Source organism: Molothrus aeneus, chromosome 15, assembly GCF_037042795.1.
Source record: "Molothrus aeneus isolate 106 chromosome 15, BPBGC_Maene_1.0, whole genome shotgun sequence".
Classification (NCBI taxonomy): domain Eukaryota; kingdom Metazoa; phylum Chordata; class Aves; order Passeriformes; family Icteridae; genus Molothrus; species Molothrus aeneus.
In genome coordinates, this window is record NC_089660.1 from 6,894,726 (window position 1) to 7,016,621 (window position 121,896).

Below are 121,896 nucleotides of genomic sequence, written 5' to 3' on the forward strand. Positions count from 1 at the left end.
AGATCCATCACAGCCTGTTCTTTGTTATTCCTTCTTTATCCCTCATCCTGGATGGAGGCTGGGCTTTGCCTCAGGGCTGGCAGAGCCATCATGGGGTGAGCTGGGCACCAGGCTCAATATCGGTATCAATATCATCACTTTCTGCTCAATATCAGGTAGAAAAAACTCAAAACAAGAGGCTGACGACCAAGCCAGAGATGGAAAGTTATTCACCTCCACTAATTGCTGTTTTCGGATGTTTGCTGAATTCAGGGATGTACTGTGGGTGATTCACAAGGAAAAGAAAAGGATTTGCAAGAAATACTATTGACAATGAATAATTCAACTACCTTGAATATGAATGCTGGGTTACACTTAACTCTCTCCTGGAGACTTTTTATGGCTCTGTGAAAAGAAAGAGGAAATTCGGGACAAGCCAATCCGGTTCCTCATGGGGAGCCCGCGTGCCTATGGCCAAACAGAGGGATGGAACCAAACAGAGGGATGGAACTGCTCCTGCATTTCCAGCCAAGCCTGGCAAAGCTGAAACAGGCTGTCCCATGGCTGGGATAACCTGGAGCTGGGGCTGCTGCCCCAGGAGGGAGCGTGGCTGGGCTGCAGAGGGGGTGCCAATGATGTCTCTTAGCACAGTTGTTAGCCCCTTCCGACCCTGCTATGCATTTACAGCCTCTTGTCCCTGAAAGACCAGGCAAAGGAACTGCTGGGACAGGCAAATGGAGCCATCCGTGGGGCCAGTGGGAATGGTTTGGGCTTTGGGATCAAGGCAGGGCCAATGACAGCGTGGAGAGAGGGTATCGTTAGCACTGTTAATGAGTAACCCTAATAGCACTCACCTGAGCCATGATTAGATAAGGGAATAGCTTTAATGTGCTCTGCAAAGCCCAAGGGACACACTCCCCAGTGTGCACACACACCCACGGGGGATGGAGCCCTGACCCCAGCCTGCAGTCACTGCCCACAGCAGCCCTGCCCCAAGACAGGCATAGCAGGGCTCAGCATCAGGAGCCTGGCAGGGGAAGGGAAAAGCAAAGTGGATCCTGTGCCCACCATCCCAAGCTCTCTCCCCTCATAGCCACAGTGGAGGCTGCCAGGAAGGGGACATTTCACCATCCCCAGTCCCGGCCTGCCCAAAGGATGGCTTCGAGTAAAAAACTGTGCCCCAAAAACCCTGACAGACTGAGAATATGGGCACTGAGACTGGTGATGAGCAGCTCTAAGAACAGCTGGGAAGGGGCTGCTTCAAACCAGGGAGCAAAGAGACTGTGGAGTGGCAGTGGCACCCTGTGTGAAGGTGGAGCAAAAGCTGGCATGTTGTGAGGGGATCAGCCCAGCTCCAAAGGGAGGATCCGCATCCGTGGGACACATTTCTCCCAGGCACAGCAGGAGTAGCACAGCTGCCAGTAGCCAGGAGCATAAACTGCAGCACTTTTCTAAAAGTCTCTATTTCACAGGTCAAAGCAGCTCAAAATTACCACAACCACAAACTCTGGCTCTGTCCAGCTGTGCAGCCCTCAGGGCTCTGGTCAGGGAAGCTGGGGTATGGCAGCCCCAACTCACTGGCTGGAGCCACTGAGGTGAGAACCCACGGTAGTGACAGCTGGCACCCCACAGCAGAGGTCCCCAAAGGCCTGGGGACACACTGGATGTTGCTCTGCAGAGGAGGTGCTGGCAGGGGGATGGAGGCATTGCTGCCAGGCTGCCTCAGCAGCTCTCATGCCTTGCTCTGTGCTGTGTCCTTGTGCTCCCAGAGCCATCCTGCCTGATCCCAGAGCCTGCCTGATCCCATCTTCCTGGCTGTGCTCTGGCCCCAACTGGCTCCATCTGTCCAGCCTTGTCTGCCCATCTGTCTGCACTGAGGGCCTGCTCCCACACTATCTGATAGCATTGCAATATTATAACGCTGAAAAGCATCAGGTGTAAAAGTCCTGTCACCACGGAGGACCTGGGAAAGAACTGGTCCCTACTGGAGGTAAAGTGTAGCAAACAGGGCACAAGGCTGTCCCCTCCACGTGGGTGCTTCCTCTCCATGATAAAACTGCTCCATTCTGAATGAGCAGCATCTACTTGCAAAGAGGATTAAATCCTCCTATCCCAGAGGAATTAGTGCTCTGTCAGGATCTGGCATTTCTACCCAGGGAAAGGATCAAGGAAAACTTCCCTCCTCCCTGACAGAGCTTAGGCAATGCAACAGCTGGAGAAACTGAGGCACACAGTCCCACGATTAGAGCCATGAGATTCCCTGGACAGCTGAACCCCCCAGTCCTTCTGCAGCTCCATGGGGGGAAATCCCCCTCACAACCCCACAAAACTGAGGACAGCCAGCAGAGAAATACCCCATGACAGAGACCCCAGGCCCAGGAAAGGGCTGAGGTCAGCTCCTAAAGCTCAGGAGCCTCCAGGCTGGCTGGAGCCACCCTCATCTGGCAGCCAGATGTGCTCCAGCTGCCTGTGTGCAGAGGGGTCGATGCTCCCTCTGCCGAGCAGCACTGATGGGAGCTGTGCTGCACAAAACTCAGCTGAGGCTGGGCACAGACAGCCCAGCTCATTCCACCATCCCTGAACCCCCCAGAAACGGGAACCCCAACGCCTGCACTGGTGGTGGCAAGGGCTGAGCCTCTGATGCCCTCCCTGTTCACCCCCTCCCCACACTCATTTTCCCCCTTCCTTCCCCTCTGGCTCCAGCAGCCTCTCCAAAACACCCACGCTCCTCTGTGGCCTGGGAGGGGGGGATAAACCCGAGCCCCTCACACTCCCTGAGTGCTGGGAACCAGCAGCTCACGGTTTTCACAAGCCTTCCCCTTGCCTTGCATACTTCAACAGCCTCAGCTATTTTTCCCGTGCCGCAGGAAGCAGAGCAGTGATGGATGGGCCGGCCAGCCCGGGGGAAGGAGCGGAGCCATGTGGCTTGTTTCATCCCAGCCAGGGAGAAACGCCCCCCTCGGCAGGGCAATCCTCGAGATCCTGCCTGACATCACTCCTCTGCCAGAATGCACTGCATTTAGACAACTGCTGGGTGTCAAAAACTGGGTGAGAGGAACCACACATCCTCTCTGTACATATTTAATGTCTCAGTGATGAGGAGGGAGGGAATGCTGCGTGAATCCTCACTCTGCCAAAGCTCCCCCATCTCTACTCTGGGTTGGAAAAATGGGCACTTGAGACATCAGGGTTGAGGCAGGACTCATCTTGGAGTCTGAGGGCCCCTCCAAGCAACCCAGCAATGCTCCTGCATCCACAGTAGCTCTCCCCATGGTGGTTCACCTCACACAACCTGAATAATTCTTCCTGGTGCCAAAGGCCTCAGAGTAAACTGCAATTCTCCCATGTGCACCTGGTAGCAATAAAACCTGGTTCAGCTTGGTATGTGAGCACTGGAAACATTTCACTTGCCAAACTGCACTGCTTGACCCAATGGCTTTCTGCTCTCCTGCTCACTGAGGATCAAGCTCTGTGCTCCCTAAAAAGCTTTGCTCTGAGTGTGAGTGTGTGCTGGGGAATGCATGCCTGGGGGTTGTAGCAGAGCCTGGTGCATGGCACAGTCAGGCAGGGCAGCCCTGCTGCCAGGAAAAGGCAGAAACACCTGGTCAAAGAGCTGGATTTGGAGAGTGCAAACTGGTGCACAGGAGCACAAGCTGGCCCTGGCTGGGTCTTGCACAGCCAGAACAGTGGGACAGGGACAGAGCTGAACCCACATCCACACCCACTGGTGAGGACACCCCCCCTGCAAGCCCCATTCTCCTCCCAGGAGGTGCAAGCCCCAAGGGGATGAAGAGCAATGCCCGGTGTTTGCAGCAAGCTGGTGATTCCCCATCACACCCCCACGTTCCTGGACATGGACATCACAAGCAGAAACCCTTCATCCCCAGGGGCAGCAGCACGAAGCTGGGTGTTGGGGCAAGTCTTTCCCAGCCCTGCAGTGACTGGATCCTTTATTTTGGCAACTGGCAAATTCCTTCAGTTGTTGCCATGTTTTATGAGGCTGAGCTGAGTGCCAGGCTGGCTCATGAGCTGGGTCAAAGAGCAGAGCAGTGCTGGGTGGCACACGGGCTGCTGGCACACGTGGGCTGGACACAGCCCCATCCAGAACATCACCTCACCTCACTCCAGCCTGATCCAGCTCATCCCAGCCTGCCTCCTGCCTGGATATGGCTCATCTGCAGTAGGAAGAGCAGGACAGCAAGGCAGTGGGGGGCCCATATGGACACCAGGGTTCTTCTCCCCCTTTGCAGCCCCATAGGGTTTGGCCTATCCTTGCCATGGGGCAGGGTGGGAAGGATGCAGCCCCTTATCCAAGGGATCACAAAGCTAACAGGACTGTAGTGGGTGTCCTTGAAAGGTCCCCTATAGGAAACATCTGTCATTGGCCAGAGGTTTAAAGTGTCCCTCTGCTAATCCCGGGGTATTAGCCAGCCAAGCCCATCACGTAGGCACTGCCAGTGCTCCAGGGAAGCCCTTTTTGTTCAAGGAAAGTCAATTCTAGGAAAGTTTGAGAGGCCTGTACCTTGGCCAGTAGGTTAAGCAGTCAACAAACCTCAGCTGGGGCCAGGAGCAGGTTGTGGGTTAATAATTCAAAGGGAGAAGACTGATGGGGCCTGACACACACCCTGAGTGTCCCAGTGAAGGAAAGGGTCTCACAGGGAATGAGCATGGCCTAAAGAGAGGCTCCCCATGCCGGGACTGACCAGGGAAATGCACTGTCCTCCAGCCAGCACCATCATCCCAAAACATACCAAGCACAGCAGGAATCCCAGCAGCCCAGGGGGAACGTTTCTGTCTCATTATTGGGATTTGAACTCTTTCCCCCAGTGTTCATGGGCCCCACTAGGAAAATAAACAGAGCTGGAAAACTGACCTAAAAATAATAAAACTGAGATGGGAAACTGCACACCCAGCAAATCACCACATGCTCAGAGCATCACTGCTTGCTCTCCATCACCCCAAAGCCTGCATGGGCACCACAGGCATTGGTACCACACAAAGCTCTGAGCACATTTGCCTCTGCAAGGGATTCTCCAACTGCACTTTCACTTGCAATATTTAGCACTGCAGCCCCTGCTCAATTAGTGACCTAAAAGCCAGACCCGAGGCAGTATCTGAGGATTTGCATGACTAACAAGCAGAGGGTGAATTTCAAAGTTCAGCCAGCTCCACTTCCAGCCACCTTCCTGAGCTTTTTATAAACCCTGGGTGCAATTCACAGGGAAGTTTGCAAATAATTGTGAATAAGGAGGAAGCATGCTGCTCTGACATGCTGCTAGTGAAGATTTTATGAGCAGAAAAGGAGGTGACATTGGAGAGAGAAACGAGGCCTGGAGACATCTTCCAGCACAGTTCCCTGTAACTCTCAATTCCTGGTGACTGCGGTTTAATCCCTTCTGCTGCTGGGTTAGCTCGGCTCAGCTGCAGCAGGAATGTAGCAACAGGTACAGAAAATCACCCCCCTGTAAAGCCTGACTCTGCAGTGAGTCACTGGGAGATTTCTCATTGATTTTTCTCAAGCTCTGGATCATATTTGCAGAAGTGCCTGACACACTCATATTCCCTGCACAACATTTTATTTTGCTACCACGCAACTCTTCCCTAAAAGCTTTCAAACTATGGCCAGAAGCTGTTCATAGGAGCCAAGACACAAAGGGAACATTAACTTACAACCCTCTGAAGTATTATGATTTATAGCATTCACAATGAAACTGTTGATATTTATAGCAAAAAACTCCATGTATTCATTTCCTATTCCCACTGCGGTGAGATGAGGAGTTTATCAATCCAGACTGATCAAAGTCCAGTTCATTGATTTCAATAAAATGATTCATCTAAGAACTTCAGCCTTATCTATGTCAAACCCATCTCTGCCCTACTCTCTTTCAAGCTTAATGAAGACTTTTATTTAAAGGGCAGCACTGGAAAGCACCAACTGCATCCCACCATCTCCCAGCTCATGATCCCACCACCACCAAACCCTGCAGCAGCATTGGGCTTGGACCCAGCAGAGGTGCAAGGACAGGTCCTTAATCTGTGGGTGACTTATAAAAGGAGCTTTCAGGTCATCCTTGCAGAGGAAAGCACCCCAAGAAAGAGCCTTTCACCCCTGCATCGCTGTGCTGGGGCAGCTCCTCTGTGTGTGAGAGGAACAAGGCTGGTTTATTTGTTCCTTTGTATGTATTTGATCTAAGAGATACAAACTAAGCAACTAATGATATTTTTTCAGAATTCAATCAGCTCAATTGTTGTCTAACTCAATCAGAGGCACTTTCAAGCTCCTGCTTTATCTTGGCCCCACTGCTGGGTGTAAACCCATGGCCTTGATCCAGAGGAGAAGCGTGCTGATGGCTTTCCTTCCCCATTCATTTTCCCTCCCACCTCTCTTCTCAGAAGAAACCAAGATGTTCAGACTTACAAAACCCACAGAAGTGGCAGGGTCCCTGCTGCAGGGGAGGGCTGCACATCACATTTCCCTTTCCACCCTGGGCAGAGGGAAGCGCTCAGCCCTGGCACGCCTGTGGGTCTCCATCCCTGCATCTGGGGGGAAGCATTTTTCCTAAATAGTTACATTCAGCGCTTAAAATGGGACAGGAAATACCAGCCTGCCTCTCCCTCCTCTTTCCAGACTAGGGTTGGGTTTTTTTCCATTTATCTGGATGTTCTGCCTGCTCTACTGCACATTGGTCCCCATCCCTGCCACACAGATTCTGGGAATGTGAGTAGGTATTTTCCATGCTGTAAGACCCCAGGCACCTCTGCAGAAGGCCCTTAGATGGTCCTTGGCCACTGGGAACAGTGCAGAGCCAAAAACTGGAGGCACTTTGCAAACAGGGAGCCCAGGCCCTGATTCCAGGGATCTGGGGCAGCAGTAACCCCAAGCACACTCACCCCTGAGAGATGCCCACAGCCACTCCTGCAATGAGCTGGCCCCAGCAGTGCTCTGAGGAGCTCATGGCCAGCACAGCAGAGGGAGAGGGGTGGCAGGTTCAGGCAAGCCCCATGGGTCCTGCTGGGAAGGGTCCAGGCTGGGAAGATGAAAGGGTGAGGGTAGGTCAGGACAAAGGGCCCGCACCTCACCTCACTGCCAAAGGAGCCGGCCACCATCTCCATGACAAAGAGAAGTCCTTGTCAATTTGGGCTGGCCCCAAGGGGGACCTGCCCACTGCCTTTGAAGTGGGCAGCAGGGCAGGGAGGGGGCTGGGGTCACCCAGACGCTTCCCCCAGGTCAGGAGTTCAGCGGGGACAGGACCCTGGGGACAGCATGACCACTCCGAGCCCAGGGCCAGAGGTAATCACAGGAACCAGGGCCCCCTTTCCTGCAGAGCTGGGCACCCACTGGCCCCTGCACCTGCAGCAGCCACAGCCACCCTCCATGTGGCACTGTCCCCACACGGTGCCACTCACACACACACCATGCACCACTCCATCCTCACAGCACTCTGTACACACACACAGAGCACACTGTCACCTCCCCCAGACACACCTGGCGGCACTACCTGTACACGCACACTGGTCATGGTGCCCTGCACACACACACAGAGCCTGCAGCACCTCACTGAATCCACCTCATGCACACACAGAGCATGGACATACACACAGATCCTTCCCTGCACACGCACACAGCTTCGGGCACTTTGCACACCCACCACACACAGCCTCACATGCCAGCTCACACTCCCTTGCACACCCACAGCCTCTCACATGCCAGCTCACACTCCCTTGCACACCCACCACACACAGCCTCTCACATGCCAGCTCACACTCCCTTGCACACCCACCACACACAGCCTCTCACATGCCAGCTCACACTCATGTACAGCCACAGCCTGACGCTCTCACCCTTTCACTTTTGAGACCCTCCCCAATCCAACATCCCCCAGGGTTCTCGGGGTCTCTGGCTCTGCCCATCCTACCCAGTGGCCACAGGCAATGGCACCAACTGCGAAAATGACTTTCCAGCCATGAAAACCCAGCAGCCAGTGTGGAAGGACAGCACCCATCCTCAGCCCCTGCCACCTCAGAGCTCCCCTGCTCCTTGAGGACTGGCTGTCGTGCCAAGGGCAGGCCAAGCTCGCTGTCCCTCTGGCAGTCCCCACGCAGGGTGAGCCACAGAGCAGGATCCAGCCCTGCAGGAGCACAGAGGGATCCTCTGCCCGCGGCACGGTGCAGGGCCGCGCTTTCCTTACCGTTGTTGCTGGTGCTGGGAATGCTGCGCCTCATCCACTCGTACGGGGTGCGTCTCTGGCCATTGGGGGACAGCTGGGGCACCGAGCTGCTGATGGCTGGGGGCAGAAGTCCAGAGCCCGGAGGCTGAATGGGATTAAAATCTGGGGGGCTGAATCCGAACTGGCCGGGGCTGGCGGTGGAAGGGGTCGCGGCGGTGCCGTAGGAATGCCAGTCCTCCTTGGCAGGGGTGTAGGGCGAGGCCCAGGCCGCCGCGGGCTGCCCGTGGTGCAGCTCGCTGTTAATGCCCGGCACATGGTGGTAGCCGGCGAAGTCCGAGTACTGCGGCGGGCCCGGCACGTAGTTCTGGGGGTTGAGGTTGAGGCTGGGGTGCCGGACGGGGCTGGGATACATGTTGGTGTCCTTATCCACAAGATATCCCACGTACATCTTCGCGGGCCGGCCCCGCGCTCATGCTGCGCCGCCGAGCCGCTCTGCGGCCGCCCGGGTTCGGCGGGAGGCGGCCGCCCCTCCTTCGGCAGCGCTCACCTGGGCGCCTTGGGGAGCTGTCCTGGGGCCAGGCACCTCCCTGCCCACGGGCTTTTATTGGGCCCAACCTCTCGCAGCATTTGCATTGAAAGGCAGGTTTGCATTTCAAAGTGCAGAAACCCCAGCGGGTGAGGGGGACGAGTTCAAGCTTCCCACTCTGGCTGCAAGGAGGATGAGGTAGGGGGTGACCCCAGGGAGGACTCCCCAGTCCCTCTGTCACTACCTCACAACCGTTCCCATGCCACAGGATGTGGTCCCTCTAGTAGCTGGCTTTGGGGACATTAGGGTGCAGCAGGAGTCCCATGAGGATGCCCCAAGGGACCCCACCACCATTCATACCGCAGGAACAGGATACCTTGGGATTAAAAGCTGGCTGCACGAGGGGACAAGCTGGCCCGTGTCACCTGCCCTGTCCCTACGTTGGAGGACACCAAGTTCTTGCTCTGAATGGCATTTTCCTGTGCCCAGCAGCAGCATCTGCCTCTTTGGAAAAGAGGGGCTGGTGGAGGCTCTGGGTCTGCATTTCCTTCATCCCAGGGCAAGCCCACCCCTCCAATCCTGAGAGCAAAGCTCAGCCCAGCCTCAGGGCGCAGGACAGATGGGCAGACTCCATGTATAGGGGGAATGGACACCATGGACATTGCTGGGAGTACCTGGGCTGACACATCTCCAAGGGGCTCACACCCTTGCAAAGCTCCTCTTTGCAGCAAGAGGAGCTGCCCACCTGCTTTCTCTCCTAAGACAGCAAAACCATCCCCATATGCTGGTGATAGGGAAAATCAAGCAGAAAGGGGACACCTGTGAAGCTCTGTCTGCCTGCAAGGTGGGAGGTGCCAGCCGCAAACACCCCAGCAGAGATCACCCACTCGTCACCTGTCAGGCCAGACACACCTGCACTCCAGAGGGGCTGGGTGACACTCTGCCCAGAGACCCCTGGGTGACACACTGCCCAGAGACCCAGTGGGTGACACACTGTCCAGAGACCCCCTAAGTGACACACTGCCCAGAGACCCCTGGGTGACACACTGCCCAGAGACCCAATGGCTGACACACTGCCCAGAGACCCAATGGGTGACACACTGCCCAGAGACCCCCTGGGTGACACACTGCCCAGAAACCCCTGAGTGACACACTGCCCAGAGACCCAATGGGTGACACACTGCCCAGAGACCCCCTGGGTGACACACTGCCCAGAGACCCAATGGCTGACACACTGCCCAGAGACCCCCTGAGTGACACACTACCCAGAGACCTGTGGGTGACACACTGCCCAGAGACCCCTGGGTGACACACTGCCCAGAGACCCAATGGCTGACACACTGCCCAGAGACCCCTGGGTGACACACTGCCCAGAAACCCCTGAGTGACACACTGCCCAGAGACCCAATGGGTGACACACTGCCCAGAGACCCCCTGGGTGACACACTGCCCAGAGACCCAATGGCTGACACACTGCCCAGAGACCCCCTGAGTGACACACTACCCAGAGACCTGTGGGTGACACACTGCCCAGAGACCCCTGGGTGACACACTGCCCAGAGACCCAATGGCTGACACACTGCCCAGAGACCCCTGGGTGACACACTGCCCAGAGACCCAATGGCTGACACACTGCCCAGAGACCCCTGGGTGACACACTGCCCAGAGACCCCCTGGGTGACACACTGCCCAGAGACCCCTGAGTGACACACTGCCCAGAGACCCCCTGGGTGACACACTGCCCAGAAACCCCTGAGTGACACACTGCCCAGAGACCTGTGGGTGACACACTACCCAGAGACCCCTGGGTGACACACTGCCCAGAGACCCCCTGAGTGACACACTGCCCAGAGACCTGTGGGTGACACACTGCCCAGAGACCCCCTGGGTGACACACTGCCCAGAGACCCATGGGTGACACACTGCCCAGAGACCCCCTGAGTGACACACTGCCCAGAGACCTGTGGGTGACACACTGCCCAGAGACCCCCTGGGTGACACACTGCCCAGAGACCCAATGGCTGACACACTGCCCAGAGACCCCTGGGTGACACACTGCCCAGAGACCCAATGGCTGACACACTACCCAGAGACCTGTGGGTGACACACTGCCCAGAAACCCCTGGGTGACACACTGCCCAGAGACCCCCTGAGTGACACACTGCCCAGAGACCTGTGGGTGACACACTGCCCAGAGACCCCTGGGTGACACACTGCCCAGAGACCCCTGGGTGACACACTGCCCAGAGACCCAATGGCTGACACACTGCCCAGAGACCTGTGGGTGACACACTGCCCAGAGACCCAGTGGGTGACACACTGCCCAGAGACCCCCTGGGTGACACACTACCCAGAGACCCCCTGGGTGACACACTGCCCAGAGACCCCCTGGGTGACACACTGCCCAGAGACCCCCACCACTGGCAGCCAGGACCCTTGGCCCCACTGCTGTCCCCCTCCCTGCCAGTGTCACACTCCAGCTTCACTGGCCACCACTGCAGCTACAGCTGTCATTTACAGGCTGTTTTTTTTTGATCCTCAGTCAGAAGCAGTCTATAGAGGTTTCAGGATGGTGTTTTGCCTCTTCCTCAAGGCACCTCTGTCCTTTTCTCTGCACCAGCCCCCTCCCCTGCTACAAATGTGAGCAGGGCAAGGATGATCCTCACCTTCTTGGGACCAAAACTGCCTGGAATTTGACAATAGGAAACAGGAAAAAAAATAATGATGACATTGAGAGGAGAGGATAAAATATCTGTCGTGGAGCTCTGGACCCTCAGTGGTCTGTGTCAGTCCCAAGAACCTCATCCCATTGGTCTAGCCCCAGTTCTACCTGAAACTGGGTGCACATATTCCCCTGTGCTACATCCCCTTCCTGCAAGGGTGGGTGCCAGGATGAGATGGAGGGGACAGGGATAGGAGGTGAGGGGTCTGGTTATGAGGACAGAGAAGGGTAAACCCCCAGCAATGGGAAGTCACTCCCAGAGCTGGCATCACTTGGGTTCTGCCCCCCCAAACCCGGCATGGCTGGAGGCACCAGGAGAGGTGAGCACTTTGCAGCATCCCAGGGTCCCCAACCCCTTGCTCAGCCTTGTCCCTGGTCCCTCCCTTGTGACAATGGTGGCTGTCATGACTGTCCCACCCAGTGATGATCTCAGCTCAGCACTCAGCTCACATTGCTTGATGTGCCATATAACCCCATCTATCCTGGATTTTCCCCAAGATCTCAGGACAGCCATGGCTCTGTGCAAACTAGAGAGTCAAGGCCACCCTACTCCTCCTCTTCCTCCCATCAGCAAAGATGCTGAGGAAGTGGGGGAAAAAAAGAAGAAAATCCCCCCTGTGCAGATGGTGGGAGGTACAGAGGAGCACAGGTGGCTCTTGGGTCCCACCCCAGGGGTGGCTGTGTTTTTTAGGGACTGGGTTCTTCCTGCCACTGGCTGTTTCCTAAAGGCAGTGACAGGGAGCCCAGGCCCCCCTTGCCTTTTCCCAGTCTATGGGGCCAATGCCAAGGGCTCAGGCAGCTGCTGGGGACTGGGGGGCTCAGAGGTCTGGGGCAGCAACCCACACCTGCATCCTCCCCAGGCTGGGCAGGGCACAGCATGGCCAGGTGCCCACTGACAGCTGGGCATGATCTCCCTCAGTGTGGGCAAAGGGGAGGACAATTAGGCCATAAAGATCCACCAACAATAACTTCCCTCTTCTTCCTTTCTTTGACCCATTTACTACTGGTGGTGAAGTTTATGCTGGGGAGGAGCCGGATGAGGAGGCCTTCATGGGCTCCCCAAGGAGCATCTCAGCTGCTCAGCAGGGGCTGAAGGGTGCTGAGGGGGACCCTCAGTGCCTCAGAATGCCACCTGCACTGGGGTCCCATGGGTGAGCAGATGACAGAGCCCCTGGGGGTCCCCAGCTGGGTGAGAGCAGGTGGCAGTACCCCCTCCATCCATCCTAGAGACCCCCAGAAATGCACCCAAGCTGGGGACCACCCCTAGTCCTTCAGACCAGGTACTCCTGGTAGAAACCAGGCAGATGGAGGAGAGGGAGAGCAGTCAGGGCTCCCTGGCTGCTCCCTTGGGCTCGGTGCTGCTATCTGTGATCGAGTGATGCCATCTCCTGGAAGGAGGAGGGCTGGGAGGTCCCTGGGGCCAGGCTGCACGCAGCTATCCCAGATGGAGCAGGGACACCATCCCATCAGCTCCTGCTCCCGTGGAGGAGGCACTCAGTCTGGGAAACCAAGTCCTGCCTTGTCCCCCAACTTGCTCTGGACCCCACCATGGTTTCTGCAGGAGCAGGAGATGCCCACAGAGAGTCAAGTAGATGTCTCTCCTTGCTCCCCTTTTCCCCCACAGCCTGTTCCTCCACCACCTCCCCTCCTATTGCTATTCAATACTCCACCTCCTATTGCTCCCAAAGGCAAATCTGTGGCTTCAGACCAGCATATCCCAGAGTGCATGGCCACACTCCCATCCCAGTCCAGCCAGGACCTTGCAGTCATTCCGTAGCTCCTGAATGCCCCAAGAGTGACCCCTCCTCTCTGGCAATGGAGACATCAGTGCAACCCTCTTGCAGAGGACAACCCCTGCCTCATCTCCCTCAGCCCCCCTGCAGACTCGAGTGTGGCCTTTGGTTCTCCCCACATGCCTGAACCACCCCTGTGCTGTCACTTGTGTCCCCATGCCGAGGAGGGTCTGCAGAGCTGGTCCCCAGAGAGAGGGACCAGGACAGCCCGAGTGGATGTGCCACCAGTGCTGCCACACAGCTCCCCTCTCCCCATCCAGGGCTCACTGATCCTCTTTGGGATCTGGATCAGCTTTCTTGGCCAATGTAAATGCCACAAACTGAGTATTCTCAAGAGGGCACCGGGGACAGGGACACTGCTGGCAGCCCTCATCACTCCCCAGCCCGTGTGGGCCCTGCTCTCAGTGGGTAGGGGGTGTGATTCCCCCTGCTCTGGTGGGGAGCATCCTGGTTTCCCTCCTTGGCTGTGTTTCAGGCACGGGGCAAGCAGAGGGTTAACGATTCCCACGTTAAGTGGCTGCAGATGTGTGGGAAAGGCTGGGGCGAGCGGAGGCACCGCTATTAGTATTCACCCAGGAGCTGCCGCTGCCTCCCGGGGCTCTGCCGAGCACATTTCATACCAAGGTTCGTGCTGGGGGTGAGGAGGAGTGCGTGGGACGGGGTCGGAATGGCCCCGAGGTGGGGAAAGGAGCAGGATAACATCGTCCTCTGGCTGCTGCCTCCTCCAAGTGCCCCAGCCCAGGGGTGTAGGCAAGGGGCCAGCACCATGAGGACGCAGCACCATCCATGTGTACAGCCCAGAGTTACCTCCTGGCACCACTGGCACCCTGTGGTGTCCATGGCCAGGGTTTCCAATGCTGCAGGAGTGTTCCCAGTGCTGGGGAATGCTGCAGGATACTCCCCAGGGTGCTCCCCATCATGTTATGCTTGGGCATACACTCACTTTGGAAGAAGTCCAGCACTTTCTGCCTCCCCTTCCTCTCTGGGCACTGGTGTCACCCACCCAGTCCCAGCAGGACCACACACACACGGGGTACAGGCTCCTCTGGACACCAGGGTACAGCTTTAGAGACGCTGGATGAAGCCTCAGTGCAGCTCCCTGCAGGAGCTGGATGCAGCCAGGAGCATGTGCTGGCAGCTGCCACGCCAGATGTGCTGCCCAGATGTGGGGCTGTGCTCCCTGGCACCCACCACTCCTCTCATGTGGTCTGTGGCTTGACACCACTTCAGAGCAATGCTGAAATTCCTGGGCTGACTTGGAATTGATAGAGGCTCTGAAAACTGAAGCTGTAGCAAATCTGGCCCTCATCAAACCTTCAGAGAAGTGGGGTAGGACAACATCTGCTGCTTCTTTCATACCTGCCTGTCACCAGCTGGTGCATGGTACCTGTTGCTGGCTCCAGCATGGCTGTTTCCACCATAGTCTTGGCTACCTGGCTCAGGTCTCTCTCCTTTATGCCAGGCTTGGGATATGGGCTTTTCTCTGGGTCCCAGCTCTGCCTGGGATGGGGCAGGAGCACAGAGAGCTGCTTTGATCCATGTGATGCTAGAGCAGCACAAATACCTTGGAATGTCTGTCTCAGCGGCTGGTTTCCCTACCAGCCACTGCACTACCAGAGATGCTGCACAACATGACCCCAAGCCCCCATTATCACTTAACAATGCTCATTGAGGCTGGAAATCTTAACTGAGAGGGGTCTGGCATCCCACACCGCAGCTGTCCCAGCCCCAGGGGGACCACTGGGTCCTGCAGCACCACGAAGCACCAAAAATAGAGGTGAGCAGTGAAGGGCTGATGAGGCCAAAGCAGCAGAGCTGCTGCCCTCCACCCACACACTTGCACAGGCGAGTTCCTCTGGCTTTGGTGCTTCCTCTGAGCTGGCCTTTCCCAGGAGCTGCCGTAACCCCAGCGTGCTGTTCCTAAACAAAGTGTGCGGCTGTGGATGCTCCCTGGGGATGCTCAGAGTGGGCTGACGTGTGCTTGCCGGGATGCTTTGGGCTCCCCAGGGCTCTCTCAGCATCCCCAAACAATGAATCCTGGCCTTTGCAGACTGGGAGGTTTTGTTTGCCAGATTCTTCCTGGTCCCAGCCTGGAGTGGGTATTGGGGCCATCTGTTTGCAAAGGACAGAGGGGGAAATATGTCCCACTTCAGGCTCAGGATGCTCTGCCCTCAAGCATGGTCTGTGGCAGCTTTTCCACCCCCTGCTCATCCCAGGTAGCCCATCCCCAGTGCACTGGGCCCAGCAGGATTGCACCAGTGAGTTTCTCCCTCTCCCACTCTGCCTGGAGCAGTCACGTCCTCAGAGCAGGGACACTGCCAGGAAATAACTCTGCTGAGCAATTCCCAGCAGCCCTTAGGTCTCCACACATGGATCCACCAGACACATCTTTTTGTCCCTTGGGAGAAGCCCTGGGAAGAGCCATGTGCACAGCACGTCCCCTCTGCCTCCTGCTCCCCTCACAAACTGCTCTCAGGCTCACTGGCTCCATTTCTGCACAGGGGGGTGACAGGGCTCTGACACAAGGCCACCACCAGGTCTGGAGCTGGGGGAATCCATCCAAGCCAGGGCTGCATCCCTCCTGCAGCTGTCCTGCTGCCAGGCACGGAGCTGGCACTGCAGCCCCATGCCATGAGTGGCACACAGGAATAACCTGGGTGCTGCAGCCTGGCTCTCCTCAGCCTCCACAGCTGCACAGAATAAACACCTCCCCTTTGGTTTTCCATAGATACAAAGAAAACATGGAGATAATGTCAGATAAGCAGCAAATCTCTTGGGCTGGTCCAGCCAGGGAATCAGGAGGGGATGAGTCTGCCTTGCAAAAAAGGCAGAAATACAGATTTCAGCAGTGTTGTCATTAGGGGGGGGGGGGGGGGGGCTTTTTAATTCTTAGAAAGGAAAATTAAAGAAAGATGGACAGGTATCTTTTCAGGATAGCCAATGCAGTTTTGCACTATTTCTTGTTTGGATCAGAGAGAAACACAGAATAGTTAAGATAATAGATTCCAACCCACCACTGCCATCTTCACCACTAAACCATGTCCCCAAGTGCCACATCTAGACATTTTTGAACAGTTCCAGGGATGGTGATTCCACCACTTCTCTCTGCAGCCTGTTCCAATGCCTGACCACCCTTTAGCATCCAAAAGATGAAAACAGTGGCAAGAACTGATAGATCAAAAGGCAGTTTTTATCCTGTCCCTTGTTACAGTGCTAAAACAAATTGAAAAAAAACCCAAAACCTCTCTGGACACATGATCATGTTCTGCCTACTGAAAGTTTCTCAGAAACTTGATTTAAACTCATTAAGATGCTGGGAGGATTTATAGCTGGTTCATCACCTGGATTCCATCCCCCCAGGGCAGTAGGGGTGTAGGACATCTGAGATGATGCCACCTCTCCAGCTCTGTGCCCAACAGCCCCAAATCCCCAGGCAAACCCACCCTCTGCTGCAGCATCCCAGTAGCAGAAGACCTTTTATCCCCCTTTCCAAAGAAGAAGAAGAGTTGCAAGGGTGCGTTGGTGGTCCCCAAGGGGCAGTGGCCAGTCGGGGTCAGGGGCCAGGAGCTGCAGGGCCAGCAGAGCCCAGCACAGGGAGGCATCTGGGGGAGCACACGGAGTCAGTTCACTGCAGGCCTTCTTTAATAAAAACATGAGTCAGCTGCTGGCGTGGGCAGTGGATTTTCTAAACATCCCCTCATATCCTGAGAAAGGGGAAAAAAAAAAAAGAAAACGGGAGGGGGGGCTTGAGGGGAAAAAAAGAGAAAGAAAATAAAAGAAAAAGAAAACAGGGAAAAAGGCCAGAATTGAAAGCAGACACAGGGAGAGAGCAGCTCCTTCCCTGCGGTTTAAGGAGGCGATAGTCGGGCTGGTCCGGGCTCCTTTTGTTCCCTGGTCTGGGCCCTCAGCGCTCGCCCCATCGCAGCCCGCAGCACAGCTCCCCTCTCCTTGCAGCCACTTTGGCTTCTCCACCTTTTAAATTTTTTTTTTTTTCACCCATCACCCTCGTCTGCCGGGCGTTAATCGCAAGTTGTGCTCCGCAAAGGGTCCCCACAGAGGGTGGAGGGAGGAAGTCGGAGGAGCTCCGCTCCTCATTGGTGAAGCAGCCTCCCCCCTTCTCCTCCTCCCGAGGTCTCTTTTATTTATACACGCACGCACACACGCGTGCACATCCCTCGGCCCCGGGTCCGAGCAGGCAGAGCCCCCTCCCAGCTGGGCTGGGGGCTGCTCAGGGCACTGTGAGATGCACTAGAGGAGCAGAGCAGGGGCTTGGCTGCAGCCCAGCCTTGGCACAGCCTTGCCTCTCCTTTTGATTTTATTTTTTTTCTCCCCCCCTCCTCCCTTCCACTTCATTTCGTTCTTTCCCTCTCTTTCGCCTTTAAGTGGAAAAGCCTTGCCAGCTGGGGCAGACTGAGAGGGCACGGAGAGCCTCAGCCGGCAGCAGAGAGGGAGAGCTCGGAGGAGAGAGAGGAAGGAATTTCGGAGCCTTCCCTTGGGACGTGCGGCTGGAGGGACCCTGCTCAAGGTAAGCTCTCGTGTCGCCCAGCCGGGGGCTGACTCGCCCTCCGGCGCAGCTCTGCCTCTCCAGCTGGGAAACGCCGTGTTGGAGCTGGTACAGCCCCGAAGGAGCCTGTCCGCCTGTCCCTGAGCCAGCCCGGCTGCTGGGAAGGGGCTTTGCTCCCCTCCAAGGGGTTGGCAGCCCAAAACACCCACCCAGCTCTGGGGAGATGGTGTTTGGTGGGAAGCAGCTGAATTCTGTGGCATCCCGTGGGAAAGAACATGGCATTAACTCTCACAGAGTCCTGGATGGGGACAGCTGAGAGGAGCAGGGGGATGCTGTGGCTGTAGGACAGGGAGCAGCGACCCCACTGCAGCAGGAGGAGGGCCTGGGTGATCTCTGCTTCTCCCTGGCTCTGCAGGCTGGTGGGAGGGCTGGGGTGTGCACGGGGAAGAGGCTCCTCACCATGCCCAGTGAGATATCCTCCAGAGGTGTGAATGCAGAGCAGTGTCACCCCACTGCCAGCCTGTCCAGACACACCCATGGCCATCCCTAACTGCAGGCTGCTCCAAGGACCGTGTCACCTCTGTCTGTGCCATGGCAGGGCTCCTGTGCCTGTGGGCCATGCAGAGGGACATCTGCCAGCCCTGCCCAGGGTCTGTGCCTGGGAGTGCTGTGCACTGGAGAGGGCAGAGCTTGGTAAAACCCTACCAGGCAGGGATGTGGGCAACTACTCTGCTGTCCTGAAAGCACAAGAGCTGAGGGCCTCCACCAGGGCAGAGCTGGTCTGCAGTGAGGCTCTGACAGCCCAGGGACAGGGGTGAGCGTGACCTGCAGGGCTTTGGTGCTCACAGTGGGCTCAGAGTATCCAGCTCCTGCACTCACCTGCCCACTGGGAGTCATTCAAAACAGGATTTGTGGTGGACAGGGATATTGTGCTTCTCCATCCTGGTTCCAGAGCAAGTGGGGTTTATTCTAAAGCATGGGCAAATAGCTTAAAGTAATTGGTCTGGTGTGCAAACCCTGTGCTGGCAGAGGCTTGGCATTCCCAAATCTTTTCAGAAGGCCTCCCACTGATGACAAGGATTAGCAATGTTGAGACCCAGTGCTTCCCAGAGACCACTGAGGGGTGGCTGGGAGGGTCATTTTTCCCTCAGCACCCTGCAGGACAAGATGCTTGTTCTCCCATGCCCTTGGGGAAGGAGTGAGATTCATGTGGTCACCGTGATCCAGTGTCAAGGACGTGGCCAGGCTGGCTTGGAGGGGGAGCTGCCAGGCAGCTGCCCTGGTTGGCAGCCCTGACATGAGGCTTGGAGTCACTCCTTGACAGGGATGTCACCCAAGCTTGGGTGTGCTCTGGCTGCTGTGGCAGCCACCAGCCCTGGGCAGTGTCCCTGAGCCCAGGAAACACCCCTGAACCAGCCAGTGCATCAGGAGGGATCAGTGTTTTGGGCAAGCACCAAGTCACAGCAACCCAACCGCAGCATGCACAGGGCTCTTCTCTCTTCCTAAAGCTGCTGTCCCTTCCTCTAGCTCAGGAGCACGGAGGGAGAGCAGGCCAGGAGACAAGAGCCACCCAACTCCCTGTCCCTGGATCACCCCCTGCATCCCTGCCCAGCACGGGCAGTATGGGGTGCTGTGGTCAGTGTGCAGCAAGCAGGGCCAGCTGCAGTTCTGCAGGCTGGGAGAACTTAGCCATGGCTCATTGTCCAGTCCTGGGCACATCTGGGGGTGTGGTGCAGGGCTCTGGCCTGGGCTTGGTCCTGTGCAATCCCTGCATGAACCACCTGGCAGGTGGCTGAGCACACATCCTCACCCTGGGGAGGCACCAAGCTGGGTGTGCATGGCAGTGTGGGGGGATCCCAAGAGCTCCAGCAGAGCCCAGAACCATCCAGAGTGGCTGTAGGGGACACAAACCAGACTGCAGCAGGGTGCCAGGAAACCCAGCTGTTCCTGAGGGATGTGCTGGAAGATGCATGGCTGGAGGCAGCTCAGAGAGGCAGGGTGGAGGGAGCAGCTCCTCCCCAGCTCCAGGTGCTTCAGCAGGGAGAGACATGGAGTGGATGGGCTCGGGGACAGCTGTGAGGATGATGAGAAGTCCAGAAGAAGCTGCAAAGGACTGGGAGAGTGGTTGATGTGGCTCCTTGGGTGTTGTGGGAAGGTGACACACAGTCTTCATGCACAGCAAAAGTCATCACAGAGTGAAAAGAGCTTTTAGGGGAAATATCTGTAGGCTTAAAGACAGAAGGCTGAGTTCCTTCAGCCTCACAAGTCTCAAAGCACATGCCAGCGAAAGCTCTGGCTGGGAAGACATGGGCACAGCAACAGGACAATGACCCCATGATCTCTTTCAGCCTCAGTTTTGATGGGTGTGTGACAGGATTTCCAAGGCATTCAGAACAACACCCTCAGGCAGAGGAGAGCACTGAGCCTGTCTGCAGGAGCAGAGCAAGACAGGATTGTCTCAGTGAGCACCAGAGGAAAGCTGAGATTAAGAAATTCTCTCCAGCTGTGGGAGAGTGATGCCATGCAAAAAGAACACGGTGGCTGGACGTGGCTTTGGCCAAATGTCCAGCTGCTGCCAGAGGCTCCAGGCAGGGACTTCTCTGCCTGGTCCTCAAGGTTCCTTTGGCCTCAGTGTGTGATGGGAAGTGGGATGGGATTGCAGTGCTGTCCACAGTGTCAGGCTGCAGCAAAGGCCCCTCCTGGGATGGAGTGGCAGAGGTCAGGGAGCAGAGGGGCCGTGCTGAGCCCTGGCAGCTGGGGCTGCCTTTGACCCAGAGCTGGAAGGAGCTGGGACCATGTGGGCTTGGCTGGATCTGTCCTATCCCTGCAAGGCAGGGTTGGAGCTGAACCCTTCGTGGAGTTTGTTTGTTTGTACTTTAACCAAGGGAAAGAAATCCCCTGGAGAGGAGCTGCAGGGGGAGGGTACAGGCTGGGCATTGTTTCCTGAGGGGCTGGAGCAGCTCCAGGAGGCTCCTTCCGCTCCGCCAGGCAAATTGGACATAACGAGGCTGGGTTTAGGGGTCGTGTTCCCCCTCCTCCTCCTCCTCCTCTCCCCCATTGCCTAATGAGGGTTCCCAAGCTAAGCTCACCTCTGTCCTGTTCTGCTGCCACTCAGACACCTCCTCCTGGAAGGGCAGCACGTTCCAGCACCACGGGGAGCACAGAGCAGCCCCAGCTGTGACAGGAACACAGAGGGGTGCTGGCATGGCTCATGTGCTGAGCACGGGGGTCCCTTGGGCCAATTGTCCCCCAGTGTGGTCACAGGAGCTGTGCAGTGATGGACTGCCCCTCACACCCTGCTGTGCCAGCATCCCTGGGTGCACACCAGGCTGTGGCATACCCTGGTCCGTGTGTGCAACCTTCCCTGGCAACCACAACCTGCAGAACAAGAGGACCATGGTGTGTGGAGCCTGTGCAGGGAGCTGGGAGCTCACAAAACTCCCACAGAAAGGTTGGTGCCAGCAGAGGCAGGGCAGGGCAGTGTGTGGTGTTTGTCCTGCACCCATGGATGGACTCATCCTCCCCAGGCCATGCCTGCAGGGGCACCTGCTTATCCATCCAGGAACTGACTGACACCCATCCTGCACTCTTCCTGGGGCTCAGCAAGAGCCAGTGTGTGATGGAGCTGGTGGGAAGCTGTGGGGTGCAGGAGCTGGGGCAGGAAGGGGTTGGAGAATGCAGGGATGTATCAGGGCACTGCACTGATTGCTCAACCCTGGAAATGCACCAGGAAACAGATGGAGCACCTTCTCCTGCTCTGGAAGGGGCCTGGTTGGGCAGCACAGGGGTGATGCTCCTGAAGCAGCAGCAGATGGGCAGTGCTGCTCCTCAGCCCCATCCTGCCAGGCCCTCTGCCTTCCCCCTTCCGGCCCAGCTCCCATGTGAAGGAGGCTGTGACTGAAATCTTAATGCTACCAAGAGCCAGCAATTGGCACCAATTAAATTGCTACATTCATGTTTGAATTGCTTTAACTGGCGAGACACACTGTCTTATTTATACAAAAAAATATGTTTGCTTGTGGGTTTGTCTGAACCAGTGCCAGCAGAAAATGCACCATTTCAAGGCCTGTGCTCTGCAAGCTCATTCTCCTCTTCCAAACTGGAAGTCACCTTGGTTTCAGCCTTTGCCAAGCAATGGTGGCAGAACAGAAACACTGCTTTGCTCGGGGCTGCAGGCACCACGAGAGGGTCCCCTCCTCTCTGCCCACAGGCAGTGCCAAGTTTCCTTCTCCAGCCTGGGAGCTGTTTGGGAGAATATGGTCTGATTCAGGAACAGGACTCAGTGCCCATTTAAAAGCTGCACTTAGGGGGAGGGCAGGGGGTGCTGGCAGCTGCTGGTGCCAAGTCCTGCCTCAGCTTCTCCTCTGGAGGTTCTGTCAGGTTTTGGGGGTAGGGGCTGTTTGCAGAGCATGGGTGCAGAGGGGAGCTGATTTCTGATTTGTGACTGAGAGGGGAAGTTATAAAGAACCCTGCCTGCAGGTTGACAAGAATGGCTTATACTGCCTGGGCAGAGCATGCAGAAGGGGAATATCCATCTCTGCAGTCCTGGTGCCAAGTGCCACCATCCTGATCTTCCTGCCCCACACATGAGCCTATGCAGGAGGGGGCAGAATCAGCTCACAGCACCAAGAGCTGCACCAGAAGTTGCATTTTGCTCCCTTTCAGAAATCCAGAACAGGGCCAGACAAAAAAACCCTCTGAAAGCAGCCTCTGCCCTTCACACCCAGCACTGGCTGGCTCCATCCTTTCCCACCCTGGCCACAGTGCCAAGCTCCTCTCCAGCTCCTACAGACAGGCACAGGGTGCCCTGACCACAGAGATGGTGAGTGCCTAATCCCAGCCACGAGAGCCTAAAACCCCCAGAACAAAGCAATTTAGCTGGGGTCCCTGGGAGGCAGCTGGGAGGAGCTGATGCAGCCACGGAGATTATCTCCTCCTCCTCTGCAGATCTCAGGGAAATGCTCACAAGAGGATCAGGTTGCTCAGCCTTTCCTGGGGTGTTGGACTGGTAAGACCTCAACACTCCGCTTGCTCCTGGGGCTTTGCAAAGCCCCTACATCCAGCTGGGACTTGGGCTGGTTCTTTCTCTCATCCTGCCTCCATTGCTTTCCCTTCACAGCTTATTAGTGGTTAATTAGAGCCAGCTGGGACCTTTGTCTCCAGCCCTGGCCCCACCAGAGCAGCCCCCCTGGGTCAGTGGCTGTGAGCAGGTGATGGAGGTGCTGACTGGCTGGGCACTGCTCTCCTCCCTGTGCAGACACCAGCAGAGAGCTTTCCTTGAATCACCATGGGAAGGCAGACAGGGCTTTCTGGCAGCCATGGAACACGAGTGAGGAAAGCCCTGGGGATGCCAGGACAAGGGATGAGAAGCCAAGATAATCCCTGCTTCCCTCATTCTGTGCTCTGGTGGGGAGAAGCAGCAAACAGCCCCCATCCAGTCTGACATGGCCAGGAGCTGGGACCCCTAAATGTGCCAGTTTGGGGGTGGAGGGGTAGGAGAGCTGAGTCACTCGGCCAGCCCCAAGGCTTTGCTGTCCAGTTGGAGGGGCCAGGGGGGAGGCAGGGAGATGTGTAGGTTTGGTTTAGGTCCCTGCAGCAATGTTCATAATTGACATTGCTCACATGCTTGTGAAGCAGTGTGGTATGTTCTCCCAAAAATGTCTTTGCTGTCATGGGTAATAGAGAAATTATGGGACTGTCATGGATGGCCCTGGCTGGGCTGTGTTGGATATTTTAAAGCATCCTATTGGAAAAGAGCACTGGGATGGGCTGAAATGCTCCCAAGGGGCACATTTGTGCCTCCCTGGGGGGGTCATTGCAGTACAAGGGGTGAGCCCTGAGTCTGCACAGGGCTGCTCCCCACACCCAAGAGCATCCCCAGACATGCACAATGCCAGACTTAGGGCGGTGCTCCAAAACACTGCCCAGCCTCCAGCACCACCCCAGAGCAGTGCCAGCACCACCATGAGCCAGCCCCAGCACCCCCATGGCCCTGGCACACATTGTCTGCCCCAGGGAGACCAAGGTGGGCAGGATTTGACCTGGGTGAGAAGCAGGGGATGCACCAAGGGACAGCTGGGCATTGCCTGGCACGTGCCAGGGGCACCCCCTCCCTCCTTCCCCAGGCCCAGGTGAAGCCTGGTCCTCACCCAGGGCTTTCCCACAGTCCAGGCCAGGCTTGCAGGCTCTGGGGAGCAACCCACGGGGTCTGGCCTTTCCTCTGACAGCGGAAGCAGGGGAGCATGCGCAGCCAAAAGGGCCATGGATACCATCACTGGGGCTGGGGGATTATTTATAACACTGGCACCTCTCCAAACAGATGTTTCTTTTTATTCTGAACTTGCACTAAATGGGTCACTCGTTTCCTCTGTCTCCCATGGGTTTAAACTAGAGGGAGAGAGAGGAGGGGATATGGGTGAGAGTGCAGGGCTCGCCCTGGTCCCACGTCCCTCTGTGCTCGTTCCTCACAGTGCTGTGGAGAGCCCGTGGCTGGAGACTTGCTGGGTTCTGCGGGTGGAAATTGTGGTCCCCCCTCACTCAGAGGGGGAGGATGGCCGTGGTCAGGGCTGTGTGGGGCTCCCCACCCCATTCCTCACGTGACTGACCCCAGGGCAGCTGAATCACTCAGCTGGGGCTCCATGTGGACTTGTCATCCCCCCTGGCAGTCTCCCTCCCCTGCTTCAGGGTCACAGTCCTCGTTTCCAGCCTTCTGTCAAAGCCTGTGTCAGGGTGCCCTGGAGGAGGCTGGATGTGCCACCTCGTGTGCTGGCATCTGCTGCATGCAGGACCCTCATGACCACACAGCCATGTTCTCCAGATGCCACTGGGGCTGGGGACCAGAATATGGGGTCCTGGGCAGGGGCTTTGGTCATGTCAGAGCTGCTCCCTGATGCAGAGGTCAGCAGGAGAGCTCTGACCCCTCCTGTGGGCACAATGTCCCTGGGCTTGTCCCTCAGCTCATCCCCAGAGGTGGCATCTGCCCGTGCCTCTCCTGTCTCCTAGAGAGCTCAGTCCCTACAAAGGCTGTGCTTTAATAACATCTTCACAGCCAAGGAGCTCTCACAAAACCACTCAGAGGGTTTTGGCCTTAATGACACTCCCTGTGCTTGCAAAACTTCACCTCTCCCAGCCTGAAACACGCCCAGATCCAGCACATTGCCAGCAGGTACCCAGGCTCTCGGCATCCCCCGGTCTCACAGTGTCTGGGGAAAGCTCTGGGGCCCCCTTGGCACTGGCAGATGGCCAGGTGAGGAGGGTTTTGCCCCCAGGTGTTCATCCTGGGGCAGGGATGGTCTGTGGGACGCAGGGAGTCCCCGGCCCTGCTGCTCCTCAGTCTGGTTTCAGATTTCCTACCTCTGTGTTTTATCAGCAGCCGTTTATGGGCCTTGGGATGACAAGCTCCCCATGTGTGTGCCCTGCCTAATTCCAGCCTTTTGCTGGGAAAAAGAAAAAGGGCTCTGTGATGATAATCTGGCCTGTGAGTAAACATGGTGTCATGGGAGCCAAGGGACCCCAGAGGAGAGATGTTGCAACTCCGGACAATTCCAGCCAAAGGAAAAAAAAAACCCAACAACCACTCAGTTTTATTTAGATTAAAGGGTGGGAAAGAAGCAGTTGCAGAGGCCAGAGGGAGGGTGGCAGAGGAAAACAGGACAAGCCAAAGAGTTTCACTGCCGGACAAGCAGGGTTTGGGTTTCAGGGGTCATCAGCCTTTGCTCAGGGAGCTTTTTGCCTTCAAAAGCAGGGGATGGTGTCCATGGTGTCCCCCCTCCTCCTGCCAGGAATGCCTTTGCTCCCTGGCTGTGAGTGGTATTGATCATGAGGATCCATAGAGGGAATTTTTTATTGCATATGGGCACCCATGATCTCACTTAATGACTCAGATGTGATTAGACAGAGAAGAAATAAAGTATATTTGACTTCCCGCTAATTTGCACCAGATGTCCCTTGCCTGTTTGGCAGGACAGCGGGGCCATCAAGCATTGTGGGAGCGCCTGGAAGCACAGCCCTGCAAGGAAAGGGGCTAGAAATAGAAATCCAGAGGAAGGGAAAGGATTGGCAGCTGTGTGAGAGCTCCTTCAAGATGCCCTTTTGGGCAGCGCCAGCATCCAGCACCCCTGCCCAACACCACAGGAGCAGCAGTGAGAGCCTGGCCAGAGGGAAGAGCAACGTGGGCAATGGGTGCAGGAATTGCCCCTGGAAATACAAACTAGAATTTGCTGAGGGGGGCTGTGCACCCTGATTTCCAGCAGAGCTCCGGCCAAGGTGGCTCTCAGGGTGGCTGTGGCTGCTCTCCCACTCCCCAGCATGCTGAGCCATCCCTTTCCCTGTGCACCAGCTCTGCACGCTGGTTCTCAGCTCCCACAGCTCTGGGGGTGCTTGTGGGACTCCCTCCCCACACACACACTGGTTCTGCACAGGGCACTGGCTGTGGATGGGCAAGAAACACGGTCTAGGTGGGCTGGGAGGAGGACATTTGACTGGGAGGACATCCTTGGTGTTCCTAACCCATCCTCTCCCGTGGTTTATGGTGTTTACAGGGCTGAAATGGCCCTGTCCCCCATGATCCATGCTTGGGGATGGGCAGGGCCGTGCAGACCAGCAGTGGCTGCCGTGTGTGTTCTGCCAGGGTGCCAGGAGACACTCAGGGAGCAACTGCACAAAAAAGGGGGCTCAGAGTATGGCAGGGCACACAGAGCAAAGTCAGAGGAAATTCTTGCCTTGTTACCCAGGAATAGAGAAGATTGAACCCACACAGCATATTTTGGGCATTAGTAAAGACATTTTAGGCTTACTAGCATTCTTAAGCAAGAGAGAGGTCTGGAGTGGGGGAACATTAATGAATCAGTGAGGTCTGGTGATGCTTGAGCTGCTTAGCAAGGCACTCTGAGGTGCAAGGAGCAGTAGGGGTGGCTCCCTAAATTCAGGTGGTACCATCCCCAGCAGAGGCTGGATACAGCAATCCTTGTATCCAAACTCCTGGGCGTTGCCCTGCTCCTGCTGCAGAAATTCCTGTCCCAGTTCATCAGCCACAGAGGCATCAGCCCCAGCCCTGAGCTGAGTGAGGGACTGAGACAGGAGGCAGAGGAGAAAGCTCAGCTGTCATCAGATCTGGGATGCAGGAGAAATGGGAGCAGGCTGCTCTGGAAAAGCTGTGCAGTCATGGGATGGGGAATCATGAGACTTGAATCTGGTCCTGGCGTGGTGTGGCCCTGGCCATGGCCCTGGCCGTGCTGTTTGACCTCTGCTCTGGCCCTGTCACCCGTGTCCTGTCTGTGGGATCACAGGATCACATCAGAGCCCTGTGCTCAGTGCTGCTCTGGGATGTTGGGGTGACCCCTTTTATTGCATCCTCCCTGCAAGAGCACAAGGCTAGAGATGCTCAAACAGGATTCCAGGAGTGCCTGACCTCACCCAGCCCTGGGACACTCCTTTGCCAGCTGGGAAAGCCAGCAGCCCCAGGATTGGCTCAGCTCTCCTCATCTCTGCTGCAAACTCCGCTCTGCTCTGCCAGGCTGCTGTGATTACAGAGGGGAGATAAGGACAGGCAGTGTCTGTGTCACCAGGCAGGGACAGTTGCCTGTATCTGTGTCTTGTTTGGACTCCAGACACTCTCAGTCCAGCAGTGCCCAGCTCTGGCCTCACTGGGGGCGGGCAGGGACATGCCAGCTGCTGGGACCAGCCTCCCCCACGGCACTTGACCATGCCCCAGCGTGGCCCCCAGGACCTGAGCCCTCGTGGAGCTGAGCCCCTGGGGAGCACAGCCACCCCACAGGCATGAGGGGCTGCATGTGCTGTGGGGCTGTGTCACCCAGCCAGCCCCGCCAGCCAGCCGACCTCCTGTCTCCTCTCCCAGCCAAATTCCTCCTTTAGAATAATAAACAGTGTGGCTCAAGAGAAAGGCTCCTTTCCCTGCCTGGCTAGGACTGGTTTGCCTTCACATGGAGGAGCTGGAGAGGGGCAGAGGGAAGGTCTGTACCAGTGCTGGCAGGGAGGGAGCATGGGGATGGAGAGCTGGGACAGCACCTTGGTGGCTCTGCAGTCTGGGAGGCTGCCACAGAGATGCAGGGCTCAGTGAAGGTGCTGGACCTGGCACTGCTGCAGGAGCTCCCTGGCCTCCATGATTGTGCCTGGATGGCTGAAGGCAAAGGATCCCATGGCTTGAAAATACTCAGGTCCTGGCTTGTGGGAAGGATGTAGGAGTCTGAGGGGTCTGTGGCACCCTGCTAAGCCAAAGGGGTGAGAGGAGATCACCCAAGGCAGCTGAGCATGGTGTAGGTGCCTGTGTTTGGGTCCCTGGGTGGGATAATGTCTGGGTGCCGGCTTCTGTGTCGCTGAGTAGGATTGCTCCTCCTCGTCTGGCACTCTCAGTGGCACTCACAGTTCCTGCTAAGAACAAAAGCTGGGACTGAGGAGAGAAACAAGTGCTCTCAAAGCTGGCAGTGAGCTGGGCGCATTTGCATCCCTTGTGAGAAGCCTGTGCTCGCCCACATGTGCCAGCACTAGTGTCCCCGTGCCGGGGAGGGACAGCCTTGTCCCTCTCCTCCCGCAGCACCGAGCTCGGCCAGCGGCTCTGAGCATGCCTCTCGCCCGGCCGGAGCACGCAAACAAGGGAGAGGTCACCGCTCTCTGCGAGACGTTGCCACCCTCCCACTCTGCTTGGGAAGCATCTCCAAGAGAAATGCCTTTCTGCAAAAGCAGCAGCTTTATTGAAACCAGCTCTGAGCACAGCGCAGGCGGCCAGAGGCGGCAGGCGGAGGCTGCGGAGCTCTCAGAGCTCGCTGCAGCAGCGCCCCTGCTAGCCCAGCACCCCTGCTAGCCCAGCACACAGCACACAGCATCCCTGCTAGCCCAGCACACAGCACACAGCATCCCTGCTAGGCCAGGACCAGCATCCCTGCTAGCCCAGCATCACCACCAGCACCCCTGCCAGCCCAGCCCCAGCTCCATCACCCCTGCTATCCCAGCCCTGCTAGCCCAGCCCCTCTGCCCGGTTCCCCGCTGCTCCGGCAGGCGGGGTTTGCCGTCAGTGACCCTGCAGAGATCGCTGCTGCAGGCTGGGAGCTGTCTGTCTGTCTGTCTGTCTGTCTGTGTGGGAAGCTCGGCTGCAGCAGGACTGGCAGTGACAGCCAGGGAGCTACACGGGCAGATAAAAGCTGGGCATGGGCTCGGGAGGATCTTAGCCCCTTACAGGCAGGTATCCGGGGGCTGGGGTGGCGAACACAACCTGGCTTGGGCATGCAGGCAGGGAGGGGTCAAAGGAGAGGATCCCAGTTGTCCTTACAACCTTGAACATTGAATAATGGATGAATCACACACCTCTGTAAAGGAGAATGGGGAAAGGAAGGTGATTGTTCTCATGGCAGTGCCTTGGGGGGCAGAGATTAGATTGTCCATCCTTCTCTCTCCTGCAGCTTGGTGCTCTGAGGGTGGGTGCAGAGAGGTCACATTCATTTACAGCCTGAATTTCACCTCGGTCCTTTCATCCTACCCACCCCCATCTCTTGCCCTAAGTGCTCTCATCCCCTCTGGCAAACGAAGAGAGAGAAAGAGTTACAGAGATTTTTTTCGGGAGGAGGGAGACAGACGCTGCTGAATAAGCTGGAGACCTGGAAGGATTTGTGGTAGATCAAACTTCTGTTGAGCCAAAGCAAGAGAATAATAAAAACATCTGACAAGCACACGTCATTTAAAAACCATTTCCTCCTTAACATCAAGCAGGCCGGGAGGCCGCTCCAGGGCCAAGGCAGAGCTCAGTAAGAGCCTGGGGCTGCCTCAGCAGGTCCAGATTGCCACTGGCCCTCCTTGAGCCTGGCAAGAGCTCCCCAGAGCACTGCCAGCATCTCAGGGGGCTTCTCCTGGTGTCTGCCTTGGAGGGGGCCCCGTGGCAGGGCAGGAGCTCAGCCCGGGCTGCAGTGGCTGAGCTGGGAGGTTCAGCTCCATGCAGGAGCATCCCCGAGCTCCCCAGTGAACTCATCTCCCCCAGGCACAGAGAAGCCTTTTCCTTTACTCTTCCTCTTCTTGGTGTGTTCATTTTGCCTTTCAGAAATGCTCCTTCCTTCCCACCCCTGCAGCACCATGGGGAGGGGTACCTGTCACCCCCATACACAGGAGACACCCCTGCTCTTAGGGAGCTCTGGCCTCGTCTCCTTTGGCTCCTGCTTTGTACCAGGAAGGCTGAAAAAGCTCTGTAGAAAAGATATCTTGAGAAATGTTGATTAGAAGAATGTTAAACTAAAAAAAAAAACCCTCATAGATATGCTGTTAAATTTATGTATTTAAAAGTTAAATACATGAAACTCGTTTTTTGGTGAAGTTTCTTCAGGCTTGTTGTGGTTTAACCCCAGCCAGCAACCAGATGCCATGACAAGGCTTCTTTTATTTCATTGGAAGGAGCAAACAATGTGGGAGGGTTGGAGGGGGATCTGTTTTCTAGCAAGTTTTATCTCACTGTGACTGAGGGAAGAAAAACTAAGGAAAAAAGGCAAGTGGTAAAGCAGAGGAAGGGAGGGAGGGAGGAAGGCAGGGCTCTGCCAAGGGGGAGAGGCATTTCCAGCTGAGATGAGCAAAAGTTGACACAACTGCTGGAGCCTCCAGCAAAATCCCTGTTTACCAGTGGGAGAAGCCTTAGAAACTGCAGATCCAGCATGAGGGGGAAGCACCGCTCCCCCAGGAGGGAAAGGCTGAAAACTGAAGAGATGGAAAGTTTCTGAGGTGGAGAAGTGAGGCCAGGGACCCCTGCCCAGGACAGCCGAGGGACCCCTCTTCTGCTGAGTGCTGTGCTCATGTCACTTTGCTCCTGACAGGACTCAGACACCAAGCCCAGGGCCCAGCATGCCGTGCCCCACTCTCAGGACGTGTCTCTGGCTCCTCATCCTCACTGGTGAGTGCTGTGGCTGGGCAGGGGTGTGTGGTGCCTGGGGGGCTCACCTCGGGGTGAGGGGAGCAAAGGGGCAGTGCCATGGGGAAGTACTGGGGTGCACAGCATGCCCCAGGCACATCTGTCCCTGCTCAGATGCCTGGGCTGACTCAGTCCTGTGGTGGCATGGATGTAGAGTGCCCTCCTGCTTCGTGGTGGGAGGAGGAGACCTTTCCACAGGCAGCAGTGCCAGGTGTGCTCAGACCTTCCTTAGCAGACACCTGAGAACCCACACGAGCAGGAGGGATTTGGTCAGATCCCAAATATCCAACAACCTCCCCAGCAAGGCACCAGGGCTCCTGGCTGCACCTGGCTGTTCACAGCATTGCTGCAAGTCCCTGAGCTGTCCCCAGCTGTCCTGCCCACCTGTGGGGACACCAGAGGGGAGCGTGTCACAGCCCCATTGGGACATCTGGGCAGATGGTGAAGCAAGGAAGCTGGGAGAGACATGGGGAACCATTCAGGAAGACCTTGCCTGCTCTATTGCTTCCAAAGGATTTCCTGCAAGGTTTTCCACTTTCTTGTAAACTGACATTGTTTCATCCTCATCTGTGTCCTGTCTGACACTATGTGGACAGGCAGCCAGAAGAGCAAGGAATTGCTTCCTATCCTCCTTGGGGGCTCTTCACCCAATATTGCCACAGACAGCATGGGCTGCACTGAACACTGCTGAATCCTGTCATGTCTGATTTGCTCTCCAGAAAGGGTTGTAGGAGGTACAGGGAATGAAGGGTGACCCACCACAGTCTGGACTGGCAGGATGTTTTTGAGGAGACCGTGGGTTTGTCAGTGCTGATTACACTAGGGAAGGCAAGCCCAGGAAAGTTATTTTACAGTGTAAAGTCTGACACTACAAAGCAAACCCATTGCCATGAGGTGTGCTTCTCTGTGGATTTCAGAGGAATTCAGTTTGGTCTCACCCCTCTCTCAGGTCTGCTGGAGGTGACGTCTGGGGACCGCAGGCTGCACATCGAACCCAGGGACCCTGAGCTTGTCCTCAGCCCCCACAGCACCTTCTCCCTCCTGTGCTATGGGGACAGAGAGCTGGTCTGGGAACGGGAGGGGCAGCCCCTCACTGCCTCGCTGGAGCACAGGGACGGTGTGTTTGTCAGCAACCTCACCCTCAGGAACGTGACAGGCCATCACACCGGGGAGTACACCTGCACCTACAGCCCTGAGCAGGCTCCAGAGCCAGCAGAGAGGAGAGCCCTCTACATCTACGTTCCAGGTAGGGGACAGCATGTCCTTGCCTCTGGGTTCCCATGGGGTTTAGCAACCAGGGAAAAAAGGGCTTTGACTTATTGTTCTGTCTCCAAGCTCCTGGCATCCCCAGATCCCTTCTCCAATAGCAGGAGAGCCCTCATGGTAGGTCTCTCTTGCTGTGGCATGACTCTGGTGTGCCAGCTCATGGAGAGTGTGGTGTGCTGGGACAAGTGGTGGGGGAGCAGTGCTGCTCAGTGGTGCTGGGTCTCTCTCACCTTCCCAAGAGACATTTGACAAGCACACAACATGCAGCTCTACTTTCCCTAGGGAAGGATGGGAAGCATCCCACTGGCGTGGAGTCAGGGCCCTGTGGTGGAGTATTCCTGGAGGAGCACAAAGCAGCCCTGGTTAAGCTTCCAAACAGCATTCTCTAACCAATGTTCCCTCTCTCCCACAGATCCCTCCCTGGTTTTCCTCCCTGCAGTCACCTCTGAAGAGGTCTTCATCTTCATCACGGGCTACACAGAGGCTGTCATCCCATGCCGTGTGACCAACCCACAGATGCAGGTCACCCTCTATGAGAAGAAGGTGGAGAACCCCATCCCAGCTACATATGATCCACAACAGGGATTTAAAGGCTTCTTTGAGGATAAAACCTATTTCTGCCGGACGTTTGTGGATGACCAGGAGGTGGATTCTGACACTTTCTATGTCTACAGGATCCAGGGTGAGCTGACATTGTCTTAGCAAACCTGTGCACCTGCTGTGGCTGTTTATTCAGGCCAGTGGCAGGAGACACCCAAACTCTCTCCCTGTCTCCTCAGTGATGATCAATTTGGAGGCTGTATTTAATTCTCTGTTAGAGAATGGGTTTTGCCTACAAGTCAGCTCCATCCCTCAGGGAAGACAGTTCCCAGAGGATCAGTCCACCCAGGGTAAATGGACTGGTTGCCCACTTATGTGGTATTCACATGCCCTCTGAATGGAGAGAAGCAGAGAAAAGAATGATCAAAACAATTCTTATCTCATTTGCTGCTCCTGTGGTTTTGAACATGTGGAATGTGTTGGAAGATTTTTTACCCAGGGTGATCACTTGATTGGATTCTGGTGATGGTATTTTGATTCATTGACCAGTTGGATCCACGTGTGGCTGAACTGTTGGCTGACAGTCACAAGTTTTCAGTAGTAGTTAGAAGTTAGAAGTATGATGTAGTATAGTTACAGGATAGTATAATGTAATATAATATAATTTTAATAAAGCGAGTGTTCAGCATTCCAAAGCCATGGAGTCAGATGCCAATCATTTCCTTCTTTGGGGGTCCTGCTTTTATTATACACTTATCCCTCCATAATTAATTCCTCTCTTCCACCTCTCCCCCAGTGTCATCTGTGAACGTGTCCATCAGTGCAGTGCAGACCATGGTGCGCCAGGGGGAAAACGTCACCGTCATGTGCACCGTGAGTGGCAATGAGCTGGTCAACTTCAACTGGGATTATCCCCGCAAGCAGGTGAGTGCTCCACACCCACAGGCTCTGGGCAGCAGCTCCAGCCTTCACCCAGATGTGCCATGGCAATCACTCATTGATATTCCATGGCAGAAGTTATGGGATGCTGCTGCCACACAGGGAGGTTTGATGGGGATATGCTTGGGTTAAGACTGTCTCAGGGGTCTCTGATTTGTGTGTTCCCTGTCCTGTGGCAGCCAGACTGGGGTCCTCTACCACTTTCTCCCCCCTCCCTGTGAGCCCAGTGGCAGAACATGGTTTTGGCTCCTCATACCACGTCTCCTGTCCCCATTTTGCAGGCAGGGAAGGCTGTGGAGCCAGTGACTGACTTCCTGCCTGGATCCACTCATGAGATCCGCTCCATCCTCATCATCCAGAATGCAGAGCTGGAGGACAGTGGGACCTATGTCTGCAATGTCTCTGAGGGCTACCATGAGAAGACAGACAGGAAGGACATCACTGTCCAAGTGATCGGTGCGTCACTGCCCACACCCCCAGAGCCACCAAACCGTGTGGGCGTCCAGGCAGGATGTCCCAGAGTGACCCCCCCTCCTCTCTCACAGCCTCCAGCTTTCTCCCCTCCTCACTTCTGCTCTAAGTAACCATGACAACGAGCTAAACCTCACCCTATGTCACCCCTGCCTGCTTCTTGGCTTCGAAACATCCCAAATTTCCCTTCATGGCTTTAAGACTCTTGAGGGTATTGGTAAGAGCTCCTCTGCACTGTGCAGTTCCAGGGTGATGTTAAGATATGTTGTCTTCCATCTGCATCTGACCTTCTTTCATGTAATTTGAGGGGAACGATCCCATCTCCATTATCTCCACAAGATAACAGCCACATGTTTCTGCCCTGTGAGCTCCTCTGCTCCGGTGTGGCTCTGCATCCACACTCCTCTCACACACAAGCCTGAGGTCTTAAGGGATGGATCTGGAGCTGCCCCACCACTTCTGGGTGTTCAGAGAGTTTTGTTCCAGATCCATGTTTATCTAAAGGGCCAGGGAGGGGGTTATTCCACTTTCTGACCACCCTCTTCCTCTTGCCTCAGAGCATGGCTTTGTGCACTTCCACACCCACCTGCCCAGCACAGTGTATGCTGAGGTCCACAAGAGCCACACTATCCAGGTGGAAGTGGAGGCTTATCCCCAACCCAGCATTGTGTGGCTGAAGAACAACAAGACATTGACCATGGAGAGCAGCAGCGAGTTCACCATCACCAGCAGGAACCTGTCAGAAACCAGGTACGGGCCCATCATTCCTCACCAGGGTGCAGAGAAGGGGTAATTCACAAAGGAATCTCCAAACTGCTGGTTGGGCACAGTTGGTGATTGAATAGCTTTCTGTGAGTGGATTTTGAGCACTTCTCAGGTGGGTGGGAGCACTACCAGTCCCTGGGTACCTCCCCACAGCCATCACTCTGGGACTGTGTCTCCCCAGGTACCAGACAGCTCTGGTGCTGGTGCGGGTGAAGCAGGAAGAAGGAGGATTTTACACCATTCGGGTTTCCAATGAGGATGATGAGCAGGAGATCTCCTTCCATCTGCAGATAAACGGTGAGGATGGGCATGCACACACATGGCTGAGGAGAGCAGGAGCAGCCTCAAGGGGTGGCACCATCCTTTGCTGCAGAGCCCTCAGAATGAAGCCCTTACTCCTGCGGCTGCAGCTCCAGAGTGGTCTTGCTTAAAGAAAGAGTGCTCAAGCAACAAAAACACTTGGGTGAAATATCTCACACTTGGCCTCAGAGCAAGGGGGACAGGGAGGCAGCACAGACACCATCAGCTTGGCCCAAGGTAGTAGATGTAGAGATGATTGATTGCACAGCTGTGATGTCCTGGGCTTTCCCCCATGCTCACCCTGCTCTCCAGTCAGGCCATGTGGGGGCAGATCTCCTCCATAACCCCCTCAAACCTTACTCTTTTTGCCATTCCCTTTCAAAAATAAACCACAATGGAGGTGATGAGTCCCACCTCATCCCTAGGCTATGGCAGGGATACAGTAGACTCACATTCCCAAGGAATCATGTTCCCCTCCCATCCTGCAGTCAGGAGGGAAGATTAATTCCCATCACTGCCTTTTGGTTTCAGTGCCAGCTAAAGTGGTGGAGCTCAAGGAGAACAGCAGTGCCAGCAGTGGGGAGCAGACTGTAACATGCTCTGCTGAAGGCATGCCCCAGCCAGAGATCAGCTGGTCTACTTGCAGTGACATCAAATGGTGAGTGCGGGGACGGAGGCCATGAGAACAGCCACGCTTTTCTTTATTACAATAACAGGCTGTTATTTAATTGCATTCTGCTGGCACACTCACCTGGGCATCCCATGGTGGCACGGGGTCCCTGCTGGCTCTCAGGTGCCTTTGTTCTCTCTGGAGCAGGTGCAGCACCAGGGGCCAGCCCAGGCGGCTGCTGGGGAACGAGTCGGCCGAGATGGGCGTGCAGACCAACGCCTCGTACCACGCGGAGCGGCAGCTCTACCGCGTCAACAGCACCCTGCAGCTGCACAGGGTGCACGAGCCCCTGCTCCTCAGGTGCACCGTGCACAACTTCCTGGGCACCAGCTCCCAGGACATCACTCTGGTGCCACACGGTGAGGGATGAGACAAGTTTTGAGGCAGTAGTGGGGAGATAGACCTTTCTGTGTCGCCAGCCTGGAAACCTGGCTGCTTCTGCCCCAAATGAAGCTTCCCTTGGGTTGAACAGAAAAGATTTTTCCAGTTGGAGTGTGGAGCCCTTATGTCCAATGGCCATGGATATGCTCTTCCCACTACTGGCAGGGTCATCTCTCCAGGGAGGCAAGACAGGAGTGCCTGAGCAGGTCCCCAGTGTCTTGTTGTTAGCCCACAGGTCACTAGATGGTGCCACGGACTTGAACATCCCAAATATGAAGAAGGATGGTCTCAGCCCAGGCCCAGGGCTGACACCTCTCCCCCAAGCAAAATAGTCCCTCTAGATCTTTCCACCCTCCTGTGGCCAAACCTCTCCCGAGGCAGAAACCAGTAACAACCCATCACCCCATCATCCCTGGGGGGCTGCAGGTGCTGGGAAAGTGTGCCCAGGAGGAGACTGTCCCCACTCAGAGAACAGCTCAGGGTCAATGTCTGGGGGAGGAGTGTGCGGGGGCCTCTCTGCACTGCTCTCCCCTCCTTTCCCTGGGTGCTCAGGCCATGCAGAGGTGGAGGAGTCTGACTGCTCTCCCTGTTATCTTTGTAGCCTTGCCATTCAAGGTGGTCATAATTTCTGTCATCCTGGCCCTGCTGGTCCTCACTGTGATCTCCTTGATCATCCTGATTGTGCTGTGGCAGAAGGTAAGAGAGGAGAGTGTTCCCAGGCTGACACAGTGGTACCCCAGGGTTAGGGTGGCTGGATCTCATGATGTCCCAGCTACACCAGGACCTATGGGCCTCCATCAGTTCCTGTGTGCCCCTGGCATCTCTGGGGTAGATGGGGAATTAGACAACGGCTGTAGGGACCAAAGGCTCCTTAACAAAGTCCAGACAAATCCCCCACACCCTCTCTGACTCCCAGCCTCTCAGAAGTCTCTTTTCTCTCTGCTCCCTTTTGCAGAAACCTCGTTATGAAATCCGCTGGAAGGTGATTGAGTCGGTCAGCTCTGATGGGCACGAGTACATCTATGTGGATCCCATGCAGCTCCCTTATGACTCCACCTGGGAGGTGCCCAGGGACAAGCTGGTGTTAGGTAAAGGCTCTGCAGTCCCACTGATGGATTCCTGAGGTCCTGGCTGTCTGGGGGTGATAATCCAAAAGAGACCAACCCAGAATCCAAGAGATCCCTGGAGATACGATGTGGTCCTGGAACAGGGGGATCATCTAAGACCATGGTGTGAGGCCCTTTGGCATTAAGCACCATATTATTCCTGGCTATTCCACCTTGTAGCTGGCAGTTCTGGAAACTAGCCCCAACCCCAAACACCATAGCTCATGGCCTTGTCCATGCCCACCAAGATGACTGCAGCAATGCTGGTGTGGTTTCAGACAAGGAGCTGTATTTTCCAGGCTCCTCTCCTCACCTCTCCTCTAGAACATTGCCAACTTTTCCTCCTGGCTGTTTCCTTGCAGGACGCACTCTCGGCTCCGGTGCCTTTGGTCGTGTGGTGGAGGCAACAGCCCATGGCCTGAGCCATTCCCGGTCCACCATGAAGGTGGCAGTCAAAATGCTCAAGTGTGAGTTCTCCCCCTTTCCCCACCCTAAAGCTACAGGACCAGTCAGTGCCACACTCTCCCCTCCTTGCCCTGCTGCTCACACTGGCTCTCCCCTACAGCCACAGCCCGCAGCAGTGAGAAGCAAGCCCTCATGTCCGAGCTGAAGATCATGAGCCACCTGGGACCTCACCTCAACATCGTCAACTTGCTGGGGGCCTGCACCAAAGGAGGTAGATGAGCCCTGAGCACCCTGTTTCTGATTCCCTGGGCTGTGCTTAGGAGGACAACTGTCCTTGGATAGAGTAATTCCTGTTTTCTGGTTCCAAATGATTCAACCTTCTCCTAAGAAAACCATGTGGGACTCTGAACACCTTTCTTCCAACCTGATTGAAACTGGGAAGGCATGTGTGTCTTAACCTCCACCTCCCTCCACAAACACAAATTTCAAATGACAAAAAATGCTCAGTACCAGAAAAGTGGCTTTTCCCTTTGGCCCTGCCTTGACACCCTGCAGTCTGGTAATATCCTTGTGCAGTGAAATTCACGGCCAGGATGGCCAAGGCAGGGCTGATGCCGGTGTTGTGTCCCACCAGGACCCATCTACATCATCACGGAGTACTGCCGCTACGGGGACCTGGTGGATTACCTGCACCGCAACAAGCACACCTTCCTGCAGGCCTGCGGGGACAAGGCGCGGCGAGAGGCGGAGCTCTACGGGAACACCCCCAAGGAGGACCCTGTGCACAGGTACGGGAAAGCAGCTCTCTCCTCCTCCCTGCTGCCCGCCCCGTCCTAGCCCCATCACGGAGGGAGGCTGTGTGCTGGTCTGTCTGAGTGCCACTGAGTCCCTCTGAATGCCACTGAGGGAACCCTGGCCAGCCCCGGCACGGTGGACAGCGAGGGGGGCACTCCCCTGTGCCCCGGGGGTACCAAAGGCAGCCAGGCTGGTCCCCATCCCCGGGGGCACAGAGGGCAGCCGGGCTGATCCCCATCCCCGGGGGTACCAAAGGCATCCAGGCTGATCCCTGGGGGTACAGAAGGCAGCCAGGCTGGTCCCCATCCCCGGGGGCACAGAGGGCAGCCAGGCTGATCCCCGGGGGTACGGAAGGCAGCCAGGCTGATCCCCATCCCCGGGGGTACCAAAGGCAGCCAGGCTGGTCCCTGGGGGTACGGAAGGCAGCCAGGCTGATGCCTGCAGCAAAGGAGATGCTGGAACAACGGTGGGAGATGAAGGGATCGACTCTTAGCAGAGGTTAATCCAAGGTTTATTTCAGGAGCTCCGGGGAGCCCCTACAACCTCAGGGGGCTCCTGCTGAGAGGCCCGGGAGAGGCGCCAAGGTTACATTTAAAGGGAAGTGGAAACCTAAAGTAGATAACGTTTTACTGACCAATAAGAAAAATTAAGGGATGGTTACTGGGAAATGGACATTTAGGACAGCGTATGGGGTAACACCTGGGAGTTTGACCCCAGCTTCTGGCTAATCACTCAATGTCCTGGACCGAAAGTTCTAGATGGAGGGGATGGGATCCTGAGTGACTGACAGAGAGCCAGGGTGGGGATTTGGGGATGATCTCAGCAAAGGAAAGGGATTACACAGGTAGAGGGAGGGGATACAATCTGAGGTAAACCATTTGGGGAAAATAAGGGGATACAAAGACAGAACCATTATAAAACATAAAAACACACTACAACAGCTGGTACTCTCAGGAAGGATCCTGCATTTCTCCAGAGCAGTGAAATAAACACTGGCCCAGCACTGGGACACAGCTGGCTCCTCTGTTACCTTCGTAGACCAGCCCACGTGCCAACCAGTGACCTCCAAGCAGCTCCTGACAGCGAGGAGTTAGCAAACAGAGCCTGAGTTTGCTAGCACACATGCCAGCTGCTCCATGCCAGTTGGGAATATTTCTTGGCACCATTAACTTTATTTGCATAACCATAGCCATGCACTGAGTACAGAGACACAGGGTTTTCCAGCATGTCTGAACCACTGGAGATCTCAGCTGTGCATTTCCAGGGCAGGTTGAGTTGCTACTGAGCCTAAGGGAGAAGTGCTAAAGGAGGGCAATTGCACAAGAGGTGTCACAAGGAAAGGGAAATGGTCCTTTATCTGTTTGCCAGCTGTAAGGGATGCAGGCACAGTAGTGCAGAGAAACGTTCCCCTGGGAAGTTAGAAAGCAGCACTTCCTTCCAACATAGCAAAACAACAGTGAAATAGAGCAGTGTTACAGCTCCCCCCTGCCCTTTCTGCCTGAAGGCAGCTGAGGTCTTCCTAAGCACTCTGCCATTTGCACACCACTTCATCCATGATGCAGGGCTTCTTTGCCAGCTGTGTGGGACATTTCGGTGCTGGGGCTGAGGGTTTGGGAATTTCAGACTCACAGATCACTGCCCCCAGCCCTCATGTCTCCTCCTCTCCTCTGGACCTGAGCAGCCTCTTCTCTTCCCCCCACAGCCACCTCTCCATGTCTGTCGAGAGTGACGGGGGCTACATGGACATGAGCAAGGATGATTCCCTGGACTATGTGCCCATGTCTGACATGAAGGGTGAAGTCAAGTACGCTGACATCGAGTCCTCTAACTATGGCACCCCCTATGAGCTGGACAGCTACTCCCCCTCAGGTAACAGCCTGGCCACAGCAGGAGGGAGAGGTGCTTTGGGTGCTGGATGCCTTTGCTTGCTAAGGTCACTTCTGGGACTTGTCCAGAAGCAGTGCTAGATGTCCTCACAATGAGAGCTCCCAGATGTGTCCCTTTGTTGCTGGAGGCAGAGCATTCCCCAGTGTGTCCTTCCACTACTGGGAGGCTCACCAGTGTGCTGGGTGACACCAACATCCATCTCTGATGTTGATAACACCAACATCCATCTCTGCTTGCCCTCCAGCTCCTGAAAGGACAGACCGGGTGACACTGATAAATGAGTCTCCACTCCTCAGCTATATGGACTTGGTGGGCTTCAGCTTCCAGGTGGCCAATGGGATGGAGTTCCTGGCTTCCAAAAATGTACGTATGCTGGCTGGTCTGTCGTGGTGGTGGCCAGCAGTGTGTTTTCTGCCATGTCCTGCGGTCGGCTTCCTCCCACTGTTCCTCTGTCGGTGCCAAACTCCTTGTGGGATAAGTGGCTGTGCAATTGAAGAGCTGCTGACCACTTCCCTTTGGAAACACAGTCCTGGAGATCAGCATGACTGTATTTGCATGTGACAGCTAACCCTGGCTCACACTGAGCTTCAGACCTGAAATTCCCTGACTCTTGCTCCTCCTGAGCCATGTTCAGCACAGCTGTGGCATTATATCATCCCTGTTTACTGGGATGACCAAACAGCCTGCAGGGAGCTAAAGCACAAGGCACTCTGCAGCAAGCAACTACTTTTCCTAGACACCCTTATTGCACTGCATGCTCTGAGCACCCCAGCGCTCATCAGAAGTGCTTGTTCAGTGGAAATTAAGCCACTGTGGAGGTCTAGGCTCTGGGCTTCCTAAGGTCTGGCTTAGCCCAGGGCAGGCAGTAATATAGTTGGATTGTGTGAAGCATCACACAGGGCAGAGCTAACAGAAGGCGTCAATGGCATCAATGCAGAGAGAAATTCCTGGCTCTGTGCCCCCAGCCAGACAGTCTGATCCCTAGAAGTGCATGCTCAGTGCTCCCACAGCAAATGTCAGGGCTGCTCATACAGAAAACATCCATCATGCTGGCAGACTAGGAGGCACAAGCCAGGCTGGTGTAACTCGGATGTGTTCAGGCTGCTGGGCTGGGTTGTCCAAACAGAGATAGAGACACCCCCTCCTCCCAGCCCACCAAGTCCCCTCGCTGGGTCCAGCCCTGGCAATCCCCTCTCTGCTGGGCTGGTCAGGTTCCCCTGCTGGATCTGCATGGCTGATGCTGTCACGGAGGAAGCAGTCCAGGCAAACAGCAAAAAGCTGTTAGCTCTGCTGGTGGTGGAGCCGTGATTGTCCCCAGAGGTGAAGGAGACACCTGAAATGGCGTGAGGTGCCTCCTGTCCCTGCAGCCCCAGGCGTGGGCTGGTGCTGGAGCTGGGCTGTGTTCTCAGGCTGTGTGAAGGCTCCTCACAGTGACAGTGCTCTGTGTCCCCCTGCAGTGTGTGCACCGTGACCTGGCTGCCAGGAATGTCCTCATCTGTGAGGGGAAGCTGGTGAAGATCTGTGACTTTGGCCTGGCGAGGGACATCATGAGGGATTCCAACTATATCTCCAAGGGCAGTGTGAGTACCAATGTGAGCCTTGCAAGCTCCTTCCCAGGGCTCTGGGCCTGGCACCCCCTACATAGTCCCCCTGTGAGCCACCTGTCCACCACTGTGCCCAGAGGTGGTGACAGGGCAGGACTCTCAGGAAATGATGTCAACAGCCAACCATCCTTCACTTTGTTTGCTCTGCACACTGTCAAGTAGCAGAATTGCTTGTCCCCATCTCCTGGCTCTTTACAGAAGAACCTGAAGTAGCAAAACTCGGGATTGTCCCCTGTACACTGTCCTGATCACAGCAGCAGTGCTGCATCCTGCCAGCACTGAGTGTGGTCCTCAGCTTCAGGCAGGAAGAGGGCAAGGTTAGGCAGCTTGGTAGGGCTGTAGTGACTCACTGACCACTCTGGGAAGAGATTCACAGGATTCTGCTCTAACCACTAGACCACAAGTTAAGAAGAAGTGTTTTCTTGCAAGCAGCTACCTTCCAGAGAGATGTCTCCAATCTTTCAATGCAGGGGAGGATAAATCTGTAATTGAGCTTTGCCAGAAAGCATTTCCCTGTGATTTTAACAACAGCCTATCCACTCCAGCCCTGAGGCATTTGTGAATCTCCAATCCCAAGCAAAACAGGCCATGTAATTCCCAGAGAAACTGAGGCTGAGAATGGAGACAGGTGCCTTAAACCCCCACCTTTATCGAATCTGCAAAGCTCTCTCATGCTTTCTCCCATGTGCTGTCAAACAGGTACTCAGAGCCTGGTCAGGGGGACCCTCCCCCAGAAGGGTTGGGGTTTTCAGTCCAGCCTTGACATAGCTGGTTTCCTGTCCAAAATGGGAAATGAAACTGAGCCCCTTTGCAATCCTTCCTGGAGATTATTTTGGTATTCATTGTGCAAGCAAATCCCAGGAGCAGCAGCCAGTTCTGCATACAAGCTGGACAAGTGAGGCTTTCATTTTTATTATCTGAGTGAAAAAGAACAGAAGAGAAGCTGTATGGCTCTTTTCTGGTCATCCCTTAGCCTCCTCCAGCCTGGTCTCAGGTTTCCAAAGTCAGGAGTCTTTGGTCAGGTTGTGCAAGTCAGTGGCCTCATTGAGAGTGAGAGAACAGAGAACACACACTGTGACGTGTGTGCACTCATCATGGCAGGCTGGGATGGAAATGGACACAGCACATCCATTCTTTCCTCCTGCCTGCTGGGTCTGTTCTGCACAAAGAAAGAGGCAACTGGTCCCTCCCAGAACTGACTGACAGCAGATGTCAACAGATGTGTTGGACTCACAGGCAGATCTGAAGGCTCTTCTTTGCTTGTAATTTGGGTGTCAGGCTTTTATCTGTTAAAACAACTGCTGTGGGTAGAGCTGACTCTCTTCTTGTTTCATTTTTGATTCTCTCTTAGACCTTCTTGCCCCTTAAGTGGATGGCTCCAGAGAGCATCTTCAACAACCTCTACACTACCCTGAGCGATGTGTGGTCTTTTGGGATTCTTCTTTGGGAGATATTCACCCTAGGTGAGTGCCCTGGAGGTCATGGTGGTGTCTGTAGTTCTGATAACATGTTAGCAGGATCCCTTCTAAAACAACAAAAATGCATTTCTAACCTCCAAGTCCCTACTTTGCCAGTCAGAGTAGCACTTCATTCCCTGTCTCCTTCTTCCCCATGCTCACGTTGCATTTGGAAGTGAAATGAAACAAGAAAGGTAAAGAAATAAGAAAACCTTGGTGTGAAATGCATGTTGGCTGGAGGGTGGCAGGCAATCCTGCAGCCTAATTCCTGCTCTCCCTTTACCCCCAGGAGGGACTCCATACCCTGAGCTGCCCATGAATGAACAGTTCTACAACGCCATCAAACGTGGATATCGGATGTCCAAACCCACCCATGCCTCTGATGAGATGTAAGTGCTGTCAATATGTGTTTCCCCTGGATGTGCTCTACATGCCACAGAAGCATTTCTACCTGTTTTCCTCACCTGCTGACTCATGTTCTCCTTTCCCTCTTGGCAGCTACAGCATCATGCAGAAGTGCTGGGAGGAGAAGTTTGAGATCAGGCCATCCTTCTCACAGCTGGTGGTGCTTATGGGAAACCTCCTGGTGGACTGCTACAGGAAGGTATGTCCAAAGGACCCTGTGCTGGAGGGACAGAAGGGCGTCAGTGCCTTGGTGAGGGCCCTCAGTCAGGCTTTGGACACCAGTCTTTAGTCTGGTCTGGACTTTCTTCAGGAGTCTTTGGTCAGGTTGTGCAAGTCAGCAGCCTCATCAAGAGTGAGAGAACAGAGAACACACACTGTGACATGTGGGCATTCATCATGGCGGAGGATTTTGCTGTGACCAAGGCTGCAGTAGTTGGAGCAGCCAGTGAAGGTGGTTTGGGCATCCCAGGAACATTGCTGAGACAACTGCATCGCCAGACAGGCAGCTGGTAACTCAGCAACTGCAGAAATCAGAACTGGCAGCAGATCAAAATCCTGCCTCCAACCGTGTGGTATTTTGGAGCTGTGAAGTTGTGCCACTGACCTCTCCCTTAGGAAAGGTCCATGGCCTATCTTTCTTGGAGTAAGAGCAGCTGAACCCAGCTAGGAGATACCAGCCCCTCTAGGAAAACCTGGCAGGCAGGACAAGGAAACCCAACATGAGTGCATTGTCCCCACTCACAAGACCTCTCCCTTTCTTTGGTCACCTCCTGTGGGAGCAGAGGTACCAGCAGGTGGATGAGGAGTTCATGAAGAGCGACCACCCCGCGGTCGTGCGCACCAGACCCGCGGTTCCCGTGCTGAACAATGCCCGCCTGGCTGCCAGCTCCCCCAGCAGCCACATCCTCTACACAGCCGTGCACCAGCACGGGGGGGAGAACGACTACATCATCCCCCTTCCCGACCCCAAACCTGAGGGGAGCTCTGACCTCCCCCAGGAGGCCTCCATCAGCAGGGCCAGGTAAGAACATTACTCCTGAGCATTGTCCTTTGCCCCAGCTGTCCAAATCTGAAACGGGGACCTCAGGAGAAAATGGGGATGCTCTGTTGAGGCACAGACTAGGGGTGGGTATACTGGGAGAGAAGGAGGGCAGTGTCACCCCATCTGAGGTGCTGTGACCTGCATGAGCCCACAAGGGTGGAGATGAACCAGAGGAGCTGGGGCATGAGCTAAGATAGGGCACAGTGTCACATCCCTGCACATCAGCCAGCACAGCTGAGGACAAGCAGCCCCACTCACAGGGAGGGGAGCAGGCAGGGAACCACGTTCTGTAGAACCCACCCAGCCATGTGTTGTGTTTGAGGGCTGGATAGACCCTCCTGGTATGGTCTGTTCCACTGGGGGAAGCTACTCACATAGAGTGAGGCTGCTGGGAACTCAACACCTTCCCAGTTTCTGGGAATCCTCTCTCACCCACAGACCTGGGACAAGACACTCATTTCTCTCTCCCTCTTGTCTCCCTTCAGCTCTATGTTGAACGAGGCCAACACATCATCTACAATATCCTGTGACAGCCCTCTGGGCCTCCAGCAGGACGAGGAGCAGGAATCTGACCCACAACCAGGCTGCCAGGAGCCAACCACAGGACACCAAGAAGTGGAGGAGAGTTTCCTGTAGTCAGAGCTGGGCTGACTTTGCATCTCCCTATGGAGAGGCCAGCTGAGGGGGCTGACCCAGATGTCACAGAGAGCCATGCTTGTGCTTGTACATCAGGACATCCCCACCTGCCCCAGCATTCCTCCTTCCCTCCTGTCTCCCAGTGCTGGGTGGGGAATTAAAGACTTTTCCCCACTGTCATCCCCTTCCCCCTTAAAAAGAGGTGGCTCAGTGCCAGACACCCTCTAGATCACTGCCACATCCTCCTCAGTGATCAAACCACTGCAGGAGGGAGACATCTCACAGACCAACACCTTTTCAAGTGGAAGACATGGTTGGATCTCCATGAGAGGCCACTTTCTGCATTGCTAAGATGACACTCCACCCTCTTTCTCCTCTATGGCACAGAGTTTCGTCTCCTCTGCACCAGCACTTCTCTGATGGTCTCAGCACCAGCCACACTGTGGTTCTGTGAAATGCCACTGGGACAGATCATCCACCTGGAGCCCATTGCTGGGGTGTAGAGGACCTGCAACACCAGCCTTCAGCTGCTGGAGGTCAGGAGTACATTGGATTCTCCTCCAAGCCTGAAGAGGCCAGCCAGTGTCTGGGAGGTACAGAATTACCATCTTCCTCTCTTGGCAGTGCTTCCATGGTGGATGGAGCATCACAAGCGCTACAGGTGTTCACAGCTCTGGGGCACAGCTCTGCATCCCCCTGCAGGCTGTCACACCCTTCTGTGCCCAGCGTGGCACCAGGAGCCCCAGGCACATGCCAGGAGCTCCAAATGCCCTCACAATGACTTGGTTATAGAAGCAAGGAGGGCAGTCACTGTTGTTCGTGTTGTCTGTGTGGACACTAAGCTAATTATTCTCCATTGAAGATTTAAAGGGAACAAATATATTAATCCACTAGCCAGGGCCAGTATAAGGAAGCAATATGGTTATTCATTAATCTACTGCCACTACACCCAGTTCATCTGCTGGGAAATCATATAACCACGCCAGCTGCAGAATCCTTGTGCTTTATCTTTGGGAAGCAAAGGCTCACCTTTGATAAACTGTTCACCCAAACACCCCTTCTCAGAATGGGAGGGCTCACCCTTCCCTCCTGAGTCACAGCAAGATTATGGGCAGAAATAAGGATACCAGGACACCAACCCAGGGATAGCTCCAAAGAAAGAGAGGGAGAGAGGCTGGGAAGCTCCTTGGTCACAGCTGAGCTGTATCTCACACCCTGCCACCTTCTGGGGTCAGGCAGAGCCACTTGCAGCCTGCCAGGGCTGTGAAATGTCACAGGGAACCAAGCAGGGCAAGAGGAATTGGAGAGGATTCCCTTCTCTTGGTGAGTGTTTTGTAAACTAAATGGGCTCCCCCTGCTTCCGCCCTCCTTCCCCACTTCTCACAGATGGGTCAGGGGCTTCTTGTGCTCTCAGTTGGCACTGAATGAGCAGACCCAAAGCAGGAGGAGCACCAGGCTTTGGAAATCAGTTGTGAGCCCCACCTCTGCAGAGATGAAAGCTGGACCCCCAAACCCACAGCTCTGACACCACAGAAGACAGCAGGTTTTTCTCTGAAATGAGTTTCACTTCACACAGAGCTCTGTTCACTGCTTGTCCCCTGCTCCCATTAACTCTTCATTGCCCTACTCATGCACATCTCTCTGTGCATCCTACAAGAACTGCACAGGCAGGTTTACAAAATCAGAAATTCAGTCAGCATCTTACTGGGCTTCTGCCACCTCAGAGCCACTGAGAATTTAATATTTTTTTAAAAAATATGGAACTTCTGTCAGAAATCCCCAGCAGAACAGCTTCTGTTTAAAGTTTTCTACCATTCCAGTTCTGCCATTTATGCAGCTAAAGAAGGAGTAGGTGTTTTGTGGGCTGATGTCCTTGGTAAAATGTGAACATAAGAAATAGCACTTTTATTGGCAGCCAGCAGAGGATATTTTCAGCCTATGTGGTCAGATTCCCCACCATCCATAAGAAACATACTGTGAATGACAACTGTTTTTCCATCCTCTGTTTTCTCCTGCTTGTAATGAAGGAGCCATCTCCTATGGCCACAGTTCATTAAATAATCCTCACTGCAGAGAAGCAGTAATTTATGAGATCCTTTGGGTCAGATCACTTGATTTTTTTTTTTTTTAAACATGTAAGGTGCTTGGTAGGATCTGTGTCGCTGCAACTTGAGCCCAGAGGATGGCACATCAGATTATCCTAACAGCCCCTGTCTGCACCAGCTCCATTTTTAATTCACCCTTCTCTACCAAAGGTGACCAGAAGTACCCAGTACTCCAGGTGACGTCAAACCTACACCTCACACAGGGCATTATCAGTTCTGGCCTGTGCTGGTCTCAACTTATCTGGTGTAGCTTTGGATAATTTTGGCTTTTTCCCAGCCACAATATACTGAGAGCTTGGAGTCATCCTCTGACCAATCTAGGCACCTACGTCTTTCTACACTTCCAGCATTACTAACCAAGCTACTCCCTGCTGTTCCAGACATTGGGTCATCAGCAAATTTTGTTAACAAACTGTTATTTTTGGGCTGGACTGACTAATAAAAATATTAGATACTTCTAGCAACCAGAGCAATCTGAGAGAGCTACTTTTACTACCTCCCTCCAGCCCAAAGATTTCCCAACACCTTCTCACTTTCCCTTTGGCCATTTGCTTATTTCAAAAATCCTATTCTAAACTTCATCTTGTACAGATTTAATTGCTAATTAAATTACTAATTTCCCACTATCAAATAGTTTTCACAGTCCTGGAAGGGGAGATCTCCCTGCTGGGGGAGCTCAGGTATCCTGTCCTATTAGCTGGGCATTAGCTATATTTGAATGCCTATTGCATTTGTCCCTTTTGTAGATTTACTGGAATTATTATTTGCATCAAAATCTGTTCTGGCTGTTGCTGAGATGCTACTCTCACCTCCCTATTCCTTCTCAAAGTAGGTGCGCCAGACTTTGCAAAATGGTACATTCTGCACTCCAGAGGAATATGACCAAATATTTGCCCTTGGCCTGTGATTTTAAGGGCTGAGTCTTGCACTTTGTGGTATTTTCCTGTCCTTACTCAACCTTTCACAGCACCTTTAGCAAGTTGCAGTGACCAGACCTTCTCAGCCAGGGACAAGCTGGCAGCTGGACAAAGCCAACATATTTTGCTAAGCATCCCTCCAAGAGAGGGCCTGGCAGAGCTGGGCATGACAGATCCAGCCCCACACTCCCTCTCTCTCTGCTCCAGTCCCTGCATGGCCTGGCAGGTGAGGGCCAGGAGAAAGGTTTGCCTGTTCTGGGCCCATCAGTTTTGTAGCCATCATTTCTCCGGTGAGACTCTGAAGGGAACTGGTCCCACTGGGTTTTCTGTTCTGATAATCAGTATTTTTGTTTGGGTGTGTTTTTGGGTTTAGAGGTGGATCCAAACTGAGCCCCCCATGAAGGAACACATGCCACAGCTTGGGCCCATCTCTAGTGCAATATCTTTTTATTTGTAGGTTATATTTTACTCTACAACTGTTACATTGTTATCAGAACCAGTATATGCATAATCCTACTGCCAATCACTATTTCATATGTGTATCGAGAAACTAATGCAGCACTCTGGTGTCTCTTTCCACATTTAGGTGTTCCTCAGACTGATGTGTGCACAGGTTTTAATCCTTTTGTCCCTCTCAGTTTGAGTGTGTTATTTCCTTAAGCGCGAGTGTCACGTTTAGTGTTTGTTTGTGTTGTGTGAAATCTAGAGCACAGTGGACTTTACTTGTAACTAAATTGTCTCTGTTCACCTGCCAGGGGGGCTGTGGCAGGGTCCCACGGGGATGGGGGCAGAAGCGCAGTGCAGATGTGCAGCCAGGGGAAGTCAGCCAGAAGTGAGAAGCAGCTCTTCTCTTTCTTCCCAGCCAGGGCTCCGGGCTGTGGGGAGACAGCACCACAAATACAGGGCACTGAGCACTCAGGGTTTGCCTGCGAGGAAGCCCAAGGTCTGTGCAGAGCTGGCAGATCTGGAGAAGGGGATTTCACAGAGTGCTAAGGAGACAAAGCCCCTGTTCCAACACACACGTGCGAGGAGGAGCCCTGGCTGGGCTCAGTGCCTAGCTCGGGTTCCAGGACCATCAGGGAGCCTGGATGCAGCCTGGTTGTGCTCCTCCTTGGAGAGCACAGAGGTTGCCCTTTGGTGGCCCTTTTGGCATCCTTTGCCTCGGGTGGTTGCCAGGCAGAGAACAGCCAGGGCAGCTCCAGGGCCACACAGGTCATTCCTGCAGCACATCCCAGCCCTGCCTGCATGCTGAGTGTAACAGTGGAGGCACCATGGCATCTGCAGGACCTGCCCAAAGCAGGCCAGATATTGCTAAGAATAAGTTTTTATAGACCAGCACACGGGTTTCTGGGCTACCAGCATGATTCCCATGTTTCACCTGGAGACCTGAGGCCTCTGGGAAATGCCAAGGTGGATCTGGTTGGCTTTGGCAAAGGCAGGGGAGCTGCTCCAGCAGCACTTTGGAGAGAGGACTCTTGCCTGGGGTGGGAGGAGGCAGGAAGGGCAGCTTGTGCTGGGAGGCCTGCAGTGTCCCATCATTCCTGTTGTTTCCTCCTTCATGGGCTGATTGCACCAGAACTGCCAATCTTGCCCAAAGTGTGCCCTCTCCCCATCTTGCTGTGCTGGCTTGCTGGCATCACACTGTTCCTCTGCAGCCTTTCTGAACAGCAGCAGCACCTATCTCCATGCTGTTAAAATCAGCATGAGGGCAAAGGGAAAAACAGAGTTCAGACTAAGGTACCAAAGAGTTAACACTTTTCTAGGTTTACAGTTGTATTTGTAGGATTTGTACTATGTCACATTTATAGCCATGAGATTATTTTTATGCTGTAAACTTTTACAAATACGTTTTTAAAGAAAGAGTTTAAAAATAAAGGTGTTTTTCATTTTTCAAAGTCCCATCTCTTACTTTATTTGCCTGCTTTTGGTTGCTTCCACTCAGATGGGGCTGGGAACACAGCTTAACCCTGTGGTGGGTGAAAGCTAAGCATGTTAATACTCTGTGCATGACCCCAGTGCTTAGTGAAAGCCCAGCTGGGAGCCAGGCAGGGAGAAGCACTGCAGGGAGCAGCTGAGCCCTGAGACAGGGTAAGGAAAAGGGGCAGCATCTGCCCCATCTCTGGTGGCTGTGCAGCTTGTGGGTCTTGTGGGTGGAGGGAAGGACACCAGGAGTTGTTCCCATGTGTATCCCCACTGGCTTGGCCCCTTGGAGCATTGCTGGGGCTGTGCTCAGATCAGGGTGGGCATGCAGGAGAAATGACAAACTGAACAGTGGCTGGGCTGAAGGAGATGCAGGTACCACAGCACTGATTTTCCCACCTAGTTCGATAGCTCAGGGCAGTGGGAGGGCCTGGAGACAGCAACAGGGCAGGGCACCAGCAGGAGCCACCCTGCAGCACACAGGGCCCCCCTGCCCAGCTCTCCTCCTTCCCTCTAACATGAGGAATTTGCTGATGCCCTCAAAAGCTGCAACTCCAAAATCCTGGCTCCCCACACCACCACTCCCTCAGATCCACGTGCTCTCCCCTCCTATCACCTTTCCCCAGTCACCTCTCAGAGGCACTGAGGTCCCCCAGCCGTGAGAGACAAGCACCCTGTGAGTCTTGCCCAAAGTTTTCTCCTCTCTAGCTCAAATGTAACTGCTGCCCCAAAATCCATCTCAAACTGCAGAGCAGAGATGTTTGCACCTTCTCTGAGCCACGTGCTTGCTGCAAAGAGGGGTTTTTGGTTAAATCACATCAGTGTTGACCCGGTTTTCTGGCTACACGATGAAGCCCCCACTGGCATCAGTTGTGCCTCCCTCAGCCCCTGGAAGCTCCCTGTGTACCCAGAGGTCCAAGGCATGGAGTGCAGCAGCAAGCAGGTCCAGGTTCCAGCAAGGCTCCCTTTTCCAGCCTTTCCTGGGTTCCTGCCTGTCCTGGGTTGCTGCCTTTGCTCATTTTTCCAGAGTGGAGGTTTGCAGCCTCCCTGACCAGCTCAGGCTGATTCTCCCCAGATATGCTCTGAGTCACCTGGCACGGCTCAGTCAGGGCATTTTTCTCCAGGACCTGAATCAGCAGGGAGAAAAAGAATCCCCTTTTGTCCAGAGAGGCTGCATCAAAGGCCTGGGGGACAGCAGAGAGGGGGAATGGAGCCTGAACCCTGCAGGCTCCCACTGATCCCTACCCAGCAGACCTTTTGCATGTCAGCCTGTGCTGGGGTGGGATCCTGGGGCTGGAAACGAGGAGGACAACATGGGGACCCCCAGCAGGGCATTTCCCCCACCCCAAAACAAGTCTCCTCTCCAGTGATGAGACAGACACTCCATGGAGGAGCTCAGGGAAGCAGAGAGACTGCAGAGACAAACCCAGGAGCTGTGGGGCACCAACAGCTCAGTACCAGCAGGACACAGGTGTTCCAGATGTGTCCCCAAACTGCTGCAGGGCAGTTCAGGCAGGCTTGGCACCATGGCCAGCTGTGCTCAGTGCTGGGGTCCCAGCCTGGGACACAACTGAGCCTCCACTGCTCCCAACCAGGGCTCACAGCAGCCTCCATTCCCCCTTCCCCAGCCAGTCTACCAGGCACTGAGCAAGTCTCATCCCAAATTTCACAACCAGCAGGGCCTCCACAGATACTCCTGGGCTTCAGATTGCTCAAAGTAAGGTTGCAGCTTCTCTGAGAGCCTCCCTGCCCTGTGCTCAGAGCTGCAGTTCCAGCAGCACTCCTGTGGCTGAGCTACTGCTTGCACATAAGATTTGGGGTGCAGGAGGAAGAGAGGGACACAAAAGAGGGAGAGACCCCAAGCTTGTCCCAGTGAGCATCCCCAGGTGTGCCCAGTCCAGGCTGTCACCTGGGGATCACTGCCAGCAGAGATGCTGTGCAAGGGGCCCCCTCAAAGAGAAGAAGCAAGGCTGAGAGATTGTTTCCCTTCTCTCTATTGAACCTGTCTGGTTTAATACTTATTCACATTGGTGAGTCAGTTCTCTCTGAGCTGGCATTTGTTCCTGGAAAAAAAAGAAGCCTTAAAAAGAAGAAGGAGGGAAACAAACATCCTTTAAAAAGCCCCTTTGGCTTGAAAGGAGGAAAGAATAATCAAGCAGACATCTCCTGTGGCCCAGCTGCTTGACAACCCCCAGCTCTGGGCAGGAGCCCCCCAGAGCACCATGCTGCCTCTAATTCATGTTCTTCTTCCCTGCATCCTGCCAGGAAAAACTGCTGAGGGGAAATGTTCTTTGGCCAGAAGCTGCCTTTCCTTCTCTCTGGACTCCCTCACAGTCTCCAGCCATCCTTCTGGCCAAACCCAAGAGCTCTCCATGCTCCCATGACTCTTAGTCATCCCCAGCACAGTCAGCCATGCTCTCATCTCTTGGCCCCGGGGCCTTGTCCTGCTGGTGCCTCTCTAAGTGCCCCCTTTGGAGCAGCCCATTCCCCTCCAGGCTCTGGAGGCTTTCAGGGCACTGCAGGTGCAGATTCAACAGCCACCTCTGTGCAGATATTTTGAAACAACCCTTCTCTTGTCAGGGGGTTCCTGTCCCCTCCCTGCTGTTGGGGCTGCAGCTGGGGCAGATGGCAGAGCCTGGACCTTCCTTCCCAGCACTGTCAGGTGATGGCTGTCACTTCCCACCCCAGAGCTGCTGTGGACAGCCCTGAACTTCTGCTGCAGCCTGAGGTTATCCAGAGACAGAGCAGGGAGCAAGGGGCTCCCTGTGTCCGACGGGAGCTGCTAATCCTGGGTGTCCCTGGGATAACTGGTTAGCTTCAAGCCTCCCCTCACACCTGTTCTGGAATACCCACAGCCCAGTGGAGGGTTAACAAAGTACCTGATTTATTAATTACTAACACTTCTAATTAGCTAATTAGTTTAATTACCACTCCGAGGTGCCTGCCAGGCTGCCAATTGCAGAACAGCTCCCAGCAGCCTCCCCAGCAGCAGGGCAGGATGGGCTCTGGGGGAGGAAGGGTCTGTGCTTGTGCCCTGTGGCTGCCTGGGGGTGACAGGGTCACTCTGAGCCCCAGGACTGGAGGTTATGGGGACAGGAAAGAGCAGGGGTTCCCAAGTGCCCCCATACCAGAAGGGGTCTGCATGCTGGACCCCAACACCCTCCCTGCCAGGGAGGTGGTGAAGCTGGCATGGGGCTTGGGGGTGATCCTGTGTGGCCACAGGACCCCTCTCTGCACCAGGGATCACACTTTTGGTTACACGAAATAATTTGGCATCTTCGCTGCCTTTTTCCCACCTGGGAGCTGCCCTAGGCTGGATTGCCTTTGTGGGTCTGTTGTGAGGGGTCTGCCATGCCCTGTGAGGGTCCTCAGGTCCCAAAGCCAGCACTGGGCCTGAGGTGAGACTTGTCCTCCTGAAATAAAATGGAATCCGCTGCCTGCAAGTGTGGGGACACTTTGTGTCCCCATGCAAGGCAAAAGTGTATAAATGTCCCTGGGCACTGGAGTGGCAGAAGCCAGAGAACATCAGGATTCTCCCAAACCCCAGCATGGTGCAGTGGCCCCTGCCAGTCTGGGGATGGGCTCCTCTCTGAGACCTGAGGGGACCCTGCAGCAGGGTGTGCACATGGCCCCACCTCTGCCATGGGTTTGTCACTGGTGACGTGACAAGGCATGGCCTGGTTTTTTTCCCCCTGTTTCAAAAACAAACAAAATAGGGAATTTGTTAACTTGTGGTCAGCTCAGAAAGGAGAAGCTCCTGAGAGGGGAGTGCTGGAGACGGTGCCCACGAGAAGAGGCACCCACTGCTTGAGAGGATCCTGCAGCAGCATCGGCTCCACGCTGGGGACACCTGGGGACACCACGGGCCTGGGGACATGGCTCCTGCTCTCCTCCTGCTGCTCACCACAGCTGGCTTCTGGCATGGTGAGTACTCCCAAAGCCCCAGGTCACTCCAGGGGAGCTGTGGGATGTGCTGAGGGTTTCCTGGGTATCTGGGGTGAGTGCTCCATTCCTTCTCTGCTGAGGAGGCCTTGGTGGGGACGGGGCTGTGCTGGAGCTGGACTCACAGACACTCAGCTCTTGGAGGTGGAGAGTGAAGCTGGGCTGGGTCCCAAAAGGCTGGTGTGGGCTGGGATGGTCTCTGTTTGCTGCTGCATGGAGTGGGCACTGCTGTGAGCAGGTTCAAGGACCCTGGGCATGGCTGGGCAGAAGGGGTGTGCTCTGTGGCACTGCAGGGAAGAGATACCAGTGCTGGAATTCACTGCAGGCCTGGCTGTAGCAGCTTCCTGAAGGTCATCCAGAGCTGGCTGCAGTTAGAGAGGGAGGGCAGTGGTGGAAAGAGGGTGTGTTGCTGGTCTGTGTTGGCTCTGGAGCCTGGCTTGCTCTTGGCTGCCTGCAGCCCTGCCAAGGCAAGGCCAAGGAGGATGGAGAGGTGCACATAGCATAGGAGAGCCTTGGGGGGAAAGGAAAGGGAAACTTCCCACTCCATGGGTCTGGACAGGGTTTAAGATGAAGGAATGGTTGAGCAGCAACTGTGTCCTGAGGGAAGCTCTTTCCAAAATAATACTTTGCTCAGATGGGGAAGGAGCTGGAGATGTTTGGTCTGCAGGTGGAGGAGTTGGGAAAATTAGCTGCACTGGCACTTTCCAAAGCACCTTATGCCTAGCTGGAGTGTCTGAGGATTGCTGGTTTGCAGGGCTGTAGAGCCAGGGTGTGATGGAAACAACTCAGCCAGGCAAGAAGGGAAAGGTGAACACGCCTGTTTTTTGAGGCTGCAGAGATGGCCAAGAAGTGACAACCCACCAACCTCAAAAAAGAGTCACTAAGCCTGTTTTGAGGTTTACAACCAAAGAGGTGGAAACCAGCATTACTTATCTTGCATTCTGAAGTGCAGGGAACTTCTCAGGTCCTGTGTGGTGCTCACCTTAATATTCCTTTTGAGCGTGCTTGGGGACACAGTGAGACTGTGCTGTGAAGTCCTCCTTGGAAGGGCACAGCCTGTGGGGACAGCATTTAGCATGTGACAGGCAGTGAATCCTTCTTGGGCCACTGCAGTGCTCATCTTTTCAGCCCAGGACATTTGCATCCCTCTCACTTGTTGTTTCACTTCAAGTGACATTTATAACATGTTGAGCATAATTTTCTAATTGTCTGCTGTGCTGGGAACTGGGTTGTGAAGGCTTCAGGGTTTTTCATGTCTTGTGGATTTTTACAATAATAGGGACTAGGCAGGTCTAATGCAGATCTGTGAGAGATCATAACAATAGCTTTTAGGATCTCCCCAACAATTCCTTGAGCCACTGGCCAGTGCCAGATCACCATCTGTGACACTTTCATGAGGCACTGTCTGCCATGCCAGGTTGTAGGACACACATTTGTGTGGGTACCAGCACTGCTGGCCATTTGCAGCTCAAAGCTGCACCATGCCAAGGTTTTACAAAGCAATAACCTCCAGCTGGAGCCAGAGCCTGACTTCCTTCTCCTGCCTCTTGGATTGCCAGGGCATCTTCTGTGAGCACCCAGGGCTGATGTGATGTGATTGTTGTGATCTGGGCTCTTGCTGAGGGAGGGTAAGGGGCTCAGATCAAGCAGAGGAAATGTTTTAAACCTGATCATCTTGCATCTGTGTTCTTGGCCATCTTGAGATGTATTCCTGGGAGGTTTGTTTTCTTTTTGTGGGTAACCTAAACCTCTGAGGTAGAAGCCCCAAGCAGAGCTGTGATGAGCACACTTTTCTCCATCCAGATACTGTAGGTGACTTTGAGGTCCTCAGAAATCAAACTTTTCCTTGCTATCTCTGAGGGTGGGACAAAGGGAGCTCAGGTCTGGTATGGATCCCTCTTTGGACCAGACCTTAGCCTAGTTACTCCCCAGAACTAACTCAAAATCCTGGTGGCTGGCTCCTGTGGTAAGGATCCTGGGCACTTCTGTCATACCAGCCTTCACTTCTCCTTCCTCACCAAATGCTCTGCAGGGGAGAGCAGTGTTTTGGCTGGCATGGGAGAGGCAGGGACAGTCTGCAGCTGTGAGGAGAGGTCATGGTTACACAACCCAAGTGTGGTAAAACCTCTGGCCAGCAGTTACTGGCAGTGCTGCGGAAGCTGCTGGAGAGAGAACAGAGCCATCCCTGGGCTTCGTGCAAGATTGCACAGTGGTCAGCAGGGACAGAGCCTCCCCCAGCAGCCCTGCTTCCCCATTCTGGAAAAGGACCCACTGCTCTGACTCATCCCCCAGCACACATGAAGGAGTGGGTGCTCAGTGACCTTCAGCTCGCCTTGTCCTGCATTTGGTGTCTCTGTTTTGTCTGTCCTCACTCCACCTGTGTGGTGCTTACAGTGTGGATGTGAGGCTCTAGTGACAGCCTGAAGGCTTTTTCCTCACTGCTCTGGAGAGCACCTACCCAGAGCCTTTTCTGGCCCCAGCACCTCAGTAGTACCTGTGAGCTGGTGACAACAAAGATGCACAGTGAGGTGATTCCTGTTTGTTTTGTTTTCTTTTCTTGTCTTCCTGCAAAAAGAGTCATTTTCCCCATGAAATGGTGCCAAAGCCCTGGATGTGGATGGATAGCCAAAGCAGAGAGTAGGTGAGGGAAAAGGATCCAGTGACAAAGAGTTAAAGCAACAGAGATATCAAACCCCACTAGAAAACACAGCTTAGCAAAAAGGGAGGAATGTTTTCCCTCAGATATGTGGAAAATGTAGCTTTGTAAATTATTCTGGGGTATGTTTTTCTCCACTCTGGGCTTCTCCTCTTTCCACAGAAAGATAAAGAATTATTAAAAAAAAAAAAAAAAAAGGAGAACAGGGAGATAAAATGTCAAATTTTCCATGCTCCAAAGATTCTTGTTCTCTGCTTCTCCCTACAGGGCCAGTGAGTTTAATCTAGGCCTTGTCTGAGCTTCCCCATGGCCACTGTGTCATTGACACACACCAGCAACGCTCTCCAGGGTCTTCTCAACCCTTTGTTGCATGGAAAAAGTCATCAGCCCAAGATGGTTTAAATGCTGCTCTTTGGGCTCTGCTGTGTGGGCTCTGGAGGGCACAGCCCTGAGCACAGCTGGCAGCCCAGCACACACAGCTGTACCCTGGGCATTGCTTTCCTCCCCTAAAGACCTGTGATCAGGGGTGGATGAGGATGGGGCTGTGCTTCTGCTGGCTCTTACAGGGCCAGTGCCCACGGCAGGAGGATCACTGCCTGCAGAGCAATGAATTGATAATTGCACAGCTCCCTTTATGGTTAGTATTATTTGAATGAGGTGTGTGTCCCTTTAAATGTGAGGTTGGGTGAGCGACTGAGAAGGAAAGCAGAAGTGGGAGAATAGGCCTGGACAGGGGCTGGAAGGGGGTGCAGAGCCCCCCAGGCACAGATAGCCATTTGCAATGTGTTTCCTGTCCTCCCTGAGGGCCTGGAGCGGGGTGGCTGCACCACTTCTTCCCCAGCCCTGTGGCACTGATTCATTCTGCACTTCCCCCCACCCTAAATATAGGAGGTGACTCAAGGAACTCGCTGACAGGGCAAAACTGGGGAAAAATATTTCCTTCTGACACTAAGGCTGGAGTAGGACCCTGGTTCCCCTTTATTCAGCCAGCAGAGCAGGCATCTTCAAAGCAGAGATGCTTCAGAACTCTGGCTGGTTGTGATGCTGGTGTCTGCAGGACTGGTGTGTTGTATGAGCAACTGCAGCTATGGGCTGTCATCAGCTCTTTAGCTTTTCCATGCCTCAGTTTCCTCTCCCAAACAGGAATAATAATAATGTTGTGTCGTTTCATAATGTTTTGTTGGTGTCTATGAGGAGAATGCAGTGTGTGCTTCCATGATACACACGAGGAGGTGTCCTTCAAAATCCAGTACTTGGCAACAAAAAGCCAAATTATATGCACTGACCTGCTCTGCGGGAGCCTTCCAGGTCTGTTCTAGCTCATCTCAGCACCAATACAACAAAAAGCCCCATGCACCAAACTTGGCTTAAACTCCCCCAAATGATGCTATAGGCTAACCCAGTCCATAGAGCAGCTCCAGCTCTGCCACAAAAGGAAAACTATTGTAAGAAGAGGCAAAAAATCAGCAGGAACAATTGCCAAGCTGGCATTTGCCCTAATCAGCTCCAGATGATTGTTTTTCCTGTCCCACTTGTCTAAATGCTCAAATGGCAGGGAAGTGTGGAGGGTGGTGTTTCTTCCCTGAAATGCATTCCTTGGAGTATCAGGCCATATGTGTCTGGTGGGACAGAGAATGGTGGAGTGATGTGAGCCAAAAAGCCAGTCTGAATCCCAAGCTCAGCCTTTTCCTGATGCTGAGCTACTCCATTGTCAGCAGTGTGAACTCCAACAGAGAATCTTTAGGGATCATTTTTGCATTCTCACTCTCTCTTTCCCTTGCAGGCTCAGCATCTCCAGTGATCAGCCCTGACCCCCCTGCTCTGGTTGTCAACACGGGTGATCCAGTCCTCTTGCACTGCTCAGGAGAGTCTGAAGTTGCATGGAATAGCAAAGAGGTTACATTCAGAAACCACACCAGCAGCACCCTCAGTATTCCCAAGGCCACTTACAGGAACACAAGCACCTACAGCTGTGCTTATGTCAACAGCAGTGACAAGGGCGTTGCAGCCATCCACCTGTTTGTGAGAGGTAACCCTGCTTGTCTCTTCCCACACCCATTGGCAGAGCAGCCTCCTGCAGGGAGCACTGCACAGGTGCTTTCTGCTGTGTTTGCTTGTGTGCCTGGGCAGCAGTGCAGGCTCCTGGTGGAGCCACAGCCATGTGAGTCCACACAAAATGGGGCCCATGGTTAAAGCACTGGGATAAAGTGTAGAGCTACATCTCATATATGTGTGGATCTCTCCCTCCTTCTGCTGTGGCTTCCCTTCTTGAAAAACAGTCTGTTCAGTGTTGTAATGAGCAGTGAAAAAATCAGAGAACTCTATTGCCAGTACCTCAGATAAGGGAGAGAGTCACATGAATTACATCCTCCCAACAAGACCTGAACCCCAAATATTCATTTATCTCAAAAGAAGCTGTGCTGTGGTAGCTCTACCACTTGACTTCACCCCTTCCCTTGTACCACAAGTGCTGCCCTGAGCAGGGAAGCTGGAGGTCTCGTAAGTAAAATTTTCACCACGGTTTTCACCACGGTGAAAAGTTTAATTAGAGGTATGCATATTTTCAGCCTCTCTTATCCATGGCCATTTGTGAGCTGGTTGCTGTGATCCCCTCAAATGCCTCAGCTGGAGCTGGGTTTGTCATGTGAGTGTTTGGAGGCTGAGTCAGGCAGGCTGAGCAGGGCTGCCCCAGCATCGAACTCCCACTGGGCAGCAGTGCTGGAGGCTTGCCGTGCTGGAATGTGTTTCTCACTTCAGTGCATTTTCTGACCCCTCTCACAAGGCTGTCCTGTCTCCTCTGCAGACCCTGATAACGTGTGGTACACACCCTTTTTCCGGATCTGGGGAATCAAAGGTGGGAATGTTGATTTCCCCTGTCTCGTCACGGCCCCCGAGTACGGATCCAGTGTGACTCTGATAACGGATGATGCCTCTCCTCTCCCACCTGGGACCAACTACTCCTTCAGTGCTGAGAGAGGAATAACACTCTACAATGTGCAGAGCAAGCATAAGGGCTATTACCGATGCCAGGCACAGATAAACGGAAAAATAAAGACTTCATCAAGAATAAAACTGGTTGTGGAAGAAGGTGAAGAACAGGGGTTGCTGCTGTCCTAAGGGCCACATATAGCTAAGCCGGGCACAGTATATAGTTAGGGAAAGACCTTCTGAACCTGCAGTTTCAAAAGGTCATTTCATGGAGGCCAAATTCCATCAGCCTCTGGCAAACTGGTTCCTTCAGATGGGTTTGTATTGGAATAAGATCCCAATATTACCGGGTGGAACGTGCCTGGGCTCTTCTGGCCCTTGCTGCTTGACCAGAGGTGGCAGCTGTGGTGTTTTCACCTCAGAGACACCCCTGGCTGGCTGGATGTTGCAGCTGTCACTTGGAACAAGTCCAGGCAAGCAGGAATTCAGTTTTTACCTCTAATGGAAAGGCTTTAGGCAAGATGAAGAGGAAAAGGAGATGGATTCTGCCAGAGGGTTAATCCAGAGTTTTATTCCATGGTCACAGACCTCCGAATCTTGGTAATAGCTCCAACAGAATCCAGACTGCACGGTCCCGTGTCTTTTTAAGCCTGGGTAAAGGGGGAGGGAAGGGGTAGGTGTGCCACCAACCAGGTGGAAAGGGGGGCGGTCTCAGGGGACAATGACACCTAGACTGGCCAATGACCCCAGGGCTGAGAAGCATCTTTTGAACTTGACCAACCAGACGATGCCCTTGCTGGAATGTTAAGATTGACGGACAGCACTTGGCAAGGGGGCAAGGGGAAGGTGGAGGTTGGCACACCTGGGAAACTGGGTAGCTAAAACAGGATATTGCTTCACACTGCAACAGGTTTGCATGGGTTCAGCAGTCTCCAAATCTTTGCAGGCACTGTCACAGACCAGAGAAAAATCTGTCCAATGTTCTGCAAGTCCTCAGGCCCCTGATGCTCCATCTGTAACCATGGCAAAAGCTTCTCCTTCCCTTTCAACCCACAGTCCTGACTGCTGTACTCTCCCCCCTGGACTGCTTCCCACAGACATGTGCTCAGAAGGAAGTGGTGATCTCTAGGGAAGGGAAGGCAGGGGGTAAAGAGGATGGAAAGGAGGAGGTAGAATCATAGAAGAGAGTAATAAAATAGTTTGGGTGGGAAGAGACTTTGAAAATCATCTAGTTCCAACCTGCTAGATCAGATTGTTCAGCCCCCACCTAGCCCGGCCTGGAACACGTGAGGATGGGGCATCCACAACTTCTCTGGGCAACCTGTGCCTCAGCACCCAAGGCAGCCAGGTCCTGGGGAGTCCCCAGAGCTCATGGGCTCACTGGACAAGCTGACATGGATCTTTCCCTGCTTGCCTTTGTGCAGCACTGGAGAAGCCTGTGTCCGTGGTGATGGACCCTGTGGACCATGTGCGGATCGTGGGAGAACCTTTCCAAGTCACCTGCAGAGTGATTGCTCCTACCCACAAGTATGACATCAGATGGGAGACAGCAGCAAAGACAGTAAGCTGGGGTGTGGGGCTTTCCTGGAAAATGGGGGACACAGGGCGGTAAAAACTGCCCAGACCCACGGCAAAGCCTTGAACTACCCAACCAATGCAGCTATTCAAGCTGTAGAAATTTGAATATCCTTTCTTTGGGATGACACAGGATTAAGAAACACCTGCCTGTTGTCAGATTTGTGCTGCAAGAGAGGAGAGTGTGTTGTTTCAGCTGAGTTTATTGGACAGGAGCCACAATACCTATTAAAGCAACATTTCTCCACCCAGCCCTGCCAGGGCTTATAAGCAGCAAACATTTTCAGGACAGAGTTGTCCAGAGAAAAGATACATCTGAAGAAAAGGAATACATTTCAAAATCTCTATGATGCTGACTTCTAACTGCTAGATGGTTAGATGAGGTTTGCTAGAAGTCCTTATTATAACTGATGCCGTTATTAAAGCGATGACACCACACACAAGGTATGTTTGGATCACACAGTGTAAGGCCAGGGTGCTGTCTGACAATAGCTATAACCTGACTGCTGTGGAATATCCGCCCTGGATCCTTGGGGTTAATGTGCCTCTGGGTCTCCACACAGGTTGCTCTCAGGGATGAGCTCTCTAGCCCAGAGCAGGTGAGATGTGTTTGTTCTGCCCTCCCAATGTGTGCTGTTCCCTGCTCTCTGCCTGACAGGTCATGAGAACTAAAAGGACTGACTTTGAAAATGGTGACTACTTCATCAATGACACCCTGTCCGTTGCAGCTGTGACCATGGAAGACAGTGGGAAGTACATCTGCATAGCTAACAATTCAGTAGGATCCAGGAATGCCTCAACAATGCTTCAGGTAGTAGGTAAGTACTTCCCCAAAAGCCTAGTAGGGCTGAATCATGTGTAGCCTGGAGTATTTGCTGCTTCTGCCTCCATTCTCTTCCTAGATTTGTTGTTGAAAACATTATTCTCACTTGTGCCCAAGGGTTTACATGGGAACTATGGAGCTGCTAGGAAAGGAACTGGTGTTCCCTTCGTATTTTGAGGGGCCAGAGGACATGTTTTGGGCTCTGGGTGAAAAATTGGAGTGCTAGTCTTAGTCTCTGTGTATTTATAAACAGCTTTGAAACAGTAAAAGGGAGTGGGGTGAGGTTGTGCTGGAAGACCAGGAAAGGCTGGTTAGAAGGAAGGGTGAGCCACATGAGCAAGCATGGATCTGATCTCTCCCAGCCACAGATCCACCAAAGGGGATTCAGGTCTGTTACACACTTGTTTGTATCTCAAGATGTAAAATTTATCCTTACAGCTCACAGTTTGCTGATGATCCAAAACCACAGCTCAGAAAGAAGGCTCAGCCTGTTCTCTCCTAGTGAGAAGTCAGGATTTTGGCTAAAAGGCTTGTCTTTTCTGAACAATTAGGAGATATTGTTTTACCTCGTCACTTCCTAGGATACAGCATGTACAACTTTCCTCAGAGACTTCACTAAGATTTCCTAGCTCTCCTCAGGCAGTGCCATGACAAAGAAATAATTTAAGAGTACTCCTTTGGGAACATAACCTGTGTAATGTTTCACTCCCTCCTGCAGTCTCCCAGCTGAGGCTGCTCTTTCCAATAATGATCCATTTATGGGGCTGCTGTAAGGTTATTCCAGGTCTCTGGAGATGCCTGCTGACAGCCATGCTCTCCTCCACCCTGCAGAGAGAGGTTACGTGCACCTGACCCCAGGGCAAGCCACCAGCCTGGAGGTTGCTCTGGGAGAGAATGTGGAGCTGCAGGTCCACATTAAGGCTTACCCAAAACTTCTCCAGTGGGCCTGGGAACACAGGAATCCCTTGAAGCACTCTAAAACCACCATATTCAAGGGTGAAATGATCTCTGGAAACAACTGGTATGTGCTGTTTGTCTTCTACACTACTATGGCATGTTTCCAAGAGAGTTTTCCTTGAAACAGGCAGGCTCTATTCTACAGAAAACTCTCTGGTTTTAAAGAGGGAAGCTGTTCTGCATTTCTGTTTTCTCTTTCCAGTATTATTAGCAAACCACGGTATGATCAGATCAAGGAGGACACCACCCTTCTCTAAATTGGTGGCCTTCTCTTTAGAAAGACTTGTGGGAATCAGTATCATGTTTGTGATCTGCTTGTTCAATTCTGCACTCTCCTTGCCAGAAGAAATTGCAGGAGAGGATGAATAGTACAAAAACCTTAATTTCCTCACTGGTCCTTGGACCCATCCCCTGCTCTGACGTTGACAGAGTGTGCACTGAGAGGCACTGAGAGCTCCATGTCACAAACATTGTTATGTGAATGTGATCTAACAGAGGGTACAGGTCTGCTCTTCCAAAGCCTGCAGCCAACTGAGACCAAGGGGAGACTAAAAGAAAATAATTTCATTTGTTAGTGGTTTGGGCAATTCCCCTTTCATTTTCTTAAAAACAAAAAACAATCCACAAGAGGAACTGTGCCACTTAGCAAAAATTATGGTTTTAGGGTGAACTCTTTCTTGCACTGGGAGCTGAGCAATGGGCTGGGGGCAGAGGGGAGTGGGCAATAGGGAGCACAACTTCATGGAGAAACTCATTCTGCCAAAGGCAGGAGGACCAGCATCCCCTGACCCTTGAAAGGCAATTATTTAAATTAAAAAATTAAAAATTAAATTATTTATGTTAAATTATTTCTGAGCATTCACCCACCTGTAGCCTTTCAGAAGTGCCAGAAGTGCTCTTGGTGGCAAAAGGTATTTCACCTGAGGAAGATCAGTTCCTCCCTACTTCCCCCACAGAAGCAACTGGCAGGCTCCCTGATGGGCTGGGATTAGTGCTGGAAGTGTTCCAGAGCACAGGAAGCAGCAGCATCTCACTGAGCAAGGCCTGTGTGCTCCTCACGGTGTTTCTCTCTGTGAGCAGGTACAAGAACACGCTCTCCCTGAAGCGCCTGAAGGAGGGAGAGGGAGGCTTCTACACCTTTTATGCCTTCCACAGTGTGACCAATGAGTCAGTTACCTTCAGCATCTCCCTAAAATGTAAGTGCTTGTCCATTCTTTCACCCTGCTTGCCTCTGGGTCTGCTTCCCAGTTGGAAAAAAACAGTTGGTTGGGGTTCCAGGCTGCTTCCAGCTCAGCACGCACAGGGCACAGACCCAGCCCAAAGCTGCCTGTGTGTAGCACAGGGTTTCCTCTGGTTTGTTGTTGCATGCATGGAAAGGAAACCAGAGCATGGGGGATGTGCTCTTCCTCTGGTCACAGCATTCACTGTTTTTGTGGCTTCCCCAACAGCTTCTCCAAGGGTCTGCAAAATCAAGGTGCCAGCTGATGGCTCCAGCCTCCTGCAGTGCGTGGCCATCGGGTACCCTGCCCCACGCATCGAGTGGTACCAGTGCCCCGTGCACTCTGACAGGTGAGGGCTGCCCAGGGCTCTGAGCCCTCCATGCTGTGCCCCTGCCCCTGCCTGGCATTCACTGAGCAGCACCACATGGGCTCCTGGGCAGGCAATACAGCAATCCTGCCCAGTAACAGCAACAGGGATGCTGCTCTGCTGGAAAAAGAGGTTCTTGGGGTCTGCCTGAGAACAGGGGGAACTTTCTATTCCTAAAGTCCTGAGCTTGAAGAGATTTTCCACCTGTGATTCATGCTCTCCTCATGCTTTTCCAAGGAATATATGGATCCTTTAGAGAGGTGCCCTGGTGTATGTTGCTGTAGAGGTACATCCTGGCTGGCCCAGTCATCTTTTTGGGACTTCCACAGGTCTGAGGCTCTGCAGAGTGTGGGTTTACTGAGCTACAGAGTCATGGGAAGCAACTGCAGCTGCCTGGACAGGGCTGCTGTGTCTCAGGACCAGCCCCACTGAAGGGACTGATAGCAGAACACATAAAGTATTAATTAATAGTGCTGAGCCACATAAAGGCACTCATGGCTCTGTCTATACAGGGCTGTGGTTGGTTTTGCTCTGGTCCCCACAAATCCATGGACAGAATTAAGGGAGAAAAAAGTACTCCTGTGTTCAGGGGGAGATCTTTAATTGGGCATAGAGTAACACATCTCACAGAGCTGCAAGCCTAATTTCCTGTGTCTCCTCTCTTGTCTGACACAAGCCCCCCTCAGCTGTGAGCTGCTGTGCTGCAGAGCAGCACTCACTGTCCCCTCTTGCCATCCCTGCAGGTACACTGAGGACTACAGACTGATAAGCAATGACTCCAGACCCCAGGTGGTGAATGTGTTGCCCTTCCAAGAGGTGGAGGTGGAGAGCAGCATCCTCTTCAAGGAGCTGGGTGACAATTTCACCTTCTGCTGCGTGGCCATTAATGGGGAAGGGAACGCCTCTGACATGTTCCACTCCCTCACCATCACCGGTAAGATACAAACCATCAGCTGGGCAGAGTAGGGGAGGATCTGGGGGCTTGGAGATTATATCCTTTATGTATTATATCCCCACTCTCTTGCAAGAGAGCTGGAGCAGATTCCACAAGCCCTTTACCCTCACAGATATGGGGCTTTGGCATTTGCCAGTCCTGAGAGGCCTGTGGGAATTTCTGGCTGGGTTATAGCCTGGAGCCAAAGACTGAGCCACACCATGAGCATCTTATAACTGCAGCACTCAGCTCCAGGGCATGGTGCATCCAGCAGCTTCTCAGCCCATGAAAATACAGGGGCTGCCTCTTTTGGTGGGGCTGTTCTTGCAGCACAGATCTTGGTCTTGCTCTGTCTGACCTTCATCTGGTGCTGTTTGTGTGGAAATAGGGGGGTACATGGAGAACCATTGCAGCCTAGAGTTTGGCATCAAGACCTTCTCTCAGCTCCCAGCAGCTCCCAAAAGTGTATACTGAGGGCAGTGCTGGGTGTGTGGCATACAGAGGAATCCAAAGTGAATAGCTGGGCAAAATGCTCCCAAGAGTTGGATTGAACTGAGTGTTTACTCATTCTCCTTTTTTTCCTCTTCCAGGGAGTGTCGTGGCCCTTCCAAACAAGCTCTTCAGCCCTGTTCTGTCCACCTGCATTGGTGCATTGGTGCTGCTGCTCCTCCTACTCCTCTTCCTGCTCTACAAGTACAACCAGGTGAGATTCCCTGTTCAGGCTGTGAGGGCTGCCCAGCCTCAGGGGCACACAGCCTCTGCTGGCAGCCAGGCCAGTGACCATCCAGCTTGGAGGGACCAGGCAAGCTGCCTCCCTCACCTCCCCTGCCTCCCAGATCCCATCTGGAGTTTCCTGCTGCAGGGCCAAGCTCATGCACCCAACCCAGGGTATTAAAACCTCCCCTGCCCTGCGCCTTCAGGCTAGTAGCCCACAGGTCAGTGTGGTTATTGTTTGGTGCCAGACAAAGGTGTTCACTCTGTGCTGTCAGTTGCAGCTGGTTTTGCTCTGGTCCCCACAAATCCATGGACTGAATTGAGGGAGGAAAAAAAAAAAGTGGTTTGCAGTTTGCATCTACTTTTTATTCTGTTCAATGCTTTATAAAAAACTGTTTTTATGGAGAAACAGGATGGTGTTAGAAGTAGTTTGTTTCCAGGAAGACTTGGTCACTATTTTTATATAAGAACTTGCCCCATTTTCTCTGCAAGGCTCATTTCCAGCATTTGGATTCCTTCTCTGTTTTTTCCACAAACTGAACCAATCAGTAGCCACCTCTGCTCCATCAGTGGGTGAAAATCTCCTGTTTTTCATCTTTCCCTTTTGGCACCCTTCCTTTGACAGCCTATCAAGGCTGAGGATTTTGCAGCAAAGTTCTGGTGCTGGTTGTCAGAAGATCCATCAGAGCCCTGTCTCAGACAAGCACCTACAGCTCAGCAGGCAGAGCTGCCTTTGGACAGTGGTCCAGAGACAGACAAAGATGGATCAATGTGTAAGCACAGATCTGAAATAATTAGCTTTTTGGAAGGGCTTGCAAGCCCAAGAGAAGCAGGACATGTCTATAAATAGCATGGTTACCTATCTCAGACAAGTCCCAGCCTTTTCTGCTCAAGGACTCCAGCTCTGCTTCTCTGCCTTGCCCTGTTACTTCTGCCATGACATTCTTGGAAAAGAGAAATTCTTACTTCTCTTTCTCCTTTTTTATTTTACCCCTGTAAGGGAAGTGGGGGTGGGCCAGCCCCACTGTTCTGCTGTGCTCAGCAACCAGGGGTCCAAGGAAGGAGACACAGTGGGGATATCTCCCTCCAGCACCAGCTGGGCACTGTCAGCCACTGCTCTGGTGGGACAGGCTGGATCTCCCAGCTCTGCCATCCCAAATGATGGCAACAGGCTGCTTCCAGTGGCAAGAGAACCTTCCTCAGTCATAGGTGATGACTTGGGGGGCTCCATAACTGCAAAGAGTCCAGGCTGTCCAGAAAAAACCTCTCTCACTCAGTCCAGATTTAAAAGATATTTGATGGGCTGAAATCTGTATCTTCCCTCTGCACCTGCAGAGTGAGCTTGAGGGGATGCTGGGGCTGGGGAACCCTCCCAGCTTGGGAAACACTGAGTAACTGGAGCCTCTTCCTTGCAGAAACCCAAGTACCAGGTGCGGTGGAAGATCATCGAGGCCTGTGAGGGCAATAATTACATCTTTATCGATCCCACCCAGCTGCCATACAATGAGAAATGGGAGTTTCCAAGGAACAACCTCCAGTTTGGTAAGAAACCTTCCCTGCTGCTTGCCTGGTGGCATGAAGCTCATCAGAGAGCTGAAATGTTTCAAGAGTCAGAGCCAAAGCTCTGGGGGATATCTAAAGCTGCATCCAGACATTCCAGCAGCATCCTTAACCAGGCCTTGCTGCTCTCTTCCACAAAGGATGGCAAGTGGCAGGGTGTAGCCTGCCTCCCTCCTCCTTTGTTCCAAGGAAGGCTGCAGGGGTCTTGTCCCTCCTCTTGCATGTGGGGTCATTCCTAAGGCACAGACTTGGTGAGGCAACGTTTGGAGATAGCCTCTTTCACTCCACCTTTGCTCGCTGTAGAGTTCCCCACAGATGTTTGCCATCTCCTGACTAAGGGATGTGTCATCTTGTGTGAGCCCAGCAGGCATCCCTGTCCACCAGACATCCTCCTCAAGGCTGTGTGCAGGACAGCTGCTCAGTCTTGCTCTATCAAATGTCTTAAAAGTACATTTTTTTTCTCTCTGCAGGAAAAACTCTTGGAGCAGGAGCCTTTGGAAAAGTGGTAGAAGCCACAGCTTTTGGGCTGGGCAAAGAAGATTCGGTGCTCAAAGTGGCTGTGAAGATGCTAAAGTGTGAGCACAGAGCAACTTGCAAGGGTTGAAATCCTCCAAGCTCCTCTGGGCAGGATGTAGAGTGTGTTCACCACATGTTGGTGCTCACAGGCTGCAACAGCTACTTTTTAAAGTTGTTTCTGTGCCAAGTACCAGATGCTGGAATCACACTACTGCCTTTTTTGTGGACAGGGGAGGCCAGAGGCACAGTTAGAGGACATAGTTTTCACTCTAAGTCTGTTTCCTCCTTTTGTTCCATAACTCTGTCTACACCTTTTTCTGTCCTCTCTTTTAACCTCCCCCTTGTCCCTCCCTCACTCCTTCACACAGTCCTTCTCTCACCCCACAGCATCAGCAGACAGGGACGAGCAGGAGGCTCTCATGTCTGAGCTGAAGATCATGAGTCACCTGGGACACCACGAGAACATTGTTAACCTGCTGGGGGCATGCACCTGTGGAGGTAGGATCCCCCAGCCCTGCTGCCCCCACAGACCCCTGACAGGGCCCCTCCTCTTGGCACAGCTGAGCTGATGAGCTGGGTGGATTCTGCTGCCCTCCCAGGGAAAGCAGTCCTCAGGGCAGGGCACACTAACAGCATTCCTTAATGAACCCTCTCTGCTGCTCTCCCAGGCCCAATCCTTGTCATCACCGAGTACTGTCGCTATGGAGACCTGCTGAACTTCCTGAGGAAGAAGACTGAATCCATAATTATCCAGGATTCTGCCCTGGACACCTCTTTAGACAGTGCTGCTGATTACAAGAACATTGAGCTAGAGAAAAAATACATCCGCAGGTAGGAGCAGAGCCCGGGGGGCTGCAGGGCTGAGCAGTGCAGGCCTGGGTACTCATTGTGAGAAGTGTGAAGAGCACTGTGCTGGGGAGAGATCAAATCCTGCCTGGGGACAGGCAGGATACCAGGATGTAAAAGCCACTGGCGTTGCATATGTTTAGACCTGGTTATAATTTCAAGTTTTTCAAGGACTTTGACAGCAGTCATTGAATATCCCACAATAAATGCAGGTTTCAGCCCTGTCTGACCTTCCACAATTCAGAAACAAAACCTTCTGGTTTCTTGCACTATTGGGCACATGCACTTGGTAGGATGGAGCTGACTGCTCCCCGTCACACTTAAAAAAGGGGAACCCTACAGCCCCTTAACACAGAGGGCCCAGGTCCCCTCTCTGTGTCAGTTTCTAGTTTGCCTTTGCCCTTAAGCCCCTGTCTAAGTCACCTTCTGGGGCATGTGGTTTCTCCTCTTGGTGGATATGGAGCAGGGCAGAAGGTACTGCTGGAGGGTTCTAACAGCCTGCCTCCCTCTCTGTTGCTCTTACTCAGTGACAGTGGCTTCTCAAGCCAGGGTTTGGAAACTTATGTTGAAATGAGGCCTGTGTCATCATCATCATCTTCAGCAGCATCAGATTCTGCACAAGTCAGGGGTGAGTCAAAGGCTCATTTCTGTCATTTGTGATTTCTTTCTTTTGGCCATCCTGTCTGGTTTAGCTCTGGGAACCCCAACATGCCACCATTTGCGTTACTCACCAGCTTTGCAGCAAATCTAAATCTCTGCTTTGACTTTCAGGGAGAAGCTTGGAGGAAGATGAAGCCAGGGAGGATCTCCGTCCCCTCAGTCTCTCTGACCTGCTACAGTTCTCCAGCCAGGTGGCCCAGGGCATGGCATTCCTGGCATCAAAGAATGTGAGTGCCAAGACAAACACTGCCCCTAGCACACCAAGTGGGAAACACCAGTCCAGCCAAGCAGGAGCCACCCAATCCTGGCTGCAGAAGGCTTGGGATGTCTTTGGATGGGGTAGCCAAGCTCAAGCAAGCTGCTGCTGGACATGGGCCTCTCTGCTGTGTCTGCTGGGTTCACACAGACTGGGCCCTGGTGTCTGGTGCTCCCTCCAGAGCCCTTGCATGGGAGGGCAGGGTTACAGGGGGAACCCAGGGCTGTGCATCACGCTGGTCTCAACGTTTTCTCCCCTGCTTTTACACGAGGTCAGGAGCTCTGTTGTGAAGCTTTCTCACTTTGGCAGTGTCCCTGCTACCCCAGGGACAAGGAACTGAAAGTGGCTGTTGAGCTGACTGCCAGAGCTGGCTCAGAGTGTGACCGTCACCCTGTGACTGTTTCAGGGATGAGGACAGTGTCAACAGCCCCTGGTTCTGACCCTTTCCTTGTGGGGAAGATGACAGCCCCAGGAGTGATTAAAGAGCCGAGCGTGACATGTCACAGTGTCTAACACTGCAAATGAAGTGGTTGAAAGAGAGCTGCAGAGTTTGTACATGACATGGTGCCTCAGACAGGGCTCTTCAAGCAGTACATGCTTCCTTTGCCCCTACAAGTGTTGTTTTGGTGGCAGGCCTAGGCTGTAGGGAATTTTTTGGGATTGCTGGGGACCAGTTACTGGGTCTCAGTTGTGGTCTCTTCTCCCCAGTGCATCCACCGTGACCTAGCAGCCAGGAATGTGCTCATATCAGATGGACGGGTAGCCAAGATCTGTGACTTTGGCCTGGCCCGGGACATCATGAATGACTCCAACTATGTTGTAAAAGGCAATGTAAGTAATTGAAATGGACACAAGAGAAGGTACAAGGGTAGGAGGGGCTGGAAAGGACAGACAGAGTGTAGCATAAGCTGCCAGCTTGTCCCAGTCTGCAGGACTCTCTGCTCTTCCAGGCCCGCCTGCCCGTGAAATGGATGGCCCCAGAGAGCATCTTTGACTGCATTTACACAGTGCAGAGTGATGTGTGGTCTTATGGCATCCTGCTCTGGGAGATCTTCTCCCTTGGTAAGAAAGCAAGCTTGCAAACCCCTTTTGTTTTCTGTGGCTCACTACTGCCCTAATGTATCTGCAGAAAAATTTCCAAGAAAGGAGGAAGGTTGACAAAAATCTAGGTTTATCAGGGCTGTAAAACACTGTTATGTTTCCAGAGGGACCATTCAAAACAAAGAATCCCACATCATTTCCTCTAACTCAGACCTCCCTGGTGATGCTCCAGGCTGCCTCTTCCCACCCCTCAAGGCTGCAGTGTTGAACACTGTGGTCTGAGAGCCACCTCTGCTCCTTTTACTGTCACAGGGAAGAGCCCCTATCCTGGCATGGTGGTGAACAGCAAGTTCTACAGCATGGTGAAGCAGGGATACCAGATGGCCAGGCCTGACTTTGCTCCCTTGGAAATGTGAGTGGATGCACTGAGATTCACACAGCAGCAACAGGGGGGCTGGCAACAGGCAGGGGCATGGGACATGGCACAGGGACCTTGTCCACAGCTCTGCTTGCTGCTCCCAGCTGTCTGCCTTGAGGTTAAGGATGATCCTACCAGGCTGCTCCTGCTCCTGTAGGAAAACCAGGCCTGGGGCAGTCTACCCAGCATCTCCTGTTTAGGGACAGGAGGATGGGAACACTCACATTACATGTCTACATTCCTGAACTTGGTGGGGTTTTCTTCTTTTTTTAGTTAGCTTCTTTTGACTCTATGATTATGAGAAGACAAGCCTGAGTAGGCTACAGGAGGTAATGAGTGTAAGCCTGAAGTCTTGATGGCATAAAGCTTCTTGTTGATTAGTTTGCTCCATCTGCTCCAGTGTTCACCATTCCCTGGAGCACTGCACTCACCATGGGTTTTTTGGAAGAAGGGACTGCTCAGTTCTCTCTGCATGTGTCCCTGACATGCAGAGTGCTGCAGGGAAGAGCCTGGGGCTGCAGACCCCTCCAGCAGCACCTACAACCTCCCTGTCCCTGTGTGGCCCTGCAGGTACAGCATCATGCAGGCGTGCTGGAGCCTGGAGCCCACACGGAGACCCACCTTCGACCAGATTGGCTGCTTCATCCAGAAAGAGCTGGAGGTGCATAAGGAGCAGGTGAGGATCTCTGGAGAGAAGGGGGAGGATCTTTCCCCCTATATGAACACAGCTTCTGGACACGTTTTCTGTGATATCCCCTACCATAAGCTGATGGGAGCAGTGTGGTGTTGGTGGGAAGTGCAGAGAGGCCTCCAGCTGAAGGGTTCACTCCCCACCATGGCCAAAGAGGGCTGGACAGGGAAGCACAGCTTCTTGGCAGAAACCTCAATGTGACAGGCATTCATGCACTGCCAGCACAGCACCCTGCCCCATTCCCCTGGGGCTGCTGTGACCTCTCTCAGGACTAGCTGGCCACAAAAGCACAGGCACATGCCTGCCCTACCTGTGAGCCCTGCCCTGTGGGCACAGCAAAGGTGGTAGAGTGGAGTGAGCACATCCCCACGGGAACAGGTGTCAGACATCAAAGGGACCAAAACACACTCAGGGTGTTGTGTTTCTCCCTTTTCTTTCAAGGACTACACCAACCTCCCCTCCAGTGCAGAGGAAGACAGTGGCTGTGACACCTCTGGCTGCTGTGAGGAGTCCTGTGAGCAAGAGGAGAGTGGGCAGCCACTTCTCAAGGGCAACAACTACCAGTTCTGTTAGGTGGGACCTTCACCCTGGGGCTGATCCTTGTCCTGGCTCCACAGAGCTCACCCTAGGACACAGACACCTTCTGCTTTGGCCTTCTCTGTGCTTTCTGAAGTGTGAGTGTTATGGACTCTCTCACCAAAAGGAGAGCAAAGACGACACCTTGGGGTCCCTGAGTCTTATCTCACACATAGCATAGAGCTGTTAGGATGGTAAAAAGGCTCCATCTCTACAAGGTACACAGAGGTCCCCAGCAGCTGCCTCCCCATGCCCCAGAGAAGGCTGCAGGAGTTTGGGTTTTGTAATTTTTAAAAAAATACTAGTCACAGCCAAGACATTTCCAAGTGTCACTCACATTACTGAACCCTTGAGTTTTATAAGAACATCTTGAAATATGTCTTGGCACTGGAACTACTCCACACACTCCCTTTTTTGATGGTTCTGCTCTCTTCCCTTTGTCAGTCTAGCCCTGGAGATTGCAGTGTGTTTAGAAATGGGTAAAGCTTCTACATAGCACTAAATATGCATTAACCCCTACACTTCCTTGTGCAATCCACCTCTCTGCAGATGATGCTTTTGCAGGGAGTGGTTGGGTGAAGTGAGCCACAGAGCCAACCCCAGGGTTATGTGAACTTGTGCCTCCTAACAGGACAGAAGGACAGCTCTTTCTCAGGTAAAATACAACAGAAAATGGCGCTCTTCCATGAGAGCCCTGAACAACCCCAATCCAGGAAAGAATGGCAGCTTAAAGAGGTCTAGAAATGATCAACATTACACATATCCTACAGAACTTCTGAGTTACTGAGCATGTAGCAATCACTGCCTTTGTCACTATTACAGACTTGTACGAAATTTCCTTAATGTACTTTAATAGTACAGCTGAGGTGATTTTTTTCATAAGCTAGGGCCTAACACACTTCAACCTATTTCTCAGCTAGCTCTTGCTCAGGGTTACTACTGCCCTGGCCACCCAGTCCTGTGTACCTACCAGAAGTAGCTAAAGAACTTTCTCAGCTTCACCTCATTTGGTGGGTAAAAGATTTCTATTCCAGGTACAGGGAAACTGCAACTGACAGGGCTCAGGGAAACTACAACTGCACTGCAGGTGGCCTTTGTCACACTGAGCAATTTCACTGTGGGCCATTTCTGATTCTATTAAACCTGGTTTTATGCTAACACCAAGTGATTCATTCTTCCTTACTAAATGAAAAGCTAATGTAACTCTGTCAGCATTATAAAAAATAAAATGTGTTTAACAAAATTAATCTCTCCTAGGACTCTAAGGACTGTTCTCAGAGGGGAACAGCTCAGAGCATGGGTGATGCACTGGCCTACCCACTCACCCTGCAACTCCGTTCCTCAGTACCAGTTCTCAAAACCACTCATTCTTGTGTAACACAAAAACTTATTAAAAGCAAGGTTTTAAAGCTCTGAAGTAGTCCCTTTGCACGGATATAATGGAATGTAATTTCAGTTGTGATAATGGAACATCTGACAAGTCACCATGTGGCACATGGCAGCAGTCTCTGGGGCAAGTGCAATGGCAAAAGCAGGGCAAATGCAGAAGAGATTCAGCAGTGTTTGTGCCTTTTCTCCTGGAGCCATCCAGGCCTTGTACACACAAACACAAAAAAAAAAAAACAACCCAAGTCACTTGACCACAGTTTCACCCCCAAAATTGGAGATAATTTATTAAATTTTATCACTGACTGAAAAAAGTCACTAATGTCTCTTATAATAAGTTAATGTTCTTAACAGAAAAACCCCAAGCCATGATTACTGCATTTGCTCAGACTTAATACATTTACTTTAACAGTACGGTACTCAATAGGTTCCCCTTCACAGAAGGGAGTTTTCAACCACACCGCAAGCCTCAGAATCTTCCCCACTGCTCACTCAGACAAAATAAACTCCCAAGATGGCAACTTAGCAGTCTGGCATCCTGCTTGTCTCCTGTATGTGTCACAGCAAACACCAAACACCTTCACCACCAGCCATGGCCAAAGGGAGCTGCAGCAGTGGCAGCACAGCTTTGCACCCACAGACCCAGGTGCTCCTCAGGTGTGCTGCACAGGCAGAGTCTGATCCTGACTCCTCTCAAGGGGCTGACAAAGCAACCTGGGCAGCAGGAGACTCCTCTAACCCCCAGAGTGCTGTGGGAACATGGGCAGGGCAGGTGTGACACCTGACAAAGTGATGAGATTGCACACGTGGGTGCAGCTCTGGTGACGCTGCATTCATCATTCCTCCTTGATCTCACAGACAACATTTGAGTGTCCCTCCCCTCTCCACAGCCACCTCCTGCACAGCACTTAAACCATCCTCCAACCCCTTGGCTGCCCTGGGGCTCAGTTCTTACCTCTCCTCTCACTGTACCTTTTGGCTTCTAAGTTATTAGTGCTCATATGAAGGGACAAACAATTCTAGATACTCCCTGCAGCCAAAGCACCCACAATCCTGGACCAGGAGTGCAGCCTCCAGGGAGGTTCCCAAGATACAGCACAGCTCCTCCTTCTCATGACTCCTTGCAGCCAATGCTTGTGAGAGCTCTGCAAGTTTACCAAGCAGGAGTCAGTATCCTAAATTCACCTATTCAGAATGTTCTGGGGGAAATCGTTGTAGCCATCTACCGTTTATGCCTGGTCCCACACCCCCAGCCCTGCCACCAATAAGCACAAAGAAGTCAGCAAGCAAGATTCAGAATTAAATGACCTGTGTGTGCTTGACCATGCACACTCCCTGCTACCAGCAACTCCTCTCCCCTCTCCAGCTGCAGGGAGGGCAACATCCCACAGCCCTGAACAGCAGGTCCATCACATGCCTTGGAGGCAGCTGCAGCCTTCTGCAAGGGGGTGACAGACCTATGCTCACAGCAGCTATCACGATGCTATGGAAGCACAGAGCTCTTTGGTCAGTAACAGCAGTCAAAGCCACCAGCATCACATCTCCAACCTGTGGAGGTTGATAAAATAAAATAAAAAATAAACTCTCAAGCCAGACAGCTGCTAAAGCTGGCTCAGCCCACCCATCCACACAACCAGAGAGAGAAACCAACTCAGCAACCTCCATCCTCCTCCTGCTTCCCCTCTTCATCCTCCTCCGTCTCTGTTTTGATCTGGGCCACGCCGAGCCGGTAGAGCGCGTCACGGATCACCACCTCCCCGGGCTGGCAGCTCTGCACGATCTCCTGGATCTGCCTGTTGACGATTTCCCTGCTGGTGAGGAAGTCCATGAGGCGGTTGTAGAGGTAATAGTGCGTGGGGTTCTCGAAGGTGATGGGCCGCTGGCGCACGGTGCTGGTCCTGCTGTCGCCGATGGCGGCGGCGATGGCGCTGTAGGGCTCCAGCTCGCGGCACAGGGCGATGCAGCGGTGCCGGGCCGTGGCGTCCCAGGGGCTGCTCTGCTCCGGGCCCGCCTGCACGATGCGGCGCGCACAGGACTTGGTGATGGGGTGCTGCAGGGAGGGCTCAGCCACCGTCACGTCTACGCTGTAGTGCTGGTCCAGCAGCTCAGGGCAGGACACGTACTGGGGGAGACACACAGCAGGTGGAACAACAACTTCCCCGCAGCCGAGAAGATAAAATTACTGGCTGGCCAAACTCCAACCAACACTACGACCCAGGAGACATGGAGGGCTAAATGATCCAGGTTTCCCCTACATGCCACACTCCCTCCTCACTTGTGTGCCCTCAGATAATCCCAAGGCACTAGGAGCCATCTTTCTCTCCCACTTCTCAAGGAATAGCGGTAGTCTGAAAGAAGTGAGTTGCTGTGTCAAAATAAGTGATGTGCTCCAAAGTTCATGATCTGAACTGTTACAATGCACTCCCAGCACAGCTCTTCCTATTAAGGACAATTAATCAAACGATCTCCAGGCAACACCTAATACATTCTGCTATGCTTAGGAGTGATGCCCTGGCAAAGCTTAAATCAGGAGACACTTATTAGGTCAAATTCACTCGTGGCAGTGCTCAAAACCAGGTTGGATGGGGCTGTGAGCAACCTGGCCTAGTGGAAGGTGATCCTGCCTGTAGCAGGAGGGTGAACTGGATGAGTTTTAAGGGCCCTTCATACCCAAACCATTATGTGATTCTACAAAATTATTTTGAGCCACAATGCAGATTACATATGGGGGGTGTGTTAATTTTAATCTCCCTTGCAGCTTTTCCATGCTGGACTGGCAGAGCAGAGAGCAAAGACATAACTAACCGTTGGAGGTTCCATGGGGTCAGAGAAGCAGCCCTGGTTCTTCCCCCACATCTGGGAAGTCAGGCCAGGCCAGCAGAGGTCTGCACACAGTGCCACTGAAGAGGCTGAATCAACAACATACACTGGAGGCCAGTGACGTGAGGATACCAACAAGTCCACGTGATCCCGAGCATTTTCTCCTCTTACTATGTACTTGGAGCCACACACCACCTAGGGAAAAAAAAATGATTGATATCAGCAGCACAATAAAACTGAAAACTTACAGAAAAAAAAATCTAGTCTTAAAAAAATACAGGTTCCTTCCAGGTATTCCAGACTATACAGTAACCAGACAGCTACTTTCTCTAAAGATACTCTGCTTCCTCCTCATACACATTCACCTTGTCATGGGAAATTTTCCAAGCCCTGAGGAACAGGTTTCATTCCCAAGGCTCAGAGAAGCCCATTCTATTGCTTCTATTCAATAAGGAAGTTCCATGCTGTTAAGTCAAATAATGAAGAGCCAAGGAAGAAAAAAAACATTGTGGCTCCAGTCTTCCCTACCTGATGTGGACACACTTTGTAGATTTTCCCTCCTGTGTGATGAGCAGAAGATGGTGTAATGCTTGTTCCATTCTGTACAAACTCATAGAGAGCCAGGAGGGAGTAGCAGAGCTCATCCTAGAAAAGACAGGTCCCAGAGAAACTGACTAAAATTAACAGACTCCTGCAGAGAGGGAAAAGGCAGCATGCAAGATCTCCCAAATCCTAATTTGCACTTCATCCAATAACTTCCTAATCCCACACTCAGCAGTGTGAGGATGACAACCAATTACACGATGCTGAGCCAGTGACAAGGTAATTACAGGCTTCCTTTCTTCTAGCCCACAAAGGTTCAATTTATTTCATCATGTGTAAATTATCCTATAACCTGCTGGCACCCATCCCTGCCCTTAGTGCAGTCAGATGAGAAATTAATTGTCTAGGATGGCAAGAGTGGATGAGGGAAAGACACTGAAGAACAGCTCCACTCCTGCAGGCTTGTCTGTGGGCAAACAAGCCATTACCTTTGTATGTGATGCCTCCCAGGGAATGCCACACTGTGTCAGAAAGCTCTGTAGCTCTTCCTCACTGTAAGAGTTTATCAGCTCAGGCCTGAAGACTTCTTCCTGAAGGAGCCTCACCAAGGCACTCCCATTACCTGCAAAGGCAGGAAACAGGTCTCGGCACTCATTCTCAGGAAGGGAACTTACCAAAATAATTTCTTAAGAAGATGACAGAAGCAGAGATTGCACAACCCACAGCCAGCAAGAGAGAGCTGTGAACAGTCCTACACACAGAGCACGTCACAGACCACTTGTCTCGAGCCCTTCACTGCTGAGGTCACTCGACTGAGCCCAGCATAGCTGCAGACCCCATAAGCACTTATCTATCCTGTCATTTGTAACCTTTAAATGACTGATGGGAGGACAACCAAGTGAAGAAGAGCAGAGATAAATGTCACTGCAGCCTTTGGGCTGAACAGCTCCAGGCTCAGCCTTCACATCTCCCTGGTTCTTTCTCCGGAACTCCACTTCCACAAAAGCCCACACAGCTCTTCTGCAGCCCAGCTCTGAAGCAGCTGCAGCCCTGTCTGCAAAGCCAACTCACACACTTGCTAAGCTTGCAAAGCCAGTTTTCCTTCCTATACACAACACTTAAATTCTTAAGGGAACCAGGTGCTAACTCATCTTGGCTTTTAGATGTGAGATTATTGCTCTCACTGTTTCTTGCTCCATGCAATCAATATGCAGTGGATGTACTGAATGTTGACAACTCTGATCAGGACTAGCACACCACTCTCCTAGTTTTTTCTCAAGTTCTGCAAAAACTTATTCACCCTTTATTGAGATTGTAACACTGAGATACCAAGCACTACCAGTAACTTCCAAACTCCAAATATCAGTCTAACATGAAACAAACACTGACTGGCATTCAAGATGTGCATGCACCCCTCTGCAATCAGACTCTACCTCACCTGGGGTGCAATGCTCTCATGTCCCCCATGTCTCAAATGCATCAGAGCCCACCAGTACATCCAAACTTCACAGGAAAAGCCAAGCCTCAAGTAACAAAGTACCCTGAGAACAGCTGAAATAACCTCAGTGTTCCTGTCTTTCCTCAGCACACATGACTTTTAAAGTGTCATGCAATCAGCTATTCTTAATGTTAAACATCACCAAGACTGAAGTCACCAACACATCAAGCAGTCCCTTAATAGGCACAACCTGAGCCATTACCTGGCACTGGCTGTGCATGCAGGTTCTTGTCCTTCTCTGTATTGATCACCACTGCTCCTCTCATCAGTGGAGGGAAGAAAGGAGCAACAATAGAGGCATCAAACTTTGTGATGGGGATGCTAGAAGGAAAAGCCACCTGCTCAATCACCTCTGTCTCCATCGTGGACCAAAAGTCTTCCACATTCACTTCACTTGATGGCAAGTATTCTGGCCAAGTAAACTACAGAGAGAAAGAAAGATTGGTCAAATACAAAAAACACAGTTCATTTGACAGCTCTGTGTCAGTCTCACTCATGGCATGAGGACTATCCAGGAGAGTGGATAAGGCTCAAATATAACAAGATGATTTCAGTCTCCCAAAGCTTCCCACAACCCCTTTGCATCAGGTAAGACTCAAAATCTGACCTATTTGACATAAAAGCCAGACATGCTACATTCTCCTACTAGTGCTTTTTTCCCCATTAGAGAAGACAGCACTTCAGGGAAACTTGAGGAAAAAAGGAATGTGCTCATGTCAAAGGAAGAAGATCAAATTCAACAACTTCCATCCAAGGTTCCTCCTACCCAAGGCTGCTGGACAAAAGCTGTGGTCCAGGGACAAAGGATCTTGTTTTCCCTGAACTACACATCAACACCTCTAAGAGGAAGCACAGGCATTGCTGCACCCGCCACATCCTCTTGTCAGACATCAGCAGAAAACCACTCACAAAGGTCTCATGTATTTATTGTGCATCATGAAGACCAGAGTCAGCAAAAAATCATTATGATCTGCTTTGAACACAAACAGGATGTGAGCTGTGGGAAAAACCTACCTCTATATTTTTCAGTGCTAGGACATTTTCCGTATTCCTCTGGGCTATTTCCACCTTGGGGGTTATGCCACAGATTCCACAGATCATATCATTGTAATCCCGGACTGTCAGGCATTCAAAAGCCCAGTAGCCATTGCACAGCAGCTCCTGGAGCTGAGCCTGCTCATCAGGGCTCAGGCTTTTATCTGAAAAGAGAACATGCCTCTGTTACAGTTTTCACATCCTGAAGCCACTGGAGAGGTACTAGGGCTCTTCTACACAGGATAAAACCAAACCTGCCCTCCAGAGAACTGTTGCAAAGAACTGGTCATAGAGGTACTGTTTGGTTCAGGAAGTGGCTTAATAGAACCATACCACACTAAAATAGGTGAAGTTTGCCTTTTTATAACCTAACAATCATCATCAGGTCACATTTTGGTATATTATGGTAAAAAGCAAGAAGGAAAACTCACCAGTTTGCTCCTGAACAGAGTCAAGGATGTTGCCAACAGCCACTCTGGGATCCTCTCCAAGTTTAATATGGTTTCGGATTGCAAACAGAAGATCCAAGCTCACCAGCAATTTGTTACCCACATTGAAAAGGCCTGCAGTTAAAACAAGACAGTTATTGTCTGTAGGGTTCCAGATCTTCCTCACAAAGAAATTTATTCCTTCTTGATACTCACACTCGTGAGTACAGTTTAGAGGATAATGGAAACACAAACAGTGCTTCTGCACCTCTGAAATGCAGAGTTCCCTGCTGAAACATCAGCTCCTTTCACAGACTTGTCTGTTGATTTTAAAAGCCACAAGGAACAGCTGTCAATCCATCTCACTAGCCAATGCCATCAAACAGCACTCTCCAGAGATGTCTCTGACTATGATCTCAGGGGCTGCCTTGCAGAACTCAACATTTACAGACGCCTACACCAGTGAATCAAGGCAAGGTCTTCCTCACCAGAACATTCATGTATTTTCACTCAAAAATATAGATTTACTTGCAGAATAAGCAGAAGCAAATAAAAAATAATTCAAATTTAGTATACCAGGGAAGGGAACAAGCTTTTCTAGTGCCTGGACAATGCCCTGATACAATCCCAAGGCTTCCAAAGGGTTCAGACTGTAGTCATGCTGTATGCTCATATTTCTCCTACCTGTGTAAATGTCAGTGAAGCTATGGAGGGCCAGACACTGCAGGTTCAAGCACACTTTGACCTGAGCTGTAACCACCTGTAATCTATTGGCTGTCAGCAGCCAGCACTCCTGAGGACCAGCAAGGGAACTGCAACACACAACAACAACAAAAAAAAAACAAAACAACAAACACTCTGAGTGAAGCCAATGGGTTTTTTAGTCCAACTAAAACTGCAGTAACTTCAGACATTCTAGTTGACATGAGTTCATTATTATGTAAATCTAAGCCAGCTCACCACATCATATCACACCAGAAAAAGTTACATTTTAAAACAGATTTCTCAGGCAAAGGCAGGTCACTGCTCACATTCTTTTAAAGAGCACTAGAGGATCCCTTCAGCTTCATATACTGGGCACCTATTATTGCAGAGGTGGAGAAAAACCATGGCCCCAGCTGTCCTGGGAGAAGTGGCTGTACCACTGCTGTGGTGATCAATAATCCACCAGCCAGCCTGTCCTGCACACAGAGATTCAGAAAGGTCTGCTCCTCTACAATGTAACTGACAAAGGGAGAGTTCAGACAGGAGAGTGCCAGTGGCTGAAATACTGCTGTCCACCTGAGAAAACAGGAATCAAAGCCAAAGTCACCTCCTTCCCACTGGCAGGGCTTCAATTAGAGCCTGTGCAGGCACATGGGAGAGTCCCATGTGCAGAGCACTGCAAAGCAGCCAGGCACAGACAAGGATTTACAATGCACAGGTTGGTAAGACCCATGGTGAGGGACAGGGTGTGAGACTGCTCTGTTCTGAAAAAAATACAGAGCATAAAAAGTAACTCTTCTGGAAAGATCTCAGTTAGTGCAAGCCTGACCAAAGCAAATGTCCATCCTTCGTATCAAGAATTTTTTTGTGGAAGAAAGAAACACAACATTAAACTCCCTGACATTTTGCTGTAGGAATAATCTTAGATCATATTTTCAGAAACAGGATAATGCCTGCCAGATTAAGGGAAGAGATATCCTACAGGCTTTCATTTAAATCTAGTTAAGGCAATCTAGCTTATTTACTAAAAGTTTCCTTAAGTCCTTCAGGTTTCAATTTGGATATTTGTTCCAAAAAGCATTCACTCAAGCACACACTAAGAAATGAAAGGAATGAAAATATCATAAGCAAAAAGACCCACACAGGAAATACTCAGACCAGGGAGAGAGAGAAAAAGGAAATCACACAATGCCATCTATAAACACACAAGTTTTCCTCTCTCAGCCTCGAAGCATCAGAATGGAAAACAAAGAGAGGATGACTAATGAAAATACTCTGTTTCAATAAGAAAAAAGTTACATCTGGACTTTGCAGTCACTCTTTGATCCTGCCAAACCCTTTCCACACACATCTAGCTTACTCAGTGTCACTTTCACCAGCTTCACTACCAGGGGCCAAAGCAAATATTATTTCAGGCAGACTCAGAACAAAGAAAATCAGCACGAGTTTGAAAGAGTCAAAATGCAAAGCAGAATCTTACTTGTGTCCCCCTTTGAACAAGGGGCTGTTACAGAGGAGGCACTGCACGCACGGAGACTCGTAGTAGTTGGACCAGGAGGTCTGCTCGATGGTCACCGTCTCCTCACTCACGTTGGACAGGATGAGCCTGGAGCTGTTGAGCTCGTGGATGAGGGTGAAGATCTCTGCCAGCTCGGACTCGTTCTCGGGGATCTGCATCACCTTGCGCAGCAGCTGCAGCGTGGACTGACGCTGGGTTTCCTTCTGCGACGGCGTCAGGGGCTCGCTGGTGTTCAGCACGCCCGGCTGACCTGCACTGACCTCCTAGGAAGCAACACAGCCAAACAGGCAAGCGTGGGGATGAAATATTAAGCCCAAAGAAGTCATAAAGGTAGCAGAAACACAGCAGCCTTTGCACTCAGTAAACCCAACTTCTACTCTACTGCTGAATCACTGATTCCACTTCAAGCTCAAATTACTTTAACAAAAATAGTTTATTACAGCCCAACTGCTGCACTGCCAAACCATCACAGATTGGCCATTAAACTGTTAAGTGCAGGGATTGGGGATCCAGAAGGTGAGGATAACCACCAACAGGTACACTTCAATAAGCCTCATCACTTGAACCTCCAGTTATCACTGTCTTTCTCCACAGGTTATCAGGGCAGGCTCAGGGCAGCCTGCACAGCTCTCCAGAAGCTGGAGGAATCAAGGAACCAAGAGAGAACTGGGGCTGTGATACACAGAACACACTAATCAATAACAATTGGTGGGTCTACAGTCTACCCTTCTCCAACACATACCATCACAACAAAATGCACAAACACAGGAGAACCGAACTCCAGGTTGTGCCAGGAGAACAGAGAACCCAAACAGGCTGGTCTGTCTAATCCCTGAAACTCTTCTGTCAACCTTTCAACCTGGTTTTATGACTAGTCCAGCAATGAGATAAATGATCAGTCAAAAGCCCAGAGACAACACTGAATTGTGCGACAGGAATGTTAAACAGATCTACAACCAGAAAAAAAGAAAAAACCTAAATGAGGAAGAGACAAGCCACATGCCTCTCAGAATGGAAGCTGAGCTAAGCACACTACTGTTCCTTACACAGCTGTTTGTGTGAGTTTCACACAGGCCATCTCTGTTTGTTTGTGTTTTTAAAGAAAAAACAAAACCACCAAACAAAGTTATGTTCTTCAAAATAAAAAAAAGGCAAGTGGATGAGTCATTACTACACAGACTAAAATTCTGTCTATTTGCTGAGTAGGCATTTCAGTTAAGAGCAGGAAAGGTCCTTTTTTCATTTATTGTTTTAAAAACATGACAATTCAGTATGAGAAAAGATAACCTCTGAAACTGCAAAAGCAAAAAAAATAACCCCAGAATTAATTACATCCACATAGAACAGCAGACAACTGAAAACATATTTATACATCAGAAAAAAAAAACCCTACATACAGAAATAAATTCAGGTTGGAAGTAAAATTGCTCTACAAACCCTTAAAAACAGGAAGCTCTAATACAAGATGTACCAACTTAACTGACACCAGCCCCAAACTGCTCACAAAGCAGAGCATACTTGGGAGTTTCTTGATGAAGTCTGAAGTTCAACAAAGCTGACACAGCAATGTGGTGACTTCAGGGTCGATTTTCCCAGCATGTGCTGATACAATAGAAGGATTTTTAAGTTGAGGAGACACCCAGTGGTAGCAATGGGTGTGCTCAGACTCTCTCAGCCTGAAGCACCACTGCTAAAGGAATTCAACAAACATCATCACAGATATTTTAAATAGGAACCATTCTGTCAGAAAAGTTTATCATAATGAAAAGGAAAAAAAAAAAAAAAAGCAAAGCCAAAACCATGTTTCCATAGGGACTTGCAAACTTCTCTGCCCAGGTCACAACAGACATGTGATAAAACAAGCCAACTTGAACCTTACCAGGGATTTTGCTGTTTTCTCAGTCCTGTCTTTGGCAAGGTTGTATCCACAGCTTGGGCAGATGCGTGGCTTGTGCCTGTTTGTATACACATAACTGCAGGAGGGGTTCTTGCATTTCCCTCTGCCACGTGATGTTGCTAATCCCAAATCCTGAATGACACAAAGGAGATGTTTGCTGACCTTGACTTTTAATAGCTGGGCTCCATGATCTTAAAGGTCTTTTCCAGCCTGAATGGCTCTATGATTCTAAGCCAACAAGATTCTAAAAAAGATTATTATATGTTTTATCTCCACTTTATAACATCTTGTTTAATCAATAGCAAGCCCTGTCACTTTGCACAGAATCCTGTAAGTAGCACTTAAACATTCTGGGGCCAGTTCTCCAGATCAGAAGCACATTAAATTCATTCAGAAACCCCTGATCCTCCCTGCTGAACTCAAGGAGGGCATGGGGATTCTGCATGGGGACATGAGTTAAAATCCATCTCTTAACAAGGCCCTGCACAGCCATCCTGGACTAGGTCTAGAGATGACATAAAGCACAGATTATTTCAAGTTAAAAATGAAATGTATTTGTGCCAGTCAGTAAAACAGAAGTCCCATATCATTCTCATCCCAGAGAGGACACTCCCTGTGGCAGAAGTGAAATAGTTTTTCACACTTTGAAAAATTCTCACCAAAGTTACGGTGCAACTGTACTTGTAGGAAGGGAAGATGTCTGGCTTGACCTCCACAACTTTAACCTGAGATGCCCTGCTTGTCACAGAACTGTGGAGCTAGAGATTGAAAGCAGAAAAAACAACACCCATCAGACACCTATTACTAAATACATGCACCAATATCAATATCTATTAGCATTACTGCCCCTAAGAGATTGATTAATGTCCATTTAATATCCCAAATACCATAAGACACCATTTTGCATGCAAAGGCAATACAATTCACAGATTCATTTCAGCACCTTGGCATACTGAGTCATATTTTATAGGTGAAAAGCTCAGTATTCAATATTGCATGTCAGATTATCAAAGCACCAGCAGATCCTTAATGCATCTTCTGGAAGTAGCTGGGAGGTTCCCAAAGTAACCAACAGCAGGATTGTCCAACAGCATCTCTCAGCTCAGTTCCCACACTCAGCCACCATGCAGTCATTCTGCTATCCAGCCATATCATAAAAACAGCCACTCACAGATCTCATCATCATAAGGCAGATACATTTTTTGTTCTATTTCTCACTCAGGTCATATCACTCACCTGAGAGAAAAAAGAAAAAAACAAAAAACCAAAACCACAAACAAAACCCTCCCCGCAAAAAAATCAGGAAAATAGTTTGCATTTGAAGAATAACCTTTTGCTCCTCAGCAGTTGGTGGCTGCAGAACTGGCTGGCCCAACTGTTTCAGTGTACTGGGCTTCAAGCCTGATGTTCTCACAGGGGAATGCTTGTCTAGAAGGAGGAAAGAGATGCATCAGGTTAAATGTAAGAAAACAGGTTCTGTTTCTTTCTGACATCTTAGTTAAATGCCACCATAGTCATGTGAGATCTTTCCTCTGAGCTTGAAATAACCCAAGCAGGTGTTTCATGGCCCATTTACTCCATTCAGGCAGAGACAAACTGGTTTTTTCCTAGCATTGGTAACCACCTCCCCTGAAACCTATCTTATTATTGGCAGACACCACTTCAGCAAGGTGAGGAAAGACAACAGCTCCCAAAGCACACAGAGATGCTGCTTTTACCAGTACTTGCAAAGGCCTGCCTGCTGCTCAGCTGCTCTGTGCTGGCTTCTCTCCCCACGATGGCTGGAGCAGGCAGAATGGCTCGCATGGGCCTGGCTGCAGCCAGCAAGGAGGGCTTGGGTCTTGGTTTGCTCTTTGCTTCTTGTCCCTTGTGTGTAGCAGCTGTTGCATCAATTCTGAAAAATAAGAGCTACAAGTGGAAAAACATTCCATCTATTTCCCTTCAGCTTCAGTTTTCCTCTTTTCCCTGAATTGTGCTTTGTTACCACACTAACCACAGCTATTGCAATAGAAAGAGAGACAGTGCTAAGGCTGCATCTGCCCTGTGACTACAATCTGTCATTTAAAGAAAAATATTAGTTCTGATGGACAAAGACTCAAAGGAACAATCCTGAACTGGCATAAAGCAGACAGCAAACACAGTAAGTCTTACAGGAAGCACTGCCAACAGCCTTCAACTTCTGGGACTAGTCCCATGAGCACACAATAGGCATCATATGCTCCCATAACACATGGAAAACTGACTCACCCCACCACTGGCTTTTTCACAGAGGCATTTGGACTCAACACCTCAGAAGATGTGGGCATCCCCAGCCCTACACTTCCTTTCTCTGCCTGCTCTGAAGAGGTGTCTGCTTGCTGTTGGGCACTCCTCCTGTCTTCAGCAGGCACATTATTTGGGAGAAAGTGGTCCTCAGAGATGATCACTTCCTCCCACTCCATCTCAGGCATCTGCCCTCCACCAGGCACAGCACTCAGCAGCTGGCTGACAGCTTCGGAGCTCTCCAAGGCAGACTTGGAGGAACTCTCGCTGGCGGCCGTGGGTTCTGTGAGGACTGACTGCTGACCTCTTTTAGCTGCTGGAGTTTTAAGAGAGGTGCCTGAATTTGGCTCAGATTTGCTTTTTGGTTGCTTTTCCTGGAAACAAGGAGAGAGTCACATTTCAGAGCTTTCAGCTTTCACAGATAAGCAAGTCCCCTGCACATATGCCATGTTTGCCGTGGCCTATTTAATGTTGGCTCAAAACAGCAGAATTCTAAGTGTTTAAGCAGTGAATTGTATGGGAGTAGACAGACAGCATCTCCTACAACAGCAAAGGCCCTGCTAACATTGTATCTGGCCTCTTGGCCCTTCATGTATTATTTTTAGACATTGTTTACTTTGAAGAATCAATCTTTCTTAAACTCCCTAAAATATCACCATTAGCATCAACACCACAAAGTCACCCACCAAGGGCCCACCTCCTACGCTCCTCTTTCCTGGCTTCAGCTCTCTGATGCTTAATAATGTGGAAGAACAGACAGCAATCAAAGGGAGTTAAGACAGAGGATCTGCATCTTTTGGATATAAGCTTTCAAAAAAGCAAGCATGTGAGCCAACCAGAAAACAGGATTATTTAGGAAAATTTTCTGACTTTAAGAAAAATGTTAGTTCCAAGACTAAGGCTACAAAAATCATTGCACTGGAATCAACAAAGGTACAATGAACACTAAACTGGAATATGGAAAAATATATCAGAAATGGAATCCAGCAGACCAGAGTGAGTCTGAAAGACAAAAAGGAAAGCTCCAAAGCTCCCTCTAAAACCTTTCAGGTTCTAACCAGAGTAGGCTTGAACAGCAGCAGACATGCCATGCTCAGGCAGAATCCAGAAATACTTTTTGCATTCAGCCATCTCTCTACATCAGCAAGTTTACCAAACAAAAGCAAAGATGTCACCATCACTATTTGTACCCTACCACACAGGAAGCTCAGCCTTCAGTTCAGACACCACAGAGTCTGCAGGCTGCCCAAAAGAGTTTCATCCCTGAATGTTTAATGGATCCAGACACAAAACAAAGGAGGTTCAGAACAAATCCACATAAAGCCACTGAATGTCAATGCCAATTTTCACACTGAGAACATCTTTTTAATTGTGCCTGAGGAGTCTTGCTTCAGACAGAAATGCACATCTGTTCAGAGCTGACTAATTACCAGGATAGTGCCAAGGTTTAAGGATCAAGTGTGTTTTTCTATACACAGCTAGCAGAGATGCCAATAACTTAAGCAGAGTAGGCATCATGTGGAGAAAGACTTTTCCACTCAGACAGGCTTTACAACTCTACCAACACCTGGAAACTTCCTTCCAGTCAGTGGTCAGAACACCATGATCAGGCACACGGCCGTGAGACAACAATACCCAACAGCACTTCAGCTTCCACTAGATCAACTTTATTAACAAGCTCCTAAAGGATTGTTAATGGAGAGTTGTTCCTCCTCTCTGTTAAAAAAACAATGTTGAAAGACCACAGAAAACGAAATTTGTCGGAAAACTTCAAATGCTGATATTAATTACCACAAAACAACTTCCCAAGCTTAGTTTGGGCTGTAGCAGGAGGAACAGGCAATGCCTTCCAGTCACAGGAGCTGTGCAGGCAGAGGGCCAGAAGCATGTGTATCCTCTCAATGAGAGATATTTTAGCAAATGCAGCCCCATCTATTCTAACAGATATGAACAGCATCTTTACCCAAGCTGTGGTGATTTGAGGTCTCACCTTGGCCAAGTGTCCTCTGCAACAGTGACTTGCTCCAGCACATGCACTGGAACACGAGTACAGGGATCATTTCAGGTGTATCTGACCTCCTGTGCTAGATCTACAGGTCTAGAAGTATCACAGGCATTCACAAAACCAGCACTTTTTGTCTCAAAGTCAGGAAAAGAAAGACAAATTTACCTTTGGGATCCATTTCCCTCCCAGGAAGTTCCCACATGTTGGGCATTTTGGTGGCTTATGCCTGGTGACATAAGTGAAGGAACAGCCAGGATTGGTGCAATTTCCATGTCCCCTGCGAGTATAGGTGGTTGTCTGAAACAAGAATTGTCAAGAATTTGTCTACAGACCTGAAAACCACAAAGCTGTGTTGATCACTTCTTTTTCCTCATAAGCACCTTACAAATGCTATATGGCAAATCACCAGCCTTCCACTATTATTCATTTTACTGAACAAACACCACACAGCTGGGTCAGCACCAGGTGAGTCAGCACCATAACTACTGTGAGTCTAAATGCTCAGTCTACACAATAGCCTCTGGAATTACCTGAATTTAGATCAACCTGCAGAGCAGAGATGAACAATGCACATAACCTCCTGGAGAAACTAATCTTGCACTTACAGTGATGGGAAAGTTCTTTTTGAGCATGAAAAAGTCACAGTAAGATGGCATTAAAATGCTTCTAACAGCAAACCACAGTAAGACGTGATTAACACTCATGACAACACAGCAAAAAGACTTGAAGAGAAACACTTGTGATGCAAAGGCAGTTTTGTCAGTAACTTGGTGCTGTATGGGATGGTCAAGTGTTCCCTGGTCCTTCACTGTAACTTGCTATGAACTACTGAAACACGAGCAGCATCACCAGGCACTATTTATACAAACAACTAAAGTAGGACGTGTCATCTGTGCCAGGACAACTGCAGCAACACACTTGAGTTTTTGTCAGCACAGCACTTCCAATATCCTGTTCTCAACACTCCCGAGGGAGCTGTTGTACTGTAGCTCCCTAACTAGGTACAGATTTTTTTCTAGAACTGCAAGTGCTGCTGTCAAGGAAATGAGTCAATTTTAACCAGATCCTTCTCAGGCATAAAAACCTGAGGTATTTCCATTCTCCCCAGGACAACTGGAAGAGCATCACACTATACACCACTATAAATATCTGCAGTGTTCCACCAGCTGGAAGCATAGAGAACCTGGAAAAAAGATTTGATGCTAGCTTACATAACAGAAGGAGCTGCAGTACTGACTGTACAATGAACTCACAAAATGGCTACAAAAACACAGGTGGCTGGAGTGGTTAGATCAGTGAAATAATACCATTCTTCCTCATGCAGCAGGCCACACAGCCTTTAATATGGCTTCTCAAAACCTCAAGTCATTGCTCCCCTCCTGCCAAAGCACAAGCTTTGGAGTTCATGTTTTCCTGCCATAAGAGCAGATCCCTCCCCTCAAAGGGATGGACATTGCTTTTTATAAAGAGAAATATGCACCCAACTAGTGGATGTAGATAGCTACACAGGAACTGCTGTTGGCCAGATGTGTTGTGATAGCTTTATCTACTCCACCTGTTTCCAAGAATTCCCTGAGGAAGAAGACAGAAGAAATGGGCCCTGTAAGACACTGTAGAAGCCAGAGATCCTCTTAGCCTACGCAAGACATAACACAAGGGACAAGAAATACATCGAGTGATACAGCAACTCCAAATTGGATTATTTTTAAAAACTGAACCATGAGCAAATCCCTCCCTCTAACATCTTTAAGAGAAATCTATGACAATACATCCAAACTTTAACATACCATACAAGACTCTGAATTTCTTACCAATTTAATTGATGCTGGGTTCTCCACAACAGAGTGAGCTGGCAAAGGTAACATGATAAACTGTGTTGCAGGTGTGGAGGAGCTACTCTCTTCAGTATCCTAAAATGAAATCAAAGGGAAAATACATGCAGAAAACAAGACATGGTGACCTGTATCCCTCCCTCTCATGAAGATTAATGTGTCTTAAGGAGTGATGAGACCAGAATACAGAATAGAGCAGCAATCACTTCAAAAGCAACAGCCTTACCAGATGTACTCTGGAAATTACCAAACTCCTCAAACAAAACAAGAGAATTCAACTTTTCACAGACTAAAGTTTCTATGACTGATCCCTAAAACTCAGCTTAAAAGGACTCCCTTCTAGCTCTCTAAAACCAGGAAAACAGCTATCAGGAGAACAGCAGTAGCATTTTTTCTCACCAAAATCTTGCAGTGCACCTGCAGAACCCAATTACTGGCACTGCAATACCTCAAATATTGTTATAACAAACAATTAAAAGAACTCAGTCATGTTAAGACAATTGATATCACCACAGGGCTGAGTCAATCTGCAAGCAGAGACAACTCAGTCAAGGAGTTACTTTTATATCATTCATTACAAAAAAAAGTTTTTGTTTCTCTCAGCATTGAGCATCAGCAAGTTGGGCAATCAGAGGATCTCAAGTAAAATGGGGGAAACAGCACTCAGATGTTTCAGGTGAGAACTGGCAGGAGCCTGAGTGTCACTGGACAAACTTACCCTCCCAGTGACCACAGTCACGACAGACACCCCATCGGGCACCTGGGGACGGGCCACAGCGATGCCCCTGTTGGAGATGTCTGTGGAGCTGCTCACCAGCGTCTCCTCAATAACCACTCGCGCTGCCTGGTACGGCTGCCCTTCTATTTCCAAAGAAGTCTCATCCAAGAGGATCTCTCCAGCCACTTTCTCTGTCACAGGCCCAACATAGTGAGAGAGAACCTCTGAGGTAACAGCTTCTTCTGCAGCCTCGGGCTGGGCAAAGGCTGCCGTGTCCTCTGCCAGCCCCTCGATGGCGATGCAGGGCTCCGAGATGCTGGCCTGGCCCGAGTCCACGGAAAGGATGCTCTGCACGGTGTCACGGGGCACACTGGTGACATTCCTGGGAGGTGCCAAGCCTTCAGATGCTGCTGGGCTCTGTGTCACACACAGCTCCAGAGACTGCCTGCTCCTGTCCTCCTGAAGAGTGGTTTTGGGAATAATGATATAATCGGAGCGAGGAAGAATCTTGCGGAAGCCTGGAATGTCAGGGATTACTGCAGTTCGAGTGGATGCCCTGGAGTTCTGTGGGCAAAAGCAGAGGATGGAATAAATGAAGATGAGAAAAGGAAGAGATTCAGTTCTCAATCCTGCTGTTTTAGTGCCTAAGGTTCAAACAGTTTCCTGTAGTTTGCTGGGAATTTCCCACATGACAGAGCCTGCAGAATCCCGCTCAGTCCTGGTTTTATCACCCACTTTACCAACACTCACTCTGATGAAAGGGCACAAAAAAACCTGCCATGAGCAGGTACCAGGCATATCCATCCTGTATTACAAACCATCCTCCCTCAACTGAACAGAAGGCAAAGGCAAAAGGCAGTGGCCTCACTGGCTTCTCTAAAGGCTGCCCTGAGCAAGGATACAAACTGGAATCTGCAGTAAAATGACTCCCACACAGAGCTATGTAAGCAGGGAACTGCCTCTCTTCTCAGCAGCCAAGGAACTTCTAGAAAGACAACTCACCGGGTCCAGTCCCTCTTTCTCTAGCTTGGCCTTTTCCAAGTAGTAGCTCTTTTCAGCCACACTGAGCAACCTCCAGCTCTCACTGATCTTTTTGTTGATTTCAGATTGAGGGAGGTGTGGAAGCTCTTGTTGTACTTTCAAGTAAATATCATAATAGTAGAGAAGGTAAGCAGATCTGAAACACAACCAGAAATTGAAATATTAAGGTCGTTCTATATAAATTCTTTGGGGAAAAATCCACAAGGTTTAGCTTAGTGTCAAGGTCATGTGACAAGCAAGTTACATTTAATTTTATTTGCAAATGCATATTTTAACCAAATTAAAACTCTCTCTCTGGGGAGAACCTCAGAAGAAAAAGAGAACCTCTGAGGAACAGCCTAAGGCAAATTATTCCGCGGTAAACAAACTCTAAACTGAGCAACAGTGGCACCTGTAAAGAATGTCTGAGCAGGCCCAAAGTGCCAAGCTGATATTTGATAAACAATGTTTTACACTATGAAGTGTTCCAAGTGCACTGCAAAGTCCAATCATGTCGGAAACAGGGAAAACTGCTCCCACACCCTACAAAGGAACTAAATGAAGGCAGAAAGAACTTACCGAGGCTTCTTGGCTTTTTCTCCATGATCACCAGTACTTTTATGTTTCTTCTTCTTCTTGGATGGCACCGGAGAGGTGTAAGTGTAAGTGCTCTCTATCTCCTCCATCACCACCGTGACCTCAGCGCCATCATAGGGAGCCTCCATGGCTAAAACACACGGTCTGTGTTATGCTCTTGCCAAGTTATACAACGTTTCTCCCAACAAATAGGGCTTTTAATCACTTCAGTAAACTGACAGCACTGTTGGCATCTAAGTCTGACTAATTAAAACAAGGTAACTATGTGTTCCCTATTTATCTACTTTTAGAAGGAAACTTCTATTTCTACAACTGCAATACCATCTGTTGGGCACAGATACATTCATCTGCATTTCCACAGCTGTAATTGCAAGGGGAGCTCTCAGGTCAGTTTGGTGACCCAGAGGAGCCGCACACTTAGAAGAGCTGCCTGCGACAAGGTGTCACATCAGGGCCACAATGCAGAGACACGGCCGGAGACTGCGGGAGCCAGGAGCCCCGCAACCCTCACCCACCGCCAGCTCCCCGTGCTCCCCGCTCGACAGCGGTGACGGACGGCTCTGGGAGGCGGAGAGGCGATAAGGGATAAAGGCAGCAGCACCTGCGGCAGCACAGCCCCGGCAGGGCCCGCACCTCGGCCCCGGCAGCCGGTGATGCCGGATGAGCCTCGGGCCGTTACCCCCAGCCCCGTCTCCTCCGCACCGCCCGAGGCCAAGCGGAGCGGCGCGGCTCTCTCCGGACCTGCCAAACGTTTCCGCGGTGCCCTCCCAGGTGTCCCCACTCACCGGACAGCTCCGCGGCCGCGCGGGCGGACAGGCGGCGAGCTGTGGTCACGTTCCCGCCGGGGCGCGGCGGCGTGGAGGAGGCAGCGCCGGGGCCAGGGGCCGGCCGCGCAGGGGGGAGCGTGCGTGCGGACGGTGCGGGGCGGGCGGGCTGTGCGGGGCGGGCCGCCCCGGCATGCTGGGCCGGCTGCGGGCCGGGCCCGGGCGGAGCGGGGCTGCACCGGGGCCTCCGCGCCGGGGCCGCCGCCGGAAGTGACCGCGGAAACGGCGTCCGGGGCATGGCGGGGCGGGATGGCGGCCGGGAGGGGTCACTCTTCCTGCGCGTGCGCCGTGAGGAGGCGGTGCGCACGTGCGCGGTACCCGCCGTTTTCCGTGAGGGCGGCGGCGCGCGAGGGCGTGGTGGGGCACGGGCCGTGAAGCGCGGCGCAATTAATGCTTAATTAGCGCTTAGTTTGTAACGGGCTCGGGCCCAGCAGTGGGAGTGCGTTCTGCAGGAATAGCATCGAGCTCTTCGGTTCATCAGTGCGTGCAATTGTCAAAAATAGATTGGAAACTGTTGTAGAATAGTTGATAATTGCTAAGCATTGTTACTCTGGTTATTATATTGTTAAAAGGGTTGTTATAAGAAATAGGGTACTCAATGTACCGTGTTACATCTCAGTAAAGTGCACCGCGAGCCAGCCTGGACAGAGCTGTAATGGCCAATCAAGGCATAAAACCTTCATGCAAATGAAGGATCCAAACAGAAACCAATCCAAAGGGACAAAAAACAGGATAAAAAGGCGCTTCTGACCCAGTGAACCTGTGCCACTCCACAGGGGACATCGCTGCTCAAGGAAACCCAGCACTGCAGCATCCTCAACGGGAATGCTCCTGCTCAGCCTGCAAGCCCCCATCCTTTAGGCCTTTTTTTATTATAATAAATGCTGAAATCACTTTAGTACCAGGAGTGTGTTCCTGTTTGTGCGCTGTCTTCACGTGCTCTTCCCTCCTGTGCTCCTCGGAGCAGCGCTCCAGGCCTGTCCCTTCCCCTGGTGGAGCGCAGCACCCTGGGGCAAAGTGCTGGGGATGGCGTCCAGCAATCACAGAATCGTTTAGGTTGAAACAGAGATCACCGAGTCCAGCCCATAACCCAACACAACGCCACCATGTCAAACAGACCATGCGTGTGCCATGTCCAGTCTTTCCTTAAACACCTCTGAGGATGGTGACTCATTGAGCAGCCCATTCCAGTGTCTAATCACGTTTTTTGTGAAAAAAATGTGTTCAACACGGCTTATTAGGGGAATGTGAGTCAGAATATATTACCCCTACCGGTATTATATAAAGAAGGCCCATATTAATGAATACAGGCTAATACAAGCTCTCAGAGCTATTAATAAAATAGTTTTCCAGGGAGGTCAAAAGCAGAAGAACCAGTAAAAATACAGCTGAAACCTAAGTGGTAAGGCAGAAACAATATACTTAAAAATGAGAAGCTAGAAAAGGGTTAGAAGAATTAATAGCTGAATTTGTGAAGAAAATCCTATTGTCATTCAACCTAAACTTCCCCTGGGACAACTTAAGACTTAAGTCCTCTCATTGTGTTGCTGGTTATGTCACTAATACAAATAGATGTAATTTTAAAAATCAATTAGAAAAGTTAATAAAAATAATTAATTAGGAGCCTTACATAATTTCCAAGGGTTACCTGGGAACAGAGGCTGACCCCCACCTGGCTATACACCCTCCTGTCAGGGACTTGCAGAAATAAGATCACCCCTAAGCCTCCTTTTCTCTGGAAAATTTCCATACACGACAAAGTAATTGTTTTCTCAGTTTTCATGAATGTTAAAACTTAGTGCTTTGCTCCTCAGGAAACAAACAGCCCCATGAGGCTTTCTACCCATAACCCTCTCCCTTTGAACCTTTTGGGAAGCAGGATATTGTGCAGCTATTGCTTGAACACGTTTTTCAAATTACACATTTTTGATTTTTTCTGTATTCATGTCTATTTCTGCAATTTACATCACGACTTCTAACTTTAGGTTAATGTAAACCACATCTATCTCGTGCCTCCTCTGATTGTGGAGGAGCAGAAAAAGGGCTCCTCTCACCGAGCCAGTCATTAATAAACCCCACAAAGCAGTGATACAACAGCCAGTATTCAATCTGCAAATGGTTATTTATTCTCCTGAAGTCCTGCAGTCATTTCTGTGCTCTGTTAATATTTATTTCTTATAATTTGAGGCAAGCTGTCTGTTCTGCATCAAACACTCCATCCAACCCCTTTACTTTTCCAAAGCTCCATACTTTTATTCAGATCAATACATGATCACTAGAATTTTCTTGGAATTATTACCTAGCCAAATATTTGGAACAAAATGGCTGGTTGACTTTACAGAACAACTGAAAGTAATAATTTAAGAGAAAAACACTTGAAGGAAAGAAGCCATGTTTCTCTCATTGTTCATGGAGGAGTTCTAACAACGTGCATGCTGAGGATGGCATTAGAAACTCAAATTCTTTCCTAAATTGGGCATTTTGACTCTTCCATGGACATTCACATTGCTTTATCTCAGAAAAAAAACTACATTAACAAGATGTAAATTATTTTAGCTACACGGTGCTGGCACTTTGAGGAGCAGGGGAAGCAGCTGTGTCTGTTGTGAGCCCGAGGAGGGTTCCACAGGAGCCCCTGCTGTGTCAGGAGGGGAAGGGCACTCTCTCCCCAGGACACTTCGTGCATCGTTACCTCGGGAAATGAAAGGTATTGGTGGAGATTACACAGGGATCTCCCTCTTCATTTTCCTGACAAAGTACAAGGGCCTCTTTGAAGGAGTTCAAAAGACAGGCAGGCACACAGAACTGCAGCAGGTACCAGCCTTTACTTCTGAAGAGTTGACTTCAGAGCCTGCTTAAATAGACGAGAAGCTGTAACAGATCATTCAGCTATTCAGTAGCAGTTCATGCAGCTCCAGCTCCCCCACCTGCACGCCTCCCAAAGCTCCATCCCTGCTCCAGTTCAGCCACCACGATGTTGTTGAAGTTGTGCGAGTGCTGTGGGGCAGAGGTGTCATCTCAAAAATGTGATTTGACATCATCTCTGTGTCTCCTCCAACAGCATCACTTTCCAGGAGGCTTTTGTGGCCCCATCCCCTGAAACAAAAGCCAGATGAGATTGAGACAGTGTGGCAGCAAGGAGAAAAACACTGCCAAGGGTTTGGGGGGGTCATCTTCCCCTTGGAGGTGGAGAGCTTAAACCCCCATGGGATCTGCTGTGGTAAAGAGGGCGTGGGAGGGGATTTAGGAGTAGCCAGGGGGAGCTGCTGTCAGCTGTAGTCACCAGGGACAGTTTCCATGAGTCCTTCCAAGCTGCTTTAAACCTCCCTGAGATTTGCTCTGACACTGCACTGGTGACTGTGGGCACTTTCTTTCCTCTGAGAGTAAAACCCCACTGAACCTGCCCCTCTTTCTATGCACACATCTGCTGCAGCTCCCATGTCATGGTGCCATCCGTGGGCTGTGTGCTGGCAGTAACTGCACGGTGTGAGAGCAGCAGCCAAAGGACTGGAGACATCTGTCTGACTGTTGAAGGGTAAAGGAGCCCCTTTCCCTCAGAAGTGCTGCAATAAAGATGTTACTATTTTTAAAATGGCACCAGTGGAAAAGCAACAAAGGGATTTGTTGTATTTCTGATGAATTCTGGTCTGTTTGGGAGCTCTTTGCAAGAATAAACATCAAGGATCTCAGAAATGTTAACATTTTCGGCGTTTCTGGTTATATACACAGGTTTTGGGCAGTGGGAGTAACAAAACAAAACATGGGCTGTTACTGAACTCACAGCACAAAATCAATAAGAAAAGGGACCAAAAGTGTTACATTCAGTTTAGGCTGCAAAAGATCTCTTATGTTACCCAAAACAAAGCATACATTAAACCAATAGAGTTATTGCACCAATCTCTCATTTAATCTTCTAGGATCATAAAAATTTCAATTTCTCTGTGAGACAGTTCTAGCCACACACAGCACTTGGGATTTTTGTGTTTATAAAACAGAACCCACCTCTCCTTTGAAATTGCTTTGGCTCCTGAGTCACCATCCAACCAATCTTGTCCTCAGCAGGCAAACAAGCACATATTTTACAGTCAGTGAAATATTTTTCTTTCAAAAAGGTTACAGAAAACATTTTCTAGACATTTATTCTTTTTATTTCCTAAGTAATAGAAGAGAAGCAATGATTCATATGACTTCTCTATTTCAGTTTCAAAAAACTGTTAACAAGGCTTCATATTTTAAACAGAAATTTGATCTTTACAGTTTTCCACTAAATGAGACATAAAAGTATTATATGTTAGGTGTTGAAAATAATGAAAGCTATCAGAAGAAGCACAGTTTAAAAGCCTGTCTGTAGAGACTTTATGAAGAAGAGAAACCTAGTGATACATTTGTGTAAAATAATGAACAGTGTAGAACAGGCCAGGCAAGCGTTCCCATTTCTTCTTTATTGCTGATAAAGGAAAGGGGAGAGCTTTTGAAATTGGAAATTCTAATTTCGTTCAGATTTGGAAAGTGAAATGGAAACATGACCATTCAAAGCTCAGAGGAAGAAATCCCTCCAGCTTTACTGCCAGTTGATCACAGAGCAGTATAGGATATCAGCAAGTATCCAAAACCCACTAAAGCTTCCCATGGATAATGCACCCATCTAAAAAACTGTGTCAAGATAAAAAAACACAGGAGCTGAACAACTTCCCATCTGAAGAATAAATGCATCACTGTCTAAAAGACCAGGACAAGTTCCCCAAGGCCCTATGTCACTCTAAGAGTGTATTAGAGAGGATTGAATACAGAGCTGGTGGCTATTGAAGGCAAATTCTTGATGAAGTCTGACTCTTCATAAGATCCAGAAGATATTTCTTTAAGTAAACATTTCAGTCCTACTCATTTCTTTCCTCAGGAACATCAGGAATAATGTGCCAATATCCCTGATTAAGCTGGAGCTCTCCCCAGTGAACCAGAAAAATGGTCTTGCCTCAAGAAACAGATTCTGAGTTTTCTCCCACAGTTTGTAAGTTGTGTTCTCTATTTACTCCCACAATCCCCTGTGGAGCCCTGGTCTGTCTGTGGCACACTCATGACATCCTCCTGAAATGAATCAGGATAAAACCCTCCTTCCTTTATGAGCATGATGATGCTTTTGATCCATGTTGGGTGTTTTTCACTGTTCCCAATGCAGTGTGTTTGCTCAGATCCCTTTACAACTTGTGAAGTACGGAAATGTGTTTCACTGAATGGGAAATCCATTCATTAATAAGGAGCTGCCCCTTATGAAGGCATCACCAGGTGGAATTAGAGTGTTCTTTGTGCTGAGCCTGTTCACTGTGACAAGCCTGACTTATCTATGTGGTTTGTGAAGGAGAAGCTACCCAAAGCTCTGGCATTTGAGGGTGCAGCTCTGATCTGAGACTTTGCCAGCAGCAGCAGTGAAGCCTCTTCAACAACAGTGTATGTGAGGGGAGGCAGGAGAATGCTGCTTCTCACTCCCCACCTGAATGATTAAAAAACTGAGGTATAAAGAGATTAAAGAGAATACCTGAAGATGGATATCTCCCAAACCCAGTAGAGTCACTCACTGTTTAGCATCCCTGAAAATTCATTTTCAGGCAACAGTCAGGCATGATTTTTGGGGTGCCCTAAAATATTCTCAACCCAAGAGCAGTGAACTGGATTGAGATAAATCTCTATCCCTGTCACTGTGAAACTCCATCTTCCAGCACAGCTGCCCCACAGCTGTCACCAAAACAGCAGGACTGCGGGGTGACCTCGCACCATAACTTAATTTTTTCTCAGGAATGTAGAGCCAACAAGGAAAGGGAATATTCAAGTGATCTGGCTGACACTGTCTGAAGTCTCTGCCCTACAGGCCCACACATCACACACAGAGCTGTGCCTTACCTGGCACAGGCAGGGATTTGGTCACTGTTTAGCTGCAGCAGCAGGGACCTCTGAGAGAACAGGATAAGGCTCCTCAGGAAGGCTGAGCCTCACCATCTCCCAGCAGTGCTGGTCCTCACCCCTGCCCAATAAAAGCTTCCTCAAAAGGCTGACAGAAGTTATGGACACACTTTTCAGTGTGGCAGCAAAGGGCAGCACAGTGCCAGGGGGGAAAGCAAGAGCCAACAGCTTCTCTCCTGGCACAGCACAGCTGGTTGCCACAATAATGGAAGAGCTTGACTGGGTAGGGACAGCAGAGTCCTCTCAAAGCTGATCTCAGAATGCAAAATGAACAGGATCCCTGGACTGGGATCCATGATAAATTCCACTGATTTCTGGTCCCAGAGCAGTGAGACTGTTTTTTCCATCCTGCCTCCTACAAGATAATTAAATACATATTTTTTAGAGAGAGCCACCAGAACAAGCCACTCCTTGCACTCTCATCTTCCCCTGGAGATGCAATGAGCAACAGGAGAGATGTGAATCATTTAGTGCTACATTGGAAAGAGCTCATTTACCACTAGAGCTTCTCTGGGATGTACAGAACACATCTGAATCCCTCCAGAGTCTTGCTCATTCTCCTGCTCTGCGATGTTTGTGAAAGCAAAGAGGCTCAGGTGTGCTGTCCAGTGTCATGTCTGAGGTATGTCTGGGATGCTGACAGTGTTGCACCAGGGCTGTACAGTCAGAGCACAGCTGGGAGAGAAATGCTCCTCCAGTGGAAGCTGCTGGCTTACACCACACTCCTGCTCTGGGACAGGTACTGGAGTGCCACTCCAGCAAGGAGGTATTTTGCTTGAAAACAATAACCAGCTCCAGCTGTCAAGTATAAAAGGTGCAATCCTGGTCTCAGATATTCATCTGGTTTCAAACAGAGCAAACTGAGTGGACAATCAAATACTCACACAGTGACATTCAGAACAATTGCATCTCCTGGTGTTTTGAGCAGGATATTGCCATTACTCAGCACAATGCTGCTAATCTTGTCTCCACTCTTTCCACTGAAGGAGAGAACATCAAAGCTTTAACATCTGCACCTCCTACCTGGTATCTGTCTACTGTCTCTCTCCTCTCCCCTCCTGTTCCCTAGTCCATTTTGAGCTGAAATCCTTGCCTTATTGCATTCAGCAGTTGTCTGATCAGTGCAGGAATTAAAAGAACTTGGAGCTGTATCTTGGCTTGCATGACAGCATTTCTAAATGTCTGCAAGTCTCTGGCAAGCAGAACTTGGTGCCAGGGTCTCTTTTCATGTAATACCTTGGGGTGACTTGGCATATTCATGACTCTGGAAGGTCCATGAACAGACATTCAGTAGAACAGTTTGCACAGAGAGACACAGGCAAGCTGCCTCCAGCCTTCAGAGATCCACTGAATTACAGAGGTTTTGTGGACTATGAGGTAGGATGACAGCCAGGAATGAAGTCCCATACCCCATGCTTCCTTCCAACTAGCACTGATTTGTTTATACAATCCCATCTGATAATATACTGCTGGAAAGTCCCAGCCAAAATAATTTCCTTGTCACACTGTAGGGCTGCACCTGTTTATTAATGCCCAAAGGCATCTATCTCATATTTATTGGCACAATGACCTGTGAATAGAAGGAATGAGCTCTATATAGCATTGTGGTAACCATGAAACTCAAGAAGTCCTAGATGTTATAAAAGTGCTATAGACATCCAAGAGAGTTTATTAACCCACAAATTGAGCTACCCCAATGCCTACAGTACAACAGAGATAGGGATTTTATAATCAAATAGACTGATAAGAGTGCATGCCCTTGTAACTCTGGATTGAAAACATCAAATCTGCACTGTGTTACAGTCACTGCAACAACAATGTTGTATTAAATTCTGTTTAGGAACTTCATTTGTAACTTGCTTTCATAGATCATCAGTTATCTGAATGCAGAACTGAAGAATTTTTGCCACAGGACTGGTTTTTAAGTGGACACAGGGAAAGATGTACATGCAAGGAAGTTTATTAATTTATTTCTCCTAAGATGGTGCAGGGTAACAGAAATATCAGAATACGTGGGAGTATGACCAGACCTGATGAGAACACTCAGGGAAACAAAGGGAAAATATGTGCTGAGAATCAGAAAGCAGCTGCTTATTATCTGTGGAATGGCCCCATAAGGATCCAAGAGGAATCCATGACTTGAAACAGAACTTGAAGAGACCAAACAGTAATGAGTGCACTGGAGGGCACAAAGAGTTTCTGCCCCAGCTCTTCCATTTGCCAGGACACTCGTGGAGCTGCTGCCATGACCATTAGTGATTGTTAACGAGAAGTCTCAACAAGAGAAAAAAAAGCTGCTGAAAAATTCCAGGCACTGTCACCACTAAAAACCCTCCCACACCTTGATTCACAAATCACTACTTTTTTGAGTGTCTAGAATAAATATTTACCCCTGAGAATTCAAAATTTGTTTTCTCTGAGTATTTAGCAGCACTTTCCAATAAGATCTGCCTCCTAGGTCCCCAGCTGATGGCAACACAATCATTGTAAGATGTGTTCAATGACAATGCCTTTTGCTGCAGCAGCACAGAAGACAGGATTTACAAGCCTCTGGGTGCTGCACTTGTCCTGTCTCCTAGAAGAGGAAAGCAAGGGTCAGCCGTTTAAGATGAACTCATCAAGGATTTAACAAAACTGGAACAGAGAACTAGCTGAAAAGAATTATACTTTCTATCCAGAAGGAAATATAATGTAAGTGCTGTTCTTCAAGGGAAGGTGGAAGAAGTAGCAATTAAAGGTTGCCTGAACTTAATTAAAGGAGCTACACAGGACAGTGAGAAGTGACTGCTGCACTCACAACAGGCACGGGGAGTGCAGAAAGGTGAAGGCAGCACAAGAAATAGTCCTGAGGTTGACTCAGAGACAATTTGTGAGGCACCAGGTTCCTGAGGAAAGGCAGGTTTGGACATGATCACTGTGGCCTCCTGTCACTTGTGTCCCTCTGTCCTAGAGAACCATGGCTATGCTGCACACATGAGGCAACACCCACAAAGGGAAAAGTGAAAAACTCAGTATGACTGGTGCAACTTGTGGGGAAACTTTTGCCTCATAATTGTTTTCACCTGTGAGGGCTTGAACAATGCTGCAAATGCTGCTGCTTTTACTGGTGTAGAAACAGCCGTGGATGAGTCAGAACATGGAAATAGCTCAGCTGACAGGGGAACAAAGAGCCTGGGCTCCTGCCATAGTGTAGAGGCAGTCACTGTGTTTGGAGAAGAGTAGTTCCCAATTGTGCATTCCAGCATACAGAACAACTGCTCAGAGAACCCAGCATTTCTGCAGGACCTTGTTACCTCCTTCAGCCCTTTTGTTCCCTGCAAAACTTCTTTCCAAAGACACTTTCATCCACACTGGCACATTCCTTTCCCTTTTCCAAAGTACTTGCAGGGCTTTTTCCCCACTCAGCTTAAACTCCTTAATCAGCTCATTTTTCTTCTGCTTTTCTACCCAGTACACATTGGGAATGACAAACTTGAATATTACTTTGCACTCTGGACAGGACTTGATGATGGATTTCTTGAACTACTTGGCACATCTCCACTGCTAAATGCAGGACAAGAAGTGTGTGTGGTTGCAGTTGGAAGGGATCCCAAACCTCCTCTCAGAGGCTGGTGGTTTCTCACACAGCACTTCCACACAGATGCTGCACACCTTGACCTGACAGGCCTGGAAAGCAAAGGCCTTCTCCATATCAAGCTCAAATGTTGCCATGCACATAATCTTGTGAGCCTTCCTCTGTTCTTGGTTGAAAGGGTGAAGCATTTGCTGCCCACATTTCAGCCATGACATGCAGCACTCTCCCAAGTGCCACATTCCCTCCACCCTGTATGGACACAGCTGCTCCCTGTCACCACAGGAGCTCCCAGATTTTCCATCAACTGCAAATTACTTCCAAGTGGTAATGGGGCTTCACTTCCAGATTGTTATTTTGGTCACTGCAGCACAGCACTGCTCTGAGGGCACTGGACTTCTGCTCTTCACTCAAGCCACACAGATTTCTGTCCCTGAGCCTCCTCTTGCTCTGTGCTCCAGGTGGTGGTGGGACCCCCATCGGGCTGTGGGGGAGTGCCAGGGATGGCACAGTGGCTGTGGCTCACCCTGAGGCTGTGAGTCTCATCTGATCTCACCTGTACCAAGCGCTGTAGGCACACTGTCCCTTCTGGAAGTACTTGAAGATGGTGGAGGATTTGCTTGAAGGAAATCATGTGAGAACAGACACTTGTTTGCCTCCCAACACTCTCGCTGCACGTGGTACCTGCACATCACCTGCTCTGTGTTCATTGTGGCAGCACACTGCCTGGCCCCTGCCCCCTGACTTGTGGCTGTTGAGCACAGAGGGTCCAGAGGACAATGGCAAGAACAACCAGAGGTACAGCAAATGAGCCCTGCAAGGAGGTGCAGAAAAAAAATTACTTGATTTAATCTGGGAGAAATGGAAGAGATGCGTGATGACACCCTTCAAATAGGTAAAAATGCAGTCTAGAAGGTAATAAACTATCATCTGTGTCTGCCAGGGGACAAGAAGTGATAGGTTGCAGTAAGGGAGATTTATTGGTTACAATTAGGAAGGGCTCACATTAGACTGTGTGGGGAGCAGATGAAACCACCAGCACAGGAGCCTTGGAAGAGGTGAGACACCCTGTGACCAGGAATGGTTTAGCCAAAGAAGTTCCATCTCCCTCACATTTATTTCCTATGATCTTTTGTTATACTATACACATGATGAAAATGCCCCAGAACCTCTCCCCACTCTCTGGGAGACCTGAGCAGTGCTTTAATAACTGTGCCTCAGAGACAGGCTCTTGCCAGGCTGCTTCAGCTGCTTGGGCTGCAGGGAGATCAGCTCATGTCCTTTTAATGACATAATTAGGAAAAAACAGGATTCCAAATGATCTACTGGGTATCAACAACCCAACTGTCATTGATTTTACATGAAGCCAACTGGAATTTCACAGAAGAGACTGCAGTGCCAGGCAGACCTTACAAGGACTGCAATAAGACATCTTTGCCACTGTAGCAATCTCATTCCTTGAAGCAACAGACCGTTTCAATCAGTTCTTGCCATGGTAGTTTTGTTATCTGACTTTTACTTAATTGGTTACTGCTGGGTTGTCTTGGAGACTTAAGATGTGCTCTTTGAAACCACTGGATTCTTATATGCAGCCTAGGAAAGAGAAATGGGATTTCACACAGCAAAGTTGTCAGTAACAAAGCTGGACCAAAAATGCTGAACCACTGCATAAATGCATTATCTGGTGTCCAGCAACACAGCAGTCTGCTAAGCTCAACCTTGGAGATTGGCTCCCAGCAACTGAAACCCTAAATTATTATTTTAATAATCATGTCTGAATTCTTGTCTGAAGTCAACTGCTACTGCAGAGGGCAAGTCAAAGTTTACTGTGGCCTCGTTGCCTGGGTTGGCTATCCCTGTGTGTGCACTCACCAGCCCTCAGGTTTGGTTGCCCCCTCCCCAGTTTTCACATCCAGATCTCTTGCTGATTCCTCTTTTGAAGGTTTTTGTTTCTGGCGCTCAAGTCTTGGCTGACAGGAGTGCAGCCATGCTGTGTGCTGATTGCAGCTGGCAGGTGGATTAGAGCCCATTCAGATGGCTGTGAAATGCCTCTGTGAGACAGAAATGGCAGAACAATGGATTATTTCACCATGAAGAGCCCAGAAACTGATGCAGACAGTCATGTGGAGGAGACAAGCTGAGGAGCATGAAGACATAAAGCAATTTTTGCTTCCAGAAGCCCCACGAGATCTTTCCAGCTCAAAGTTTTGGAGATCTGCTGCCAGCTCCCTTCCTCCTCACCTAAGCTGGTTGATTTCTCTGAGGTACAGGATGTTCTCAGTTTTTTCCAAAATATGTGGGAGCTACAGTTGCCAAGTAACAAAACCTCATCACTCTTTTTCTGAAATGCATAATTCCTCATTTCTCAGTTTCATGGAATGGACAGATGAAGCTGTGATCAATGACACTTGTTCACTATCAGGATCATTTAGACTCCAGTCTTGCCCCTGATAAATCTATTGGATAGAGAGTTCAGGGTGAGGAAGGGATGTAACTGCCCTTTTGTCTCTCATCTTCAAAAACAAAACTGGGGATGCATTTCACGATTCATTGAACTGACTCAGTGACCAGTGTAATGAGATTTCATTAAGAATACAGCAACACTGCAGCCAGGGAGAGGAGGCCTGACATTTTTTTCAAGAGGTGTCCTTCCTCCTCACCTACTGAAAAGCACTCATATGATCAATCCCAAGCAAGGTCAGAAAAAAACTGATACATCCCACTCCTTCACAGGAACTGGGAGCAAAATTCAGCTCATTGTAGTATTTGTGGAACTAAAGGAGATCCACAGGAGGACAAACAAGATGATGAGGTATGAAGAAACTGTCTTAGGAGATGTGAATTGAACCAGGAGAGAAGAATGCTGAAAAATGAGGACAACAGCAAGATTTGTAAAAGGAAGAAGGCCCTAGGTAAGCTCTGGTTCAGCTGCTGTTCAGGAAGTCCTGGAACCAGCAGCATTTGCTGAATCTAATAGGGGGTTGGTTTTAACAGATAAAAGGAAATGCTTTTTCACACTGTGGAAGTGAACTTCTGGAACTGGCTGCCCTGGGAAGCAGACAGAATTGTTAGAGTCAGGCAGCAATTAGACAAAATCACAAGCAAAAAGCCTAGACATGGACACTAAATGCCCTAGGCAGGGATGTCCACTTTAGCATAGCTGATACAACAATTGTGGCTGCTGTTACAGGAATGAGGGGAATGGACCACTAAAGTGGCCAAGCATGTGTGCTTTCCCTGAATAGCATCTTTTATTGCCTCAATCTGCAACAGAGCAGTGGACATGATGGATCCAGGTTTGCTGTTATTTCTTACTTGTCTCTAATTTGATGGAGGCTGTGTTCTTCCTGCACCATGGCAGAGTTCATTCCCCTTTGATCCTGCTCCCAATAAAGCCAACAATCTACCCCAGCTTACATAAAGAACCATACAACCTCCAGATTTCATCCAAGGGTTCGTCTCCTCCTGAATATCTTGAAATCTTTGTCTGTCCCCTAATTTCCTTCTTCCTTCCACACGCCAGCAAGAAGCACCATGTGGCTGAGCTGCTTGTGAATCTTGAAGATGAGCAGTGCCTGAAAGTTTGTGACACATTAGCAGAGCGACACAGTGACAACTCCATGTCTGTGCACTTCAATAAGCTAGTTATAAACAAGAGGGTTTCTCCTCTAATGTTCCCAGTCCTTGCTACCACACTGGAGAGGACTGGACTAATGAAGATTTCCTCCTGTGAGCTCCATGAGGCATGTGCACTATTCCTTCTGAACTCATTACAGCGAACAGAACATAGAGCAGAAAAAGCATTTTTTTGCTGGCTATAAATCATGAATGACACTAAAGTATTGCTATTAGCAGCAGAAAAATGCTTTCCTCCCCCAACCTCATCCAGCCCTGTGTATGTACCACACTATGGCAAAGGGTGATGGGGTGTCTGGATGGAAAATTAAATAAAGGTTGTGTTGTCTGAAGATAAATTGGTACCTCCCTTGACGTGAGTGACTTTGTCTTTTTCTGATTTGTCTTTTAACTTAAAAAACACTGAGACTAGAGATAAGGATGAGCTTTAAAACCCTAGCCTTTGTCCCCTCCCAGGCTCTCCTGAACAAGTCCTGTCTCTGAAATGAGCTCAAAATGAAGATAAAAGTTCTGGCAGTAATATGCAATATTATTTTTGGCATTTGAAGAATCCCAAGCTAGATAAGGGAAAACTGAAAGGAAAACAAAGCTCTGTTTTTTTTCAAATGCAAGCGACCAAATTCTGCTTACCCACATGAACCCAGAATCCTTTCTTTTTCTTTCCAGATTATTGCAGTAATTCCTGATTTTCACCAGAGTAGCTGATTATGGGGCCTTATTTAAAACTCAGCACATTTAGAGACCCTGGTGGAATCACACAATAACACAACTGAAAGACAAAGGCATGAGAAGACAGTGCCAACTCCCCAGCTCCTGCCCAAAGGCTAATTTGGCTTTGGACCACGTTAGCTGTAGCAATGATAAGATTAACACCTGATATCAAGGGAAAGGCTGAACTGTCTGAGACCTCCTTCAGCAGCACAGAACTCACTCCAGCTCCTCTGGCAAATTAGCATATGTTAGAGGAATGGCCTCTTTCCTGGACTAGTGTGTATTTCCCTATAGAGCCTTTGTGCAAAGCTCAGAGGAGTGTTTCTGCTGATACATTTGTGGGTATGTTGAATAAAACATGTGCCATTTGGCATTGTTTGCTTGGGTTTCCACAGAGAATGGGAGAGGGCACCTGTTAGTGCAAGGCAGAGAGCCATGAGAGGCTGAATCTGGCCTTTCCAGGAGCAGGATGCAGCCCAGGCAAATGCAGGAGCATGTCATGTTTTTTATTCTAAGAGAGCCCTGACCAAAGGACACAGCTGACCCTGCATTGATTGAAGTGCCAGCTGAATATGTTACCTTAACACAAGGAAAAGTAAAAAGCCAACAATACAAACCTTTGCTCTCTATACGTGCATTGCCTTGTTACAGCTGTGTATGATTTGGAAATTAAATGGGAAGGGATTTTCAGAATAAGCCAAGTGTTTTAGAGGCAAAATTTCTAGGGCTTTGAAAGGCTCCTGTGTGTCCAAAGGACAGCCTGTGCTCTGCAAATTTCAATGTGCTTTGTGAAGGCTGGAAGTTTGATAAGAGACTCTGGTTCTCAAGAGCTCTTAGGGCATCCTGTTCTAGGGAACAACAGTTATTGATGCTGCTGGTTTTAAACTAAGAAGTTGTCACATCTCAGCTGTTCTTGGATTTGACTGGCATGTGAGGAATGGTTGCATGGAATAGCTAGAGGCATTGCCACCTGTTGTGTCTATTCAAAGTTAATAATTTTCTAGGCAATTAAGAACTTTGCAGTGGTACATTTTATAATACAAGATTTGGATGATGTGACCAGAAGGAGCATCCTAGGATAAGAAATAGGATGCTTCTAAAGGAATTCAGAATCTCCCTCCTAAAAGCTGTGAAATATTCTCAGGTCAGTTCAGAGAAGCAGCATATTGAGAAGGATGTCAGCAAGAATCAATAAGAACCCTAGAGGAAATTCGTTTGGCCACCAGGTACAGCACTGTCTTCCAGATAAGCTTTGATGAAACACTTGTTCATTTCATTTCTGTCACGGTGTTTCCAGCTCTGTAATGAAATGCCTCATCCCTGGCAGCTGTTGTGCCAGTGACAGGAGTCATCCTGTCCCACGTCAGTGACACCAGGGCCAGCTCTGCAGAGAGGAGAGTCCCTGGCCAGGCAGTCACGGATGTGCCTTTGGCAAGGAACAGGCAGTGGGAAGATGACTCCAAGATTATCTGTAACTACTAAAGAACATGCCCTTGACACCCACAGAGCAAGGGCATACCCTGCCCTGAGCTCTAAATAGTTCAAAAGCTAAAAAAGCTGCCAGTCTTTGGTTTCATGGAGCTGATCATGGCAGTAAGGCCATCTTTAGCAGGGTGTTAATATTTGGGGAACCTTCATCTCCAAGAGATTTCTGTTTCATGTAAACAAATTAATTCTTGTCTTCTATGCAGTCACAATGGTCAAAACACACTCTTTATCTACTCTGACCACCCTTTGTTAAGCAGCTTTGCTTCCTTGCTCCCACCTTCTCTTGTTCTGTTTGGTACTGGACACTAAGGCTCCTTTCCCTCAATAGAGGCATCATAGTTTTCCACAGGAATACACACAGTATGCACCACTAAGAGCTGGTTTCCTTGCCAGCAGTGGGTGTGGAAGGTTGTAACTTTTTCCAATTGAAAGGAAAAAACAGCAAGCTCACTGGCACAAATCTATCAGTGAAGCTGCACAAGTGTATTAAACAGAGCAAACAAGAACTTTGCTGTTACCTTTCAAGTAAATAGTTTCTCCTTCTCAGTTTGCTCCAGCATAAAAATGCCTCTGCCCTGTACATGCCACTGCCAGTATGTATTTTTTAAGAATTTGGATCTGTTTATTTATTTATCCATATTTAGTTTAAAAGTCTGGGCTCAAAATTAAACAGTCATTCATAATGTCATTATCTGCCTTGCTCTGCAGTTAGATACTGTGTGGGGTGTCACAGGACAAAACCTTTGGCAAGGCCTCTAGAAGAGCAATTTAGCTCCTCATCCATCTTGCCTGGCAGCATGACTGGCTTCCAAGCTTGCACTGCTAAATTTGTTATTTTACTCTGACTTATATTATTGAGTATTAAATCACTTTCTGAAGTGTTTATTGGTAATAGTTGAATTCTTTCCACACATTTGAACTACTTTTAAAACATAAACATTTCCTTGCATCTTGGAGCTTGATGGAAAGGTGGGCAGAGTTCCTCAGGGTTGTAGAAGTGACCAGCTCATTAAGCAGGGACAGAATTTACCAGTGCTGTGGAGGAGAATATCCTCCCCCTTCCATCAGGATGGAACAGTAAACTCCCACTGCCACTCCACAGCACTCACATGAGGAAGGTTAACTTGTGTCTTGGTTCTCCCATCATTTCTTGGCCTGTCAGGAAGCAGATGACCTGGAACACTAATGAGTTCCTGACAGGATCTTTGTAGATCCTGAATCTCCCTGCATAGAAGGCCAGGCTGTGACCTGCAGGGTCAGGTGCTGAGGAGGCTATTAGGCATCAGCATGCTTCCAAGTGTGAAGTGTGGTCTGCAGCCCCTCACTGGCACTGATGTCTCTTGGGAAGGAACCAGAAACAACTTTCTTATACCTATTTAGGAAAATGGAGCAGAGAGCAGAAATAAACGAAGAGCTAAAAATCTACTGTGGCAGTTAGAAGCTAAGTTGGAGAACAAAGGCCAGAGGCAGGTCAAGCTAGAGAGAAGGCAGAATTTCAAATAATCCCTCTGGCAATTGATCTCTTGAGGACCCAGATGTGACAGCCCAGCAGCCTCATCCAGCCTGGTGTACTCAGTACTGCAGGTCCTCTTACCTCTTGCCCTTGTTTCAGTGAAGACCTACACATCAAAATTTTTCTTTTAATTTTATTTTTCATGAGGAGATCTGTTGAGTCTCTTTCCTGCATCTGGGAGTTACTTTCCAATCTGATGAACACTGACTTTTAGAGATGACACCAAGATCACAGTAGCAATCAAGACTCCTTTGATGGCAGAGCTAAAAATACACTCCGCAGCTGACACAAGCCTTCAGGAGGAGAACATAGAGTTTGGTTTGAAAGAACACATCTTCCTTAGTCTCCATGTCTTCTGCCAGAGGACACCAAATCTGTGAAAACCATGCAAGCAGGTTACATCTGAAAGGAAGCATCCATATTCAGACCCATACTACCTTCAGCCTCAGCAAGGGGAAAGCTTTGAACCCTCTGCGTGCCTTGGAGAATGGTTTCATGGGCAGTTTTTTGCCTCTCTGGTCATGTTGTCAAGTTATTGCATGGCAGGAGTCACATCTTTAGCTGCTTGCCCTTGACAATCCCTTAGGAGAGGAAAGATCTCGGCAGCTGATCGACAGGACTGAAACTGAACCCTTCTGCTTCCCTTCCTGCTCTCCTCCCTGCTAATCCCAGGGTGCTGGCACACAGGCCCTGGCTAATGAGCCATTCCCAAAGCCCTGCTCCTGCACTTGTAAAGGAGACTGTGGTAAGTAGTGCCACTGCCACCTCCTGGGCTTTCGGAGGACTTGAGCACATCCCGTGGGTTGCAAATGCAGATTTATGCAAATGTTGGGCAAGAGATCATGGATTGCCCAGCTTCAATCTGTGCCAGCCCACTCTCTCCCCAGGTCAGAGGAGTGATGGCACTAACAAGCAGGTGTTTGCAGAACAGAGTGCAGGTCTCCCTCCCCTTGGAGGCATTAGCTAAGATGGATCATTAAGGCTTTTGGGTAGGAGACGTACAGATGAACAATCACACACAATATCAGCTCCACATTTGTAATGTGTAATGTGTCAGGGGGTAAAAGGTTGAGCAACCCACTTTGGCAAATGGAAATAGCAAGAAGGGTGTATTTTTCTGGCTAAATAAAAGCCTTCTCTGTGTGTTATTTTTTCTTGTGTCTCCATGCATAACTTGAACGCGGTGAAAGGAAAAATTAAGTTATTTGCTCAGACAAAAATACACCAGATTTATTGTTTTGAGAGATACAGGGGGTATTTTGTATTTCTACATGGCTGCTGTGGCTATAATTGGCAGCACAATGTTCTGTCAAAAAAAGGCATTCACCCAAGAATGTCTCTGGGCCCAGCCAGCCTCAATCCTGGAGGTGGATGTCCCATCCCTAAACCTCTGTGGGCAGTGCTCCATTGCCAGGAGTCTGTTTGATGCTCCCATTTAGGGTGTTGGCCCTGAAGATGTAAGACCTCCCCCTAACTGAGCCTTCAGTGTGGATGCTCTCGGGCTTGTTCTGGCAACGGAAGAACATAAGGAATCCATTCCTGTAGTTCTTGTTCATCCATCCATAGAGCAGGGGGTTGACAAATGTAGAGCACATGGCCCCAACATGGAAGACAGTGTACAGGAGTTTGTACTCGTGGAAGATAAGAACCAGATCAAGGTCAATGGCAAGCTGGAATATGTGGAAGGGGAGCCAGCAGACTGCAAACACCACAACCACCATCACGAGCATTTTGGTTGTCTTCCTCCTCCGGCACTGGCTTTCATTCCTAGAAGTGGGACTGACGTGGTTTTTCAGCTTGAACCAGATCCTGGTGTAGGCATAACAAATAATTGCAAGAGGAAGAACATACTGCAGGAGGAGCATGGACAGACTGTAGATGGTGGCATCTCTGTTGTTAGCAGAGGGCCATTTTTCTGAGCACACAGCCATTTTGAGGTTAATGGACGGGATTTCCTCGTACCGGTACTCCCTGAAGATGGCCAGAGGCCCTGCTAGGACAGCTGCTGCCAGCCACATGACAGCTATGATGGTGAAGCTGAGCCTCTTGGAAATCCTGCTGTCCAGGTGGAAAACAATACAGCGGTACCTATCCAGGGCAATCACAGTCAGAGTGAGAGTGGACACGTGGACACTCAGAGCTTGAGCATAAGGAACCAGGTGACAAAGGACAGCTCCAAACTTCCACTCATCCAGCAGGGTGTACACCAGGGTGAAGGGCAGACAGAGTGTGTCCACCATCAGGTCTGCCAGGGCCAGGTTAGCTATGAAGAAGTTGGTGACAGTCCTCATGGTCTTGTACTTCACTATGATGTAGATGACCAGGGAGTTCCCGATGAAGCCCAGCAGAATGATGAGGGAGTAGGCAGCAATCAGGATGACCTGGACCCCCAGGATCTTGGTGCTGTCCATCATGACACTGCGGGACCCAGAGAGACCCTGGGTGGGAGTGACCAAGTCCTTGGCAGGCCAGCCCTGTGACAGCTTCTCATCTAATGCTGTCTTCTCCATGGTGAATGTGCTGTTGGCTCCCTCCAATGGTCCCACACCTGGCCTGAGACTTTCCATAAGGAGGAGAAGGGGGTCTGGAACACAGACACAGCAGAAGTGAGAGCACAGGTTGCACTCATCTTTGATTCAAAGATTGATACAAAAAATTGATACAAAAATTCCCTAACACCTTAAGAAAGAGCAAAGGAGAGAAACACAGCACTCTCAAAGTCAAGGTGTTCTTCTCCACTTCCTGTGAAAATTTATTTCTTTCCAGATTGCACATCAGGTTTTTTTCTGTTTCTTATTTCTCACCTCTCCAGGTGAAAATATCTGTCTCCCTTGCCTCTGCATAAGTCTTTGCCACTGCTCCTGCTAGTGATGCTACCACCCAATCCACCCAGTACTGTCTGCTCTCCCTCCCAGTAATGGGTAGCAAGCTAATGCCATTTCATGAGCCTCTCTCTGTGATCAAATGTATCTCACAGCCATTCCCTGGCCCTCATTATCAGGCCCTCAAGGTCCTGTGGAACAACTTGACAAACCAGTTTTCTTCTTCCTTCCCCTGCCAGTCTCAGGGTTCCCAGGCATCAGGCAATCCTGCCTGCCTTGCTGGCTTTGAAGGTCACAGGCACCCAGCCAGGCAGGTGTTGTGTCCCCATCACAGAAGAGGGAAGTGTGACAGCACACAGAGCACAGCTACAAGTCCTAAGTAAGGAGCTACTGGACAGTGAGACCCATGAACCCTATGGCCAGGAGACACCTCCACCATCCTCTGCTTTCTCCAAGGATTCAGTGAGTGGCTCATTTTCCTTTACAGGATTTTTGAGTTCAGATTATGATTGTTACAATGATACAACAAACCATGTATTAGGATTTGGCCCAATCTGAAGAGGGTCCAGGTGATTATAAATTATAAGTTGAATTATAAATTCTCTATTACTTAGATGATTAGAAATCATAAATTATTTATAAATTCTGCATTTTGCTATTTGTAGATTATACTAGGTTGATTCTCCTTGTAGAAATCTTGTGCTGTTTCAATCATAAATTCAGTTCTACACTAATCATAATACCCTGATAAAGAAACAGAGCTTTAATTGTCACCATGATTTAGAGCCATCTTCATTCTGCCCAGGATCCCTAAAAGAACCTCTCTGTCCTCTCAGTGTTGGTGACACCCAAGCATCCTCTGGCTAAGCAGAGGAGGGAGCTCCTACAGGGACATGCATGTGCAGGGCATAAACCACTGAAGCTGTGAACAACCTCCCACAGAGCTGCTGCTGAGCATGCAGGCACAGAGAGGCCGAGAGCCAGAGCCCCAGCATCCCTCAGCCTCCTGCCACGTGGGGCTCAAGGGCCTGTGTGGGATGGCTGTGGGAGCAGGGAGCCCCAGGGGCCAGAGCTGACACAGCCTGGAAGCCCTGGCTGGCATTAGGTGCCCCTGGAACAGCAGTGTTGGCACAACAGGGTGTTCATGAATCCAAACACAGCAGGAGAAAAACCAGCTCTGTTACTGGCCCCTGCTCAGCCTCCATGGCTCAGAATTGCTGTGGGCTGTGTGGAGAGGGATGGGCATGGCCCCTCATATCCCCTCTCCCCAGCCCCACTCCCACTGCAGACTTAAACAAAAGTGAGCAAAAGTCGTCACTCTGCCCAAAAAGGGAGGTCAGCAAAGCATTGTGTTTTCTCTGACCTGCAGAGAGAGGGGGCAAAATGCCCTTTCACTAAGGGAGGGAGGCAAAGGGCTTGAATGAAGTGGGAATTAGAGGCAGACTCCTGGGTATCTTCTCAGGATCCTCGAGGAAAGAACTGGGTTTGTCGCAGAAAAGATGTGAGCACTGACTGGGTGCTGCTGGGCTTCCTGCAAGTCCCATGCAATCCAAAGGTTGAAGGACAGCCTGTCCTTGGGAAGGGAGAATGCTTTGCAACTGCATTTCCACCTCAGCTAAAACATCTGCTTGTCCTGTCATCCCTCCTCAGAGCAAGGGTTGTGATTCCCCCAGGAGCTGCTCCCAGGAATCTGCCTGGCCAGCTGCAAAGCCAGGGCCCTGCTGAGGACCAGCAGAAGAGCTGCCTGCACTGAAACCACCCCTGCTGGACCCTTTCTCTTTCCCTCTCCCTGCCCAGTGCCTGCCTTGACATCTCACTGCAGACTGATTTGTGCCAGTGGTTCCTGTAAAGGAGGTTATTGGGCTCAGACACTCTGAGATAGGGGACACCATGTAGGTACTGCTAGGAGGGTAGGAAGCAGAGGAAAAAATGGGTGGATCTGCTAGGGTCAGGGTTTGTTTAAGGGTGATCTCAGACCTCCACAACAGCCCTGCCTTGGAAAGACCAAGGGGAAGCTCAAGTTCTAAGGCAGGAGGGGGGAGCTCAGAGCTGTGCCATGCAGTGGGTGCAGGGGACAGCAGAGCAGGGGAACAGGGCCCTGGGAAGGTGGCACAGCCACAGCCCCTTGGGCAGACACCTGGCCCTGAGCAAACCCCACTGCCAGGAGAGCAAGGTCAGCCAAGGAAACAGAGCAAGTGCTGGGGATGCTTTCAGTGACTGTACTTTCCCTGCTTGCCACCCATCTGGGATTTAAACTTTCTGGATTGCCCAGCATTACTTTATCACTTGTTATTGCCTTTTCTGTGGCTTGCCTGTTCCATTTATCTCCAGCACCAACTCCTGGCACCAGGCCAGTGGACACTCCCTTCTCTTTTTCTCCATCTCATCCACCAACCGGCTGCCAGTTCCTGTGCTCACATCTCAGCCCATTTCCCTTTGCTGGAGACTGGCAGCTGCCCACCATCTGAGAGGAGCCAGGAGCATCATGGCTGCTGGAGCTGCTTCACTTCCTAACAAAATGGCCTTAATGGAGTCACTATTTGATTTTGTTTGTTTTGTTTTTCCTCCAAAGGAGAACGATTACAAATCAATTAAGACATTTTAATTAAGAGACAAAATTATTATAATAAATGTTCCCACTCCAGGGGCTGCCTGGAGGTCGCTGGGATGCTGCTAGGAGTGGACTGAGGACTGTTCCAGCAAGTCATGGAAGTACTGGCATATGTGTAGGCTGCTGTCAGGCCCCATGCCTAACAGGCCTGCCAGACTAGAGGAAAAAATCCTTGGAGCTGAGAGCCAACTGTTTTTGGGACAAGACAGCAGCAGGAGAGACCAGGAGGAGGCAGAAGTACTATCCAGGCCCTTTCTTCTGTGCTGAGTTTTCATGAAGGGATGCAGAAACAGAGTGCTGCCTGTATCAAGATAACCCTCACCCTCAGCCTGAGGCAGGGCTGGGACCCAGGGATGGCTCCCAGTGAGACAGAGCTGCCCCCTGTGCCAGCAGCTTCAGCCTTTGGGAAGAGGGGCACAGAGGAGCCCTTCACTGAGCACAGTGCTGTCACTGACTGGGACAGTGACCAAAGTGGCAGCTCCATTCCTGCAGAGGGCCCAGACCAGGTGCCCTGGGACTCATCCACCTCTCCTTCCTGGGGTGCCCCAGCTCCCTCCATGTCCCTGCTGCAGCCCCAGGCATTCAGCCAGGCTGGAAGAAGCACACCCAGACCTGGAAGAGCCATCTGTAAAGGCTGGCAGGGTTCAGAAAGCAAGGCTGGAGGGATGGTCAGAGGGCTGGAGAAAACAGAGCTTGTTAATTAGAATTTCTCTTTTTGTCCAAGCAGTGAGGCTGGAGTCCATGGCATCAAAAAGAGGGAGTGAAGGGACTTGGGCCAGTCTCTGCTCTTTGGTCAATGACAAACTCTTTCTACAGCAATGTTGGGGTGTGAGGGCTGAGGCTGATAGATACTTCCATGGCTTCACTCACTGATTTATCCCATGCTCAACTCCACCAAATCCCTTAATTTCCAGCAGCCCAGTCAGGAGCACTGCCTCATCCCATCCCCAGACCCATATCCAGACAGACATCCATGACATGGAGGTCTGAGACCATCCCTCATCATGAAAAGCCGGTGGTCACCCTGGGAGAAGCCACCTTCTACCACCTTCATGTTCCCTTCCAACACTCAAGAGGCAGCAGAGTTCAGTGTCCCTGCACCCCACAGCACAGCACTTAAGGGAGGACAACACAATAAATGGGGATATGGAGGTTAACCAGCCTGCCAGAGACCACATAGCACATCCACAGCAGGGCTTGGGCAGAGCCCAAGTTTTCTAACTCCAGCCTCCTGCATTCACCAGCAGAGAGGACTCTGCATCTCAGCATAAAACCTGAACATAGATCTCAGGAACTGCATGAAAATGCAAAATGTGACTGATGGAGGGGAACGAATTTTATCTTCTCTGTGCAATGGGCAGGTTTCAGGACAAACAGCAGCTCTGGATGATTTCCTGAAGCCAAAGCACAGAGAGAAATTATCCCAGCTCCTTCTGTCTCCAGTGAAGGGATGATTGCCTTGCTGTGATACTCCAGCAAAAGGGAAGACCCTCTGACCAGCCCACCATCTGCTGCAGCTTTGTAAGTTATCTATCCAACTCAGGGCCACTGGTGCAGAAACCTCATGGCATCAGACACTCACTGCCACCCAGAACTGCTCCTGGGGGACCCCAGTGTAGAACTGGCACTGGGAGACAAAGTGCAAGGATGAGGAACCACAAAAACACCAGGGAGTTCTTGTGGTTCCTCACACTAAATATTTTCATGTCCCAGCCTAGCTGGAGCCATGGAAGACTCTGAAGGGGACAGGGCAATGAGGATGCCATAATCACCCAGCTCAGGACAGGATGAAAAAGGAGGTGGTGAGATCTGTTTGGCAGGCATACATGCTTTCTCATGGGAATTTATCCTACAGAAAGCAGGGGGGAGCAGTGCAGTGCCCTCTGCCCTGTGGGATGTGCCATGGGAGCAGAGCAAGACTGGCTGGGACATAGGGATCAATGGGTGACACTGAGAGAGAGACACACCAGTTGCTGGGGCTGCAGAAAGGAAGAGACAGCGTGGTGGATGGATCCTGGTTAACCTGGGGAATCTGTTACCTCCTGAAAATTATGGAGTCTGGGATAGGTGAGACAGTGGAGCAGAGGGAAATAACAATTCAGTGACAGAACAGAGAAAACACAGTATCCTGCTTTGGGACAGACCAGAAACTCTGTAGGTGAAATGCATCTGCAGCAGGACTATAAGAGGATGTCTCTGTTCCAGGACTAACATGCAATGGGTGCTGAGAGAAAGCAAGCACTGATTTTCCTCCTGTACCCCATATCCCCTCTGCATCTCCCTCTCTGAGGACCCTGATCTGTGGCAGAGAGCTGAGTGCCAGCAGCGTGTGCAGCCCCAGCACGGAGGAGCTGACAGGTTTGTACCAAGCCACGAGGAGGCAGACTGCAGGAGAGATCAGGATTTCTCAGAGAGCCCCTCGCCTGCACCTCTGGAGCTGCCTGTGCCCGGGTTCTGCAGCACCCTGGAGCTCTCCTGACTGCTCTCACTCAGCATCCTGCTTCCCACACTCCCTGCTTCTGCTCAGGGATCTTTCAAAACTCTCCTGTCAGTATTTCATTTGCTTTCTCTATTCCAGCTCTCAGGACTGTCAGTCCCCAAATCCAGTTTCCCACAGATGCTTGGACCTTTTTTGTCCAAACCATCTGGCGTGGACAAGACCTGGCCCCCTCTCAGCCCTGCTGCTCAGATGAGCCCCCCTTGACCCACCTGCAAAGGCCAGAGCTTCCTCCTCCTCCTCCAGGAGCCGAGCTGCTCACCTCCAGTCACTGCCTCATCGCTGGCCAGGACCGAGCGCTTGGTCCTCTCCACTCTCTGGAAGTCAACCTGTGGCAAAGGAGTGAAAAGCACTTTTCTGCAACTGTCCTCGGAGAAGAGAGGAAGTCAGGTGAGGATCTGAGCTGCTGGAGAGTGTTTCATGGCCAGGAGTAGCTTTGGAACCCCTCCCTGAGCAGGCTGAGCCCCTGTGGCAGGGTGACTGGCAGCCCTGTCTCACCAAGCTGGATGCTGCCTTGGCTCCTGAATGAGAGAAAGGCAGAGAGCGTGTGTTTAACAAACAGCAATGGAAAGGGGGAGGGAGCCTGCTGCTGCTGTTTATACAGTGTTCAGCCACTGAGGGGCTTCTTGCATCGAGCAGAGAGAAGCTTTTCCACCACATCCAGTTTCCTCTCCAGAGAGAAGTGCTGGGAGCGGGAGCTCTGCAGGCTCCCTGTCCATACCACAGACCTGGGCAAGTGTTGTCTGCCCTCACCCCACAGCTGTCCCATCTCCTCAAGCTTTGACTCATTGGGACTGGCACAGTCATGACCAGAGGGGGAATCTCCCCTGCAGCAAGAGGTCTGCAGGTCCTGCAGCTCAGCAGAGCTTTCACAGTCCTCCCTCCACCCTCCTCTGTCTCAGTGTTTGCACAGTGCTCACAGCAATCTGCAGCTTTGGGACGGGACTTCAGGGACTCCTGAGATACAACAGAAGCAATGCTGGAAAGTTTTTAGTCACTTTGCAGTGGCTTGGTCTGTCCAGAGCCAGATTCATTGTGGATGTGGAAACTGAGTGACTTTCAATTTTAGGATGCTCAGCACTGTCCACACACCTGAAGTAAGAAAGAGAGAGAGAGAGAGAGAAAAGCAGCATCCTCGTGTCCAAATCTGCAAAATCCAAGCTCTCTGGAGCCCAGGAAAGCACTCTAAAGGCAACACAGGGAAGCAGATAAGCACAGATAACCCCCACCTTTTTAAAGGTTTTGCCCTCAAGGAGAAGTCATGTGTATTCTTAGCATAGGATTTCCAACTCAATGCGTGAATTGGAACCTGGGCTAGGAAACACTCCCACAGGCTGAGGGGAAGGACACCTCTCCTTGGCTTTGAGTACCTACAGCTGGAACTTTATCAGAGAAGTCTTGCTCTTTACCCCCACAGTGAACTTTGGTCTCCTTTTCTTTGTGAGAATGGAAACGGGGAGGCTTTTCAAGCACCCCTTTGTGCCAAAAATTCACAATACACCACGAAAAAGAAAACTCTCTAATGGCTCAGCAGAAAAAGAGGAATGAGAACATTCCTGAAATCACATAGAAAGTGACACTTGAAGCCAAGACTTGGACAGGAGTCCTCATAAGTCCCATCTTCCCCCTCATCTCTCTGTCTCCCCTTCAGAAGGAAAAGCATGAAATCCACCAGCTGTGCTAACTGGATTTTTGTGGGAGTTTCATGTCTTCTCCCCCTTCATTTCCCCTAAGGCTGTTGATTTAGCTGCTCAGGAAAACTGGGAGTGGAGGGAAGTAGAACAAGACAAAACTACTTGGAGAGAGCCATTGCTGTCTCCCAGTGGGTGCAGAGAGGGGTGAAGAGCAGCAGTGAGTGGAGCATTCTACTCCCCTGTTCCCAGTGCATGGATACTCCTCCTCTCCAGGGTCCTCAGCAGTGGATGGTTGATTTCAGCTCAAGATTATTTTTTTTTCCTCCTTTCTCTTCTGTGTGAGATTTTCCTTGCTTGCTCCCCAGATTCCTTTGCTACCACTCCCCACTCTTCTCTTCCCAGGGTTGAAATGAGATGCCTGGGGAGAAGGCAGTGATTGACAGGAGAGAAATTTGTGCAGCCTGAAGCTGTGAACCTTCATCAGGACCATGGGGTGAATTCCAGTCATTTTTGGCACGTGGTCTTTGCTGCATGATAACAACTGCAAGCTCTTAAATCATGGATTAGTCAGTGCAAGTCCCCAGGATGTCCTCTCCCATATCTCAGGGGTCCAGTGGAGCACCAAAACCTGCTGTGCTCCCAAACATCACCTCAGCTCTTCAACCACACAGAGCAGTGCAAAAAGGTGCAGCTGAGCTCTCAGCAGACCTGGACTGTCATCCCAAATGGCACCCACCAATCTGGAATTTGGTCCCCAGTCCCTGGGTGCTCCCCAGCCCTGTCCCTGGGGTCAGGCTCTTCTCACAGTGCCACAGACAGAGGCTGCCTGCCAGTCTGCCTAACCTCACCCAGCCACACAGAGTTCCAGCAGCAGCAGGTGCAGCACAGCCTGGCTCCCCCCAGGGAAGGGACACCTGGGGGCTGCAGTGCCAGACCCCTCTCACTCCTGGTGGGTTCAGAGGAGCAGCCGTGGCACAAACTGCAGCAGCCTGAACACCAAGGTGCAGAACAACCTCCCCACACAGCTTGCAGGTCCCAAAGCAGCTGAGGGTCCTCCCAGCCCCAATCAGCAACACTCTGAAGGAGGAGGATGGGGGAATACAAAGATGGTGCCTTGCATTGTCCTGGGGTGTGGAAGGCTGTGCAGCCCCGAGAAGAGACGCCAGGACCCACTGCATGCTCTGTTGTCACCTCAAGCCTTGAGTATTCTCCCACACAGGCTGGATACCCACAAATGCCTTCATGGGTGTCCCAGGAGCCTCATGTCCTTCCAGACATGATGGGATCATTCAAAGGATCTTTGCAGCTCAAAAGCCTTTCCCAGTGGTTGGGCTTTTATTAGGCAGTGAGTCTGCTCACCCGGGCTTCCGAGAAATACAACAGTGAATTTTGTACCCCAGGGAGCAAAAATGATGTCAAAAGGCTGAGAAATGGGGCAGAGAAGAGAGCTGTCTTTAGGCCTGTAATCTGCTCTGCCTCTGTGAG

General features: G+C 50.9%; 5 protein-coding genes and 1 pseudogene across 5 annotated transcripts in view; 2 read left to right on the plus strand and 4 right to left on the minus strand.

Annotated features, from left to right (window-relative positions):
* The window catches only part of CDX1 (caudal type homeobox 1), an 11,942-nt gene extending 3,347 nt beyond the window's left edge, over positions 1-8,595 (minus strand). Inside the window, exon 1 of the mRNA XM_066560342.1 lies at positions 8,169-8,595. Within this exon, the coding sequence (XP_066416439.1) occupies positions 8,169-8,595 (427 nt within the window). The remainder of the gene's footprint in view (positions 1-8,168) is intronic.
* A 9,028-nt stretch (positions 8,596-17,623) lies between these two features.
* PDGFRB (platelet derived growth factor receptor beta) lies at positions 17,624-50,179 on the plus strand. Its single transcript, XM_066560147.1, has 23 exons — positions 17,624-17,713; positions 30,499-30,575; positions 31,543-31,839; positions 32,272-32,541; positions 33,196-33,323; positions 33,620-33,794; positions 34,367-34,559; positions 34,756-34,871; positions 35,406-35,532; positions 35,692-35,903; positions 36,527-36,621; positions 36,881-37,013; positions 37,394-37,498; positions 37,597-37,707; positions 38,071-38,224; positions 39,934-40,100; positions 40,363-40,481; positions 41,576-41,698; positions 43,074-43,185; positions 43,469-43,568; positions 43,678-43,783; positions 44,367-44,605; positions 45,112-50,179. Exons 2-23 carry the CDS (start codon positions 30,527-30,529, stop codon positions 45,260-45,262), a joined length of 3,282 nt encoding a protein of 1,093 aa, XP_066416244.1. The 5' UTR covers positions 17,624-17,713; positions 30,499-30,526; the 3' UTR covers positions 45,263-50,179.
* Positions 50,180-53,951: 3,772 nt separating this feature from the next.
* On the plus strand, positions 53,952-74,297 carry CSF1R (colony stimulating factor 1 receptor). The gene is made up of 21 exons (XM_066559917.1): positions 53,952-54,128; positions 58,586-58,831; positions 59,606-59,890; positions 61,155-61,291; positions 61,964-62,123; positions 62,960-63,149; positions 64,166-64,281; positions 64,534-64,654; positions 65,416-65,606; positions 66,197-66,309; positions 67,736-67,862; positions 68,351-68,455; positions 68,784-68,894; positions 69,065-69,227; positions 69,770-69,870; positions 70,014-70,129; positions 70,867-70,989; positions 71,109-71,220; positions 71,512-71,611; positions 72,188-72,293; positions 72,750-74,297. The coding sequence occupies exons 1-21, from the start codon at positions 54,080-54,082 to the stop codon at positions 72,879-72,881; spliced, it is 2,904 nt and encodes a 967-aa protein (XP_066416014.1). The 5' UTR covers positions 53,952-54,079; the 3' UTR covers positions 72,882-74,297.
* A 228-nt stretch (positions 74,298-74,525) lies between these two features.
* HMGXB3 (HMG-box containing 3) lies at positions 74,526-93,277 on the minus strand. Its single transcript, XM_066559916.1, has 19 exons — positions 93,132-93,277; positions 92,535-92,709; positions 91,533-92,096; positions 90,794-90,892; positions 89,148-89,279; positions 86,963-87,351; positions 86,434-86,609; positions 86,046-86,143; positions 85,375-85,473; positions 84,698-84,847; positions 82,780-83,081; positions 81,279-81,406; positions 80,598-80,729; positions 80,146-80,330; positions 79,334-79,553; positions 78,122-78,255; positions 77,619-77,735; positions 77,076-77,285; positions 74,526-76,392 (listed from the first exon to the last, which is right to left on the minus strand). The coding sequence occupies exons 1-19, from the start codon at positions 93,275-93,277 to the stop codon at positions 75,922-75,924; spliced, it is 3,927 nt and encodes a 1,308-aa protein (XP_066416013.1). The 3' UTR covers positions 74,526-75,921.
* A 3,600-nt stretch (positions 93,278-96,877) lies between these two features.
* Positions 96,878-104,209, minus strand: LOC136563198 (E3 ubiquitin-protein ligase makorin-2 pseudogene; annotated as a pseudogene).
* Positions 104,210-112,060: 7,851 nt separating this feature from the next.
* On the minus strand, positions 112,061-119,284 carry LOC136563031 (neuropeptide Y receptor type 2-like). The gene is made up of 2 exons (XM_066560173.1): positions 118,990-119,284; positions 112,061-113,431 (listed from the first exon to the last, which is right to left on the minus strand). Exon 2 carries the CDS (start codon positions 113,412-113,414, stop codon positions 112,230-112,232), a length of 1,185 nt encoding a protein of 394 aa, XP_066416270.1. The 5' UTR covers positions 113,415-113,431; positions 118,990-119,284; the 3' UTR covers positions 112,061-112,229.
* Positions 119,285-121,896: the final 2,612 nt, after the last annotated feature.

Excerpts from the sequence above, each read along its gene's own strand:
- HMGXB3 (XM_066559916.1), bottom strand. The coding sequence starts at position 93,277 with ATGGAGGCTCCCTATGATGGCGCTGAGGTCACGGTGGTGATGGAGGAG. Across the intron at positions 83,082-84,697 it reads AGAAAACAGCAAAATCCCTG|GAGGTCAGTGCAGGTCAGCC; the intron begins GTAAGGTTCAAG and ends GTTGCTTCCTAG. Across the intron at positions 80,331-80,597 it reads CTCTGTTCAGGAGCAAACTG|ATAAAAGCCTGAGCCCTGAT; the intron begins GTGAGTTTTCCT and ends TTCTCTTTTCAG.
- CSF1R (XM_066559917.1), top strand. The coding sequence starts at position 54,080 with ATGGCTCCTGCTCTCCTCCTGCTGCTCACCACAGCTGGCTTCTGGCAT. Across the intron at positions 62,124-62,959 it reads AACAATGCTTCAGGTAGTAG|AGAGAGGTTACGTGCACCTG; the intron begins GTAAGTACTTCC and ends TCCACCCTGCAG. Across the intron at positions 68,456-68,783 it reads GGCTGTGAAGATGCTAAAGT|CATCAGCAGACAGGGACGAG; the intron begins GTGAGCACAGAG and ends CTCACCCCACAG.
- LOC136563031 (XM_066560173.1), bottom strand. The coding sequence starts at position 113,414 with ATGGAAAGTCTCAGGCCAGGTGTGGGACCATTGGAGGGAGCCAACAGC.
- PDGFRB (XM_066560147.1), top strand. The coding sequence starts at position 30,527 with ATGCCGTGCCCCACTCTCAGGACGTGTCTCTGGCTCCTCATCCTCACT. Across the intron at positions 32,542-33,195 it reads CTATGTCTACAGGATCCAGG|TGTCATCTGTGAACGTGTCC; the intron begins GTGAGCTGACAT and ends CCTCTCCCCCAG. Across the intron at positions 33,324-33,619 it reads GGGATTATCCCCGCAAGCAG|GCAGGGAAGGCTGTGGAGCC; the intron begins GTGAGTGCTCCA and ends CCCATTTTGCAG.